Genomic DNA, 144,179 nt, shown 5'->3' on the forward strand with positions numbered 1-144,179 from the left:
GGTTGTTGAATGTAGCTGGGTCTTAGCATTGAGACAGAGATCTCTGGGAGAACTTTCGCTGTATGATATTACATGGAGTCAGGTCATCTCTGGTGGACCAGTGTCCTGAACTCGGCTCTCCCACCTCAGAGGCTCACGCCTGACACCTGGCCGGAGCACCAAGACCCCGTCAGCCACACGGCTGGGTAGCGTCAGACGGCAGGAGTACCAGGGAGCCCTCTGGAAGAGAAGGGGGCAGCAGAGAAGGGGCTGCCCAGGCCTGTGTCTGCCGCAGCTCCAACCCCTCCACAAGGAAGCGCTTGCGTGAAGAGAGCCCTCCCACTCCATGCGCAGCCTGGAGATGGAGCCACAGCCGTGCCCAACACTCTTCCTGTGAGATCCCAGCCACCAAGATCCCAATTCTTACCTTTGGGAGAATTTGTGTGTTTTCCAATCTGAAGGCCTAAGCTCTCTAAGGCCTGAAGGAAAAGCACTGTTTTTATTATTTAAGAAGGTAACTACCAAACAACATAATATAAATATCTGAGGCACCTTCATCAGAACTCTAGATGTTCCCAGGAAACCAGTGAACAACTGGTTATGTCCCATAGTAGGAGAATAATAACTGTCCAACTTTGACACTAGGGCTAAGAGTACCATGATGATAATGACAGTGATGATGGTGGTGGTGTGGTGGTGTGATGGTGACGGTGGTAGAAGTGATGGTAGTAATGGCAAATCAGGTCAATTACTCCCACCCAGCTGTCTGGGGTTGACACTGCTATACCCTCAAAACTTGTAGGGGGTATTAGTGTCCACTGACAGTTCATGGTAAGGAGACCGCTATTGAATCTACAATGTCAATTACTGTACCTGGGGTAGGGACAAAAGTAGGCAGGGTCCCGGTGCTCATGAAATTCACCGGCTCGTGGAGGAGAGAGATTAATAATCACATGAATAAAACTTTAAAATTGTAAGTATATACCAACTATACCCCCATAAAAATTAAAAATAAAGAAATAAAAATGAAATTGTAAGTATAAAAAGGGCTGCAAAGCGGCAGTACAGCAACACAGAATCTGTTAGGAAGGAATTCAACCCAGCCAGGAAATCTGTGCCTGAGCAGTGATAAGAAATAGGGAACTACAGGGTGAATGAGACTCAGCCAAGCAAAGAAGGAATGAAAGAGGGCTCCAGACTGAGGGAAGAGTGTGTGAAGAGGCTACTGCATAATGGGCAGAAAGAAGCCCCGCTTGGCTGCAGGGCAGAGAGCATGGACAACTCTAGTTTAAGATAAGAGTACAGAGGATAGAAAGGGCCAGACTCAACAAGGCCCTGTAGGTAAAGTCAAGGAATTCCATCTTTATTCTAAATAAAAAAGAAACACTGGAGACTTTTAAGCCATGGGGTCACAAGACCAGCTTTGCCATTTGAGAGGACCAGTCTGGCTGCCTTGTGGTGAGTGGGAAGGGGGTTCCTAGAGCAGCCTGGACTAGTGTGGTAGTGGTAGACTTACCAGAACTATTTAGGAGATAAAATGGGGCTGAACTAGATCTGGGGTGGAGATGAAGAGTTAATTCCCCTTTTCCTGGCTTGTGTAATGGAATAGATGGAGGTAATACTCACGGAGATAGAAAACACTAGGAAAACAACAGGTCTGGGGAGTGAACATCTGTCTGGACATGTTGTGTTTGAGTTTCCTTCAACAGATCCAAGAGAAAATAACAAGTACATCATCAGAAATTCAGCTGAAAGACAACGTCTGATAGGAAGAAGGTGGTGAGTCCCCTACTCAGTGGTGGTAATCGTCGCTGTCGGTATGAATGAGGTGCTCCAGGAAGAGACAGTAAGGAGACAAAAGGGTCTGGTTCATAGTTGATTTACAATGCTGTGTTAGTTTCAGGTGTACAGCAAAGTGAATCAGTTGTAAATCAACTATAGTCCAATAAAAATTTAAAATAAAAATTTAAAAATAAAGTGAATAAAAATCCCTTTGGGATCAGCACCTCACTCTAAAAGAAAAAATGGGGGTGTCTGGTACAACCTTGCAAAACCCAATATTTCCTGGCCAGGGACTAGGTTAGCCTCCTAAAAGACAGGGAGGGTCAGCCAGAAGGCAAGGAGGAAATGGGAAAGAGCTGGTGCCTAGTGACCTAGGGATGGGAGGGAGGTGTGAACATTTCCCCTAGAAGCCACTCCCCAAATCCCCACTACACATATTGAAGAATCCGCTTCATTTATTTCAAGTTTTAAAAAATATATACTAATAATAAAACTTTCAAGAGCAATAGTAGCTATGAATAAGACAAGTTCCCTCCTGTTTGGGTGAAAGTAGTATTTGATTCCTAGAGAAAAGCTTCCTGAACAACAACAAAAATTCTTACCTACTGGATGATGTTTGAAGTGTCCCAATACCACTACTAAAGGTAAATCATTGATTCAAGTCAAACAGTGGTGTCAACTGCTGAGATTAGCTCCCACCCCTACAATCAAAATGTATTTTTTAAGATGTGTCACTGTCAAGTATTCTCCTAGGGTCATAGGTTTGGGAAGAACGAGAGCATCTGGGGGTAGGAAGGACCCTGGGAGGAATCAAGTAGGTAGAATAAGCTCAGGATTTAGACGGTGAAGACCACATTCCAGTCCTGCCCCAGCCCCTTGATATCTGCTCAGCCCAGGCAAGTCACTTAACTATTCTTCAGAACCTCAGTATTTCCATGTGCAAAACAGGATCCACCTCCAGGGCCTGACACACAATAGAAGCACAATAAGCATTTCTGGGATGAATGGACAAAGGCACAAATCAATCACATTGAAAGCATTAATCCTATTTTACAGCTGGAATCTGAGCTCAGAGAAAGGAAAGACCTGCTGAAGGTCATGCTTGGTAGAAGGTGGAGAGGAGATTCAAACCTAGGTCTGTTTCATTCTCAAGCCCACAATTTCTCTAGGTCATCATTCTGTCTGCCAAGAGAAATCTGGAGCCTGTATGTCTGTGAAAGGCACAGCATTCCTTGGAATAAAAATCCATGCTCTTGTGTGGCCTATAAGATTTTGTCCTTTTTCTGACCTCATCTCATACCGGGCTCCTCACTCAAGCTCCAGCCTCATTAGCTCCGTCTTTGTCCCTCAAACACACAAAGCTTGCTCCCACCCCAGGGCCTTTGCACTTGCTCCTTGCCGTAACTGGAGCACTCTTCTCCCAGGTCTTCCTAAAGGTGGCATTTTCTTATCATTCAAATCTCAGTTTAAATAGCAGGTCAAGGAAAAGGCATTCCCTGACGACATCAGCTACAGGAGCCTCTTTTCTCCACCTGTCCCGCCTCAGTCATTCTCTAGTCCACTTGCCTGTTTTAACTTCTTTGCAGTGTTTATCAATACCTGAGCTTATCTCATCTGTATTTACATGTTTATCGTTGGCACATCCCGCAACCCTACAAGAGTAGTATCTTCACAAGAGACCACTGCATCTTCAACAATGAGAATAGCATGAGGCACATAGTAGGTGTTCAATTACTACTTATTGCATGAATAGTGTTATTTCTATAACAATTGTTTAAATCCATTTCTGCTCTAGATTTAAAAGAGGAAAAAATCCTCTTCTCAGAAGCAGTTGCTCTATGTTGAAACTATAATGAATAGATTTAAAAGCTTGTTACAAGGACTCAAATGAAATGAGATTATATTTTATTTTTATTCAAAATCCAGATTGCAGTGACATCATTCATTCTTTTAAAAAAATATTTATTGCACACCTACTATGTCCTAGAATTGGGGTTCTGACAATGACCTCATAGACCTCATAGAACTTAGAGTTAAAGGATGATGTTTAAATGTAATTACAAGAAAGCCTGGCAAGCGTTGTGATGGGGAAAGTACCAGCCTCACAGAGCAGGGCCACCTAATCTAACACAGGAATCAGGGAAGGTGGGGATGGAGAGGTGACATTTAAGCTGAGAACTCAAGGAAAAGGTAGGGAAGTTTTCCTTTCCTTGTAGAGGAAATGAAAGTGTGAGGGTGAAAAATGCAAATGAATTTAGGGGCCCAGCAAACCCTTAAATAAGCCTGGCCATCAGGCATCTATCAACATATGAAACATTTTTAAATGAACAATTTACCTGGGCATTCTTCCTGCCCGCTGTTTGTGTGTGAATACCACTCTGCTAGTACTTGGCTGTTTCAGGTGCCTCCAATGCTTCTTTCATTCTAATACCCAGCAGGTTGTCTCCCCGCCCCCAAGTGTACCCCAGCAAGTCAAACCACTGGGAGCGATTTTCTTATTAAAGATGTGGTAACTTTAAGCAAATAGTGGCAGTGTTGTAGGGCTTACTGTGAGAAAATCATTGCACAGTTACAGAGATAATGATCCCCCAAGGGCAGGGGAGCATAAAATATGGATCTGGGAGCTCCAGGCAAGAGCCGGGAGAATAGTGTGGGTTCTGCACGGGCTGAGACTGGGAGGGTAGGGGCAGGGGGACAGCAGTGTGTGGGGAACCGCACTGGGAAAGGCAGAGCCTGACTGGAAGGGGAGCCGAGAGATGGGGGCTGAAGCGCTCACTGCCCACTCACCTCTCTGAACAGACCCTTGAGGGGTCAGCATCAGTAACAAGGACCAAAGGCTTCTTCCCACTGGCTGCCAATCAGCAGCAGAGCCAAGTGTCCACTCTGTGCCCTAGACCAGACATGGCCCTGGGGCTCAGCATCTGAGGGTGACAGAGCCTTCCACCGAGGTTCTGGTGACAGCAAGGCAGGAGCGAGGGAGGAAAATAGCTCCCAGCGCGAGGGTCTGCTTGAAGCAGCATGGGGGTGTCCGCTGGGGGTGCAGAGGGCAGGTGAGGAACTAGGACACAAAGAGACGTCTGGGGACACGAGAAAGCCCAGAACAGCAACATATGCGTGCGCACTGCACTGCACAACCTATGAGCGGCTCGCAGAATTTTGCATCAGTATCAGCATGATGATTGTGTTAAAAGTAGGGAAATTCAGATCACATAGCAAAGCGCTCCAGCAAGCGACAGAGGGAAGACCCACCCTGGGGCTTTCCCCTGTCTCTGAAGGGTCCAGAGAGTGGGCCAAGACGTCTGTGAAGAGGTGGACGCACCCCTATGCTGAGAAGACGGTTCCTTCTAAGCCGTCGGGGTCTTTGATGAAAGGAGTAGCCGTCGAGGGCACATCAGCTCTTAGCTGCCGTCACTCTGATGAGAGAATAGCAGAGGGATAAGCAAGGAAACTCAGTCCTGACCGCACATTAAAATCACTTGGGGCTTCCCTGGTGGCGCAGTGGTTGAGAGTCCGCCTGCCGATGCAGGGGACGCGGGTTTGTGCCCCGGTCCGGGAGAATCCCACATGCCGCGGAGCTGCTGGGCCCGTGAGCCATGGCCGCTGAGCCTGCGCGTCCAGAGCCTGTGCTCCGCAGCGGGAGAGGCCACAGCAGTGAGACGCCTGCGTACCGCAAAAAAAAAAAAAAATCACTTGGGGCGCTATGCAAACCTCGATGCTCAGACCCCAACTCTTGAGACTCCAACTGAACAAGGCTGTGTGGTTATATGAATTCATTTAAAAAGTTTACACAATCAGGTGACCTGGAGTGAGACAGAACTGTCTGGGACTCTACTCTCAGAGCCCAAGTGCATCCAGGAGGGGCCCTCGGTAGCTCAGGGAGACCATGGTGCTGCAAAGAGTTGGGTATCTTTTAGCTTTCTCTGCCTATTAACATAGTGAAGCTAATAAATGAAGTGTGACGCTGATGCTTTCTTATTTTTATGATCATGGAAGTCACAAACTATCGGCACAAGAGCTGATTCTGGCCCAGAGATGTATTTTCTTTGGCATGAACTGGCTTTTAAAAAATTTGCACCAACATTTAAATATCTGGATACTTCATGTAGTTATTTCGACTTGCAGCTCCTTTTGAAAGATCAAAAGATCTGACACTTGGTGCCCCAATGGCACTGTTTCTATGCCAACAGGCAGCTGGTGCTGAGTAGTGGCTACTGCTTTCTTTCCTGAGCCTGTAGCCATGGGACCCCCTTGCGCAGGGTAGGCTTCAGCACTGCACCCCAACGGTCTTACTGGCACTCGTGACTGACTTTCTGATTTGTTCTGGAGCCTGTGGATCCCAGTCATTCGTAAAAGAAAAAGGTTGGGTCCATCTGAACCTAATCTACCAAAATCAAGCAGCACAAATCGAGTTGCTCGCAGCTCTTTGTGCGGCACCAGAAATACGGGTACATTTCATTCTGTCCCAGGAAGCAGCCAAACAATACTAACCAACTAGTCAAAAATACAGCAACACTGTATGTTTTCATTTTTAAAATGTCATAACCACAAACACATCTAGAGAAAAAAAGCTGTTGACCTGGACGTTATTGGTCATTTCCAAGTTCCCTGTTGTACACTGTGTTTGTTCCTTTGCTCACTGGTGCAAGGTAAGCGTTATCAAAAGCAATGGAAGATTTGACAGTGACTTGCTTTCTCTGGCTGAACTGGGGGGAGAGTGCCTTCTGTGGCATTTACAGTGCACAGTGCAGCCCTTAGACCATGCAGGTGAGAAACCAGGGCTGCTGAGTCTTACCTTTTTCTTTCTTTCTTTTTTTTTTTTTTTTTTGCAGTACGTGGGCCTCTCACTGCTGTGGCCTCTCCCGTTGCGGAGCACAGGCTCCGGACGCGCAGGCTCAGCGGCCATGGCTCACAGGCCCAGCCGCTCCGCCGCATGTGGGATCTTCCCGGACCAGGGCATGAACGCGTGTCCCCTGCATCGGCAGGCGGACTCTCAACCACTGCACCACCAGGGAAGCCCTTACCTTTTTCTTCAAGAAGTGGCCAAAATGTTTTTCCCTGGGTTTATACATGGTGACAGAGAGGCTGAGAACCAAAGTGAAGCTTTCAGTAGACAAAGAGAATTGAGGGACCCTGAAAGCCTTGGTATACTCTAAAAATAAGAGTAAACCAGATAGACCAGCCCTCACAAGGGTCAAAACCCAGTTTGAATCATGTCATTTCCCAACTGGATTAAGGTAACCTGAGATTGCTAGTGCACCTAGCTTAGCTGCCTGCAAAAACCTAACTAAGTCCTCTCTTGAGGAAGACAGCCTCATCCAGAGCTTCAAATTATATCTAATTTTTTTTTAATTAATTATTTATTTATTTATTTATGGCTGTGTTGGGTCTTTGTTTCTGCGCGAGGGCCTTCTCCAGTTGTGGCAAGCGGGGGCCACTCCTCATCGTGGTGCGCGGGCCCCTCACTATCGCGGCATCTCTTGCTGCAGGAGAACAGGCTCCAGACGCGCAGGCTCAGTAATTGTGGCTCACGGGGCCAGCCGCTCCGTGGCATGTGGGATCCCCCCAGACCAGGACTCGAACCCACGTGCCCCGCATTGGCAGGCGGACTCTCAACCACTGCGCCACCAGGGAAGCCCCTATCTAAATTTTTTAATATAGAATATCTGATAATCAAAAGTATCAGGTATATTCAAAGGTGTGTCAATAAGTCTGAAAACTGGCTTCTCCATAGAAATAGCAGAGGCTGGGAGACAATGGAATATCTTCAAAGTGCTTAAATAATTGCCAACCTAGACTATCTACTGAAAATAACCTTAAAACATGGAGATCAGAGATGACCGTTTAAGCTGGTCATGGGTACATAGGGGTTAATTACATTATTTTCCCTACTTTTATATGTTTAAAATTTCATAAAAGAAATGAAAACAAAATAGAGTTAAGATGAGCAAAAGCTGAGAGAAGTCATTACCAGTAGACATGTACTAAGGAAAATACTGAACAGTGTTCTTCAGGCAGACGGAAACTGACCCCAGATGGCAGCTTGGTGATGCAGGAAAGACAGAGGAGCAATGGAAATGGATAATAATGTGGGCAAGTCTAAGTGGGGATTGACTGCATAAAATAATAATTATTGTGTCTGGAGGGCAGTTGAGATACACGTGGAATTAAAATACATAATAACAATAGCACATAAGACAGAAGAGGGATAAACGAAATGAGAAAGTTCTAAGGTCCTTTTCACTATGTCAAAACTGGTAAAAGTCCCCATTTATGTTAGACTTTAATAATAAATCAAAGATGAATGTTGTAATCCCCTAGATAATTATGAAATAAATAGAAAAGAATATATAGGCAACAAGATAATAGTGGGGAAATGGAATATTTAAAAATCCTAATCTAAAAGAAGACCAGGCAAGAGGGGGAAAGACATAAAATAGATCAGAAAATTTGAAAGCAAATAATAAAGATAGCAGATTTAAACAGAAGCACATTCAGTCACACCATTATATGTAAATGGTCTAAGACTCCAAATGAAAGGTAGAGTGAATAAAAAACAAAACCCAACTATATGGTACTTAGAAGGGATAGTCTTTCTATATAAAGACACAGAAGGCTAAACATAACACAATACAAGCACATGGGAAAAGAACAATGCAATTGTGCTAAAATCAAACACTAGACAGTGAGACAAGAAGCAAAGAGCACACAAACCAGTGGTATATGGACCTGATGGCGTTGTCATCGCAGTAACCTCACCTTCTAGTAAAGACATGGCCTGTGAAGGTCCTGGGCCCTGATTCACCATGAAGACGCAGGTTCATGGAAACTTGGAGGTGCCTGGCACTGTAGAAAAGCCAGAGATGCTGGCGGGGTAGGGGTGGGGTGGGGTGGGAGGGAGGCTGGTCCTGCTTTCCTAGGGCCAGCCCAGCGTGGGAGGCTGGCCAATGAAGGGTACTTTACTATGTAGAGTGATAGGATGTGTGGGCCTCAGAGATGGGGCCCCTGCTCTGGGTTGTGTGGGAATGGGAGGCCTCAGAGGGGAGAGAATGCTCAGCCTTGAGGACGTGTAGATGCTCTCCAGGCAGATGAGACAGGAAAGGCGTCCCGGACAGCAAGGGCAAAGCTGTAACGATGTCGCGTGATCAGAAACCACAAGTGTTTCGGGTTGATTGCATTGTGGGGTGCAAAGAGCAGATGCAGAGCTAGAAGGGTGGCCTGGGCCTGGGTGATGGAGGGCCTTTCACGCCATTTAAAAGTGAACTTGAGCCTAGGGGGATCAGTGACAGTTACACTGATTTATGGGGAAAACTGGAGGGGCAAAGTGGTGTTTTTGTTTTTTTTTTTTTTGCGGTACGCAGGCCTCTCACTGTTGTGGCCTCTCCCATTGCGGAGCACAGGCTCCGGATGCGCAGGCTCAGCGGCCATGGCTCACGGGCCCAGCCGCTCCGCAGCATGTGGGATCTTCCCAGACCAGGGCACGAACCCATGTCCCCTGCATCAGCAGGCGGACTCTCAACCACTGCGCCACCAGGGAAGCCCCAAAGTGGTTTTTTAAAACCACTTTCTCTTTTTGAAAGAGAAAGCTCCGGTAGCTGAGAAGGAAGGGAGGGACATCTTCATTGTTGTAGCTCAACAAACCACAATCAGCTGAAAGCAAGCAGAATACAGGGAGAACCTGTGATCAAACAGGTTTGGGAACCTTGAATACCATGTCCTTTGCTTGGAGGGACACAACTTGTATCTGACATATGAACAGCCCTGAGAAGCTCTGCAGTACAGAAATTTAACTATATTTATTTTGGCAGTTCCCAAACTTTTTGACTATGATGTTTAAAAAATATTTACTAATATTTTGCAGGACATTACAGTTCTGAGGAACACATATTGGGATAAACTGACTAAAGGTATTCTTGGTTCCAGAAGCCTGGAAAGTTAAAACCACAGAGAATCCCCGACTCTGGAATCTTCCCCAAGCCAGAATCATGGGTCCGGATGGCTTTGACTCCCAAGTGGGACTTCCCTGGGCTGTGGGTTCTGGAATTGCTGTTGTCCATGGTTCTCCCTGATCAGCAGAGGGCAGTGGAAAGAAATGCCAGCAAAGCATCATGAGGGCTGCTGACAAGAGGCAGTTGGAAACAGAAAGCAGGGAGCCTGGTTATGTCGGTCTGGTTGACAATGAAGTTTCTAGGTCCAGAAGTGCAACTGCAAACCATTCCTTTCCTTTTGGAAGAGTGGGTTCTTCCCTGACAAAGCAGATTCAGTAAAACAAATGCAGGCTGAAGGCCTCCTCCAGCTCAGCCAGAAGAGAATGGGGGAACGGAGTCAGAATTCTTACGGCTCTGGGTGAAGAAGGGGGACGTCAGCCCTAGGACTTGAGGTCCCTGAGGAATTCCGTGGCCTCCTTTTTGCTCAGCGCAGGTGTCTTAGTTTGCCAGGACTGTCGTAACAAAGGACCACAAACCTGGTGGCTTGAAACAACAGAAATTTGTTCTCTTGAGGTTCTGGAAGCCAGGTGTCTGAAATCAGTGTTGGTAAGGCCATGCTTTTTCTTCAGGTTCCAGGGAAGAATCCTCCCTTCTGCTCCCCAGCTTCTGTGCTTCCAGAGAGCCTCAGCGCCCATGGCTGGCAGCTACGTCACTCGGAGCCCCGCCTCTGTCTTCACCCGGCCCTCTTCCCTCTGTGTGTCCTTTCCTCTTCCTAGAAAGACACCGTCATTGTTTGATGACTTCATCTCAAGGTCTTGACTAATTGTATCTGCAAAGACCCTATTTTCAAATAAGGTCACATTCGGAGGTTCCAGGTGGACATGAATTTCGGGGGGGACAACATTCAAGCCCCTACAGGGAGGCCAGCCATTCCCAGCAGCCTCCAGCAGGTGTTCCAGCACCCTCACCCTTGGCAGAGGCTGACGTGTGTGTCCGTGGGGCTCTTTCTGGGTGGATTTGGGTTTGATCATGGCCTGAAGGTCTGGGAGCTCAGGGGCTGGGCTGCAGCCCTGAAACTCACCAGGCATCACTGTTACTCTGTGAAAAGCCAGAGCCCTTCACCCCTCATAAAGCAACCCCACGCGTATTCCTAGCCCAGCAGGCTGAGGCATGAATGGCTGGAATCTTGGGGGAATCGAGTTTGGCCCCAAAACTTGAGTGGGCGGGGTCCAGTAGCAATGGAACTTGAATGTTTTCCTTTGTCTTTTTGCTCTTTTAATCTGCCCCTGTGTCCTTGAAGTTGTGAGCTGGTCCTGTTTCTAGAAGTGGTTGGAGACTCCATAATTCACCTTGGGAGAGCATTGCCAGGATACTGTTCCTTCACCAGGCCCTGAGGATTGGAAGCAGATAAGGGGAGAGGCTCCCCACCATTGGCAGCTACAAATTTACATGGGGTCCCAGGAGAGGAGAAGGCAATGAGATCACAACCCTCTCACTGGGGTTCAGAGCTAGAAGAGCCTAAATGTGGGCAGCAAATGAGAACAGGGCGCCTGAGAGGCCGTGAATCAGAAGGGGGTTGTTTGGATTGGGGACCTGGGCTTTGGGCATAAGAACTGACTGTGGGCAGGGCAGCATCCGTTGTCCAGCTCTTTCCTGGCCTGGTGCTCCTGGTGCCCTGGCTACGCCTTGGGGAGCTGGCTGCCTGGGTGTGAGTCTGAGTCAGGAGTCCAGGTGCCTGGTGCCCAGGCTGGATTCACAGACCTGTACGTGCTGGGCAGAGAATCCCAGGAAGAGACAGGGCAGGTAGGGGCCCCAAGTCATCACAATTTAGAAAAAAATCACATCAAAGATTCATCCCAGGTGCCAAACGGTGTTGTATGAGCTTTACGTCACTTATTTTATCCCCTCAACAACCCTGAATCATTAAGTATAATGTGTGAATCCCATTTGGCAGGTGACTAAACTGAGGCTCAGAGAGGCATAGCTTGAAGCCTGTCGCATTCAGCTCGTGAGCGATGGAGCTGGGATTCTGACCAGGCGGTTTGGTTCAGAGTCCAGGTTCTCGCCCACTACACTGCACTCTGCTGCTGCCATGTGAGGGGCCTCTGGAGTCATCTTGCTGTCACCTAAAGCCCATTCTGGTGGTGGGACCTAAGAGTAATACAAGGGACAGCCTGGAAAGTAGTGAGTGCCCTGTCACGGGAGGTGTGGGAGCAGAGGCAGGATGCGGCTTGGTAGGGACTGTGGCAAGTCTGGCTTCCCACCCTGGGGACCTGAGAAACAAAATGGAAAGAAAGCTGTGGCGGCATGAATTATTCAGAAACTCGAAAGGGCTAAGGAATCGCAATAAAGGTGTTGTGTTCTCGGGGTCATTTTTCTTCGGTTTAAGTGTTTTTGTTTTTTTCCTCCCCATGAAACTTCAAGACCTGGAGGAAATTGTTTGATGATCTAAATCCCAGCTTCATGTATATAAAAGAGTTAGTTTCTCTCTGGGAAAAGACGTTAAATCCTTTTGCTTCCACTGAGGTCAGATCAGAGCAGAGCAGATCTGTTCAGGGAGAGCCCTGAGGCTTGTTCTGGGAAGGAGCCATCTCCGTGGTTCAGGGGCTAGCTTACTGCCAGGCTCAGACCCCTGGGTCACCCATGGTCCCTTGGTGCCGAGTGTCCCAGAAATCCTGTTAAGAGTGTGGAGTCATGGCTTTGTCCTCTTAGAGTGACATCCTACACCCAGCAGGTCCCTGTGACTGTCAGGTGACTGTGCTGACTCCAGCCCTCCATGGGAGGCTCACAGACAGCAGGGGGATAAGGGAGGGAGGGAGGGGCAAGGGAGAGCGAAGAGGGAAGGCGGGCGCTCCTCTTCAAGCGTGTTTAGCTATGGTTGGTTGAAACACAGTTACACAGGATTCTTTATTACAGGACTTTTCAGAGCCTTTAAAGTGTCCATGTGCATTGTGAATCTCCACAAGGTGACTTTAGAATGTCTTGTTTTCCCAAATTATTTGATCCCCCGCCCTTTTTAATAGACTTTATTTTTTGGAGCTCCCCACCTTGGCCGCTCTCTTTCCTGAGGAATAACCCGTGGGACGAGCAAGCTTCCTTGGCATTTTCTTTTGGAAGAAATAACCTTAAACCATCATCTCTGTATTAGAACCTTTTCTTTCCACAAATAGTTATGGAGTCCCTACGGTAAGGACACCAGGTAGAGGCTCTGGGGAGATCTCAGCAAAGGACTCATCTCTCCCGTGGTTTACCGAGTTCAGTTCGGGACCCAGAGCTGGGCTTTTCATGGGTCTTTGCTCAAAGATGGGGCACAGTACCCCTTCCCCGCTTCCCCAGGGGCCCAATGTGCAGCTCCGGGCCAGACCCAGCGAAGGAGGGCCCTTTGAAGTCCCCCTCCCTCCTCCCTCTCCTGCTTCTCGGACTCCAAGGCCGCTCCAACACGTCCTGGTAGGAAGCTGTTGCAGGGGTCAGGGCTGAAGGGCGCTGCAAGCCTGACCGGGTGATGAGACATCTCTCTGGCTGTGGACGTGGCCCAGCAATAACTGCCCCAGTGCAGCGGGGGAGGGGCTGCAGGGCTGCGGGGAAGGCGAGAAGGCGCTGTGGGCGGCCCTGGACCTGAAGGCTGGGACCGTGGCTCTCATCACAGACAAGTGCGTGTTATGGGGGAACCCTCACTCCCTGCCCCTCGTTGGGAGCAGTGGAACGAGCATCTTGGTTCCTCTCCCAGCTCCTTCCTGCTGACTCGTGAGGCTGGTGAGAACCTGTCATTCCCAGGGCACACTGGCCGAGTTACTACTGCTCACTAAAAAACGAGAGACCAGGCGCGCGGTCCTCGTCCTGCCTTCCCTGGCTTCCATTAATGGACGGTACGAGGAGGCTTTCCCAGGGACACCTGGAGGCTCATTAATCAGAACGTTAAGGATGTTCTGATCCCCACTTGGCTCTTTGCGGGGAGAACGCAGAGGGGTGGAGGTGAGTCTTCTCGGAACCCCCAGCCACGCGTGCAGCTTCCCTCTGGGGCAGAGAGGCCCCCAGACGCCTGCCGACAACTGTCTCCTCGCAGACAGCGCCAGGCCAGAAATGAGAGCCAATATTCGACGATGTTCCTCGTGCCAAGCTCTGTCCCAAAGACTTTTCAGCTCAACGAGGGAAGCACTGTCATTGAGCCCATTGTACAGATGAGGAAACTGAGGCATGGGGATGCTAGACTAGCTGGTCAGGGATCAAACAACTAGCAAACGCAGAGCCAAGAGGGAGTCAGAGCTGGGGGCGGCGGGGGCCGAGTGAATCGCTGTTCCAGGGAGGAGCAGCTCCAGGGGCTCAAAGGGCTGCTGAGAGGGACCGGGGGCAGAGCCAGCACACCAAGGTGGCAGGTGACAGCACTCAGGGGTCACCCCGTCTACCCTGCCCCCCAGCTTCCTCCACCCCCTACAGTAGAGAGCGGATACTGGCTTTTCCTATTGGCTCAGGTTGCCTCAGGTTGCCTCTTAGTATCTACAGATTTCAGAAAAGAAAAAACAATGAACATCATTTTCCTCTCAAAAGTGCTTCTTTCTGTATTCATCAACTACAGCAGAGGATGTTGTAAGACTGACACTCCAGTTAGTAAGGTTTCAGACAATTGCATTTAAATACGACATCACGGGCATTTGCTAAAGGAAATGAGATATGATGAGAAAAAGATGCATGAGGAGGCTTGTCCTGTTGCACGTGCCAGGGAAAAATGGAAACTCGTGGAACGTGATTACCCAACACTTGTCGGTAACCTTTCTACAACGCTGTGGAGAATGTACGGGCTGCCCGAGGGCGCAGTCAGGTGGCAAGGCCTAAGGTGGTGCCTTAGGGGTGAGGACAGGCCTGGTGCCAGGCTGGTCTCAGAAGGCTGCCAGAGCCCTCCAGAGTCCCTGCCTGTAAGAGTGGATCAGGGTGGCCCTTCTGATGGTGAGGTGACCTTTGAGCAGAGGTCTCAGGGAGGGAAAAGCGAGGCCCGTGAACAGCCTGGGAAGAGAGCTCCGGGCACAGGGCACGGCAGGTGCAAAGGTGTTGAAGCGGACGGACTGGCATGTTCAAGGTCAGAGACGTGGACAGAGGCAAGTGGGCAGGGCCAGGTCATGCAGGGCCTTCCTTATAGACAGGCGTGGTAAGGGGTTGGCTTCTACTCCAGTGTGATGGGAGCCGCTGGAGAGAGGTGGCCAGGGCGGCCTGCGATGAGAATCTTGTATCTAAAGCATCACTCTGGCTGCTCTGTGAATGGACAGCAGGACTAACAGTGGAAGCGGGGAGACGGCTAAGCTGCTGCTCCCACCTCCAGACCTGGACCGCCCTTTCAGGTGCAGTGGGCTGGGCCCACCCCAGTGGCCCGACAGACCCACAGCCTCACTGCCCAGCAGGTCAGAAGCTCCTGCCTTTTCCTTCTCACCCACCATCCGCGATGCGGCTCTGAGAACGCAGCACCCCTGCTCCCTGGAGCAGCTGATGGGAGCCACTGGCCGGTTGTCTGGTGAGCAGAGTGCGCAGGGCCGGGCCCCAGCTGGGCCCTCCATGGGCGTCCAAGCAGCTGGTCCACACGCTCCTCCCACCCAGCCCCAGGGGACTATCCAACACTGCTGAAAAATGGAACCATTTGCTGGTGTTGGTTCTAGGTCAGTTTCCACGACCACACCTTTCTCTGCGCATTTCGGCCGCCTGGACCGGCTGGGCTCATTCCTGCCCATCCTTCAGGGCCACGCTGACACCTCCTCCCCACGAGGCCCCCGTGAGTCACCTGCTCCCTGTCCTTTCTGAACCCACTGCGCCTGCTGTGCGCCTTTCCCGGTCTGTCTTCCACGGTTTGCCGTGTGTCCTTTCACGGCTGCTCCCGGTGGATTCTGTTCAGTCCTTCCGCTGTCGGGGGTGCACGTCCCCTTGTGCCCAGGGTTGCTCTTCACTTCTCTACTCCATCCCAGCCTCACCCAGTTGTAGGGAAGCGCCTCCCACAGAAGGTGGTGGCTCAGTCCACGCTCGGAGCTTGGTGGTTCCCACGGGTAAGGACAGGGCAGGGAGGGGGTGGGGAGGCAGCGGAGGGCTGGGGTGGAGGAAGGTGATATGAGTCCCAGGCAGGAGACCTGCTGCGTATGGGGGGGACGGTCAGGGAGGAACTGCTGGACGTGGACGGAGCAGGTTTCTGCAGATGTCTCATGGAGAGAAGGTGGTCCGCCCTGGCTCCAGATCAAGTTCTTTCTGCTCAGAACAAGTTTTTCCACAATGCCAGAGTGGGCAACGGACGTTAGGGATGCCGAGAGCCACTTTCCGTCTTCCTTTTCTCTCCCTTCCTCCAGGCCTTGTTCTAATCCTGCTGGTCTGTGTCTCACAAGCAAGACTCCCCGTCCTGAACAAAAGCTGACAATCTCATCCATCTTCCCATGAGCAGCGACGCAGACAGAACACACATGTTCCTGAATAACTTCTAAGGACTCCGGCATCCTCTAGACTGATGAGCCCTCCCATCTGTCATCTGTCATCTTTCTCTCAACCACCCTGGAAGGCAGGCAATATTATCCCCCTCTTACAAAGGAGGCTCAGGTGACAGCTTGCCCAAGGTCAGGCAGCTAGATGGCAGAGACGTGCCATCCCGAGGCCACGCTTTCCTCTTCGTTCCACACCTTGGGCACTGGTGTTCAGAACCACTGCTGAGCAGGTTGGGAAAAGCAAAAAGCAAAACCCAAGGCTTGGTGGACAGTTACTCTGTTAGCCAGTGTGGCTCCAGCAGACCCTCTGCAATGTGCAACGGCACTGCCAAGAGCACAGACTTAAATCAGATTCTTAAGATCCCTTGAATTAACTAATGCTAGACTCTTGCTAAAACACTAGCCTCTAGGACAGCTTTCCACCTGCTTCATGGGACACGGTCTATTTTTCTTGTCCTACTCTTGACAGATATTAGCAACTTAAGACATGCAAGGGCCTATTGTTCAATTACATTCCCGATGCACATTCGAGACCACTGGGAAGTGAACTTAATCCACAGAACTAAATTTTGTTGTTGGACAGATGGTTCTTAAGAAAACAATCCGGGGCTTCCCTGGCGGCACAGTGGTTGGGAGTCCGCCTGCCGATGCAGGGGACACGGGTTCGTGCCCCGGTCCAGGATGATCCCACATGCCGCGGAGCGGCTGGGCCCGTGAGCCATGGCCGCTGAGCCTGCGCATCCGGAGCCTGTGCTCCGCAACGGGAGAGGCCACAACAGTGAGAGGCCCGCGTACCGCAAAAAAAAAAAAAAAAAAAAGAAAAAAAGAAAACGATCCGAATCATTTCCCCCCAAATCAGCCTTTAAGAAATCTCGTTTTGCAAAAAAAAAGAAATCTCGTTTCTCAGGCCTTCCACCTTCCCTCACTCCCTCCCACAATGTATCTGTGCCAACTACGGTTTGCCAGTTTCCTCCTCAGTTGAGCTTTTCCATTTGATTAGGCTGCAGGCTTATCCATCCTCCCTTTTTGATAACCGTTTCACTTCCTGGCTCATCCATATGGGATTACACGAAGCCTGAGTCATCAGATGCTGAGGCTTCCCCCACCCAGGGTTTCTGTCCAGAAACATCTGTACCCTGTGAACTCACGTCGGCAACAGCAACGCCTACCACGGGCTTAGGGTGTAACGATTTTTCATCTTCCACCCTGCCTGAAGCATGAAAGCTCTAGATGGTAGAATGTCAAAATATTGGAATAAAATGAGGTCTTATTACAGCAGAACATGTTAGGAGGTGTCTGGAGTAAGACTGAGATTTGCTTAAAATTGCTGATAATGAAACAGCTCTTGGATATAAATTTTCTATCATCTGCTGATGTTATCTATCATCAATTGATGACGTATATATACCATCTATTTATCTCAGAACTGTCAGAAATAAGACTAAGGTCAGCCCGGGTGATACATGTTGTACGTAGTTTCCTAGACCTACTGCCATGGGAATTGGGGCCCATAAAGGAGCCGGATGCTATGACGCTTATAACAACATCTTTCTGAAAAGAGCTAAGTTCTAGTGTACCTAGTCAGAGAAGGATCACTGATCTGTACCCAGAAAGACAACTGGACATCTGAAATTTCATCTCAAGTTGGCATTATGGACCTAGAGTAGGAGTGGGTAAACTTTTTCCTGTAAAGGGCCAGACAGTAAATATTTTAGGTTTTTTAGGACATAGAGTATCTGTTGCAAATACTCAAATCTCTTGAATTGAAAGCAGCCTCAGACACTGAACAAATGGTCATGGTTGTTCCAGTAAAACTTTGTTTACAGAACAGGCAGGTCTGCAGGCCACACTCTGCAGCCCTTCATCTGGAGGAAGTCACGGAACAGGGGCCCCTTCCCGTGCAGCCTACCCACCTGCCCCCGCTCCCCGCCAGCCCGCACCGCTGCCCCACACCAGCCCACACTGCTGCCCCACACCAGCCCACCGACTTCAGTTTCAAGAAGACAGTCAACGCGAGAGAAAACTGACCCAAGCAACGTTTTTAAGGCGGTGGCTGAGGAATGTCTTTTTATCTAATCTTAAAGTCTTAACTAATGTGTTCAATCTTTCTGAAGCCGTACATCACAGGGTTTTTAACCGCCTTCTTGCCTAACTGCACTTGGCTTTGCTAAAAATAAATATGGAAGATGGAAAAGCTAAATATCAACCCATATCACCTACGGAACCTAGAGTGTCTTTCCTTCTCTTGTACTTAGGACAGTTACTTTCACCTTGACTAAGTCATATTTCTCAATGTCACTGAAAAAAATAAGGAGGGTCGGTGGTGTTTAGTTGGCCTTTTTAGGTTTGACAGCCAAATGCTGAGGCAAAATGCCTGCAGGGACTCATCTGAGAGCCGCAGTCACTGAAAATCTGAGTGGGAGAGAAGTGGGGTCTTCATGGCAGTATTCTGCATGGGCCCGGCATGGCTGATGGAGCAAACACATGCACGGAGCCTTTAAGGACAAGAAAGGCAAGTGGGGCAATCTGCCCATCCAATTGGATTCCAGCAGTTCTCAGGAGAACTGCATTCCTAAAGCCCAGCGCCTTCGCTTTTCTTCTTTTAAAACACCAGCACCTTCAAGTATAACCAATTAGAAACCCCTTTACATTTTAATTGAGAGACTTCTTTCATCCACAAGTTGTTCTGAGTCAGTCAAATCAGTTACAAGATAGGAGCAGCAGCTTCTGTTCTTCTCAATTAGAACCCTACTGGCTCAGAGAATATTCTCACTTGTCTGTCATTTCTGCCTTGCAGAATTCTTTTACTCTAGCATGACTACAAGTTCGTACCTGAACACTTTACTTCAATCACGAAGTGCTGCCGAGGAGAATGAAACACTATGGGTGATCACGAGCTGAGGATTCACTGAAACCTAATACTGTCTTCATGCAAGATGAAATCTCCAGGCAACAAATAGTCGAGAGAGGAACTGTTTTCATATCGAGGTGAGGTCTATTCTGTAGAGAATTTCTGATTAGTTGCATCTGGGAGGGACATGAAGCTTGTACTGATGCTGCTCTGCTATCTATTTTAGAAGAACAAAAGGTTCTGCTCCCACCTTCAAAGCGATGGAAATACCTAAAGCAGGAGCGCAGGCAGGCCGAGAGCATGCCACCAACCACAGAACAATTACTAACCGAACTGGAAAAAGGTAACAGTGAGCGACCGGAACTGGCTCTGTGAGAGCGGCCAGAGGAGTGGTCTCACACGGGGCCTCCCTTGCGCAGAAGCCCCTGCCCACCAGACCAGGTTTCTCCCCTCTACCCAGGCTCCCTTCATTGCCAAGGGAAGGGCCAAGGGCCTGACAAGCACACCTGTGGGGACTTGCACAGGGAGACACCTGCTGACCTGAAGTCACGGTCACTCTCCTTCCCAATTCCCGCTGCTTGCGTCACCCTGGGAAGCCTCCTTTGCTAATGCATTGATAACACAATGTGCTCAAAGACCTGCCGTGGAAAGGCAAGCTGAGGTTCAGAAAGACTGACTGTGAATGCGATTCACCTGCCCTTGAATTCGAATGCTCACCAGAGGGGCGTGGAGCACAGTTTCAGCTTTGGGCCCACAGGGTCACGGGGAAAGGGAAGTCCAGGTTCCGTTCAGAACGGGACTTTCAGTTGCATCTTGACACAGACGGGCTTCCATCCTAACCAGCCGGTCTGTGACATGCTCCAGGCTCTCGGGCCTCTCTGCTCAGCAGCTGCTGCTGAGCTGTGCCTGGTCCTCTCCTCCGTTCCCACAATCAGGCAACAGCTCACTGCCTATTTGCTGGCCTCCAATCCAAAGCACATTTAATTTTCAAGATGCCCTATGCTGGAATTTCTTGTTTTTTTTCCTCTGCTTACTAAGGCCAGCATTCTTTTCTCCTTTAGCTAGTTGACGGTTGAATTAATAAAGTCTATCCTGACAATCATTTAACTAATAAACAATATAAAGAGAGCTGGGTTTGCCCATGGCCTTCAAAAATTCTATGTAACCTACCTAGGCAAAGAAAGGGCAAGAAAGTTAGCCAATCACAGGACCAATGAATGGGTCCTGGGTTTCTTCTAGGACATTTAGCCAAAGCAATGGCCTGGGAACAAGCATTCCGGGACAGGCTCTTCCTCTCCATGCATCTCAGTTCCTTGTCCGATGGGGCAGACTGGTTGATATCTAAGGGTAGAGACTACGATTTTTTTTTTTTTTTTTTTTTGTGGTACGCGGGCCTCTCACTGTTGTGGCCTCTCCCGTTGCGGAGCACAGGATCCGGACACGCAGGCTCAGCGGCCATGGCTCACGGGCCCAGCCGCTCCGTGGCATGTGGGATCATCCCGGACCAGGGCACGAACCCGTGTCCCCTGCATCGGCAGGCGGACTCCCAACCACTGCGCCACCAGGGAAGCCCCGAGACTACGATTTTATCTAAAAACACCTCCTCGTGGGTGTTACGATACGTGCCACCGTGGACGTCCAGGAGGAGAAGACAGGAAGGCCATTTCCTCACCTCTGAGAGCCACAAGCCGAGCCCTGCCCACCCAGGAACTCAGAGGCAGCTCTATGCTGGGGCCCGAGTCCCCGCAGCCCAGGTTCTCCGGGTTCCGCAAAGCGGCTTGGTGCGCAGCAGCTCAGAGTACGCGAAGGTCTGGCTGGGATGAAGTCGCTTTTTATTTATCATTTCTGTAAATTATACACATTTAAATTTTTAGCAATAATTTATAACAGTCACATCTTATATAGTACAGTCATTGGAAGAAAACAAAGAATATTAAAGAACAGCGCCTTCAGAGAGGAGGTTACTGTAACGCATCACCGGAGTTAAAATCCAAAATATACAAGACTCCACATACTGGAACAAAACATAAAGCTTACAATTTCTCTATGAGCCTATGAACCTGAAATTACAAAATTTAGCAACTGCCTAAATCAGGAAATCAACAGTTCTGTTTTCAAGGTAAGAAAACAAGGAATGCTATGGTAAGTCACCTTTACTGTTTAAATGTTTCTGCTCTGTTTGTACCTGGAATGACTGTATATAAACACAGGCAAAGCACAGATTTCAGAATAGGTCTCACAAACTCCTTTTACTATAGATTTAAACCTAGTCAATGAGAAAAGCAATTCAGTTGCTTGGATCTTAAGTTTAAAAAAAATTAAAAGTGTTTCCAGGGACTCTTAAAACTGTCTCCAAAAGTATAAAATGTTATACTTTCAAAATCTGAAGCGTTCCCATCTTCCTCTGAGATAAATACAGGTCCTAGAACCTGCTCCTGACAGCATAAACATTCACATACTGCTGTGCACGTGTAGTGAAACAACCCACAAGGACCCCGGCAGGGACAGCATCCTCATGAGCCTGGGCTGTGACCGTCCTCAGCCAGACCAACGCCCCGGCCGACTGCTCGCGAGGCCGCGTGCCCTGGTACATGCTGACCTGTCACTCTTCAGTCAGTTCTTGCTTGGGGAACTCCAGCTCATTCAATAAATCTTTGCCAGCTGCTCCAGCTTTTGAAGCAAAAAAAACCGCTCCCTGTTTAAAACCGAGGTTCTTCAAACTGCGGGCATAATCCGCATATATAGCAGAGATGAGTTTCTGTAAACCACAGTTAAGGAAAAGAAGGGCAATAAGGGCTCCACCAGCCTCCCACAGGCCGGAAACAATGACCAGCTCTGCTGGAGTGTCCACAGGAGGGCAGCACGGGAGAAGCACAGGTACCTCTTCCCCGGGGGAGGGCAACTCCCGGCGGGGGGAGGCGATGTTTCAGTGTGTAATGTCCCTGCACTTGCACCAGCTGAGCCCAGAGCTTGTCCTTCTACAAGACCCAACTAACATCCTCCCAGGTTCTCCAAGGTCTAAATGCACTTAACGACTGGAGAAAGAAGGATGAGAAAAAGTGAAATTCACGTGCATACGCTCATGCCGTTTGAAAGTCGGAGAGGCTAGTGGTTTAAGGGGCAGGTGAGCTTCACCGAGAGGCTCTATTTACAAAGCCTGCCCCAAGGCAAGAGCTCCAGATGGCTGGGTGCTGGGATTTTAGACAGCCCTGTTCCACTGCGTTCTGATATCCAACATGGCTCCTTCAAACTAGAGCCAACTTCCCCAGTGCCTAGATATCTGACACTGAGTTCAGTTTAATTTTCTATAAAAAATATACAGAAAATCAAAACCATGACATGTAGAAATGAGGCCACAATGTAACAATTCAAGAAAAAGTGCAATGATATAACAACAAGGCCTCTGCAAAAACAAGGACCTGGGAGTTGGATTCTCAAGCTCATTCTTTTCAAAGAAACACATGTGACTCAAGTGACCTATAGAAGAACTGAAATGCTCCTGGTCATACATGGACCACAGTGACCTGCCTGCATGACACGTCTCTCTGAAGTGCTGCTGTGTCTTGTTCCATGTTAGACTGTCCCTATGGATAACAGCAAGTCTTTTTTTTTTTTTTTTTTTTTTTTTTTTGCGGTACGCGGGCCTCTCACTGCTGTGGCCTCTCCCATTGTGGAGCACAGGCTCCGGACGCACAGGCTCAGCGGCCATGGCTCACGGGCCCAGCCACTCCACGGCATGTGGGATCTTCCCAGACTGGGGCACGAACCCGTGTCCCCTGCATCGGCAGGCGGACTCTCAACCACTGCGCCACCAGGGAAGCCCAACAGCAAGTCTTTTTATTCTATTCCAGTATGCATTTATTCCAGTAGCAGCCTCCTCTACCTTTCCTAGTCTTCCTCTATCTTCTTTTTAAGTTCAAACAAAACATTACAAAATTCGGGCTCCCTCCCCTTTACAGCCCTTCCTGACCCTCCGTCTATCTCACAGCTGATGCCGGTGGTGCAACAGCCTTCCTTCTGATTCCGTCCCTCTCGTTTCTCCCTCTTTCCTGGCTCTGGAAGGTCAGAATACAGATCTTTCTCGATAGAATAGTTCTTCCCCAGCAGCACAACCAAGAGAGATTCTAAAACCCACTCACAGCATCTGCCTCCCCTTCAGCACACATGTCCCGGCAAAGGATATCTGTGTCCTCGCTGACTTCAATCGCACCGTACTTGAGACAAGCTTCCACAAACAAGGCCGCTCTGTCGAAGTACCTCATGCTGCTCAACAGAACACGAGTTAGGTGCTGTAATTTATGGTATCTGAGAGGAGAGCCGTCCCAGGGCGTGTTTCTATGTAAAGAGTTGTACACACTCTCCCCGGAAGCCCGAGTGCTGCGTAAGTCGCACCAGCACCGTTCTCAGCCCCGGCTTAGAGGAAAGGAAGGGAGAATTCTCATGCCCCAACCCCCGGCTCTTTTTTATTAATACTTAAAAAAAATTGTGAAATCGTTGAATTCCACAGAAATCTACAGAGATAGGACAAGGATCCACGTACCCACTGCCCAGATTTAACAAGTAAGCTTTTGAAGTATCTGCCTCAACCTACCTCCCTTAGTTTTTAAATAAATAAAATGTCCTATAACAAGTGATGAGTATTAATTACCCTTCAAGGTTCTCAGAGGGACACCTCCAACTCGCCACACTTTCTTCACCCTTCCTACTGCCTTCTAGCCTTCATCTCAGTTGCTCTACTCAAAGATGAATTGTCCCCAATTCTCTGAAGACTTTTTTAATATTCTTTTAAAACAGGTACCTGTTAGGTGTGCCTAGCATATTGGTAGGAAAATAACACAGTTCCTAGACCAAATGAAGAATTAATAAACATAGACTGTTCCATCCCTTCAGGTTTCTTTTTAAATAAACCTATAATGTATGCTTCTCCCTTCACTCCCGACACCGAGGACTACCATCCACCCGGCAGAGCCTCACGACAGCGTAAGGTGGTTAATCCCGGGTGGTCCTGACCAGCCGCGGACACTGGGTGTACCTGTGAAGCGTCTCAGCCACGCTGGAAAAGCAGCCCAGGGAGAGGAGGACCAGGAGGGCCTTTGACTTCTGGTTCACTTGAGGGGAGCAAAGGTGGTCAACCCACCGCTTTAAAACATCAGCGCACTCTTCTGAATTTAAACGGACCTGGGAGAGATGCCCACGTTAAAAATAAAGACATCCTGCACTATAGAAGGAAAACGGGATCTGTACCTATGAAACAAAGCTCAGCTCTGCTTTATTACACACCCCCTGATGCTGCAGCATCATGACCAGCAGTGACGGGGACCCACACCTTCGGGACCGAAAGGCCTGGCAACACCTCTGGGCTGTCGTCTGGGCTCACACCCCAGTAGGGAGAGGAGGCAGCTGCTTTCACTTAACTGCTACGAATGCAACCTCCAATTTGCAATCAGAAATGTAATTTATACTCAAAGAATAAGAGGATGAAAGTTGCAAGAAAATATTTGCAAAGCCGCTTTGCAGCCACAAAAATGCTTCTAAATCTTGAGTCCGAAGTTCAAGACTGAACTTTCTATCCCAAATGTCCAAGGCACCTCCTAGAATCACCTACTTTGGCAAGCCACGCTGCCCGGCTCCACTCGCCGTAGGTCTGCAGGTAGCGGCAGGCATCCGCAGCTTTGTCGATCAGGCAGAGCAATTGAACACCCTCTGGAAGACAGAACAGCAGCCCCACCAGTGACACTGGAGCTGTCTCTCTGACGAGTCACTAAAGGGTAGAATCCCCATGTGACTTCCTCTGGTCTTGGACGTTTTATACCTACCTATTGGAGACATTACTGACCTAAATTTTAAAATAAAATATTAAAATAGGGCTTTACCATGTTACCACTCAAATGAACAGGGTTGGAAGTACACACACAGTCCAGAAAACAAGCAAGTAAAGCCTACCTCACTCACTGGTTTTCAGCATTTAGGGTGTCCAGGTTTACCCAATTTATGCCTATTGTCTTGGCAATTATTAATAGTGCCCCATTTACTCTTGAAAAAGCACTCTGGTCTAGATGATTACATTACATGGTCATCTTATCAACGGCTAGCAGTGATCTTTCTACTTTTCTCCAGTGTATATAAAAAAGAAAGAAATAGCCCTAATAACCAATTACTTTCCAGGAGTGGGTCTGATTTTCCAGAGTATTGACGAATATACCCCAATACATGCCTTACCTGCCAACTTCCCATTGGCAATCATATTAGTTGCCACGAGCTTAATGGTGCTCTGGGAGGGGCCTGACGAGGTGACCGTTGTGACCAAGCAGGCTTTCAGTGAATCACAGTAATAATGCTGGTTATCTGCGCTTGTTTCCAATAGCAACTGCACAGCTCTGTCTGTCTAGTAAGAGAAACAGTTCTTCTAATTACGAGGCCGTTTTCCTCCAACATAACCTTTTAAAATTCATAATTTGGAGCACTGAAGTTTTCAGCTTAAAGAGGACTTTTCTCAGAAATGTTCGTGAACACTTTGTTTACGTATATACAAGTTGAACAAAAGTACAACACTGCTTCTTTAGGACAAATGTAAAACCACATTCTGGTTTATACAGGTGCTTACGTAAGCTTTGCGCCCATCAATTCAAAGACACAAAACCGAAACAAAACAAAACTAGTTAGGCCTCATGTGACATTATGGAAGCCAAAATTACAAGCTGGTTAACCATATATATATCTTTGCTTTCTCAGAATGTTTGTTGGTCTTATTTCGAAAGAAAGCATAAATTTATACTTATACTTTTATACTTTTAGGGAAACACTAGTGTGTGTGTGTGTGTGTGTGTGTGTGCGTGTGTGTGTGTGTGGTATAAGTAATGCTGTAAATTACTAATCAACTAGGAACTCAGCGAAACATGAAAAGAGTTATAAAAACTGACATACTTGACCCAAGAGAAGTAGCTGGTCTGTACATTTCCTGGTATGATCATAAGTTGACCGTTTCACTTCCTGGAGATTCACCCTTTCCAGCTGAAATTTCTAGAGTAGAAAAAAAAAAGAGAGAGAAAATTGAGGCTGGATTTTAAAACTTTTGAATTATTTAAATTATACTTAAAGTCATTTTAGTCAACATTACTTTGACTTCTGAGGTTATTAATCAGCTTCATAGAAATCTAACATTTAATAAGAATCTAAGAAGAAAAAATGTTGAAATGTATTATAATCTGTGTGCAAGTTTGCCTGCTTACAGAAACTGGCACTTCAGTAGAGCTGGAAGAAAAATCCCTATGTGTAATTTAGTACTCTACTGGAGGTTAAAAAAATTATGAAACTACCTTTATATATACAGAACAGCAAATTCAAACCAAGTAAATTAATTATTTGTTATTTATAGAAAATTAAAATGAACCAAGTTAAAAATTTTAAGACCAAAAAAAATTAGAAGACTGTTAATAATAAAATTTTAATGTCTATTTAAAAACTCTGTAAGCATTTATGAGCTTTTCAAGTACTGAGTCAATCCTTTTTTATGTGAATGTGCCAAGGGACTCATTTCTATTACGTGGACCTTTACTTAGTGCGAAAGTTTCCCAAGGTTAAGATACTTACAAAGACAGAGCTTTAAAGGTCTTTAATATATGAAACATAATACCTGAAAATAGGCATTTTCACAGAGCACATCATAACATATGTCTAGTGGGTTGTTCACTTTGTCCTGAGGAGCAGTTTCTTTAGCAGCTGGTGTGCTTGCTGACTTTTCCTGGGACAAGCTATGCAGGTAGTGGGCAGCGACAGTCCAGAAGTGCAGCTCCGATTCATCGCCGTAAAGCCTGGCAAGGGTGAAACCAAAGTTTCCACTGAACTCACACAGCAGAGTGGGGCCTGGATGGGGGCTTCCCACAGTAGCTTCAAGTGCTCGGAGCATGGTGCTGGCATGTGAAAGACCACGTGCTGGGCTGGGTGGAAGAGGTGAAGCTGCAAGTCCTCCAGCCCTGTTACTGGGTGTCAAACAGCACAGGGCTCTGGCTGCATGAGGCCCCTTCAGACCCAAATCCCCCTTTGTTCTGTGTTAAGAGGAACACCATGGTTCTGAAGCCTGGGCCATTATTTACCTGGTTTGCCATTAGCATACCTTTCAATCTGGACCAACTAAGGAAGAAGTTCCTCTGGAATAACTGACTAGATAAGGTGTGGAAATAATATGCTATTTATTCTCTGGGGAGTGGAGGGAAATATCTTCTTTTTTTTTTTTTTGCGGTATGTGGGCCTCTCACTGTTGTGGCCTCTCCCATTGCGGAGCACGGGCTCCGGACGTGCAGGCTCAGCGGCCATGGCTCACGGGCCCAGCCGCTCCGCGGCATGTGGATTCTTCCCGGACCGGGGCACGAACCCGTGTCCCCTGCACCGGCAGGCGGACTCTCAACCACTGCGCCACCAGGGAAGCCTCGGAAATGTCTTTTTTTATAAGAGACAACTCTACTGTACAGTAAGAATGTATAGGTTATTACTTCTAAATATAATTTACTGGTATATTTAATACCAATATTGGTATACCAATATATATAGGTATATTTATGCACTTTGTAGCTGATATTTTAAAAAGCTGTCTTTAGGAGGGAGTCTTTTCAATAGAGAAGGCCTAGACCTCATGTTTAAAATGTAGGGTTTTTTTTTTCCTATTTGTAGTACTACTTTCAAAATTAATTGTAAGCCAACTATAAAGGATGAACTGATATATTTTCTAAAATCCAAGAGTTTGGTCTTAACTAACAACCTTAATAAAAGAAATGAGTTAACCTGAAATTCCCCATCTTACACAAAACATTTCAAACAGAGTTACCTTGAAACAAGCAGGCATCTCTGCAAGAGAGTAAATTCCGGATCGAGCAAGAGATTCTTTATGTCACTGCGGACAGGAATCCAGACAAAGGCAAGACAACATTTTTGAATCCAACAATAAAGGAGATAAATCAGTATACTCTTAAAATGAAAAATCCTACCCAAAGGGTATGTTTAGAACTTACAAAAGAAGTCACTTTGCTGTGACCCTGAAACTGCAAAAGCTTACAGGGCTTAGAGTGTATCTAGGTTTGGAGAAGCAGTACCCATCAACCACCACAGCTTAAGGCTCTAATTGTGATTTACCTTCTTGCTTCTTGAAGCAGTTCAACTCATGTTTTTAAAAGTATGAACAGCTGTCTAACTATAGGAACAAGAATGTCATTGTTGATAAAATGATTTTGCTGATAATCATCAGGAACAGTACATACTTTAGAGACGCATTCAGAATTTATTCTTGAACGTATTCAAAAGTTAAAATATTTAAGGAAGAAAGGCTAGTGTTTTTATAAATTGCTATTTCTAAAATAGCCAAATATAGAAGATTTATAAATCAGGAAGAAGGGAAGATAGTCTTTAAATCTATTCTTTTCCATTTAAACATAAAGGCTAACCTTGGAAGAGAGAAAACAATAATTATTTCGAATTTGACATCAATAAAATATTCTATTACGTTAATTTATTAAGTATTAAAATACATGTGGCAGAGTCTAGATTGCAAAAACATGTTATGTTTTACCAAGAACTCCTTGTGGACCCATATTTTTCTACTTCCTTTCCAATATGATTCCCAGTACATATTTTTAAATGCTCTTGGCTCTAGGGAGCATATTAATTTCTTAGCCAGAACAGTGCACACACAGCTCCTGACACAGAGAGCTCACTTTAGGAGAGGGAAGCGGACACACAAGAATCGCCCTGTGTACACCCTCTAACATGAGGCTTCGTAGGGGGCTTGTGCTGGAGGCAGGCTGAGCTACAAGATGTCCACCGCACAGCAATCTGAACCTTACTTCCACAAGACAAAGATTCTAAAGGGAAACACACCTCTGTGAACAGAATGGTCTCTCCGTGGGCCACTAAACATTTTCTAAAACAAAGCTTATTTTAATTTTAAAAAGCCTAAATCATTATGTTTTTTTTTTCATATTCTTATCTTCTAATAAAACAAAGTTAGAGTGCTTACTTAGACAATGAGTTCAACTGCTCTTGAAGGAGATTCTTTATGTCTTCATTTTCTGGGTAATCACTGTACCAAGAAAAGATTTTAAATGAGTTCATTTTCTCTTCACTTACAACAATTTATTTCTTCACCAGAAAAAAAGTTGTATTAATATAGAAGTTTGTAGTCCTTGGTTAAAAACCTGGTTGTAGACCAAAATAGCAACAGTCTACTCAGGAACCTACCAATCATCTTTAATGTCTGCTTTTATGTTATTTAGTCAAAACCAAGAAATGAGTACAGAAAGTCTCCTTGGCTTTCAAGAAACCAGAAAATTTATCAGTGAGCTCTAAAAACTATCAGATTTAGATTCATGTTAATAAGGAACTTAGCAATGACTAAAGGAATCTGCTTGTTCTGCTCTGCAAAATGACCATTCATTTATTTAAGTAGATACTTCTTGGAGAAAAGACACCCCATCATATGATTATCTTTTTAATTCCCCTAACCCATGCTTATCTGTGCATTCCACATGGCATAAGTCCTGGAACACCTGTGGTAGCTGAACTAATAACCACTAATAATGTGAATATTTTTTTGCAATGAGGCAGACCATAAAACATAAAATACCTCTGAAGTAGGCCCCTTCAGGCTGCTTCTAAAAAGAATTAATCTTGTCCCCAAATTCCTCTCGGCTTCAACTGGCCCTCTTCACACTCAGTACGCCATGCCCCACGTTCAGACAGTAAGACTAGCACAAAGCCACCTGAAAGCAGCATGTGTACTCGCAGCTGTGCACAGGCTCAGGCTTCCCCGAGGTCCCCAGGAGGGTGAAGGCAAGAGGCAGCTCAGTGACTCTTCTAGAGGGTCTGCCATTACTGCTCCAGCTCGGCTTTAAGGTTCCAGTCCCTATAAGCCCTGGAGACAGGCCACCGCTGATTTTCATGGGTGTCCTTCAATCTTAAATCAATTAGGAAAGGAAAACAAAAATGCAAAAAAACTTACAGATGAGAAATGTCTAAAGAATACCGTCCATTCCAAGGCTGATGTAATAAGAAAGCTTTCAAGGCGAGGGCGGCCCTTGGAACAAGGAGATATGGGCACCACACAGGTTCTAGACAAAAAACAGTTTTTGCTTTTAATAAGTAAAATTTTATACTACTATAAAGCTTCAGCTATAGACAGTTGACAGAGAAGTCAGCAGGGAATGGTGTGTAAGTCTGGTGGCAACTCAGAGAGTAATTCAATGTAATCACTACTTGCGACACAGGGGCTAAGAGTTGGGGAGAAAGCGAGACTGAAGAGTCTCTGACACCATAGTGATACTATTTAAAGTGCTTGGAAACAGCATCATACTAAATGTTATTAACGTCTCATACTCTTGAATTCCTTTTAGATGCTGCTAAAAAGAATTTTAAGATTGTTTTATGCCATTTTATGCAGTGTGGGCAAGAAAGATTCTCCAACTCAAAAACAGGGATTCCAATTTTCTACATTTGTCTGATACCTCCCCCTTTGTGGGGGCGGGGGGAGGTATCAGACAAATGTAAATAAAGGCCAGGTGGAAGAAGAAGACGATCTAAGCTATTCTAAGAAAACGTATTGGAATCAATATATTATGATTTTTCTACTTGTCATCAAGGAGAATTGAAGAAAATACATTAAATATTATATCACTGCATATGACCTCATATGATTTTTTTATCTGACATCAGTAAGTCCAAAATACATTTCTAATTCCTCAGAATAGGAATATATTATATCAAACAGATTGATATTTTTCCAAGCTCAAATCAGCACATATCTGGCAGCAAACACAGACATCTTTTTCCTAACTCCATATTTACACTCTCACCAGTTTTTATTCTTTAACATTTATTGAGTGCTATTCTGAGTTTAAAGTTCAATATGTGGAAATATGCACAATTTTATTGACCTTTCCCCATTATTATTTAAAAATTGTTCGCTTTCTGGCTGAGGTCACACCAACAGAGATTGGATAGGAATAATTTTTTTTTTTTTTTTTTTTTTAGTATTAGGAACACTTTAAAAGAAAAATGTAATCTAAAATCTGGCTGCAGGTCAGCCGTTCGGGTATGTGCTAATGATGGGCTCTAATTCTGTAGTCAGTTTAATTTAAAAATAAGTCCCCTGGCTATGGAGATTTTTAGATACAAATTTTAAGTTAAAGGTCAAAGAAAAGTTTCTCAAACATTTAGATTATATTTGCACACTTCTTTACCTAGAATTAGTAACTAAAAGAAAAATTATCCTTGAAATTCCCTTCATTTCCTTAATAACTTTATGTTTAAAAAGTATTGGGCCTCCCTGGTGGCGCGGGTGGTTGAGAGTCCGCCTGCCGATGCAGGGGATGCGGGTTCGTGCCCCGGTCTGGGAGGATCCCATATGCCGCGGAGCGGCTGGGCCCGTGAGCCATGGCCGCTGAGCCTGCGCGTCCGGAGCCTGCGCGTCCGGAGCCTGCGCGTCCGGAGCCTGTGCTCCGCAACGGGGGAGGCCACAGCAGTGAGAGGCCCGCATACTGCAAAAAAAAATAAAAATAAAAATAAAAAGTATCTATGCTTGTCCTTCCCTAGGAGGAAGTCTTGTTACGTCTGCAGAGCCGGCAGGTGTCTCAAGGACACATATGGGAATGCAATGCTCCATTTCTGCCTCAGCAGATGGCAGACACGGTTACGGAATAAGAAGTGGTGGTTTCCAAACACAGTGGCAGGGTGGGGCAGTGACACACACAAAAGCACACCTAACGTAAGGTAGCCCAGCCAACATAAACAGCAGCTTGGTAGTGCCTCAAGCACAAACATAACATGAAGGGGCAGGTTTTCAAAACACTGTTGCCTCCGAATGTGCCAAAGACTGACTCTACAGAGGTACAGACAGTTCCCAGAGCTGACAGTTTCTAAGATGAAACTCAATAAATGACTAAACGATTCTCAAATGAAATTTTTTTTTACAGATCAGATAGCTTAGAGTGTACACCAAATATATGCTTGGAGAAAACTTAATGAAGGAAGTCTGATTTTCAAGTAGATTGATGGGTGCGTTCACAAACTTCTCATCCTCCTTTTACAGTCACGGCTATTTTTGCTAAAATATTTTTCACTCTGGAAAAAAAAATCTGGAAGCATAAACCATACAAAACCATACAAAAAAGGGTAAGGTAGCGCAATCATCTAATTTTGTTTTGACTGGCCCTTTAACAAATCATAAAATGGGCATCAAAATTCATGATACTTAGAACACTTTCCAAAGTGATTTCTCCATGATGCATGGTTGAGAAAGATATAAGGCTCACTATTAAAAAGCCAGCGGCACCTTATCACTAGATTTATGTCCTCTGATGAGTTCTCCTAAAGTCTGCGGAAGCCATTTTTATAAATGTAAACATCTTTGCTCTTTTGACAGAGCGCTTAGAAAAGGGTCAAGGAAGGGGCGCTTGGTAAACCAGAGTCAGGGAATGACTGACGTCTGCAGTTACAAAGAGTCTAGCATCTCAGCAATAAAGACACTCATGCTTTAAGTTAATATATAATATTTTCTTGAACTCAGATTCCCAGAAAGCAAGACTGAGATGAAACAGAAGCATCTCTCTCCCCCGAAGAGAGCAGCTGGTGCAAAATAAAGACAGGTTTCCAAGCATCCTTTCCCTAGAACTCCATACCGGTTAACTCCTGTTCATCCATCCTAAAACATGTGGACTTCATGGACATCTCCAGGATCCTGATACATCCATCATCTGAAGCCAGAATCACTTTATCTGATGTACACCAGTCCACGTCCAGTATCCGAAAGGTTACATTTCTTCCACTTCTTAAACTGCTCACCATCTGAACCTTCAAGAGTGAATTTGATTGTCACTTTCACAAAGAAAAGGAAGATGTTTATCATTCCAGATTAAACAGTCAAGGAAAGACAGCGCCTGTGGCAAAGGTCCAGTTTACGTTCAAAACTGAACAGTCTTTGGCAGTCTACCTTCCACATGCAGACTGCATTTTAAAGGTCCCAAAGATAGTGATAACATTAAAAATCTGTTGAGCTATCACCTTTAAAACAGAAATACTGTGAAAGAAAAATTTTAAAGGAAGAAAACTTTTAATAAGCTTGACAAACCCATTACATAGTTTTCATTTCTAAATCAGAAGGAAGAAAAAAATACATAGTTCCTGTGGCCAGCAGCTTCATTTGCGGTGTACCCACGTGGAGTTGGGCCTACCTCTTTAGTATCCCATACTTCAGCTCCATCATTGTACATTGCTATTAATTTTTGGTTTCCTTTACCAGGGGCAAAACGAATCTTCCTCACCCAACTTCGGTGTGTAGGTATTCCTCTGAGGACAAACAAACAAAAACCAAAACACCAATATGAAGTAGAATAATATCTCATCATCAAGAGATATGTCCAATGTCTCTTTCTATTTCTGTTTTTGACACGGTCTAGTGATGTGACAGGAGAATCTCTGCTTTCTGGGACAGGGGCCACGTATAACAGAAAGTGTCTGCTCTTTAACAATGGCTGGAATAGTGTCCCAGGACTTCTGCATGAGCCACCTGCAGATAAGGGTCTTCTATGAATGTTCCGGAGTTTGGCTCAAGGCCCTTCCTCCCAAGTTCAGTGACAAGAGACCCAAGGGTCCAAGCTCCACATGACCATATTTGGCGACCCTGCTTATTACCAAGGCACAAGCCTCCAATGGAATCATACCAAGAGATTTTTTTTTTTAAACCAAATAACACGATTGCATTTTTGACTCATACCTGGATACTCTGCCTTTCAAATCCCAAAAATTTAAATTTCCATCCACATCTCCAAGAACTAATGTATCACCTTTCCAAGCGATGCAGGTAATACTACCCATACTTCCCTAGAAAACAACAGCAACAAATGCACATCAATTTCACCACTTACAAGCAGTCATAAGAGAGAAATATTTTCATTTAATAACTGTGATAAAATAATAAAGCTATTTTAATAAAACCTAATTAAAAATGGTTTTGCTTTAGTAAGAACATCATCAAACACTAACAGAGTTCAGACACTACGAGAGCTACCTAGCATTTCGATTTCAACTAAGAAGAACCAGGAGATTTCAATTAGATAGACATTGTTATCTGAACTAGATTTATAGAAAAGGGATGTCTTTTGAGGAAGAACTACTTCAGAGAAAAGAAAATTAAAAGAAGAAAAAAGAGAAGGAAAGGACACCCTTTCAAGAGAGCTCCTGTCTCCAAGTTATCCCTCGCTGCAAAAGGATAAATAAATCTATTCTGGGGGAAACTTAAAGCTGTTTCACAGCTAATTGTTCAGCAATTTCTCTATTGAAAGAGAGGATCCATCACTATGTAGTACACCTGAAACTAACATAATATTGTATGCCAACTATATTTCAATTAAAAAAAGAGAAAGAAAAAGGGGATCCAGAGCTTCACTGATACCTTCTGGAATAAGGAAGGTGAAGAGATACTGTGTATTAAAGGCATCTGCACAATTTGAATTCACAGAAGGCTCTGCAGAGAAGTTACACAGGGAAACACAAATATAAGAATGAAACACTACTGTAATAAATCCAAGTGGGGAGAAAGGAGCTTCAAGCTCTAACACATGCACAGAGGTCATGTGATGGAGAGCCGAGGAGCCTGGGCTCTGGGGTCAGCTGCCTGGGCTTGAATCCAAGCTTTATCATTTAATTTGCTGTGTGATTTGGGGCATGTTTACTAATCTTTCTGTGTCTAGAACTTATCATCAATAAAGTAAGGTAAGCTCACAGAACCTGAGGAGTTCCTGTTAGTGCTAATAAATTTCTACAGGTAAAGGCTTTATGACAATGCCTGCCACAGAGTAAACAGTCAATACATGTTAGCTATTAAACAATATTATTGCTCAATTACTCTTCTACTTATTCTCTACTTATATTAAAAGAAATCTTGTTTAATTTATAGAACAATGTAAAAATTCACGTGTTTAGTTCTCATGGCATCGATAGTAATAAGTAGGAAAGTTCCAAGGGTTTGCCAAATTGGCTATTAATAGACTTGCACACACACCAAATACTGCATAAATCATAGTGTTAGTCAAGAAACAAAAGAAAAAATTGGATTGAGTATTTTAATGAATTCAATTAATAAAAAACTTAGAAAGCTATGTTAAATAGAATTCTGTATAGTATAAAGATCTTATTTCTATTCTCCTGACCATATTAACAGAATGTTTAAGAATTTGCCTTTAAATTTACTTTTTCAGTCTTAAATTTTTTTTACATTTTATAATCTTATTTTCTAACTTCTAAAAATTAGAATATTAAAGTTTAAATTTGCCCAGAAATCAGTGTTACCAGCTTAGAATTACAAGTGATGTATTAATACAACTGCACAATTTAACAACCCAGACCTTTCTACCTAAGAGCTTGTTGATGGGATATAAGCCATATGGAAAGTCTAAGGTGCTTTCAGAGGATGTGGCACAAACTCGCTTTGTGACTCCAAATAATCCCAAGAGAACCAGTGTAAGATTTAAAACTCTATGATAGAGTATTATTAGTTGACATTGATATGTTGCCTACCTGTAAAATATGATGTTCAAAAGATCAGAAGTAAGGCTGGCAGCAAAGCAAAGATATTCATTCTCTCCTGCTATTCTGGTTTTCTGAATAAAGGCAGTCAGTCAACTATAAACTCTCCATGAGAACATAATTTAAAATATGTCAAGCTTTCTTCTTCTTTTCCAATTTTATATACTGTATAGTTCTGGGGCCAAAACTCAGGGGAAGTTTCAAATCAAAACAAATGTTTAACACTTTACATTTGGGAGGAGGGTAAGATAAATATTGGATTAAAATAAACAAACAAAACCTCTGCCTAAATTCTACATATTAGTCATTGAAAAATATTTTGATTACTGCAAATAAAAATAATGAACCAAAACCAATTTCTCATGTTTTATACAGTAGATGCTTAATTCTCTTTCCCTAAAAATAATCTGCTCTAAAATATGCACTAATTTCACTAATAAGGCTGGATCCTTATTAGGATGGTCATTCCTTGAGGAAGCTGCTTCTAGCTGTGGAATAAAATGATCTGGCAGGCAGAATAGAGACTTGCTATAGCCTGACTTCAGATCTCCATAAAACAGTGTAGAATCTTAAAAGCTGTGTGGTGCAACAATCCTGAAAGAAGCAGTTACAAAAAGAAAAATTCATGTGTCTAATGTTCAAAAATTTTAAACTTTTTTTTAGGGTGAGGGGGAACTAGAATCTCAAAAATTATTGGATTATTTCTATTCTAATCTCAAATGTGATGTGATTAGAAAACAACGAGACTGAGCTATTTTCAAGTGCCGCTATCGGAGTTCAGATGGGTCCTTCTCTGGAGTCTAGAGGAGGAGGTCTGAATATTACTAAGGAAGCAAACTGATTTTCCAGAGGACAGCTCATTACACTGCAAGTCTTATGTCCACACCCTTTAACCGTAGCTTTTCTTGCTACACACTTAAAGTTACTGCTCCTACTTATAACTACCAAATATCAATTTTTCACATTTGCATTATTTTCACACTAGTGAAAACTTCTGGCAATATTAGAGAGTTTAAAATAGACATGACCAAGTCTCAGATATGACTTGTTCTATATAACAGTACAAATATAATTACAGTTTGAAAAGCACTTTCACATGCTAGTTTCAATCTTTATTAATGAAGGTTTTTTGAATGCCCTCAATTCTTCTAAAGTTGTTAATAAGGAAGATGTGGTAGCCAGCCCCTAAGAGGCCCACCCCCCTACCTGATTCTGCCTTTGGTATTCCCGTCATTTGGTAGTCACCTCTCACAATGAACTGTGACCCAACAGCATACTGTGAAAATGTGACTTCTGAAAACAAGGTCCTGAAAGACACTGCAGCTTTCTTTTGCTCTCTCTTTGATCACTCGCTCTGGAGGAAGCGAGCTGCCATGTCTGAGGACACTCAGGCAGCCCTATGGAGAGGTTCATGTGAGGAAGAACCAAGGCCTCTCATCACGGCCAGCATTAATAGCCATGCGAGCGAGCCATGTGGGAAGGGGATCCCCTGCCCCAGCCAACATCCTCACTGCAACCTCATGAGACTCTGAATCATCTGTAAAATATGGGGGTTGGCATTCGCCTACAACATTCCATTTTTAGATAACAATTTTAAATCAATATATATATATTTAAAAAACCATCTCATCCTCCACTTAACGGTTATAGTATTATTCGTTAACAAAAACATCTTCTTCATCCATCCATTAAAAACAACATGTGAGGGCTTCCCTGGTGGCGCAGTTGTTGAGAGTCCGCCTGCTGACGCAGGGGACGCGGGTTCGTGCCCCGGTCCGGGAGGATCCCACATGCCGCGGAGCGGCTGGGCCCGTGAGCCATGGCCGCTGAGCCTGCGCGTCCGGAGCCTGTGCTCCGCAACGGGAGAGGGCACGGCAGTGAGAGGCCCGCGTGCCGCAAAAAAAAAAAAAAAAAAAAAAAAAAACATGTGAGATACATGTTGACGCAAATTATTAACTACAAAACCTTGGTTAGAGAACTCCACAAGCCCACAGGAGGATATATATGTTAGTAAATATTAATAAATATTTTTACACCTACAACCTGATTACTATTACCCAAAAATAATACTAGGTTTTAGTCAAATCCTTCAGGGTAATGCTTGAAATGGAAAGAAAAGAAACTAGAGTCAGACAGACAGACGGGTTTAAAATGCTGCTCTGCCACGTCACTAGGCTGGGCAACCTGGGGAAAGTTACTCACTCTCCCTCAGTCTTGTCATAGATACAATGTAAATAATTCCTCATGGATTATTATACTGATAAAAATGAGTAACACACGGCTAAGTATTTAATCGAAACAGTTATAATGCTGTTCTCTAGCAGTACGGAACAAGTTTAATCAGTGATAATAGCTCCTTAGTAAAGTTTATTTACATTACACTTTTCTGAGATAGTTTTCAAACTCAACTATGGCTTCACTGGATATAGAACCAATAAGGACTTTGATAAGAAATCTTGATGAAGATTTAATCACAGGTTGGACTCACGTCTGGTGGAATCCGAGCGCTATCTTTCACTGAGTTTCCTTCAACAGTGAGATGATAAACTTGGCCATCATTATCGGTAAACACAAAATGCTCCCGGGCAGAGATGTTCTGACTGAGTTCAGATTTACTCTCAGCCTCCTGCAACAAGCTTTGGGATAGAGGAAAATAAGATAAAGATATTTCTTTTCCCTAGAGTGACATAGTTAATTAACTCACCCCAAATACAGATGCATTAACAGGGGGTCAAAACCATTTAAAAAAAAAAGAAAGGCTGAAACTAATCTTTGCCTAGTAATAACAGGAAAACACAAATTACTCCGAATGCCACGAGTGAACGTTTACCCTGCACAGAAAAACGTGGTGATCTAGACCTCACACAAGAAAAAAAGCCTTTTCGCTGTTTCTGCTGCAGAACAGAGGCCTTACCTCGACTCATCATTCTCTCTGAAGTTTTTTATTTGTAAATTTAGTGGGATGGGGGCGGGGTGGTACGTAAGTTAGAATCCCTAATACATTTCCTTTGGTGAACATAAATGACAATATGATCCATCTGGATATTCATGCTACATTCATTTGAATTTCAGAAGCTGAAGTTTATGGAGCAGAAGGGCACTGAGAAAGATCATATTCACTAACAGGTGCTGATGTGTAGATGTCACTGCACCGGTTACTGCTGCAAACTGCACCAAGCAGTGCAGTACTAAAACTAACTCTATAGTAATAGGAGCATGTACTGAAACACCAATGTATGTTCAAAAGCAGACTAGAGGTGCCTTGGGATGACACTTGTCAATTTCCCAACCATGACTTGGCTATTACAAATGACAGGGGCGGAAACAGGGTACCTGATCACAGATGACTCAACAACACTCAGCTCTGTATCTGAGACCACGGTCTGGCGGGCCATGGCCTCTCGGGTAGCCAGCTGTTTCTTTCTTAAGCTCTTCAAGTTGTGAGAAGGTGACCACTCCTGCGAAGCAAAGACAGACATGCCCACAAGTGATCAGTTTCTCTGTCAAAGAACCCTTCCAGAAGAGCTGGGCATACCCGCCATTGCCCAGCGTCACTTATTATTATTACATATGAATTCACAATTTGTTCTTAGGTTTTCCTTTTTTCAGAAAGGTTGAATGAATGCATCTTCATTACAGCTATGGTAGAATATTTTAATGATCTACCTCTATTTCCTTCTACCTCTAATCTTCAATTACAGCTTAAGGAAAAAGAGTTTAATGGCCAACTCCAACAGGTTTTAGACTTCTGATGCTTTCATTTTTTACAGAATGAAAATAATACATTTAATGATGGTATCTCCCACTCCTTACCTCCCCACCTCCCCCTTAGGTACACAAGGTAAGATGATCACACTCCTCCAATCATGGCCCATTATCATCTGTAGGTCCACCCCAAACCTCTCCTTTTATTTATTTACTCCTGCTTATTCTAATGCATTTAATCTAATATCCTCTCATATGTATAAATTCTTAACATGTAGTTATTTTACATGCACATATTTGTGATCTGCATTAACAGTAGTGTGTTATATATCTCCTCCTGTTTCTAACTCCTTTTACTCAGTGCAATGTATTCAAATCCCACCTCTGTTGTTTCTGCATGTTATATAACACTCCATAGGTACATCTGCCAATTTTTAGCCTAGTTTTTAGTTTAGTTTAGTTTCTCAGCAAAAGACACCCAGATTGTCTCTATACTCTCCTCACGGCAAATTACAATGCAGTCAATATCCTCACAAAAGTTCCTGTATGACCAGAAGCTGATCAGCTGGAATACAGAGGATGTCTGTGTTTGCCTAAGTGCTGCCAGTTTGCTCTGCAGAATGGCTTCACTGGTCTAGATACCTATCAGCAGTGCCAAGGAATTCCTATAGCCCATATTACACCCACATGGGATGCTACATGGCTTTACACTTTTTGTGTCTAAAAGGTATATCATAGTTATTTTACTTTGCACATCTCAAAACCGATGAGTTTGAACATTTCTTCACATGCTTGTTGGCCTTTTAGGTTTCCCTGCCATTCATTAACTGCTCACATGCTTGTTCGTCCTTCCACTGGGGCTCCTGTTGCTTCACTGCAGGAGTTCCCACAATACTAATCCCTTAGAGGGATTAGTTAGCCCACTGTCCATCTTAGACACTGGAAAATTTCTTTTTTCAACTTGTCTTCTATATTTAACCTTGACAATGGTCTGATTCATTGAATAGAAAGCACCAATCTTGATATAATCAAATTCATTCAATTTTTTTGCCTTTTGGTTTGAGCCTCAGATATCCTCTTTTGCCCCCAGAATAGAAAAATATTCTTCTGTATTTGCATTAATTTTATAGCTTTACTTTTTTTTACATTTAGGTCATTAATCCTGTGGAGCCCACCTCTGAATATGGCATTATGCAGAGATCCAGTATTTTTCTCCATAAAGTAAGACAGTTTCCCCAATACTGTCTACTAAACAGTCTGTTCCTCCTCTTGGGTTTGTGAGCTACTTTACTGTACATTCAGTTCCCAAACATTCATGGGTCTGTTAATGAGCTCTTTATTATACTGATCCATTTCTCCTTCTTGGGCCAATATAACATTGCTTTTATTTCTATGGTTTAATAATATGTACTGTATGGGGTAGGATGGGTCCGACCCCCACCCATACTGCCTACATTACTCCTCCTTTTTCAAGGTTGACTATCACCTTTATTTTTCCATAAATATTTTAGAATATGTTTATCATGTTCCTCAAAATATCTAAATTAAATTTTAATTGGAATTTAATATAATATTAGCTTAACCCATCCAAGAAAATAAGAGTTGTCTCCATTTGTTTAGATCATCTTCTCTGAATACACATTTTTAACAAGAAAATACACAGGAGTAATGATTTCAATTCAAGCTTAAGAAAAATATTCATCACATACATACATACCTAAATAAACTGTTTACTTCTTAAATTGTAACTTACCAAAGCAGTTATCACAGGGAAGTTTTTGGACATTTTTCTAAGAATGGTACAGGTCCTAACATCCCATAACTCCAGGGGTTTATCTTTGAATACAACTGCCAAATACTGCCTAAAATAAACAAAATTACTAAATAAACCTCTTTTTTGCAAAATTTTCACAAGCAGTGCAAATAAAAAGTTCAGTAAATCAGAAAACTCAGATGACACATTCTAAACAAAGAGAATTTAAACTAACCTTTAGCCCTCATGATTAAAAGTCCTAAGAAGGTGAAGCTCTAAAATGACCTGTGAGAGCCACATAGCCATAAGGAGGCAAGGAGCCCAGCTCAGAATGATGAGCTCACATCCTGGGGCCACATATTACAATAACCCTCCTGAGGCTCAATTTTCTCATCAACACATGAAAATACCACTACTTACATCAATGGATTGATTGCTACGCAGGTTACGGTAAAAATTAAATGAAAAAGTAAGTAAGGTTTCTATCATGCCGACAGTGAGGAAATGTGACAGAGGAGAAAGATCCCTGTAGCGCAGTGTTATCAGAGGACTCCCACTTGATAATTATGTGACCTCAGACAAACCATGTGACCTTTTGAGTTTTATTCTGCTTAGCTTTAACATGGCAACACCTGTCTTACATACCTCACTAAATACTGTAAGGATAAAAAAAAAAAAAAACGACCAGCACACATGAAAGACTTTTATAAACCGTGATGGATTATACAAATGCAATATGTTACATTTTTTATTATGTCTAATATAAAAACAAGTAAAGGCATGTATGTAAATAACTAATATAAAAGAGAATCTGGTAAATGCTATAAAGATTCACTATGAAAGTTGAGATTACTTTTGACAATAGGAAAATGGCATTCTAGGCAGAGTTACAAGTGTGATAAATGGCAAAAGACAGGAAAGGACACAGGGTGTCTGGGGGAACATGCTGTGTGAAATGCAGAGTATGTGAGAGCAATCCTCATGAGAAAGAAGCTAAAATGTGAATTTTGGATTCACATTATAAAATCCCTAAGACACCCTAAAATGCAATGCTAGCATGTGTAGAGATTCATCCTGCAGAGAATAGCAGATCACTGAGTTTTGAAGAAGTGGTGATAATGTGATCAGTTGTTTAAGATGTATTAATTTAGCAGGCTTGTGTAGAGTCAAGACTGACTGGAAATAGAAGAGACTGGAGTCCAAACAGTTTGAGCAATTCTCAAACTTCTTAGTCCCAGGACTCCCTTACATTTAAAAAAATTATTGAGGCTCTCCTCCAAAGAACTTTTGTTCTTATGTGGGTTATACTAACTGATATTTTGCATATGAGAAATTAAACCTACTATAATTATGAACTATATTAATTCACTCAAAATGAAAAAAAGAGAAAATAACTACCAAGATGGTAGATGAAAACATATGCCATATTGGTAATTACATTAAATATGAATAATTTAAACAATGCAATTAGAAGCAAAGATTATCAGATCAAACAGTAAAACAAGTCCCTATTATATGCTCTCTGTAAGAAATCAACTTTAAAGAAAGAGATAAGTTACAAATAGGAGGAAGGAAAAAGATATACCATACAAACACTAGTCAAAAGAAAGCTAGAGTGGCTATACTAATCAGACAAATCAGACAAACTTCTGAACAAAGAATATTACCAAAGACAAACAGGATATTTCACAATGATAAAGAAGTCAATGAATCAAAAGGATATGATAAGCATGGCAGTCAATGAAACAGAAAACAGAAAACCACAGAGAAAAATCAAAGAAACCATAGAAGTTTCTTTGAAAAAATTAATAAAATTGACATAATTTACTATCAGAAATGAAAGAGACATTACTCAGATCACAGAGCCATTAAAAGAATAAGGGAATTATTATGAACAAGCTTATATCAATAAATTCAACAACTTCGATGAAATGAATGGACAGGTTACTTGAAAGACACCAACTACCAAAGCGTACTGAAGGAAATATATATATGGAACCTGAAGAGTTTGGCATCTATGAAAGAAGATGAATTTATATTTAAAAACTTGACTGCAAAAAAAATTCTAGGCCCAGATGGGTTCCTCAGTGAATTCGCCCTATTTAAGGAAGAAATATCAATTCTACACAAACTCGCCTAGAAAAAAGAGGAGGAAATATTTCACAACGCATTTTACAAGGTCATTACCCTGATTCCAAAACCAGTCAAGGATATTACACAAAAACTAGACCAAAATCCTTCATGAACTCAGATGCAAAAATCCCCAATAAAATATCAGTAAATCAAACCCAACAGTATATCAAAATATTAGCAAATCAAATCCACTAATACATCATGACCAAGTGGAGTTTATCCCAGGAATGTCAAGTTTAACATCTGAGAAATCAGGCAATATAATTCACCATATTAAGCCAGCTTAAAGAACAAAACAAAAACACACCAAATGATGACGTCCATAAATGCAGGAAAAGCATATGACAAAATTCAACACCTACTCAATGATACAAAGTTTCAGCAAACTAGGAACAAAAAACTTCCTCAACCTAATAAAGGGCATCTACATGTATCTACAGCAATATCTTTCTAGATATGTCTCCTCAGGCAAGGGAAAGAAAAGCAAAAATAAACAAATGGGATTACATCAAAATAAAAAGCTTCCGCACAGCAAAGGAAACAATAAATAAAACAAAAAAGACAGCCTACCGAATAGGAGAAGATATTTGCAAATGATATATCCAATAAGGGGTTAATATCCAAAAATATATAAAGAACTCATACAACTCCCCAACAAAAAGACAAACAACCTGATTAAAAACTGGGCAGAGGAGGTGAACAGACTTTTTCCCAAAGACATACAGATTGCACATGAAAAGATGTTCAACATCACTAATTACTTGGAAATGTAAATCAAAACCATAATGAGATATCACTTCACACCTGTCAGAATGGCTATTATCAAAAAGATAAGAAATAAGTATTGGTGAGGACGTGGAGAAGAGGGAACCCTCAGTTGGTGGAAATGTAAATTGGTGCAGCCACTATGGAAGACAGTATGAAGATTCCTAAAAAAATTAAGAATAGAACTACCATATGATCCAGTTATCCCACTCCTGGGTATTTATCCAAAGAATACAAAAACACTAATCTGAAAAGATACCTGCATCTCCCATGTTCATTGTCACATTAATTACAACAGCCAAGATACAGAATCAACTTAAGTGCCCATCAACAGAGGAATGGATAAAGAAGATGTGGTGTATATATATATATATATATAAAACAATGGAATATTATTCATCCATAAAAAGAATATCCTGCTATTTGCAACAATGTGAATGGACCAGAAGGGTATTATGCTAAGTGAAATAAGTCAGAGGAAGACAAATACCATGTGATTTTACTCATATGTGGAATATAAAAAAATAAACAATTAAAAAAACAAAATAAACAAAACAAACCAAATAAAAATAAACATGTAGATACAGAGAACAGAGTAGTGGTTACCAGAGGGCAAGAGGTAGGAAAGAGGGCAAAATGGGTAAAGGAGATCAAATGTATGGTGACAGATGGAAAATAAATTTTTGGTGGTGAGCACGCTGTAGGGTACACGGAAGTATAAATACAGTGTTGTACACATGAAGCTCATATAATGTTATAAATAAATATTACCTCAGTAAAAAATTAACTATTTCAGTATATAAATAATAATTGAAAAGAAAAAAAGAAAAAACACCATTTATAATAGCATCAAAGAAAAAGCAAAAAATAATTCACAAATGATGTGTAAGATCTATAAGCTGGAAACTACACAATATTATTGAAAGAAATTAAAGAAGAACTAAATAAGTGGAGAGATATACCACGTTCATGAATCACAAAACTCAGTAGACGTCAATTCCTCCCCATGCTGATCCATGGATGCGATGCAATGAAAATCAAAATTCTAGGAAGCTTTATGGTAAAACTGATAAGTTGAGTCTAAAGTTTATATGGAAATGCAAAGATCCTCGAAAAGCTAAAGCAATTTTAAAAACAATTTCAGAGTGCTTACTCCTTCTTTCTTTGTTCTTTTGATTAGTTTTCATTCAGTTTCTGTTGTCAATAATCCTGCTTTACATTTATTTTCCCTTGGAACAAAAAACTCAGAAACTTATTGGAATTAGATCTAAATTACAAATAAGGAAAATGAATTCTTTTACTCAGTAAACCCACACTGAGGTGGAAGTTGAAATAAGAATTTCACCAGATAACAAATAACATTTCTTAGTGAGTGACAGGCATTTATATCAACATAGCTATAGTGGAACACAATGGGGTTACTGGTTTTACCAATCTAATGAAATGTTAAGGTTCAGATAAGTTACCTTGTCTTTTTAGAAGTGGAGAATTAAAAGCAATAGCAACTTAATTTTGCGATTAAAATATTTTCTTTGATATGGCTGCACATCACAGTTTGCTATCACTAAGAAATTCTATATGCATGCATGCATACTCTCACTTTCTTAAAGATAAAAAAATCCTTGAGATTACCTTGTGATAAGACCAGAGAATTTATTTTTAGGATGACACTTACTTCAAATGAGATACTTTAATCATTTCGATGGGCGATTCATCATTACCTCGTTCACCACGAAAAGCAATGCTCCTCCCTTTAATTGCAAATATTAAAGAAAAGGTAAAAAAGCACATAAAACATGTAAGAAACTAAAAGCTGTACCAATGTAATTTGATCAGTGCTACCCTCTATTCCTGTTCACTCTTCCATTTGCTTCTAAGCTGTTTCTAATAATCTGAATTCAAAAGTATTCTCAAGTATTCAAAACTATTACAAGTTAAAGACCAACAGTATATTACTTACATCCAAATATCTACTTTATAAAAAGATATTTTCTTTTTCTATAGAATTTCTTGAAGTCCTTCTGTGGTTTCTTTCAAATAATTTAATCTTAGAAATTTAGAAATACCAATTTCTAAAGTTTTAATGCATCTACGGTAAAGCAACTGCTTACTGTAAAAACTACTCAAAGTAATATAAATATTTTCATGTTTACAAATACTAATTAGTGGAGAAAACACTCTTTGAACAGGTATTTAAGATTTCTTGTCCCATGTGCAAAATACTCAACTACAATATTTTGACATGTTCCTATCAAAAGGTCTCTATAAACTGAAACTGGGGAATATTAAGAATTAGTTAATAGCCAAAGAAGCTAAATGGTTTTCTGTAACTTAAAAAATGCAAGTTCTACTTTACGTTTGAACAAATATACATTTTTTTGGCTGCACTGGGTCTTCGTTACTGCGCGTGGGCTTTCTTTAGTTGTGACGAGCGGGGGCTACTCTTCATTGTGGTGTGTGGGCTCTCATTGTGGTGGCTTCTCTTGTTGAAGAGCATGGGCTCTAGGCGCACGGGCTCAGTAGTTGTGGCACACAGGCCCTAGAGCGTGCAGGCTTCAGTAGTTGCGGCGCGTGGTCTCAGTAGTTGTGGCTCGCAGGCTCAGTAGTTGTGGCTCGAGGGCTTAGTTGCTCCACGGCATGTGAGATCTTCCCGGACCAGGGATCGAACCCGTTTCCCCTGCATTAGCAGGTGGATTCTTAACCACTGTGCCACCAGGGAAGTCCCTGAACAAATACATTTTAATATCTTTTCCTAGATTTCTATTACATTAAACAAAAGAGAGAACATACTCAATTCAAAGACAAGTGGATGCCTATATGCCTCCCTGCTCTTCAATGCCATCAAACAGAATCTCACTATTATTATTCGCCAAACACCCTACTCTTTCTTGGCTCTGCTAGTCGGCTGCCCTCCTTAGAAGACAAGGCTGTAAAAGTCTGTAATCTATGAATTTAAATGTCCCACCTAAAACGTCACTAACTATTACTCAGAAATTTGTTCCTCAAAAATAAATCTGTGAAAGACAGATTTTAAGTTATCTAACAGTCCTAGACCTGAGCTGATTGGAAAAAAATGAACAGGCATTTTTTTAGTGAATGATACTACAGAACAGCATTTCATCCCTGGGCTCCCATGTAACTACAGTGACCAGTGCCAGTTTATTGGTAACTCAGGAATGTAGGGATAGGGGTCACCAGGCAGGTCATTTCCAATTAGACTAGAGCAACACTGGACTGAAGTGGGGCTAATTCTTTGAGGTTTAGTAGCATACTCTGATAAGTAAGAACAACTATAAATTAGAAATATATATTGAGAATACAAGGAAGCAACCATATATATGATTTATTATACACACAGGTAACTTATTGGTTAAAACTATCTACATATATTCATATTGCTAAGCCATTTAAAAAAAAACTCCCCACAGTTTTGTAAAAAAAAAAAAAACTATTTGAAATCATTCCATGTGCTATATATAAAATAATATAAAACCTTCACCTTACTCTATTTTCAAGTTCTTATTTTGAAACTCACTGGGCTATAGGTTTTTAACAATTGTGAACAAATTACTTTACTGGAATATTTCCTATTGTAAAGTCTTTAAACTCCGAAATTAAGTTTTCCTATTTAGCCAGCCAGAGATTATAAAAAGTTTTAAATTTAAGCATTTAAAAAGAATCCTTATTTATAAGATTTTTAAGGGTTTCCTGCAAAGGCCAAAAATTTTTAAAGAGATTCTAATAAAGTGTAACTACAAAGATTGATTTTAACACTGTACTTCTGGTTATCTACAACAATGTACCTGAAAGTACAGCTGATACCATATTTATGAATCTGTCCATTCAGGCTAACGGTCCTCCATTTACCATGCACTTGTGTTAACACAATTTGCATACAAACAATGATGAGTCTTTTCTAAGGCAATTATTATGGAACAACCAAAAAATGAATACATAAACATAGAATATATAAAAATGAATATATAAATGAGAAAAAACTCCAAGGTGAAAGAAAGTACTTTGGAACATGTTTTATAAATAGAAACATCTTTGATCAATATGATGGTACCATTTAAAAATATCTTCATAGTCTAAATACACAGACCTGTTGGAAGATCAACCAGCTGAAGTTCGTTCCTCACTAATCCCATGTTGTTTGGTGTTGAGGTAGAAAAAGAAAGAAAACCAGTTAAACTCGTCCATTCAATACCCCTATAATGAGAAATTAAACAAAGATTAATCTAATATTCTTTTTTTGTTTGAAAAATTTATTTGAAAAATAAGTTTTTTCTATGACCTAAATTTTATTATACAAGTTAATTAAGGAATTATATTAATGACATTTATTTAAGGCTATATTATCATACATTTCCAACATATATAAAATTATTTCTAATAAAACTTTATCTCCAAATCCAATAAAAAGACAGGTTAGTTATCAGAATTCATAGCACTAAAATAGCTATTAAAATCTGGCAAAGGAGAGGGTCACATCACAGTATTTGCCAAGAATTCCACTGTTTAAAAACAAGTGGTACAGAAATATTCTGAGCAGACTGCTTAAAGTTGAGTACACGTAGGAACTTTATCAAATTTTATCAAAATTCCTAGTTGGTTAGGAAGCAGAAATTCCTGAAGCAAACAATACAAACTGAGCTATTAGATTTGGAAGTGGATGAACGTTCCAAACAGTATGTCAATTAGAGAAAAGCATAAAAGAAAAATCAGACACGTATGACAAGACAGTAACCTATCAACCTAATGCCCTGGGAGTCCCCTTTATTTGGGACTGATAGTAGGTGAGTCTATGTTTTTTTCCCAGTAACATAACTGGCTTCACCATCAATGGAAAATGGGGGGACCCAGGACAAGCGAATTCATCAGAGTCACAAAAAGAAGTGAGAAACACTACTATTACCCTGCATTGCTTACAAGGTAACAGAGCTGGCTGGGAGGCAAGTCTAAACCTCTGTTCTATATGCAATTGCTCATCAGCATTTACAGGACAACCATTTTTAACAATGACATAATGCCTATGGCTGCTTTCACGATACAATGGCAGGGCTGAGTAATTGTGACAGAAATTTTATGGCCTACAAAGCTTAAAATATTTGCCATCTGTCCTTTACAGAACATGTTTACTGACCTCTGATATAGTTTTTCCACGTCTACTCCAATTTGAACGCTATTGCTAGATTTAGCATTAATACTGCTCTGAACACGTCTCTCACCTGCCCAAGAGAAAGGTTATCAATACAATGGCTCCTGCACCAAATCCAAACTCTTCTGTGTGACTTCCAAAGCCATTCGGCATCCAACTTACCTCTCAATCATCTGAACCTTGTGTTAAAAACGTTCAGACGTTAAAAACCTTGCTATTTGAACTAGAGTAGCTTTTCCTCACTGACTCCTGTGTACCCACCTACTTGTCTTTTCTCAGAGGAGCAAAGATAATCCCAAGAGAACTGAAAATAATATTTGCAACAGCAGGGAATTACTGTCGTTATCAATTTATAACTCTTCAAATGTAAAGTTGTGTTGAAACACTCGGATTCGGCTGCTAAAAACGGAGAACTCGTGAGAACTTCCATGCCTGGAACGACCCCTCTCCTTCCCTCTTCAAATACTTTCTAGCATCAAGTCTCGGCTCCAGCACTTCCTAGCTCTGTGCTCCTCTACCTCTCAGCTTCCTCATCTGCTGTGCAGGAGTAATAACACTGAGGGCACAGAGAAGGCATGGCACAGAGTAAGCACTGTATGTATTCATAATCACCATCAATGATCACTCTTATTTCAAGATCTAACTCAAGCCCTATTTTCTTCATTAGGCCTCCTCATTTACTATACTCAAACTGCAGCTATAGCGACTACAATATACGTTGGTTAATTATTCACTGGAAAAGTCCATTTGTCTTGTTTCTCTTTCTTTCCCCGAACACGTAGCACTCATTAACTTTTCTACTGAGAGTGAACAAAAGGAGACAAGAATCGTTTTGAACTTCTGTTCTCTAAATAAGTCTGGTAGCTTCCATCAGATCTGTTGACCCACAGAAACCTTAAGATATACTTTCCAAGTCTTGCTGCTGGCAATCTGAACTACTTACACTCCAGTATAGTAATGCCACTACCTCTAGACAGTAAAAATTTCAGTCCTCCCACTTTTCATTTATTATTTTTAAAAATACATCTGTTAGGTACCCCATATATGCCGGTGCCTGTGCTATTAAGTACCCAGTACATGCTAGCGGCTTTGCTAGGCTAGGGAATACAGCTGTGAAGGAGATGGAGGTGACTGTTGTCCTTCAGGAGCCTACAATCTAGCAGAAAAGAGACATTATACAAGTGCATCCAGTATTATCTATCTCAGAAGAGAACAGTGCTCAGTTCAACAGGAGCTTGTAAGAGTCACATGGAATCTGGTCTCAGGGGCCAGGCTGGGCTTCCTGGGGAAACATTAAAGCTGAGACTCAAAGGGCAAATAGGGTTTTGCCTGAAAGCCTCAACAGCTTTCAGTGGAAACAACAGTGCGACTGATGGAGAAGCACTGCAGTAGACTGTACTCTCTTAGAAGGGAGGTACCATGCCCTGTCTCTCTAAGCACATGACAGGCACTCAGCAAATTCCATTAGATTAAAAGAATGATGTCCAAAAAAAGCCTACCATGCCTCCTTATGTTTCTAAGTGCCGTACATATTCAGAGAAGTGCTTTCCCCCCAGTTTACAGGATGTCCCAGTGTTCAGGATATAGCAGAACATGGGTGGCTGCTTATTTATAATCAAGCACCACGAGTGTGCTGCCTTTGAGCAGATTCCAGCAGCAGCCTGTACATCTGACTCCTACTGATCAACTAAAGAAAATAAAAATCAAGTTGGACTTCAAAGTGTATTAGATAGGAGGGGATTATTTCTCAAAAGAAAAGAATAAAAACTCTTGTCAAACACAGCTGAGCACAACACTGCTCCTAGGATTAGAAAACCACTGTCTAGGTTTAACCACACATTGAGCTCTATAAAAACGCTTAAGAACAGCAGCTCATTTTCTGACTGTCTAAGTTTGTTCTGTAGCATTCCTTGCTACTGAACAATCGTAACCTTAGAATCTACCAACAGGTATTCAGTGTTCTGACTCCTACAGATTCCCAAGTTGGGCCTGTTCACCTGCACTGGGGATGCTACCTTAGCTGCTTCTCAACACTGGGTGGCTGGAGGGAGCAAACACTTTCTGAAAGGTCTTGAAGTTCCACCGTTATATGAAACTAACTTTGCAAATGTACAGACAGACAAAATAGAGATCATTTTACTTTCCACAAATGACTCAATGTACTCAAAGCAATACTGAGTCAATCAGTGTTTTGATACCCAAATAAACTACTGTTTTAACAATTTCTGACACTGAAAATAGTATTGGGCTACATTATTGTAATTTTAGCTCATTGGACAAAGACACCAACTAATAATATAAGAACTCTAATAATCTAAGAAAACCTATATGTACCACTCTACATTATTTACTTCTAGGTATCTTCCACTGGATTATAAGCCTCCCAGGTTTTCTCTGTTTACAGGTATACAGAAGAGGCTCAATATACATTTCATATTTGTAAAGCATAACTGGTTAAAACACCATAGCTTTCAAAAAACGCATAGGGCTTCCCTGGTGGCGCAGTGGTTGCGAGTCCGCCTGCCGATGCAGGGGACACGGGTTCGTGCGCCGGTCCGGGAAGATCCCACATTCCGCGGAGCGGCTGGGCCCGTGAGCCATGGCTGCTGAGCCTGCGCGTCCGGAGCCTGTGCTCCGCGACGGGAGAGGCCACGACAGTGATAAGCCTGCGTACCGCAAAAAAAAAAAAAAAAAAAAAAAAAAAAAACGCATAGATGCAACTATCTGTAGTTAGGCAGTACCAGGCCATATGTATGCTAAAGACTGAAGTACTTAAGATGAAGTGGTTTTTGAAAACACTTTTAGTACTAAGTAGAAAAATAACTTTCTAAAGTTGGCCTTTAATTTGCATATGAGTATCTAGAATATATTGGGTTTATTGCTAATAAGTTCAGCAATTTTTATAACACATCTGTGAAAGTTTCATAATGGCTTTTAATTGTAATACTATAATTGCATTAATTGAAACACAAAGACAGCAGTATTTTAGCATCCTCTTGGGCACCATCTCTGGATGTAAAATGTGAATTATCTTCAAAATGGCAATTAAGAGGGAAAATTTATATTTGAAAAAATGGAGCATATTTGTGTGATTGTTCACAACACTAGCCTGATTGAGTAGCATACCCTTAGAGTTAGTTGGTACCCCAAGTAACACATTATAAGTAATTTTGGTGTCAATAACAAATATTATCATAACATGTGTAAGTCTTGTACTTAGTGACATCTAGGGCCTGAACAATCCAGGATAACAATCTTACTTACAGCAAATAGCTCACTGATTAACTAGCTCTTTTGTCTTTATTAAACATTACATACTGTGGTGATCATTTCACAATATATACAAGTATTGAATTATTACATTGTACATCTGAAACTAATATGTTATATCTCAACTGTACCTCAATATAAATAAACAAACAAATAATAAATCAATAAGATTTCAGTGAAAAAAATGACAATGTGCTTGATTTTCCAGAAGCATGTACCAAATTCCTGGCATTAATCCCAGCTTAGTCAACATTTTTATCTTATTGCCAAAATGTTTCCAACTAATCTATGTGAATTTTTTGGCTGGAGATTTAGCACATGTATCCTAAGAGCTCAGTTCTGAAGCCTGAAACGCCTGGATTGAATTCCATGTACCTTTTCATGACTCCACAATACTCAGTTTCTTCTTCTGTAAATTGGGAATAATAATAGTGCCTACCACATAGAGTTGTAGTGAGGATTCAATGAAACAATGCCTGTGAAGTATTAACACTTAACATAATCCTTAGAACAAATACTGATGAAATGGTGAGTTTTGATTGATTGGTGTTTGCCATAAAAGGGAACACTGCACACAAAAGCCAGGGGTGAAGGGAAATGTCAAGAGAAGAAACGCAGACAGGAAAGAAAGGAAGAGAGAAGGTATCAGTGGCAGCAGGGACTACTGGAAGGAGAGAGAAAAGATGAACAACAGCTTGGAAGGATCCAAGCAGTTACCTGTGTCTCTGCACCCCAAAAGCCTAACACTTTTTTTTTTTTTTTTTTTTTTTTTGCGGTATGCGGGCCTCTCACTGTTGTGGCCTCTCCCATTGCGGAGCACAGGCTCCGGACGCGCAGGCTCAGCGGCCACGGCTCACGGGCCCAGCCGCTCCAGGGCATGTGGGATCTTCCCAGACCGGGGCACGAACCTGTGTCCCCTGCATCGGCAGGCGGACTCTCAACCACTGCGCCACCAGGGAAGCCCAAGCCTAACACTTTTGAAGACATTACTCTGCCATGTAGATGTATTTAGGGAGATACTGTAGGGGCATAGCATAAGGTGGTGATAAACAGTCACTCAGGCTATACCAAAAAATCATGCACTTGAAAGAATAAGGCAACATAAACTCTTCAGAAACTTCCATCACAATCAGAAGTTGTGATACTTCAAGGGTTGACCCTTCCCCATTTAGAAAACGCATTTATTCCAAAGAATGTGCACACTAAGGGTTCACTAAGAATTTTAACATACACATGAAAACTATAGAAAGCAAGAGTCATCTTTCTGTCCTGTTAGCCTTCCCTCAGATACCTCTGCATACAGAGAACTCATAAAACAGATCACATCTCAAAATGAAAGAATAAATGAGATTAATTAACAATTAAAATGACCTTATTCAAATTTTTCACGAGCAGTCCTACTGAGGTATCTTTACAGAAAAGGAAATCAAACAATATAAACCGGAACAAGGGAACAGAGTGATATCCAGGGAGAAAATAGCCTTGGCCTTAGGAGAAATAAATAAGATGCAGAAATAAAGTGAGAAAAAAATTCTCCACTGCATAATGTTCTCTACAAAGTAAACAATTAGTACTTGGCCTTGATGAACAAAGCCATTAGTTGGACATGAATACGCATTACTCAAAGTTTTCAGTCAAATAATCACCACTGCAGAGTATTCAGTGTAGAAAAGTCCACAAGAACTTTTTTCTGGCATTACATGTTTATGATCTCAATATCCCAATGACAGACTCACCTGACTTCACACGAGTGGATGCTTAACTCCTTGTGCAGCAGCCCACTGGTGAGATGGTACACCAGGACAGAACCGTTACTTGTACCTATTAAAATGACATAATAGAGGAGAATTAATCTAGTGGAAGTTCCAAATCTAACAAAAGTCTTTTCTCAAGATTTCAATTATTTTACAACATCTATATTTTATAAAAGGAACCCAAGCTAGGTGTGAAGAAAGAGTAAATTTCTTTGTCTTCCCTCTCATCAAAAATGGGCTTAGGGACTTCCCTGGTGGCGCAGTGGTTGAGAATCCGCCTGCCAATGCAGGGCACACGGGTTCAAGCCCTGGTCCGGGAAGATCCCACATGCCACGGAGCAGCTAAGCCCGTGCGCCACAACTACTGAGCCTGCGCTCTAGAGCCTGCGAGCCACAACTACTGAGCCCGCGTGCCACAACTACTGAAGCCTGCGCGCCCAGAGCCCAAGCTCTGCAACAAGAGAAGCCACTGCAATGAGAAGCCCGCGCACCACAACGAAGAGTAGCCCCCGCTCGCCGCAACTAGAGAAAGCTTGTGCGCAGCCATGAAGATCCAACATCGAAGACCCAATGAAGCCAAAAATAAATAAACAAATAAATAAATTTATTTTAAAAAAATGGGCTTAATCTCATGTGCTCTGTAATCTTACCTAAATCCAAGGACAGATTTTCAAAGACTTCACAACCTAATTCAATACACACAAAATCTGAAGATGCACCTTCTTAAGCTTTTTGAATGTTTATTATAACTGATCCTCAAAAAGGAAACCTAGCAGAACTCATTAACCAGATTTTTCTAGTTTTCTTTACAAAGATTTTGGTTTTGCTCTGTCTTTAACATTAAATACATCATAAAGTAAAGCAAAGTACAGTGGCTCTCTGTGGGTTTTACAGTTAAAGAAGCCTGAGTTTAAGCCCTGGCTCTGCCCTATACTCTTGCAAATTACTTGTCCACACTAAATTTGTGTTAGTATCCCTTTAACATGGGAATAATGGAAAATCTATTTGTTGGAGACTAACTGAGAAACATACATAAAACACTTAGTACAACACTCGGCACAAAGTAAGTACATGATTATTACTATTTCTGTTATCATTGTAATTATGATTTGTAGTTATTATTATGCCTAAAGCTTTTCATGGTCTCAGGTAGTATGTTTAAATTTTAATTAGAAGGGACATGGCCACTTGAGAAAGTAATACTTTCTTGAGAAAGTAATGTTTCAGCCCTTAACATGCTTTTATAAGTCAAGCAAGAAGAGTGAACAATGTAAGTGGTTGCACAATCACTTTCTCACTGCACATGACTTAAAAGAATTAACGGATTCATACAAAGCAATAGAATGTAGAAATAATAATATAATAAGTGTAAAAATGTTAGGCAATTTCCAATTTTAGCTAACTTGCTGAATTAAAGCTTCAGAAATTTCTTGCAAAACTATTCTAGATGGGCTTCCCTGGTGGCGCAGTGGTTGAGAGTCTGCCTGCTAATGCAGGGGACACGGGTTTGAGCCCTAGTCTGGGAGGATCCCACACGCCACAGAGTAACTAGTCCCATGAGCCACAACTACTGAGCCTGCGCGTCTGGAGCCTGTGCTCCGCAACAGGAGAGGCCGCAATAGTGAGAGGTCCACACACCGCGATGAAGAGTGGCCCCCGCTTGCCACAACTAGAGAAAGCCCTCGCACAGAAATGAAGACCCAACACAGCAAAAATAAATTAATTAATAAACTCCTACCCCCAACATCTTTAAAAAAAAAAAAAAAACTATTCTAGAGAAATACAGTATTACACTTGGTTACATTTATCACCTATTCTACAGTATCTTCTAGTACTGAGAAAATATCTAAAGAATTACTAAAACTTTTCAATTATCAGATGTTCATAATAATCATATGATTTCTACATTCTGTACATTTTGATGATGTTGAAACTATGATTTAATACTTAAGGGGCCCAAGAAGAAGTAATTCTGGTTGAACTCTGCTTCTCTTTCCTAATGACTCTGCAAGACTTTAGGCACTTATATTCTTTGCTTTTACTTTGTTATTATACTAAATTCAATAAATGACTTGCTATTCACTATATACCAGCACAATACAGCTTATTCTACAATGGAAATCTCAGAGCCTGACTCAGCTCTTGTTATCTAGCTATCCCAAGAAGTAATTTTCTCCAAGAAATTAATAAAATCCTAATTGAAAGAGAAAGTATATTGACATTGTACAGAGATGTACACATTATGTACACTGACAAACCCCAATTGAAACCTCAATGAGAAGTTTAATATGAATCAATAGTTTCTAAAATAAAAATTAAACATCTATCTGCATTTATATAAATCTGCACACCTGTAAACACAGACCACTGAACCTTAAAATTCAAATCACTTTCAAAAGATAATAATGGAAAAAATGGGAAAATAAGAGTAGTGCCAAACAGTAATACTCAAACAAGCCATTAGGGCTCACAAGTCAGCCATTAAGTTGAGACACACTGGCCACAAGGTCAGGTTTTCATTTTAGGAAAAAAAAGAATCACAAATCACATGTTTATAGACCTTCTGGGAAAAAGCCAGAAGTCAAACCAATACCATCTTAAGAAAAATGTTGACAATTTCAAACAAATATATTATTGTTCAAAATTTTTGAGAAATGAATTTTAACCTTATATATTTAGTAGCAAATAGAAATTTGGTCCTTTCTGTAAAAGAAATCAGGTTAATCCCATTACCATGAAATTGCTGTGACAGCAAGTTGAAACCCAGACCAATTTTTTTATCTACAACATAAAAATATGTAATTTCAATCCAAAAGGCAAATCTTTAGTTTATAAAGACAACAGCCACTTTAAACACAATAAAACCAGGTTTAACATACAATTCTTAGCACATGAAGAACCTTGCTATTATTAAACTATTAAGTGTGACTATATTATTAGTTAACAAAAACTCACAACAAAATGACATGCACAGGAAGAGCTTGAGATGGTCCAAGAAAAGACAAGGAGTCTGGTTTCAGCATTACACAGGGACCTTCCTCCTGACATTTTAGAGATGTACCCATGGTGTCAGGGTCGCTGTCATCTGGTGTCAGGTGAATGAGTTATCATTGTGATTAAAAAAGATTAATAGAACAGAAAAAAAAAGTATTCCAAGATGAGTATTTATACAATTTCATTTAGCCTCTTCCTCCTCTTAAAGCATTTTAAAGGAGAATAAAGGATTTTCTAGTAACCAGGAAACTTAAATATCTTAAAAATGTAAAATAGACATTAAGAATTAAAAAAAGAACAGGTCCAATACTCACCAACAGCTAGCAATGGCTGATACATCTTGATATTTTTTGTGGTCAATGGTGGGCACATACGGATAGCGAACTGTGGTGAGGGCAGTCCTGAAAGCAGACCTGTTAGCAGGAATTTGAGCTGCACTTCCTGCAGAATGGAGCCTTTGGGATGTTCTTCCCCAGCAATTGCACTTTGCCCTGATTTGTAATAAAAAATACAAATATGTTAATTATAACATACGCTGTTCTTAAAAGTCTAAAGGAACTTTACAGTGGAAGTATACTCTTCAGGTCTAGAAGGTGTAATGTAGCACTCTAGTGCCTGTAGCTATACACCGAGTCTTACTTGGCTATGGGACTTAAACTGCATCATCTAATATCTCAAAGGATAGATTACTCCAGAGTATTGCTATCCAGAATTCAGGGACCTTTGTCTCCTAAGAAACACCATTTTAGCCAAAGTTCCTGGTATTAGGGCATCCAAGGCAAATCAAGAGGACTAGGGTTAGAGAACAGTTTCTGTAGCATGAGATATTACAGAGCATTCCTGTCTTACTGCCTTTCTAAAGGGTTACTTTTCAAGCTGATGCTCTTTAAAGTGCACATAAAATGGACCTAGAATCTGTCATACAGAGTGAAGTAAGTCAGAAAGAGAAAGACAAATACCATATGCTAACACATATATATAGAATTTAAGAAAAAAAAATGTCATGAAGAACCTAGGGGTAAGACAGGAATAAAGACACAGACCTACTAGAGAATGGACTTGAGGACACGGGGAGGGGGAAGGGTAAGCTTCGACAAAGCGAGAGAGTGGCATGGACATATATACACTACCAAACGTAAAATAGATAGCTAGTGGGAAGCAGCCGCATAGCACAGGGAGATCAGCTCGGTGCTCTGTGACCACCTAGAAGGGTGGGATAGGGAGTGTGGGAGGGAGGGAGACACAAGAGGGAAGAGATACGGGAACATATGTATAACTGATTCACTTAGTTATAAAGCAGAAACTAACACACCATTGTAAAGCAATTATACTCCACTAAAGATGAATAAAAAAAAATTGGTAATCACAAATAGCAGGTTCAAAGAACTCATTTAGATTTCTAATAAGAAATCTTAATGTGTCAATGTAATTACAACATTTAAGCTTTATAATTACATATTCTTACATAAATAAGTAAAATAAAATTTAAATACATACTTATAATTACTAATATATAATATATAAACTGTCACTCGTGACAGTTAAGTCTTAAATGGCATTATTTTTAGATACAGCGTTCGTACTTAGGTTATCAAATTTCAAACTAAAAAGATGATTCAAATCAAAACCATTCACAAAATGTGAATACAAAGTGTGCAACAAAATCAAAACCATTCACTAATAAGGGTATAAAAATTTTCTTCCTTTAAAGCACTACTGAATACTGGGATAAAGCTGTCAAAAGTACATATCAGGAATATGTGTGAGTATATATGTATGTACACACACACACACACACACACACACACACATTGTGAAAGGGAAGAATGAAATAATTACTAGGAGTGGGTGATGGGATTCTAACTAAACCTTTTAAAGCTGTAAAGTTGTTTTAGTAATAATGTTATTGTAAAATCGGTAAGATACACAGAAAAAAAGGCCATCAATTGAATCCAAATAAATGATCCCTTAGGATAAGCCATACAATTGGTATCAATCTTTAGTAACAAAGATGGGGTCTAAAGGAATGGCAAGTTCCACAGGTAGGTACCATGTTTACCAACCCTTGGCAGCTTGGAGTTCACTTCAGGAAACTGTCATATTTCTCTTCAAGCATCTTCCATGTGAGGTGATTCACAAAGTAGGGCAGATTAGGCCTTACTAAGCAGCAGCCTTTACCCAATGAATATAAATCAGGCCTCTGTATTTAACTGAATTGCTTTCAATTACCACTAAGTACATAGTGAATTTCAAATTAAAAGTTTAATTAAAAGTTTTAATTAAAATGTTTTCAAGTAACAAAGATTTATTTAATACTTTTAAATCAACAACACTGTCAAGAACTGCTATACAATCTGTATCATTTTGTCTCCTAAAAAAGGTAAGTTATACCACTTAGATACCTAAACAGCATAAAATTACAAATTCCTACAGGCTTTGTATTACTGATGAGTTCTGTGCGTGTGTGTTTATAATTCTTTTCACTTTAATATTTTATATTAAGTGCAGACAAGGTCAATTAACTTGGAAAATTGTGTAATAAAATAAATTTTGCAAAACAATTATGTGTCTCAACTTCCTCATATGGATTTATGTCTAGAAGGTGAAAAGAATTTTAAGTATAAAAGTTAGTGTCACTGAGCACAAGGATTCCACAGCTGGCAGGAATTGTGAGAATACCAGGTCTGGAGAGGTCAGGTCTTGCTTAGATTACGGTGAAGCAGCCGGGACTAGATGCCACGGCCAAGGAGCAGACTCCAGACTGGGATGACGAGGTTCACACTTCTACTTATTGGCTGTGTAGTCTGGGGCAAGTTTTTTAATCCCCCTGGGTCTCAGTTCCCACATACATAAAATGGAAATAATAATAGTACCTACTTTGTAGGGTTGTTGAGCTAATACTTAAGAGAATTTGGCACAGTATTTAACATAGTATTAAGCACTCAATGTCATCTCTGATTAAGAAGATTAATAAGTTAATGCTCTTTCTAGTATATCATGGATCTTTACAGCATTTAAACAAAAGAACCTAGTAAATAATATCCATTTTCAATCACACTGTGGGAGAACAAATAATGATAAAGAAAATCCTTTATAAACTACTAGCCACAATTTTAAAAGAATTAGACGTCAGCACTGCTTGGCATATTTACAATTTCTAGTTGTATATATTTGAAACCACCAATCCTCATTCTTCCTTGAATATATAGTGGCCCTATAATAATTAAATAACTTTGAAGCAATATATTATCTGCAAATAAATATTTGTTGAAGTAAGAATTCCCAACGTGAAAATAAGAAAATATAAGTCAAGAAGTTAAGATGATTTTTTTCTAATACTGCTCAGTTAGTTTATTGCTTCAATAAATATTTATCACACTTCTAGAATGTGCAAGGCCCTGGACTGAGTGCTGGGGATGCAAAGCTGAATCAAGCACTGTCCCACCCTTGTGAAGCTTATAATTTACTGTAGGGAAACAAACAAGTAAAATCACAACTACAATCAGCTGATGACTATTAGGGACCACATAAATCAGGCTTGGGAGATTAAAGAAAGCAACACCTGAGCTGAATTTTGAATAAGGAGTAGCAGAAACGGAGAGAGAGGAAGAGTGTGTTCAATTCTGAGCTGAGGGAGCAGTGAGCATGGAGGAAGAGATATGGTATTGCCCAGCAAGGGCTACATATGCAGCATCCAGATGCCTCATGCCGTCTCTTTCATGTAGATCAGAGTCCCTCACGAATGAACATTTTCTAATTCCAGCACTACAATAACAGTATATACTACTTCAGGTACTATTATGCTTAAATATTTTATACCCCTCTGATTTATTTAGGAAAGAATAAGTCTACATTTTAGTTTTCTGAAGTATTAACTTTGACTTTATAATAACTGCAGCCACTGACTATTAATTTTGTCCTTCAAAAAGTATACCTAACATGGAAGTGAGAGAAAAAAAAAAGCAGTTTACCAATCATGTTATCTAAGGAGAGGTCTGGGAGCTTATTCTGTAGCACTCCTACAGGAATTCCACAGAAAGACACGGGTGAATATAAAGGTGACACGCCAGAACTACTGCAAAGACATAATAATTAGATGGTTCTTACATATTTAAAACCTGGTTCTTACATATTTAAAACCTGCATCACATGTTAGTAACTCAAAATACTAATTTTAGATCATAGTATTCTATCAATTTTTACAGTATTCATTAATCTAACCCATAGGTGAAATATCTCTAGCAGGTTTACATAATCTCCTAATAATCTAAAGTCTTAATTATCAATTTAAAAATATTTTTTTCAGAAAACAGGTTCTGCTATTTTTATATGATTCTGGTAATCTAAAGAAAGGGGGAAACAAAGCAAAACAAAAAAGAGGTCCTATTGGTTCACTTACCTGTTCCGTGAACTTCGATTACACACGGCAGACTTCAGTTCCCATATCATAACCCTGCCGTCACTCACTATGAGGGCAGCTGCATTCTCATTGACAGGACAACACACCATACTGAAGGGACGGACAGTTTTTGTCACCCTGATTGCGTCACACTGGCTTCGTAAATCATAGGTAAGCTCCTGGACAGGATCTGGATCTTAACACAGTATAGTTTTCTTTTAAATATTAGACAGCAACCATATCAATGTCACTGGTACTTGTTTTAATTTAAATAATACCTCAACCAAAAAGGATATCATCCCTTCACTAATGCAAAGTTTGTCAAAAATGGCTTCCCTGTTTACAATTACTAATTTCTTCAGGATATAAAGATAATTTACTTAATGACCGTCTACACCAAGTTTAATTTCCAAAATAACAATTACTATCAAAATAGTCTATTTAATATTTTTAAAATAAAGAAAATTCTTTGAAAAAGGATCAACAGTAATATATGATTAAATAATGAACAGTGCACTTGTAGCCCAACATAATTTACTGTGGTCTACAATAAGCCTGAAAATAATTATACTTTATAAAAGATGTGAAAGTCACTTTCACCTTTACATAGTACATCATTCCATAAAAACATTAGTTTTGTTCTCCAGGATAAGATTGAAACTGACAACTGAACGCCCTGGAGACTTATTAACCTGTTACTTTACCATGGAAATCCTAAAGCAAAGGGGTGTAATAATAAAGGTATATACAAGGTTGGACTTGTGCTAAAGAAATAATCACAAAAGATAACATCCACTTAGCTCATGGATATAATCAAGAAGGGATTACAAAATATTACTATCTTTGCAGCATACAAGAGGTGCACTGTTATAACACTCAGAGATTATCTTGGGCTTGGGTTTTTTTACGCCTCATGTTATAACCATATTCTACTTTCTTAAGGCAAGAGATTATTATTAACTCCGTGCTTTGGTAAGTATTTGCCACATGAAGCTTTATAAAATAATTCTGAAGAAAAATATAATTAACATTATTGTGAGATATAAACTCACCTGGTTCCTCATTTGAAGTGGTGAAAATACTATTGTAAGATCTTCGAACACGTAAGGTTATACAACCATTTTCATGTAGGCAAAATAAACCATCACGTTGAAAGCAGGGTATTACCTTTAAATAGATGATGTATTTGTTTTTAAAAACAGTAGATTTTAAAAGTATATACGGTGAGCTTCATAAACTCATATTGAGAGAATATGGGCGAAAAAAACCCCAAACACAAAAATACACATATAATCCCCTAGTTTTAAAACTAAATGAACATTTTAAAAAATCCATCAATAATCCTAAAAACTCTGTCTTTATCCATGTAACTTAAATAGTTCAGTACATATCTCCAGATCAGTCAGAAGAATTTCTAGGGTTAAATCAAACCAATCTAAAGTGCAGAAAAATGAGGAATGTAAAATAACATTGTTAATCTTTAAATAAATAGAAAAAGAGAAAGTGAGACTAAGGACTTTTGCAAAATTATGGTTTTTCTCTATATAATTCATAATCAACTTTTGGTAATATAATTTATAAGTTGTAGATACCTGCAGAAATGGAACTCCTGTTCGTTCTATTGCAATCACACCCACTGTCTGATTCACCTCAAGGTCAAGGATTAAAATCTCTCGAGGATAGAGTAGCAACATGTGATTCCTTTTCGAAGGCAGGTATGCCAACTGAAGGCAATCATTGAGAGTTATGAATTCAGCACTGAAAAAAGTAAACATCTACTTCAGGCACCAAGAAATGAGTCAAACTCACAAATGAACTTATTCGTGAAACAGAAACAGACTCAGAGAAGCAAAAAAACAAACTTATGGTTACCAAAGGGGGAAGGAGGTAGGGGAGGGATAAATTAAGCATTTGGGATTAGCAGACACAAACTACTATATATAAAACAGATAAACAACAAGGTCCTACTGTGTAGCACAGGGAACTAGATTCAATATCCTGTAATAAACTCTACTGGAAAAGAATCTGAAAAAGAACATGTAATATAATACGTATAACTGAATCACTTTGCTGTACACCAGAAACTAACACAGCATTGTAAATTAACCATAATTCAATTTAAAAAAATGAGTCAGACTTTATTCATATCAGAAAAAGCTAAAAAAGGATTGAATTTTGTACTTTCCACATAATAACTGTCAGTGAGAATGTACAGCTGTTTCCTGAAATGACCAACACGGGCTAGTATCTAAAAATTAGATCTCTCCTTTGTGCCAAAATCCAAATGACGACAATGATACTGTACAGGTCGGATAGAGGCATGTTTCTGAATATGTAAAAATGTAAAGTAAAGTACTAAGTCTGCAGTATGAGATGGTCAGTGACAATACTATATGGCATTCATAAGACAGTAGTTTTATTTTTATTTTGTAATTAGAAGTACTAGACAGACTGCTGAAATGAAGCATCAGGACTAAAACATAAAGCACATAGGGCAGTTAGGGCTAGGCAACTGGATGAGGAGTCTCTGCACTATCCGCACGGCTTGGGCAAGGAAGGCACTTCCTCTACTCCGCCTTCATTCACTTTTCAGCTGTCTTAAAGCTTTCTTGAAACAAAGCTTGGTATTTTATTCACTTACCACAGCATTTTCTTCTGTGTAAATAAAAGAGATGAAATGATATGAGAATTATAAAGACTGTTAAAGAGTCTCAAAACTCATTTTAGTAAGTTGTGTTTGTGGTACATATCACAACTTTTATTTTATAATAAATTTATATTTAATATATTTCAGTAGGAATGGGCATACAATTATGTACCTTTTTTCTTACATAACAGTTTTATTAAAAGGTTTTGAAACTTAAAATAAAGTTAGATTAGAGGACTAGAGACAGGGAGGTGGACTGCATTAAAATCCTGACTCTGCATTTCCTAGCTGGGTGAGCTTAAGTAACATATTTAAAACAGTGTGAGACTCAGCTTCCTCATTTATAATGTGGGCACAGTACTAATGCCCAGGATTGTAGCAAGATTATATGTAATAACATATGTGAAAGCACCCAGAGTAGTTCTATTTGAAGGGATAAATAATGCATTTTCCCAGTACTCAAGATGAACATGATTCACATGACAGAAAATATAATGTATATAAATCATAACTTATAAAACTATGGAGGCAAAAAATAATTATTTATGATACAGAATCAATGCAAAGTAAATTAAAAGGTCTCAAGATATTTAAGGAGCAATCTTAAATTATTTCAGCACAGGGTGAGAGATAAATTAGTGAATTTAATCAGCCTATGGTTTACTATATAAAAATGATATTTACATATAAATTCAGAATGTATTTGTAGAGCAATTTGTATTCTACATTTTTTAGGTAATTACCCACAAAGTCTAGACAGAATAATCTTAGCATATTAAAAATAAAAGCTTTTAAAAAATGAATTCCAAAAAAACTACCAAAGCAATAAAAATATAAGAACTACCATAGCACTAGAAAAAAGATAGAAATCTATTTTTAATGCATAAAATTAGTTCTTTAAAATAAAATTGTACTCAGTTGAAATTTCTGAAATAAACAATAATAGCTAGCCTTTACCAAAAGAATGCTTATTGAGTATCAGACACTATGTTCAGTACTTAAGCTATTGCACCTATTAATCCTTACAACCCTAAGAAATCCTTTCAAACACTATCTTAGAGATTGGGAGAGTGAAATTTGAACAAGATTAAATTATACTTAGAGTCACAGAGCTACAGCTTCCCTTAGAATCTTGGCCCTTAACCAGTATGGGAAACATCTTTACATGCATGAGAAAAACACCTATATTTTATTGGCTAATGAGATTACACAGCATTTAAGTCAGGAAAATGTATTTAAAATGAAAATCCAGCTTTTGTCCCCCAATTTTTAATGTGTTCAGTGGCCATAATCTTAGAATCTTTCTCTCTTATTTTCAGAAGTCAAAACTTTTCATGTGTCAAAATCAATGGGGGTTGTTTACCACATTACTGGAAACAAAGGAGCCACGTTAATGCTAAATCTCTTCTTAGGGGAAGAAACAAAAAACATTTTTCCCCTTATAAATTCAAAATTACGAACAAGAAAGGGTAACATGAAGAAGAAAATTAATCTTAGTACATCTCCAAAAATGATGTTTTCATAATAGATGATAACTAGATAAACGTTGAATAAATAAATGAATGTTTCTGTTAGTTTTACACTTGTAACTTACCTAGGTTTCTCTTGAGTGATTAAGATTTTCACTTTATTAAGAGCCTTCTTGGCCCCTGTGGCTGCAGCCAGCTTGCTGTGAGCTGGGCTGGAGTGTGGGCTGGATATGTACACTTTTTTCCCAGGGCCTGAGGGTGGCTTGGATGGAGAGAAGTCTGAGATGAATACAATGCCCTCACTGGTGAGTACTGTATTGAGAGAAGCAAAACTCTGATTAAAGTTTAATCTAGTATAGCACAGAGTTTCATTCCAATACAAATTTGAGAGCAAGGTAATGATAATTTTAATAATATAGAACTGGCAGTGTTATGCAGTCATAACATAACGGGAATGTTGTCCAAGTTAAAGTGAAACTGGTGGTCCATTACAATTCATCAGAGGCCTCCAAGCTCAGCATTCCAAATTAATGTTTTATATTAAAAAGATACCAGAAGGTTACTGGCAGAAAGAACAAATGTTTGTTCTTCCAAATATATTCAGTGCATGGACTTTCATTAAAAACCTTTCCTCATTATATCCCATAACTTCAAAATCCAAAGACTTTCAGAATATAAAATTCACAGTAAGAAATAAAAAATCCCATATGTAAGAGGCTCTGCATACCACACTTGGTAAGTTCAAATATTTGACTTGATGATACTCATTTTTCATCATTATCATGAGCTACTCAGTCTAAACATATTTCCTTTTTCTTCTTGCGTATCAAATTGAACCTCGGGATGTGTAAAGAGTGTTCTTTTTCTCTTTACATCTAGAGTAAAAGTAAAGTGCCGGGGCTTCCCTGGTGGCGCAGTGGTTGAGAGTCCGCCTGACGATGCAGGGGACACGGGTTCGTGCCCCGGTCCGGGAGGATCCCACGTGCCGCGGAGCGGCTGGGCCCGTGAGCCATGGTCGCTGTACCGCAAAAAAAAAAAAAAAAAAAAAGGAAAGTACCAACAGCTGTTTACTAAGTGTACAGGAAACAGAAATATTCAAGGGGACAGCATCACATTTAACAACACAAATTATGCCTTTTTATGACTGAAAAGATAATCCCCCTCAAAACGGGCTGAGACTAATACATATCTGATTATAAAAGTCTTATCTATCCTGGCCATCCGCAAGGCTGCTTTAAACACAGGGAACAAAGCAGCATTCAAGAATCATGACAACCCCAGCACATTCAATGAGCAAATTAAAGATGTTAGGTCAGGGCTTCCCTGGTGGCGCAGTGGTTGAGAGTCCGCCTGCCGATGCAGGGGACACGGGTTCGTGCCCCGGTGCGGGAAGATCCCACGTGCCGTGGAACGGCTGGGCCCGTGAGCCGTGGCTGCTGAGCCTGCGCGTCCGGAGCCTGTGCTCCGCAACGGGAGAGGCCACAACAGTGAGAGGCCCGCGTACCGCAAAAAAAAAAAAAAAAAAAAAAAAAAAGATGTTAGGTCAACTGATGCTTTGAAATATATAGTGCTTTCATCAACCAAATTACAGAGATGCAGTAAATTAGCCTGAAGCCTTGTCTCCTTTCAGATTACAGAAGTCACCCTTCAAGGTCCCAGTCATTCCCCTTCTTGTGTGATGCCCTCACTCCCTGGCTCTGCCAGCCAGGCCAGCCCTCCTCTGTGCTCCCACAGCACTGCATTCACAGCAAACTAGTGAGTGAATGAGTGAGTGAGTGTACACATACGTTCATATACACACATTTATATATACGAAGGCTAAACACATTGTATTGCAATTATTTATACAGCTGTTTCCCATTTTAATTTCTACTTGTCTGTCCTACTCTCCCTCCAGCCACTCACACATACACACACCCCTCAATAAATGTTGGTGGATACATGTTAGAATTTTGAGTCATTCAAATCCAGGGAAAACATTCTTTACCACAGTTAATCCCCTTGCCTCTTTCAAGCCGTTGATCAAATATCAAAATGAAGCCTACTTTGACCACTTCATCTAATACAACAACTTGCCCACTCCCATTTTCCCACTCCCTTTACCTTGTTTTACTTTTTTATACCACTTATAACCTCTTAATATATTGTAATTTATTAATTCATTATGTTCATAGTTTACAATCTGACCCTCCCTCACTAGAATGAAAACTTTATGAAGGAAGGAATTCTTGCCTTGGTTCACTGATATATTCCAGGTTCCCAGAACACTCCTGGCATATAACAATAGCTCAAGAAATATCTGTTGGATAACTGAATAAAAAATATTTTCTACATAATTTAGTCATAAAAGTATCTGTCTAGAATCTGATTTTTAGATCAGTAGCTCAGTAAAATATCAAAAGCACATTGGGAAAAACAGCCTCCACGAGAAAAAAATCCCTTGGGCTTGGTCTTTTCCTGACACGCATCTGTTTATGGCACTCAAAATACACGGCATGAATTAAAACAATTTTTTAAAAAGGAAGAAATGAATCTGGCCACAGACTAAATGAAACCCTTGACTCAGGTTCTTTCGATGTTCCTAGAAAAAAATTTAATTAAGTCTGAATTAGAGTAACACAGCAACTCTTTCTCTGACTAATCTAATTCTGTTCACAAACTCCACACAGTGAAGGTCTGGCTTGCTGATTTAAATTTCTAACCATCATAGTATCTGTAATAGGAGCTGAAAATATATGAACTAGATGTGTTTCTCATTTTAACATTATAGATGTATGAAGGGTGTGTATGTGTGTGTGTGTGTGTGTGTGTGTGTGTAGCATTAACCATATATGTTACAAACACCTCAACTCATTTTCCACAAGAAACTAGTACTCACAAGTTAAATGTGAGGGATCAAAAGGGTCAAAGGAAAAAGAAAGCATGTTATCTGCATAGCTCTTCTTCCAGAGTTTGGTGCCAGTATCTGCATTCCAGAGCACAATATAATTTGGCGGATGGATAGCAAGCAATAAATCTCGGGAAGCATCTTGATTCCATAACCACTGAACATCTGTAAAGACCAGAAAAATAAAGGCAAAATTCAGAAATCACCCACTTCAAATTACTTGTCTAATGTGTCCTTGATATCTAGTTGTGTGTGTGTGTATGTGTGTGTGTGTTTACATAATCCTTAAAATCTTAACTACCCCCCTTCAATGTTGCATATATGTGTCAGGATTGATAGGAAAAGCTAATTTTATATAAAAATGAGCTGTCTGGACATTAGAATCTAGAGGTCAAAATTTCCAAGTAATCTGAAATATTACTTCAAAGAAAATACAAAGCAATTTACACTATTCCTTATTTAAAACTTTATGTCAAAGACTGTCCCAGCCATGATCAATGTCAGACTCTCCTAATGTTTTGTGGAATTACTTAATGGGACTTTACAGAATTTCATGTTTTTTCATAACAATAAAGAGGATAAGGATCTAGTTCAATAGTACAGTAAGTACTTGGTAAGTATTTTTTAAATAGTCATTTAAAAGATTCACTCAGTCAAGAGAGCCACTCAGTCAAAGCCTGAAGAGCCCAGGAATACTGTATTGATTATAGGTCAGTAACATAAGCAAGCAAACAAATGATCTATATGAAAATGAGAAAAAAAATTTATCTCTATTAAGAGAAAGTAAGCACTGAGGGCTAATTCAAAAGAGCAGTTCAGGCAAGTTTACTTATATTATAGCTTACATTTACAAAACTGTTTACAGCAGCTTAATTTTTCTCATCATGCTCAACTGAGGGCAAGATTGAAATTAATGCATTTTACCAAAGCACAAATCAACTGAGATTTGAGGAAATAAGCCCCGAAGCATATTGATAAGGAAAAGAAAGCTAGATTCGGATCAGCGGAACAGGCTAAACACAATCAAGAGTTAACTGAGAAGTGATGAAATTAAACGAATGGGAAAAACCAACCACGCTAAGAGTAAGTGTATTAATACAGACACTTGGCGGAGTACAGACTTTCCTCACCCTGAATAGGCTTGGCATGCTCTTGGATCTCACACTGAGCTACTCCTGCTGCTACATCCCAAACGATGATCTTTCCATTGACATCAGCAGAAGCTAAGCGCAAGGAGTATGGTGAGCCGATGTTATGGTGATAATTTTCCCTGGCCCATTTAACCTAGTATCAAGAAGAAATCAAATCAAGTAAGTACTTGCACTGGATGAAACTATACCTAATGTTTATAAAACACCAACTGGAACCCAAACTACATTCTACACTTATATTATAAAAATAGGAAACTAGGGAACCCTCCTATGCTGTTGGTGGGAATATAAAGTGGTACAGCCACTATGGAGAACAGTATGGAGGTTCCTTAAAAAACTAAAAATAGAACTACCATATGACCCAGCAATCCCACTATTGGGCATATACCCGGAGAAAACCATAATTCAAAAAGAGACATGCACCCCCATGCTCACTGCAGCGCTATTTACAATAGGCAGGACATGAAAGCAAACTAAATATCCCTCAATGGAGGAATGGATAAAAATGTGGTACATACATACAATGGAATATTACTCATCCATAAAAAAGAACAAAATAATGCCATTTATAGCAACACGAATGGACCCAGACATTGTCATACTGAGTGAAGTAAGTCAGGTACAGAAAGACAAATATCATATGATATTGCTTATATACAGAATCTTAAAAAAAAGGGTACAAACGAACTTATTTACAAAACAGAAGTAGAGTCATGAATATAGTAAACAAACTTATGATTACCAAGGGATAAGGGCAGGGGGAGGGATAAATTGAGAGATTGGGATTGACATTTACACACTACTATATATAAAATAGATAACTGATAAGAACCTGCTGTACAGCACAGGGTACTCTACTTAATACTCTGTAATGGGCTATATGGGAAAAGAATCTAAAAAAAAAAAAGTGGGTATGTGTGTATGTATAACTGATTCACTTTGCTGTACAGCAGAAACTAACACAACATTGTAAATCAACTATACTCCAATAAAAATTTTTTAAAAAGGAAACTAGCTTCCATCTTGAAAGTCGGACATTTTTATTATTTATGATATTTTTTAAAAGTTGTAATTAAAATATTTTTGAAAACATCACAATGTTCCTGCCTTTAAAATATGAAAAATGATGCACAACCTTAATACTATGGGGAATTCACGTAAAAAACTCCGGAATACCATATCTTAAAATGGTATGATCATTGGTATATCATTTGATCATAGTAATAACCATAAAACCTAATTCTGACATAACATGTAAAATCCTAAATTGCTAAGCAGAATCTTTTCCTGCATTCTATTCTTCTAATTAAAAGGAGACAACTTACAGCTACAAAAACCTTGCAAAGGAAGAAAACAAAAGCAAACAAAAACTCTGGCTATCCCTCTCATAAAACTGGAAAATAACATTAACAGTTTTTTCTCTAAAAAACAAATTTGTGCATCATAGTTTTAGTAATATCATTAAGAATAGTTGTTTAAAAAAAAATAAAAAACACAAGAATCCTGGCACAAAATCAAGAAATTAACTGAGCATCAAATACTGGCAGAGTAAGGAATAAAACAGAGTCCTTACTCTGAGCCAAGGCCTTCCCTGGACACAACCTCCCCTCCCCTCTAGCTCAGCATCCTACTTGCTTACTTCAGAACATTTCCCACACAACATTTTGTTAATTATTCTGTTTACTTTCTTTTGACCTATCACCAACCCTATCACCAATCCCACTCCATAGGGCAGGATCACCAAGGCCTCGCTCCCATGTCTATCCCGCAGCCTTAACACAGTGCCTGCAGCTGACGTTCGAGTATGTGTTCAGTAAACGAACTTAACACCACAGACTCTTCAAATATATACCTATGTAGACATATGTACACAGACACACAGATGTGTGTATTTATAAGTAAGCACTCATAGAAAATGCTAGGTTAGGGAAGCATGCTAACCAATTCCAACAGCCTTCATGAAAAAGATGGAAACAAGAAGTTTTCTGAACTCCAGTGTTAATAAGCCTTAGGTTTCTACTCCAACGCATCTTTTCCTCAGGCAAGAATTTTTTTAATAAAATGTGTGCGTAGGCATATATATATGCATGTATGTTTGAATGTGTATATATATTCACATGTGTGAATGTATGTATACTCTCCCTCCTCATTATTTGCAGATTCTGTATTTGTGAATTTGCTTACTCGCTAAAATGTATTTGTGATTTTATTTGCAAAATCAGTATTTTGCAGTGCTTTTGCAGTCATTCATGGACATGTGCAGGGTAGTGAAAAATCTGAGTCACTCAACATACAACTGCATCCCAGCTGTGGTTGAATGAGACACTCTTGTTCCAGTTCTCATAATGTAAACAAATGTCTTTTCTGAGATCTATTAAGTACCATGAGTTTTGCATTTTTGTGCTTCCTGTTGATGATTTCACTGTTTAAAATGGTCCTCAAGTGCAGCGTCGAAGTGCTGTCTAGTGCTCCTAAGCACAAGAAGTTGTGACGTGCCTTACAGAAAAAAGACACGTGAAATAACCTTTGTCCAGGCATGAATTATACTGCTATCGGTCATGAGCTCAATGATAATAAATCAACAATATAATAAATGTCTTTTAACAGAAACACATAAAAAACAAGGTTATGTATCAATCAGTTGATGAAAATATTGTGACTAAAGGCTCACTCGGAACCACACCATGTATTTCCCCGAGGAGCCATCAATGTTTCAGTATATGCTAACTCAGTGTTTGCAAAAACTTTACAGAATAAAACTACCACGGATAAGAATTATTGTTTTGTGTGTGTGTGTGTGTGTGTGTGTGGTACCTGAATTCCATCTTTGTAAACGTCAAGTAGTGTACATATTAAAAAAAAAAAAGCAGGGCTTCCCTGGTGGTGCAGTGGTTGAGAGTCCGCCTGCCGTTGCAGGGGACACGGGTTCGTGCCCCGGTACGGGAAGATCCCACATGCCGCGGAGCTGGGCCCGTGAGCCATGGCCGCTGAGCCTGCGCGTCCGGAGCCTGTGCTCCGCAATGGGAGAGGCCACAACAGTAAGAGGCCCGCGTACCAAAAAAAAAAAAAAAATCAGACCTACTAGAGAATGGACTTGAGGACATGGGGAGGGGGAAGGGTAAGCTGGGACAAAGTGAGAGAGTGGTAGTGTATATATGGACATATATATACTACCAAATGTAAAATAGATAGCCAGCGGGAGGCAGCCACATAGCACAGGAGGATCAGTTCGGTGCTTTGTGACCAGCTGAAAGGGTGGGATAGGAAGGGTGGGAGGGAGGGAGACGCAAGAGGGAAGAGATATGGGGATATCTGTATATGTATAACTGATTCACTTTGTTATAAAGCAGAAACTAACACACCATTGTAAAGCAATTATACTCCAATAAAAATGTTAAAAAAAATCACCTAAACACAGCATAATTAAACTGCTGAAAACCCAGATAAGGAGATGAGATGAGAAAAGATACAATGCATACAGAGAAACAAAGACAAAAATTTCTCATTAAAAATTACCCAAGCTGGGAGATAGTGGAGTGATATCTTTAAAGCACTACAAGAAAAAAAGAAAAAGAAAAACTGGTGAAATAGTTTCTCAGCCAAATAAAAGCTGAAAGGATCAAACAATATCAGATACATGCCTCAAGAACTTAAAGGAAATTCTTCAGGCAAAAGGAATATGATGCCAGACTGAAACACAGATCTACACTAAGAAATGAAAACTCCAGAAATGCCAAAAAGATAGAAATGGGGGGGAGAGAGAATGTATTTTTTCTCAAAAAAAAACCCCCCAAAAAACAAAAAAAAAAAAACCCTATACCTAACATCAGAATTGAATGAATGCTTTCCTCCTAGGCGCAGGAATAAGACAAGAGTATCCTCCCTCCACTTCTATTCATTGTAGTAGAGGTCCCAGTCAACACAATAGGACAAAGGAAAAGAAATAAAAGACACTAGACTATCAGTGAAAAACCCAAACTGTCGTTATCTGAAGGTAACATGATTGTCTATGTAAAAAAAAAAAAAAAAAAAAAAATCACCCAAATTACTGGATCTAACAAGTTTAGCAAGATCACAAGACACAGGTTAGTATTAAAAAAAAATCACCTGTATTTTTCTCTACTTCATATTACATACAAAAATTAACTCAAAATGGATCTGAAATTTAAATATAAGAGCTAAAACCATACATTCTTAGATGAAAACAAAGGTGTAAATCTTATTGACATTGGGAAGAGCAATGGTTCTTGGATACAGCAACAAAAGAAAAACATTATACCTACATCAAAATTTAAAACATTTGTGCTTCATAGGGCACTATCAAAAAAGTGAAAGATAACTCACAGAATGAGGGAAAATATTTGCCAACCATATATCTGATAAGGGACTTGGATCTAGAATACATAAAGAACTCTTACAACTCCAAAATTTTTAAAAATACAATTTTAAAATGGGTAAAGGAATGAACAGACAGTTCTCAAAAAAGATATACAAATGGCCAAAAAACACATGAAAAGATGCTAAACATCATTAGCCATCAGGGAAATGCAAACCAAAACCACAATGAGAACCACTTCATATCTGCTAGGATGGCTATAATCAAAAGGACATATAATAACAAGTGTTGCTCAGGATGAGGAGAAATTGGAGCCCTCGTACGCTGCTACAGGAATGTAAAATAGTGCAGCCTCTGGAAAATGGTCTGGCAGTTCCTCAAAAAGTTAAACACAGAGTTACCATGAGTCGGCAATTCTAATCCTAGGCATATACCCAAGAGAAATGAAAACATAGGTTCACACAAACAGACTGTGCACAAATGTTCACAGCTGTATTATTCATAGTACCTAAAAAGTGGGAAATACCCACATGTCCATCAATAAATAAATGGTGTCTATCATACAGTGGAATACTATTCAGCAATAAAAAGGAATAGAGGACTGACGTACGCTATGACATGGATGAACCTTGAAAACATTCTTCTAGGTGAGAGAAGCCAGGCACATATTGTATCGTCTCATTTATTTGAAATGTCTAGAACAGACAAATCTACAGGACAGAAAGTAGATTCGTGGCTGCCTAGGGATGAAGGGGACGGGGAAAAGGCACGGGTAGCAACTGCTAATGGGTACAGGGTTTCTTTTGGGGGTTATGAAACTGACTGTGGTGACAGCTACACAACTCTGTGGATATACTGAAAGCCAGGGAATTGTATGCTTTAAGTGGGTGAATTTAAATGGTATGAATATCTCAGTAAACCTGTTAACGATGAAAAAGACCCCAAATCTCTATCTCCAATTGTAACAGCTCCCCTAAAATTTCAGATCAGTATAATTCAATTGCCCCAGGTGTCTCGAACGTGGCACGTTAAACACTTACACTCACCGACTTCTCACACACTCACCTCATCAAAGCAACACTGCCATTCAACTACTCAAACAGAAATCTTGGAGTCATTCTATTCTGACTCTCCCTTAAGACTGTTTACTCTAAAGGCTATCAAGTTTACCTCTTAGCTCCTAAATGGAACTCCTTCACGCCTCTGCTTTATTTTAGGCCCTAAGAATTTCCTGCCCAAATTACTGCAATTCTCTAAATGATCCCACTGCCTTGTCTTGCCTTTTTTCCAACAGATCCTCCACTGCTGCCAGAATGAGTTTTCCTAAATGCAAATACGATCGTATCAATCTCCTACTTAAAAATCCAGATTCCTTCATAATCTTACAAACCTTTTGGGGCAGGTGAATTTCTCCAGCTGCCTTCTTTCATCACTCCTACATGTGTATCCCATCTTTTAGCCATCCTTACACATATTACTTCCCTTTGTGTATATCCTCCCTTTTTCCTGCAGTGCACCTCTCCCAATTTTCACTTGGCCAACTACTGTTTACAGTCCCTAAAATGAAAAGACTTCTGAGACCCTCCTCTGATCCCTAAAACGAGGTGACCTGTAGCTCCTTTGTCTTTCCACAGCATATTAGGCAGGTCTCACTTACCACACTGTATTTGTATGTTTTCTTTTCATTCTTCCTCACTAGACAATGAATTGCTTGAGGGCTTTCATCTCTATATCCTTAGCACATGTTAGGGGCTCAAAATTAATGAGTGAATGAGTGGTCCAGTACATGGCAGAATTAGTGTTTTCCACCAGCTTTGAAATGACCTAAGAACTAGCATTTTAGCTCATTCTAGCTCATCTGAGCCATTCTAGCTCATCCTGATGTGACATTATATATGGAAATACTAGGCTACCCCAAATAGATTATCATACTTAAAACCTATTCAACATGTGTACATATGACTTACTGAGATTCTAGCGATATTTAAAACTTTAGAATAGACAATATGTTATAGGGTCAAAGTCGGATCTGACTTACCTTGACAACATCAGCTTTATGTTTTTCTAAAACTTGAAGCGTTTGAGCAGTATTGGAATCAATCACTACCACCAGCGAATGACATCCATAAGCAATTAAACCTTGCCAGCCCCTAACAAAAAGTGTTAAAATTTAAGTAAAAAGCAAAGCAAAGCAACTTCTCTCTTGCCAAGAGGCAGCCTAAATAAGTGAGAAATCTAACTAACATGCACCATCATTAATAAAATTATTTAAGCCCAAAGGCTAGTATTTTACATTATAGCATTTAAATTAAATGTCTCGTTTAGCTTTAAAAAAGCTTGTTTAGTTTTTCTTTCAGATAAAAAAAAGAAGGTTCTGAGAGATATGCACGTAGAGCCGTGAAGACGCATAAAGCAACTCCTGTCGTCTATTTGTCTTTGAGGGCATATACCTTGTCTTATTCAACATTTAATACTGAGCATCCACAAAGTGCGTGGGACCATGCTCCCCGGTATCTGTGATTAGCCCCGGTCCTTCCCACCAGATAAAAAGACAAACAGTGAACAGGAGGTTTCGGTACTCTTGCCAACATTCCCAGTAGCCACAGCTACCGCAGTTTGCTTTATATTTGTCTAGTTGTTAATTTGCAGTGTCTTTTTACAGTAAACCGATAAAGGTGAAATGAAGTGCCGGCGAGAGCACAGGAGCCTGGCACAGGGTCCGGCACACTGTTGAATGAATAAAGGTAAGAAACAGGGATGAAAGAGAAAGAAGACAGAATGGGGACGAGAACGTGGTCAGGGGAATTGACATTGGGGAGAGAAGGCTGGAGACTGGAGAGAGGTTAAGAGACGGGACTGGGAGGGTGAGGAAGGTGTGGAGAAAAGAGCAAAGAGAAACAGAGATGGTAGAACGAGGGCAAATATATCCACACAGGGAAAGTTCCCACGTGGGGCATTTACAGCTTTTATAGTAACAACACAAACCCAGCATTTAAATGAAAAACTCCAAGTGTGAAGGCGGCACCCAGTCTTTGCGAGGCCAAACTAAGCCGGGGGGGGGGGGCGGTGAAACCTCTTGTTTTGTCCCCTTCCCCTCACAAACTCCTGGCCGAGCCTGGCGGCCTCGGAGCCCCGCGCCCTCACCAGTCCACCGCCGCCTTGTTGTGGGCACTGAGGGCCCCGGTGAGGGTGCGCGCCGACACCTTAAAATTCACCGTGTAGGGCAACATCGCTGCGGCTAAGCCCGGCCCTCGGCGCCGACCCGCAACCAGGAAGCGGCGGCCACTGCGCTTCCGTTCCAAACAGAGTCCGGGTGGCTTCGTGGGCGCCGCACTTTGGTTCCACCGCCCCCAGGTACGGCTTCCTTCAGGTTCCGCCACGCCTATGTTCCGGCTGCTTCAGGATGCCGCCGCTGTAGCGGTTCCGCACCTCTGCGTAGGTGGTTCCCGGAAGAGAGAGGTGCTGACTCTGGTTACGTCCGGTTTGTTCAGGCTGGGACTGCGTAGACCTACGTGCCCTGGTGGAAATGGTGAAAAGCAGGAGCTAAAAGCCCCAATTAGCCTTTCTGCCTTGGATTAGTTCACTTAGGGCAACAACCAATGACAGGCACTGTTGTAGGCATGGAAGATGTGGTGATGAAGAAGACAAAGTCTCCTCCCTCATGGAGTTTATAGAATAAATGCATGTGTGAAGTTAATTGGATGAATGGAGAGAGTGAATGCGAAGAATGGCCGGAACATAAAAAATTTGTAAATATGGAGAATACTCCATATATGGCCTTGGAAATACTTAAAAAGCAACAACAAAATAGCGTTTCTCCTGAGGCCAAGTGCCCTTTGCCTTTGTCTGTTTGTTGGGGTAGCTTTCGTTTGCCAGTTTCTCCTGTGCTGCTCTCCTTCAAGTCAGACTCAATGCCTCCCTCCTCTGTACTCCACACTTTTTTTTATTATCCTTTAACACTCGACACAATGATTTCTTTACAATTTTTGCAGTCTTCTGTCTCTCCCCAAGTACATTGCTAGTTCCTTGATCAACAAAAGGAACAAAAATAATGGTAATTTTGTCATCATGGGTCGTTGTGTCCACCTTACCACTCTTATAAAACAGCTTTCTCAAAGATTACCGACAACGTCCTCTTAGTTGTTAAAGTTAATGAATACAGTTTGGCTTTTAGTTGTTCTCTGGCAATTGTTGCTGCGTCCCTTCCCTTCCCTTGCTGTCCTGCCTTCCCTGCCCCACATCCTTCCCTACTGATGATACTTTGGGGCTAGCAGAGATACCCATAACCACAGATCTAAATATGCCACTCCCTTATTAAAAATCATTGGTGCCTCCTGTGACAGAGATTGCTAATTGGCTCCCAGAATTTATTCCCCCCTTCTTTCTTAGGAACGTAACCACAATTTGTTTCCAGGCACATTATCACTCCATTAAATTAATACATACCCCAGCTTCCCTTACAACTAGATCAAGTCATAAGGCTAAATTCTGGCCAGTGAGATGTAAATGGAAGTGTGTAGTGACCTCTGAGAAACCACTCTTCTGTGCTGTTCTTCTGTGCTATTTCAGTATTTATACCCTACATTATTGTTATCTGCAGATATGTTTGTCTAGCAAGGGAGACTAACACATTTTTAGGCAACTGTGTTATAGCAGAATAAATACACTCTAGTAGACTTAGAACTCCTCTCAGAAAGGAACCAGATCTCAATATTCCTTTCTCCCCAATGCCCAGCACTCTTCCTGGTCCTCAGTAAATGACTGATGGTGCAAGAGTTTTAAATGGCCTCAAGCACAAGGTCAACCAGGCATGAGGTGGCAGGCAGTAAGGAGTCAGTGCAGAAGCTCACAGATGGAGAAGGGGGCAGGGAACTCTCTTATAGTAAGAGGAATTAATTAGTTTGAATCTGTAAGCTGCCTAGAGGACATGAATGTTGAATATTCAGGGCAAGGATGGATGAACAGCTGGGGCTGGAACAGTAATATGTCTCCCATGGTACGAGAGTGTGAATTAAGTATGTTAATGGGTTTTTATGGCTTCCTCTGAAGCGTCTGTCTTGGCCAGTGTGGAAGACAAAATAAACACATTGGACAATTGCTCTTTCCATGGGAAAGAACCTAAGCTCCTCTTCTATGCCTGAAAAACTACCATTTCACTCCACGTCCGATGACATCAACTCCAAAGCCAGGTAAAGTGGGCTCAGAGCATCCTTCCACTGCTGTCTTCCATTTGCTTCCCTAAACTAGGACAACTGTTTTTCCTCTTTTAAAGTTGGTGGAGATAAGAATATAATGGTGATATTTCTGATTGCTACTCTGCTTGGGTGAGACAAAGCAGAGGAAAGGGATGAAGACAGAAATAATATATTAGTGAATACATCACTTACTTTGTAAGTGAAATTTCCAAGGTCACATCAGAAAGAGCGCTGGTAAATTGGTTTGACCATGGATGGAGATGTTGAGGATGAAGGTGATGAAGTCAACTGCTTACTATGGAGCACTCATAAAATGCCAGGTACTATGATAAGCCCTTCACTTGCATCATCCCACTGAATCTACTCAAAGTCATAAGGCTGTATTATAAGAAGTATCCTATGGATGACAAAATTAAGGCTCACAGAGTTGCCTTAAGTTATGCAGTCAATAAAAGGCAGAGCAGTGTTGGAACCCAGGTGAATCTGAATCCAGAACCGATACTTTTAACTACTGACAACACCACATTGCCCTCCATGGCACAATCCACACCACAGTCCAGTTGCAATGAATGCCAGCTGCTTGTGAAGCATAGGATTTTTTAAAAATCATACTTTTATTGAGATATAATTCATATAATTCACCTACTTAATCTCACAATTTGGTTGGTTTTAGTATATTCACAGAGCTTTGCAACCATCACCACAATCAATTGTAGACTATTTCGTCACTTCGAAAAGAAATCCTATACCCGTTAACAGTCAGTCATCATTTCCCCCTGACCTCATGACCCCCTCCTCATGCCTAGGCAACCACTAAGCTACTATCTCCATAGATTTGCCTATTCTGGACATTTCATAGAAATGGAATCATACAACATTGGGCTCTGTGTACCTGTCTTCTTTCCTTAGTGTAATGTTTTCAAATTTTTCCATTTTGGGCTTCCCTGGTGGTGCAGTGGTTGAGAGTCCACCTGCCGATGCAGGGGACACGGGTTCGTGCCCCGGTCTGGGAAGATCCCACATGCTGCGGAGCGGCTGGGCCTGTGAGCCATGGCCGCTAAGCCTGCGCGTCCAGAGCCTGTGCTCCACAACGGGAGAGGTCACAACAGTGAGAGGCCTGCGTACCGCAAAAAAAAAAATTTTCCATTTAGTAGTATATAGCAGTACTTTGTTATTTTTATTTCTGAATAATATTTCATTGTAAGGATATAGCACCTTTTATTTATCCATTCATCTGTTAATTTGTGTTGTTTTTATCTTCCAGCTATTACAAATAATGCTACTATGAACATTCCTGTGCAGGTTTTTATGTGAACATATGTTTTCATTTCTTTTGGGTATATACCTAGGACTGGAACTGCCGGCTCATATGGTAATTCTAATGTTTAACTTTTTAAGGAACTACAAGATTGTTTTCCAAAGAGGCTGCTACACCATTTTACAGTCCCATCAGCAGTGTATGAGGATGGCACTTTCTCCACATTCTCCTCAGCACTTTTTATTCTCTGTCTTTTTGTAGCTATCCTAGTGAGTGTGAAGTGGTTCTCATTGTGGTTTTGGTTTGCATTTCCCTGATGGCTAAGGATGTTGAGCATCTTTCCATGTGTTTATTGGCCATTTATATATCTTCTTTGGATAAATGTTATTCCGATTTTTGGCTCATTTTTCAATTGGGTTATTTGTCTCTTCACTATTGAGTTATGAAATTTCCTTACCTACTTTAGACACAAATCCCTTATCAGATTTACCCAAAAATTCTCCCATTCTATAGGTAGCAACATGAATGCTGAGCCGCTTGGCTGAGCACATATACCCCATAAGGTCAAGGACTGAAGTCATGGTCTTATTTCCAAAACTAAGAAAGGTAGTGGTGGCCTGGTTGTGGCCTGATTGTGGAAAGGGACAGGAACATAATTCTGATGCTGAAACATGGTGTATAAGGACAGGGTACACACGCCTAGGAATAATGAAATTAGTCAAAGAGAAAATTGAGGAATTAAAATTTTTTCCTTTTATTTGCATATTTTAATACTTATGTAGCTTTTAATTGTGTTTTTGTCTTATCTCACTTAAGATGGCACATAATGAGCAACTTCAGTCACACTGTTGGTAGTCCTGCTCAGTTCCTGACCTTCACGCTTGTCCAAATGTCTTCTAACACCACGTGCTTCTATGTGCACAAGTCCATGGAATCCACGTACTGTATGTGATCCTTTAAAGGTTCTTTTAATTCAGTTCTATTACTAATACCAGGTATCATTTGCTGGGAATTAACCATGTGTCAGGCAGTGAGCTAAGGACTTTCCATGTGAGCGAAGGCTTTTCTTTGAACCTCATACTGGATTTCCTTCTTCTGGTCCTAGGGAGTCATGGATGGTTAGCATCAGTAATAGAAGGGCATTTATTGTGACTTTGGGCAAATTACTTGAGTTTATTAAGCCTCCTTTTCTTCTATTTTTTAGAGGGGGTTGGTAAATATCCTTGGATGATTAAAAGCATTACATTAGATAATACATTAAAAGAGCCTAACACAGCACTTGGGTTCCTAAGTACCTTATAATTTACTGACAGAGCTGGAATATAAATCTAGGCCTTTTTTTTGATAGCACTGACCCCTCTAAGCTTTATCACCTTGAATTTGAAGAAAGATCTTCCCTCTCTAAGGTGCATCCTGCAAAGAGAAGAAGTAATGAGGATTGGGGTAAAAGTGGAGTTAAATTTGCTGTGTCAGTCACCAGGATACCAAAACCACAGTGACCAGCTTTAAGACCAGGGTTTTAAGGGAACACATCAGACAGGGTTTGGGGAATCGAAGTTCTGGATGGACCATGATGACCTTGGCCTGAAGGGGCTAACTCAGCTCTTTCTGAAAGACCAGGCTGTCCTCACACATAGCCAAAGACACAGGCTGTTTGAGCTGCCGGGCAAGCCCCAACCGGTGCTGTGCTGACCGCCCTGCAATCACATCATGCTTACAATGTTGTTTGAAGCTCAGGGCCGGTGGCCTCAGGGGTTAGCTTTTAAAGGAGAGGGGCTGCAGCTTGTGTATCTTTCAGGATGACAATGCCTCATTCTCTTCCAGGCTTGGGTCCCCTGAGCCTCCCTTCTCAGGCTGTGTCTTTACTGAGACCCTTCTCTTGACCCTTGGTCACTCAGCCTCCCGCTAACTCTAGCATCACTTTGTGCCAAGACATTTACTGCATCTGTTAGAGTATTTTTTTTTTTTTTTTTTTTTGCGGTATGCGGGCCTCTCACTGTTGTGGCCTCCCCCGCTGCGGAGCACAGGCTCCGGACGCGCAGGCTCCGGACGCGCAGGCTCCGGACGCGCAGGCTCAGCGGCCATGGCTCACGGGCCCAGCCGCTCCGCGGCATATGGGATCCTCCCAGACCGGGGCACGAACCCGTATCCCCTGCATCGGCAGGCGGACTCTCAACCACTTGCGCCACCAAGGAGGCCCTAGAGTATTTTCCTTATAACATTGTTAGAGTATTTTCCTTGTGACATTGGTATTTTAAATTGGTCAATCCTGTCTTATTTAAACGAAAGCATTTGAATTCCAAACCAACCTTGTTTCGTCAGCGGTAGCTATCGCCAACCCCATGTTCTAGATAAAGAAACTCAACCTCAGAAAGGGGGAGGGACTTACCCAAGATCATATTTCTGGCCAGTGACAGAGGCGAACCTCTACCTGGTTAGGACTCAGTCCAGGATACAGAGCTGCTTTCATGTGAGGTTTAGGAGTGGTTGTGACATTGTCAAAGGGGATGAAATGGGGACCAGGAGTGCACACTTTGTGCAGTCAGTACATTTTAAAGGAAAGGCACCCAGTAACGTTGGAGGCACAGTCGGCAGCTGAGCGGGGGATTGGCTGAAGGGGAGGGGTACTAGATTGACAGCCTAGACTTGGCATCTGCCTATCTTTCCTTGAGTTTTTCCTTAAACACCTTCCGCCCACTCCTTACTTCCTCATGGATAATCATCAGTCTGCTTTATTATCTGGTTACTCTCGTTATTGATCTCTTTTTATAGCTCTACATAATATGGATAATTATTACAGTGTAATGAATCAGTCGCTGCACCTTATGACATGGTAATTGAGGTTTATTAGACTAAAGGCTGTTTCTGAGAAAAGCAGTCATGATGAAATGGATTTCTCCCGAGGAAGCTGTGTGAGGGATGTGTTTCTCTTACATCCTGCACACAAGGAGAGGCAGTTAGGAGTTGCTGGAGACAGCGAGGGCTTTGCGGTTAGACAGACAGCCAGACACACAGACAGGAGTCCTGCTCTGGTCCCGCCGCCTCCTAGCTCTGTGACTTTGGACAAATTTAGAGGTTAAAAATATTGCGTGTAAGATTCTCCAGTGTGATAGCTGTCCTGAGTATTAAGGACGAGAAGCCAGGTCAGCACCCGTTCTCACCCTTTCCCTCTTTCCAGGGAGGGTCCCCATAATGGACCTGCCAGCAAATCTCATTCCTGGGGCCACTTAGGTTCTGTCAGTGTGTGTTTATCCAGTTATTGGCTGTTTTTAAGGGAAGAATAAACTAGAGGACTTCCTTATTTGGTTTATTCATCAGAATTTTATTAGTCCAAATAAACAATGGCTTAATATTGTGCTCATGGAAAAGCATTTCATAAATTAGATTAAGCCCACGAGGTTGTATGTGGTTGGCAATCATGATTTCTTGGGAAGAAATGATTCTATTGATTTTCACATTCTTAGTGAGCTTGGACCTTGGTGGAAATAGATTGTGAGACACTCTAACAGGCTTTCACATTGTCTGGTCTTTCATAGAATCCTCCGATTGTTGCAATTAAAAACAAATGCCAACTTGCCACTGATATGTCTAATCTCTAAGTGTCATACTTGTACTTCTACTCAGGGTAGATGACTGACTTGTAATTCAAAGTCTTCCCTGTAATAAGCCTTGAGTGTGGACAGACTAAATCAAGAGGCCTAGAAGCCACAAGACAAAGCAGGGCACTCGTAGCCCCCTGACATATACTGAAAGTGTTTATCTAAGAGCATCTAGTTTTACTCCTTTGAAATATAAAGAACAATATCACAATTTTTTTAAAAGAGAAAAATGTATCCACAATCTTTATCCACAATCATTTGCTAATGTAATTTTTTATATTCACATATTTTTCTCCCAATCCTGTCCAAATGAAAACATATTTTACACAATTTCATAATACACATACATTTTATTAATCATTTTCTTTTCTTTTTTTAAAAATTTATTTATTTATTTTTGGTTGCATTGGGTCCTCGTTGCTGCTTGCGGGTTTTCTGTAGTTGCAGCGAGTAGGGGCTACTCTTCATTGCGGTGCGTGGCTTCTCATTGTGGTGGCTTCTCTTTGTTGCGGAGCACAGGCTCTAAGTACGTGGGCTTCAGTAGTTGTGGCACATGGGCTCAATTGTTGTGACACGCAGGCTCTAGAGCGCAGGCTCAGTAGTTGTGGCGCACGGGCTTAGTTGCTCTGCGGCATGTGGGATCTTCCTGGACCAGGGCTCAAACCTGTGTCCCCTGCACTGGTAGGCGGACTCCTAACCACTGCGCCACAAAGGAAGCCCTTCATCTTTTTCTTTGAAACATCTATCATAATTGTAATACTTATATAGTTATCATAATTATCATTTGAATGATTTCACAATATTTCACAGAATATATATACAATAACTTATTTAGCTGTTCCACTATTGCCTGATATTTAAGTTATTTCCATTTTTAATCACAAAGATAAAGCTACAGTAAATATCTTCATGCTTATAGTTGGTTTTAATTTTATGTTATTTCCCTAAAATAATTCACAGGAGTGAGTATAACTGTCTCTTTTTTATTATTAAATTTTTTCTAAATTACAAAATAAATAAGTACTTATTGAAGAAAATATGGAAGCTTCAGAAGAGCATAAATACAAAAAATATATGACCCCTGGTAATATTGGCTTCTTTTAAGTGACTAAATATTTCTTCTTTAAAAAAATGCATATATGTTTTATTTTTTATAAAATTGAGGTCATACTATAAGAACTATTTTTACTCTCCTCTTTTCCACTCAATAATCAGATGTAATCATTTGCAAATATTTCCCTAATGTAATCTGCCCTTTATTTTGTGATTTTTTGGGAAATACAGAAATTTAACATTTTCTAATGGAATAAAATGCACTGCCCATCGTATGCCATTTTCATACAATGAAGGCATGTCTTACATTGTTTGACTGCCAGATTACCATTTGACAACATGATGTTCTGTATTTGTCATAACACACCTGACTCTAGGCCTGATGTCAGAAGCCAAAGAAAAGGAGCCCTGTCTGAAGTCCCCAGGTGATTCCAAATCTGGAGCTGAGCCAGGTGCCAGGACTGGGAGGTGTCATCCCTCCTTCCTGCTCATCCTGCTCCTCTCATTGGCCTGATGTTTCCAAGGGGACATTGGGTACAGCAGGAACTGTCTCCCAGAATCTGTACTCACTGTCTACATGGCCTCTGTGGGGAGCCTGGGATTCCCAGTCTCACGTTGCCTTTCCTGGTCCTTTGTGTGTCATTGAGCTCAACACCTAGGAGGCTGGTCCAGACCCACTCGTCTGCCTCAAGACAGACCTAGTAGGTGGTCACCAAACAAGTCGATTACTGAGAATTCAGCTCCTACCTCTGAAGGATGCTGTTTTGAGGGTGAAGTTAATGCCTACGGGTTTCCAGCCAAATTCATTAGGAAAGTCATATCTGACTTTGCTATGTGCCAAGTCTCTCACATCTGTCTCATTTGCATGAAGGGTTTCAATAGAAAGTAGACAAGGAAAAGTCATTAATCTTCTTTGTGGCAGAATGTAGTGGTTGTAAAAGTTAATTCCCTGTAGGATACAGGCTTAAATTTCACTTAATATATTTTAAAGGGAAAACCACTAGGATTCTTGCATAATTGTATAAAGGGGCATTTTATAAATCCTGATGAACTGAATAACAGTGTTACTTATTGAGGAGCAGTACAGTAAAAGAAAATTTGTATTTCTTATTATGTATATGTGCATAATTACAAATATGAATACTATACACACACACACACACACACACACATATATGAGAAATGTTTTCTTTCCTACCATAACTTGCCATCTGTTAAAGCGGCAGTGATATTAAAATGCTCTCCTTCTGAGTCTTGCCTTTCCTAGCTGAGTGCTCTCTTGGGGGCTCAGGAGGTAGAGGACATGAGTTACTGCTGAGGCCGGAACAGAAAGGGCCAAGAGAGCAGCCATTCTCGAAGACATTTATGGTGTCTATGATTGAGGAATCCATTGGCTGTCTGCTTTATTCAGCCCATAAGAACAGTCTTTACATGGTAATATATTCATGTCAGGGCTATATTGGTATTGCAGGCTTTGTATTAGGGCTAATTAACCTACAGCAGGAGGTAGGAGGTTCCTTAATATGAACTTTAGGGATTCAAGGAAGTGATAATAACACATCAATTTTTAAATTGTGGAGACATTATCCAGCCCTGATCAGTAGCTATGCATAAAATGGAGTGTGCCAAGTGCAGTAAAAATTTCCTTTATGCTCTGAAAACTGCACAGGGGTTCCCAATAGCCCCAAGTCTATCCTCCTGGGAAACCGCGTTCTCCCCTGACTGCTGCCCTACCCCTCCTGCTGCTACCCACCCATCCTCATTCCACGTCACACGTGTTCACGGAGCGCCTGTTAGAGCTAGTGCTGCAGGCCCAGCTGGAGCCCATCTGTCCATCCTTGATTGCTGGGGACACAGCAGTGAAACAGGCAGACCCCAAGGCAGGCTTTGGGGACCTCACCATCACCTGGGGCGATGCCTCCTTTCTCCTGCCTCTGGGCCTTTGTTTATGCCGATTCCTCTTCGTGAAATAAACCGTTGTCTTTCTTTGATTGTTTCTTCCTCCTCTTTTAAAACTCAGATCTGGTGTCCTCTTCTCTGCCAGGTCTTTCTAGAATCTCCAGATTCAAGGCTAAATATCATTGCTTTTATACCAAAATAGCTTTTCTTTAAAAAATATATTTCCTGTATTCTTGTGATTATATAAGTAGCATATGTTCATGAATGAAATATTGCTAAAGTAAAGAAATGATCACTGAAGTATTGGTAAATACAAAAATGTACAAAAGAGGGGACTTCCCTGGCAGTCCAGTGGTTAAGACTCCACACTTCCAATGCAGGGGGCACACATTCGCTCCCTGGTCAGGGAATTAAGATCCCACAAGCCATGCGGTCCGGCCAAAAATAAATACATAAATAAAATAAGGCAAAATAAAAGAAACTATAAGAAATGAGATTTTTTAAAAATGTACAGAGAAAAAGTCAGTATTAATCCCATCTGAAGATAACCATGACATTTATATATTTTAAAAGGTATCTTTTAATATGCCTGTTCCCTTCTCTAGGCCTCTTGGGGACATATATTCATGTCTCAGTCGTCCTGTGCCTTCCTCTACCTAGTTCTATGCCTGTCACAGAGTAGACCTTCAATACATATTTGTTGAACTCAACCAGATTAATTCACTTAAATGCTTTTATTGCTACAAAAAAGTGACCAAATTAAGCATTTTATTTAGGGTGTTAGAAAAGAGATCTAAATTCCTCCTGACAAATAGAGGTATAGAATGAAGGCAAAAGAGAAATAGAGTAGTAAAAGAGAGTGGGATTAATAAATCAAAGCAGTCTTCTTTTGAAAACAAGGGTCTTTGATGCTTCACAAAACACTACATCTAAGAACTGAACCACCAAGGTAACACTGACCAACTGTTCTAGAATGCAGAACTCCAGAGCCTGAAGTCATGGTTGACTTTTTTACTCTGCCTGAGTGTGTCCAAACTGCTAGAGGAACACTTTGTATTTCCTACTCAGAAAGTTAAATCTACTCTGTAATAAACTCCACACTTATAGGCATAACTGAAGATAACAAATTCTGAGGGACTCCAGACTGTTATGTCTTCTACCTGCTGGGCTGGTGGTAGCATGTTCTTCTTTATCAGACCCTCATGGAAAAGATATCTTTTGGGCCTGGAGATGGAGGATTGTACACCACTGAGGAACTCCCAGTTTCCCCTTGAAGTAATAGCATGTTGCAACAGAAGCTGAATTTCAAGGGTAGCATGCTAGCAGGTTTAATAAAATATTAAAAACCGTGCCATCCCACCAAGGTGTACAAGTGTTCCACTTTCTCCACACCCTTGCCAACATTTACTGTCTTTTTTTTTTAACAATAGCCATCCTAATAGATGTGAGATGATATCTCATTGTGGTTTCGATTTGCACTTCCCTGATGATGATTATAGTGATCTTGACCATCTTTTCATATACTTGCCCATTTGCATGTCTTTGGAGAAATATCTATTCAAGTCTTTTGTCCATTTTAAAAAGAGTTGTTAGGGCCTTTTTCTCTTCTTGAGTTATAGGATTTCCTTATATATTTTAGAAATTAAGCCCTTATTTGGTTTGCAACTATTTTATCCCATTCCATAGGTGGCCTTTTCCACTCTATTGATTGTTTCCTTTGCTGTGTAGAATCTTTTTAGTTTGATGTAGTCCCACTTTATTTTTGCTTTTTTTTAATCTGTGTTTTTGGTGTTATATCCAAGAAATCATTGTCCAGATCAATTTCAAGGAGTTTTCCCCTATGTTTTCTTCTAGGAGTTTTACAATTTTGGGTCTTATGTTTAACTCTTTAATTCATTTTGAATTCCATTTTATGTATGGTGTAAGATAAGGGCCCAATTTCATTCTTTTGCAAAGAGATATCCAGTTTTCCCAATATCATTTATTGAAGAGACTATCCTTTCTCCCTTGTGTATTCTTGGCACCCCTGTCAAATATCAGTTGACCATAAATTTTTGCACTTATTTCTGTCCTCTCTATTCTGTTCCCCTGGTATATATATCTGTCTTTATGTCAGTACCATATTGTTTTGATTACTAGCTTTGTAATATATTTTGAAATAAGGAGGTGTGATGCCTCCAGCTTTGTTTTTCTTTTTCCAGATTGGACTATTCAGCGTCCTTTGTGATTCCATATGAATTTTAGAAATTTTTTTTTGTTTCTGTAAAAAATACCATTGGGATTTTGATAGGAATTGTATTGTATCTGTAGATCACTTTGGCTAGTATGGACATTCAAACAATAGGAGTTCTTCCAATCCATGAATACAGATGTCTTTCCATTTGTTTGTGTCTTCTTTAATTTCTTTCAGCAATGTTTTGTCATTTGTGGTGTACATGTCTTTCACTTCCTTAGTTAAATTTATTCCTGAATATTTTATTCTTTTGGTGCTATTGTAAATTGGATTGTTTTCCTACTTTTCTTTTCAGATAGTTTGTTGTTAGTGTATAAAAACACAACTGATTTTTGTATGTTGATTTTGTATCCTGCAACTTTACTGAATTCACAGAAGGACAAATACTGCATCATTCCACTTATATGAGGTACCTAAAATAGTCAAATTCATAGCATCAAAGAATGAAATAGTGATTGCCAGGGACCAGGAGTTGGGAAAACAGTAGAGCTGTCAATCATTGGGCATAAAGTTTCAGTTATGCAAGATGAAAGAGTTCTAGAGATCTGTTGTACAAAAATGTACCTGTAGTTAATAACACTATTGTATACTTAGACATTTGTTAAGAGTTAGATATTACGTTAAATGTCCCCACCATAATAAAATAAAATGTAAAAAACCCCACACAAACAAACAAACAAACAACCATGACATCCCAAATAAACATGAGGAACGTTTGCATCAAATAAAAATGGTGTTCCAAGTCAGGAATTTTGGTTGCAAGGGACAGAAATCCAACTCAAACTAGCTTTGGCAAAAAGAGAATTATTTGGCTCGTGGAAACTAAGGAAGGAAACATCTAAACTGCAGGAAGGAGAGGGGTGCAGCAGACATCTGGAGGAATTAAAATTAGCAAGTCAAGTACTGACTAGAGTCTGGACTCTCTCTACACCTTTGCTCTCTGCTTCTCTCTTTGTGTTGGCTTTTTTCTCTCTCATTGCAGCCTGTCCTCCACCTAATTGCTGGAAACGTGGCTGTCAGCAGCTTTGAGCTAGATTTCACTGCTTCCCGTAGCTCTTTCCCAATTCCGGAACGACTCATGGAGATGAACTTGGATTCACCTGTTCAGGCTGGGTGCCTGGAAGAACCCCCTCTGGCCAGAGGAAGCCAGGCTGTGTAATAACATAAAGGACTCCCATATAGTTGTGTGCATGGCCCAGATGCTTCTGGAAAAAAAAGAGGTTCTTGCAAACAGTTCCTGAGAGGTTCACTCTGCAGAGCCTCAGCTATGTGGGAGAATCAAGGCAGCAAACGACAGGGCTGGGAGTCACTATGGGGACCAACTGGTCCAAGTAACCAGGAATCAGACTGACCAGGGGGCTCATCAAAGGTCACACAGAAAATCAGAGGTCAGAAAAACTGAGTGTCATTCTCTTCAAAAGAATTATACTTCTCAGCTTCTTATAAACTCACAACAAACAGGAATGTGTAGCCCATGATAGTTTGTTATTGCTTTTCAAAGAGGAATTGAGAATCCCTTCCTTCCTCTATGTTAGAAAAGAGGAAAGGGGTGGGGGACAACCCTCACGGGGCAGACGCTGTGCTCAGTGTTTCACGTTCCTCATTTCATTTAATCCTCACAGCACATCCTGAGTAAGGATACGCATTTTACAGATAAGAAAACTGAGGCTCAGTGTAACAAGATAACTTGCCTAAGTTCTCCCAGTAAATAAGGGTTGGAGTTGGTGGCAGGCAGCTGGTTAAAGACCGTCTCCATGGACCTGCCCTGTGTAGGAGGGGTGGGGATGTCGGCAGCTGGCTGAGAATCTGCTCAGCCCTGATATGGTGAAAATATACTTCTTTCTGACACCCTTGTGAAGGATTCTTAATGAATCTCTGGGGGATATTTACAGATTAGGAATTACTTGCCCCCTATCCTCCCTGGCCCACTAGGTAATACAGCAGGTCTAGATGCAGGATAAATACTTGTGCTTCCCCCTTTGTTGCCCAGGTAGCTGGAAGCCACCTTCAGCCCCAGCCCCCAGAATCTGCCTGAGAGGGCTCTAACCAAGCCCGCCATGTTGCCTGGGCCTTGAGGTCAGCAGCACCTGTATAAATCCTTGTTTGGGGGCTTCCCTGGTGGCGCAGTGGTTGAGAGTCCGCCTGCCGATGCAGGGGACACGGGTTCGTTACCGGTCCAGGAAGATCCCACATGCCGCGGAGCGGCTGGGCCCGTGAGCCATGGCCGCTGAGCCTGCGCGTCCGGAGGCTGTGCTCCGCAACGGGAGAGGCCACAACGGTGAGAGGCCCGCGTACCATAAAAATAAAAAATAAAAAATAAAAAATAAATCCTTGTTTGGAAAGTTGTCATATACTGTATTTTCTCTCTAAAATGAGTAGGACTAATTTTTGATTTTCAGATATTTGACTTTCAACCATAAGCACATCATAATGAAAGCAGTGGATTTTCCAGGCTGGACCTTATTGCAGTACCTTCCAAATTATATTAAAATATTTATTTGTACCCTGAGTAGTCCACCGGGCTGCTAATTCCTTTCATAATGTCATGGTGTGCCAAGGCTAACAAAGCTAATGAAATAATCGTCCATTGCCCCCCTCCCTCAAAGCAATCATTTCTTATCATCACAACTCAGAAACTATTCACAAAATCATTTGAAGTCGTTTTGGGGACTGTATTATAAAGATGGATTTCTGCTATGAGAGTGAAATTCAATTTAAATATTTTCAGCTGGCTGTCCAGGTATAAGAAGGCTTTCCCAGTTTTTAATGGAGCCATTTGTCTCTAGAAATAAGCACTAATGCAGTGTGACATGTAGAGAACCAGAGTCCTGCCATTTTTCTCTGGCTTGAGCAGCCAGTGGGGGAAAGAAAGGCTCCGGTAGCAATGAAAATCACAAAAGGCTGCTTTTCTCTTGGAGATACTGTGACTCTCCAAGGAACTGCAAGAATAGTCAGACTATGCATTCTCATTGTCAAGGCACATAGATTCCTGATCTAGAACATTCCCTTCTGTGTGGTTCTGGATTCTCATTGTAGGAACCCTTTAAAACCAAGAAAGCCTGGAATTTAGACTTAGGAGAAAGGCTGGCCAGGATTATCACACCATCCTAGTAATCTTATAGCAATTACTGGAGCTGTTATGATTACTTCAGTTTTATGTAGAAATTGGCAAACTGCTTTCTAGTCATTTTATACCAAAAATCAAGAGCTGACGGACTCTTGCTAAAGAGCATTCAAAAATTGCTGACAACTAAAGAAAGAGCCACTCTGGTGAGGAAGTAAATAACTGGAGCTCATTATAGAAATTTAAGAACAGATGATATTACAGATACAAATAATGTTAGTTAGCACTGCATTGTGCTTGCTATGTTCTATCTAAGTGGTATATATCCTTTAACTCATGTAATCCTTATCACTACCTGGGGAGGCAGGTATTACTATTATTCTCATTTTACAGATGGGGAAACTAAGGCATAGAGACTAATTCAAGGTCACCCAGCTACTTACTCCATCTCCGTTGTTTTTGCCTAGTTAACCTCCATGCCTGCTTTTGGTAGCAACACTCCACTTACCCTTTGGGAGCCACCCACCCATCCGCCACTCTCACTGCCTGTGGTTTGCTTGAGGTTGTCACCTCCCTCTGTCCCATCCCCGACCCACCCCCAGCGACTGAGATGGGTGGGTACGTGACTCAGGCTTAAGCCAATCAGCAAATCCCACCTCCACGATGTCTGATTCAGGGACAAGGCCATGGGCACAATCAAGCTGAAAACAACAATTTCTGCAATGTTAAGAACAGAGAACTCCTCTCTGGGCTCCACTCAGAGACGGTTTGCCAATTTCTACATAAAAAGCAGTTTGCCAATTTCTACATAAAACTGAAGTAATCATAACAGCCCCAGTAATTGTTATAAGATTACTAGGATGGTGTGATAATCCTGGCCAGCCCTTCTCCTAAGTCTAAATTCCAGAGATGGGAGGATGTAAGCCTAGAGCTGCAGGAGCCCCGGAGTGGAGACAGCGGTCAGTCTGAGAGTGTAGCCACCCAAAGCAGAGCAGAGCTGCAGATGGAAAGAGACGGGGCCTGAGGATATTGTGGGGGCCACACATCCAGCTGTTCCCAAAGTCTGCACTGGACTTGCCCCACTTTTACTTTTTTTTTTATTCAGCTGTTTTCCTTTTTCTTTTCTTTTATATTTGCAAGATTGTGCAACCATCACTACTATCTAACTCCAGAAAGCTTCATCACTCCCAAAAGAAACTTATTAGCAGTCACTCCCCATCCCCCGTTCGTAGTAGCCATTTGCAACCACAGACCAGCGCTCCAGTCCCTACAGGTTTCAGGTGGAAGCATTGCTCACTCAAGCTTCAGGTCTTCCTCTCCCTGGCTTCCATCCCTGCCCTGGGACAGCGCTGGTCCTCATGAGGATCGTTGAGGACATACACTGAGGATAATTCACATCAGGGGTGCCTTCTCTGTTGTATCTAAACATATATAAACAAATTAGGAATTAAAATCAACTGTGAAAGTGACAGTAAGAGATGTAAGGAGATGAGTTGGTTGTAGCACGTGACTCTGATGGTGGGTGGGAACCTGCCGCCCCTTGCGTTCTGGGTAAGATTATCATTGAAACCCCAGATTCAAAGCCTTTGCCACCATTACCGCAAACCACTGATGGAGCAGGTCCCTGGCTGCCACCCCAGTGCTACTTTAGGTTGCACTGCTGACTCTGCATCACTTGTGTCAGTTTGGAACTTGGCTCCTATTTGATTCCTTTTTCACTTAAACTGCACTTGCACAAAATTTACATGATGATAAGTTGAGGGGGAGATAAAGAAGGTGATTTTGGAGCCCCACAAATAACTCCCAAATTAACATCCAGCCTTCAAGCCAAACATCAAGGTCTTCCTAAGACCAACTGAACATTTAGCTGTGAGGCAGGGACACATTACAACATTAGTGGCCTCAAGAATTTTTGCCTTCATGGGCCACTACTTTCATCTATCTATCTATCATCTATCTATCTATCTATATTTATTTATATATTGTATATTTATATATATATAATCGTATTCATGACTGTGTTGGTATAAGAAAAATGTAATTTTAGCTGGATTGTATTTTTTTTTAATTCTGATTTTAAGAGAAATTAAAACTTGCTCATGGGTCCTTAAAAGTTCCGTGGGGGGCTTCCCTGGTGGCGCAGTGGTTGAGAGTCTGCCTGCCAATGCAGGGGACACAGGTTCGAGCCCTGGTCTGGGAGGATCCCACATTCCGCGGGGCAACTAGGCCAGTGAGCCACAACTACTGAGCCTGCGTGTCTGGAGCCTGTGCTCCGCAACAAGAGAGGCCGCGATAGTGAGAGGCCCGCGCGCCGTGATGAAGACTGGCCCCCGCTTGCCGCAACTGGAGAAAGCCCTTGCGCAGAAATGAAGACCCAACACAGACAAAAAAAAAAAAAAACGTTCCGTGGGCCCTGGGCACCAGCCTACCATTCCTATTGGCTAAGTTGGCCCTGCCATTAAGATAATACATTCTCCGTCCTGCTTTATAGTGGAGTGAGGTGGGATTTTCGGTCAGTGGAGAGAGAGTCTTCTACCTCTGAGGCCTCCCTCACAGAGTGGCCTTCTTGGTGCTCAGGCTGAGGCCGTGGTGAATCTCACTCTGTGCCCCCTTTTCCTTTGCTCCCCTGCACTCAGCGGGGAGAGGACGAGAAAGCTCAGTCCAGGCACCTTGGGTTCCCCAGCAAATTCCTCACTGAGGGCGTTAAAGGAACAAGGACCAAGGGGTGAGGAAAGGGGTGGAAGGGGACCCATGAGCTATTGGCCACGGCGGGCACTGTGCCAGCATTGCTTCATTTCATAACCATGAACTTCTGAGAGGCGGTCAGACAACAAGTACGCCTAAGGCCTTTACTATGTCCAGGTGCCATGCCGAACACTCTAATGAGCTTATTTAATATTCACAGTCACCTGAGGAGTAGGTATTATTTGTCTTTATTTTATAGGTGAAGATGTCGATGCTCAGAGAGAGTTAAGTAAAGATTTATGAGCACAGCCAGGGATAGAGGCAAAGTGCAGGATTGGTCATTACTATAAGCTGAGTTTCAAGGACTATCCTAGGACCACAAATGACTCATGCCCTCTTGGCATAGCACAGTCGGGCGTACACTTTGACACAAAAGGACTGTCACCTGAAGCATGGGCCACTGTGTGTGACAAAGGGTTGACAGTTTAGTCCTGGGCTCAGGGGCTCAGTGACTACCTCCTCAGTTGGGGCTTAGGTTAGATTTTGGGAGAGGTGGGGTTGTGCCATAGAGACCAGGTGATATTGAGACTCTTACACCATGCGTCTCAAGAATCCTTTAGTACAATAGACATGTAGCCACTTGTTTACCAAATCAGACACCTGGGAAGCAGGTTCCCAGTAGAACGGTATGACAGGTCCAATTATTTAATGTATAATTAGTTTTCTTTTAAAGGGCCTGTTCCTAAGAAACTTGCCTTGCCATAGTACCTTTCAGAACATAGCAGCCCATTCAATCGTCATGTGAGTCTGCCCAATGTCTAATAACAATAACAGCTAATAGCAACCATCATCGTGGTTACAATATTATTGCATGCTTATTGTGTTCCTGAAACACATAAAGTACTTTATATGTCATGTCTCTTTTAATCCTCCTAACTACCTTGGGAGACAGAAAAATTTTTTTAATCTATTTTTTAAAAATAATTATTTATGTATTTGGCTGCGCCGGGTCTTAGTTGTGTCCCGCGGGGTCTTAGTTGCGGCATGCGGGATCTTGTTCCCTGACCAGGGATTGCACCTGGGCCCCCTGCCTTGGGAGCATGGAGTCTTAGCCACTGGACCATCAGGGAAGTCCCTAAATCTATTTTACAGATAAGAAAACTGAGGGTCCAAAAGGTTGAGTAACTTGTACAAGGCTACATAGTAAGTGGTAGAGCCACGTCAAAACCTTAAACGTAAGTGTTTCTTATCCTCTGAAGTCAAGTGCTATTTCAGGAACCATGACTGTTCGAGCATGAAGCTACTCAGATTTGCACACTAAATCCTATTGTCAGAAGTTTCACGTCCATGGTTTTCCAACAGGGATGATTTTACCTCCCAAATGACACTTGACAATGTCTGGAGATATTTTTGGCTGTCACAAACGGGGCAGGGGCAGAAGGTGCTACTTGCATCTAGCAGGAAGAGGCCAGGGATGCCCCTAAACACTCTACAGCTCACGAGACAGCGCCCTCAGCAAAGAATTTTTATCCAGCCTCAAATGTCATCAACAGTGCTGAGGTTGAGAACTCCTGTACTACATAAACTAGCACTTGGATTCTAAGTCAAAATAGAAAAATCATCCTATCTTGCCCCTCTTGATGCAGTGTGTCATTTGTCAAGGAAGCAAAGTACAACTTTGGAAGCAGCCATCAGATACTGACTCTGAAATGAATGGCTTCTCAAGGGTCCTACTCGGTAGGGTGACCAGATATGTTATCCTGCAAATTCGGACACTGACTCTGAAAGGAGACGCTATTTACAATTACTTCACGACACCGGGCATATACCTGGACAAATGGCCCCCTATATTGAGTTCACTGTTAAAACATGCTTGTGGCAGAGGCCAGTGCAGCCGTAAAGATGAAATGCTGCCTCGTGTGTCTTGGCAATGACTTCAAACCCTCCCAACTTAAAGGTGCATCTTTTCCCAAGAACTCCCAAACACTTTAGATTCCCAGAGGCTGTTCTGGGTCCCTCCGTCATCCACACAAGCGACATCTAGCACCATCTGTTGGTTTTCAGACACAGCTGAAAAGCTTTTGCTCTGCAGCCAGTTTTGAAAGCCCGTCACTTGAACTTTGACAATCGAGGATCTTCTACAGTTCATTTCATCTTGGCAAGCACCCTGTGAGGGAGGCCATGTGATATTGTCACTTTTAAGACGTGTAAAGCGAGACACAGAGAGGCTGGTGCCTCTGGGGAGCAAAGCGAGTCCAAGCCCAGTGACTCTGTCGTAAGACAGGAAATAGATGGCATCACATAAATACACCCCCAGGGGTATAACTAGACTTCAAGAAAAACTTGAAAATTTTTTTTACTACAACCATATCTAACTACCATCATTGTTAACAGGCATCAGTAAAGGTGTGTCCTGAGCCAAGGAAGAGCCGAGGTGGTCGAAGGGTTTGGGATGCGCTGTCTGCCCTTGACAGCGCCTCCCCTTTACTCTTCCACTCAGGAGGGCATATCAGAATGTGAGTGAAAGTTATTTCCTTGTAAGGATACCTTGGCTGCATTCTGTTTTATTAGAAAAAAGATTTGGTCACAAGCTTTAATGTGTTGCAGTAATTGCCCGTGACCCACCTTGCTGTTGGCCATGACTCACCGGTGCTTTGGGCTCCGTGCTCCAGCGTGGGGCTCCCCTCCACCGTGCTCCGTCTCTGGGGAAACCAACACAAGTAGAAAGCAATAAAACACTGTCATTAGTTTAGTTCTTATCTTAGAATTGTTCTTGATTTCTCTTTTGAACTCAAGATCAAATCCCCTGGTTAAAGCTCATGGGTTTGGGGAAGGTAACGGTAGATATTTTGAGGCATAAAGTGTCTGCCTGTGTTAAGACTCATCATGGAAAAATGGGCTGGTGGCTAGAAGATAGCCATGGAAGGTAAATAGGGTACAATTAGGGGTGAGGTCTTATGAAAAGAAATGAGCTCCCCCAACCCAATCTGGAGGACGTGATGTTGAAAAGGTAAAATATTAGGTTGGGAGGTTCATGTAGGGCTTTATCACACAGCCTTTTAATTCTGCAATTAAAAGAGGGAAATCAGTGTGCTGTGTTTCCTTCTCCTTTAGAGAGATGGTGGAAGCTGTAGGCAGAGAGTTGCTGACAACCAGAAGAGGAAGATGGATGATCCCAGCTCCTCAGAGAGTTTGCAATGGAGTGTTCTCCTCTGCTGCTTTCCATTTTTCCTTGTCATGGATCCTGAGTTCTCCCTGTCCCCAGCTGAAACACACTCCCTTCTGTTTGCAGATGGCAAATGTGACAGTGCAGTGAGCTACGGGCTATAATCCAGCCTGATGGGCACCCTGGCCTGTGAGTGGAAGCCAGAAATAGTAGGCAGAAGGGCAAACCATGGAGTTGAGGTGGCCTCCTGGAGTGCTAGAGAGGCCCTGGAGAGCTCTGGAAGGCAGCTTTACAACTCAGCTTTCTTCTTCTTGTCTCCCATTCTTTGGGGCTCCTCCATCTTTTTTCATCTCCCATCCCCCCCCCCCCCAGGCTACACTCTCCCTGTGATTTAGAGCACAGCTGTAGCACTGCAGGAATCCCCTAAACGAACTTCTGTTTGGGGTTTATGGGAAGAAGGGTCTCTCTCCATAGGACCTGTGGGGTCAGCGGAGGCAAGGTAGCTGGGAGAAGAATGGGCCTGGGGACAGCGGCCTGTTGGACCTTAAGAGTGCAAGAGTTGAAAGTATTGATACATCTTGTTTCAATCAATGAACGCAGTGGATTTGGATGTTCCCCTACATCTGTGCACATAAGAAATGTCACAGTGCTGTTATTCTCCTAAATCAGCTTTCACTGGCTCTGCACTCCTACCAACCTGACTGGCAGGAAATTCGGCCTTGCTCATGGAACAGGGGTCCTCCTTCCCCTCCTCTGGATTGTACCCAGGCTTGGAAGGTATGGCAGAGTCCAGAACATTCATCGAAGGCTCCTCTGGCCTTGGGGTCACATTCCTTATTTAAGGAATGCATCCAGGTGCCCTTGAGGGCAGGTGGCTCCAGAGCTTCCTTGTCAGATCATCTCTGCTGGGACCGGGAGGCTCACTCCTGACTCATTCCCATGGGAAGTCCTGCCTAAGCCCCACCCACAGCCCGTCCCAATGTGCCACCTGGGAACAGGCCTCGGGTTCCTACTACCCAGTCAGTCCTCAAAAGCCCCAGCCCCTCTCAGAGCCTAAGGAAGCTCTAAGTGATCTCGCTCCCTGTCTGCGTCTTCACCATCCTGACTCCTCAAAGCCTGCCTTATCCCTTCCCTTTGTCTGCAGCCATCCACCATGTTTGCAAAATGAGCCCAGATTTTGTCAAAGACCGAGCTGTTGGCAGGGGTGGTTTCTTCTGAGGGCTGGGATGGAGAATCTGCTCCAGGCCTCTCTCCCAGCTTCTGGTGGGTAACTAGCTAGCTTTGACTTTCTTGGCATCTGCCGAATCACCCAGTCTTGGCTTTCAACTTCACATGGTGCTCTCCCTGCATGCATTCCTGTCTCTCACTATCCCCTTTTTATAAGGACACTAGCCATATTGGACTAGGGGGCCCAACCTACTCAAAGATCACCTCGTCTAATTACTAATTAATTACAACTGCAATGACCCTATTTCCAAAAAAAGGTCACATTCTGAGGTACCAGGAATTAAAGCTTTGATATATGAATTTTGGGGGAGACACACTGAAGCCATAACAGTGAGCAATTTGCCTCAGTTTTTCCTGAGGTTGTCCTGGTTTTAAAGTTCCACGTCCTGGAAACTTCCTCAGTCCCAGGCAAACCAGAACAGCTGGTCACCTTATTTGAAGACAATCCCGAAGAAGTAACAAAAAGTGTCCAATGCTTGGTCATTTCCCACCGTATCTATTTCTTGGAAACCTCAAAAAAAGACTGGCTACTGGCAGATAAATTTGGGTATTCCTAGATTCCTTGGGTGACTGTCACTTCTTTCACTGTTGACACATAGCAGAGAGTCACTAAGTGTTGATAAAATGTGAAGGAGCGCTGCGGAGAGGGTTGGGCTAAGGGCCAAATGTGAGAGGACGAAGGAGGGGTTGGACGCTGGAGTATGGTGGAGAGATTACTCTTGGAAAGGAAAAGTCTGCGTGGGTGAGGTGTCTGTCTGAGATGCTGGGGTGCAGAGAGGAGGGCCTGTGGGGCGTTACATCTGAGCCCCCTGCCTCACCTGTTGAGAGTGAGCCATCATGCACAGGAAGCCCAGCATCCAGTGATTCTAATCTCTGCCATGTTTTCTTGTTGCTACCACTGCAGAAGAGAGGGAACAAACAACTCTTTAATTCTCCCACAAATTGAAGATGATGAAGGTCACCTCTTAGAAGGTTCTAATCATGCTTAAAACACATGTGTTTTGCAAGTCTCCATCCAGGACTGATTACAGTGAGGACAGGGAGAATTAAATGTTGAGGAGGAAACCCATTTTAGGAGGGCGGAAGCTGGGTGGTAAGAGAAGGGTTCCGCTGTCCCCACTGTGGTCAGCTGTTGCTGCTGTTTACAAGTTAGGTTTTAGGAAGCTTATGCAAAGGCCTCCCAAAGGATCCCTGTGTTATTTGACATGATCTTGAAATAATACCCTCAAAATAACTTTTCTGATTACTGATCCAGCTGATAGAGAAATCAAAATAAACTCTCTTTTGTGAAAGCCACTACTATGGATTTATAAGGGTGTCCTGGGCAGGCAAATAATTTCAGAAAAAGGTATGATTTTGACAAATCAGCAACTGCTCTTGTTAAATAATCATTCTCTTTTCATAAGACCAGAAATAAGTCACAGCTCAAGTGAGGCACAGTTAACTAGAGAAACATATTTTCTTGTTTATAGTCTATCAATAATACTATTATTGAGAAACTATTAGGTATAGAGCAAAATTTTTAGGGATTCCAAATATTTTGCCCAGAATAGGGTTTCCCTCCATTACCAGAAATTTATGAAATTTATGCCACTGTCCATATTGTTAATGACCCAGTCCTAGAAGTCGGCATCTCCCTGGTTTTAATTAAATTTAATTAAAACATCTTCAGAATTGCTCCATGGCAACCCAGAACCTATTTTACAGATGGAAACACTGAGGTACTTTGTGCCTTATAGAAGTATGATTAGAGAACCAGCCAGAAGCAGAGTCATCTCTAAACTGATCCTCAGAGTTCTGGGGACTCCACATGCCACTCCACATGTTGGAAGGGGTGTCTGATTGGACAATTTCCATGGGTCCTGGGTTTTAGAGGGGTTCACCATGTGCCATCTGTTCTTTAGTTTTGGAGTCACTGCAGCACGCCTTCCTTTCTGATTAGCAACCACCACCTGCTGTTGGAAGTCAACCCAAAGGATTTGGCTGGTGTCCCATGGCAATCTGTCACCTTGCCTGGAAGAAACACCTCCCCCATGTTAAGAGTTCTCCAGGTGACACATCTCACCCTGCCTACCCTTCACTTGTCTCTCCTCCTTGCAGGAGAGGGTCACAGAGGGAACCCTGAGAAAAGCCAAGAGCAGGGATGGCCAAGAGCCTCCGTGTGAGAAGGAGCACATACAACGTGGAGGCATCAGGTTCCTCTTGGGTCCTGTGCAACTACTCCCACTAATTCCAGTACATTTTAATCACCCAAAAAAGAAACTCTGTGCCCATTAGCAGTCACTCTGCGCTACCCTCCCCAGTCCCTGGCAGCCATTAACTTACTTCTGTCTCCATGGATTTGGACATTTTGCAGTTAAAGACCTACCCATTAACAGCCAAGAAAAGTTAAAATTAAGGCCCAGGATAAAAGATGGAAAACCATTTTCATGACACTTCTTCTTGACTTCTGAAAAGGAGCAACACCCCACTCTCTCTTCTCTAGCTGCAAGTCATGTCTTTCTTTTGCATCCACTGCCTACAGCCCATGGTGCTGTCCAGGGTTCAGCCCTGTTCGGGGCATCAAGGTGCGGTGTGTGGAGCTCCCTCTCTCTCTGTCATCCACTCTGTCCACTCCTGTGGCTTTGACAATCCCTTGTAGCCATGGCTGCACCACTGTTCCATCCGAGCCCAGGCCCTCCTTCTGAGCTTTGATTTTTACCAGAACCGCTGGGTGCTTGAATTAATTTCCTATTGCTGCTGTAACAAATGACCACAAACCTAGTGGTCTAAAACAACACGAATTTATTCTCTTAAAGTTCTAGGAAGTCAGAAGTTCAGACTCGTGTCCTTGGACTGAAAGGTATTGACAAGGCTGCAGTCCCTCCAGAGGCTCTAGGGGAGAACCGGTTCCTCGCTTCCTCCAGTTTCTAGAGCTGCATCCCTCACACCCTTTGGCTCCCAGCCCCTTTCTCCATCTTCAAAGCCTGCAGGGCAGCATCTTCAGATCTCTCTCTGCTTTGCTGTCACATCGCCTCCTTCTCTGACTCTGACTCTTGCTGTGCTCGCCCTTAATCACTTTTGCCATGGAAGGTAACCTAGTCACAGTTCCAGGTATTAGGACATGGACACATCGGGGGACCACTATTCTATCTTCCATGGTACTCAATGTATGTTCATGAGAGAGCTAAAGGCAAGAAGGAAGGAAGGGAAGAGAGGAGAAAGAAGAAAAGATGAAGACAAAGCGTAGTGTTTCCCTCCGAGACTCTCTGATCCACTGATTTTTCTGATGATTGAGGAGAGGGCTCCAGGAAAGGCAGGCTGTTTGGAAGAGCCCCCGGTCCCAGGGTGGGACATGTTGGGGAGGGTGGTGTCAGGGCGCCTCTGTGATTCTTTTGACCGTCTCATCTCTCCTCTCATCAAACTCCTTATAGGTTAGGCCAGGCTTGGAGTGCAGGACACGGGGCAGGGAGAGAATTTGGATAATAGCAGTAAGTCCTGAGGAGCTAGGGGTCCCGTGGCCATTGTGGAAGTGGTGGCCTTGACCCACTGTTGGAGCAGGGCAACTCTTTCCCCTGTTTACCTACATTTCGAAGGGTAGGTCAAGGAAGCAATTGGAAGAAAATTAAGAAAACACTGCAGAGTAAGGCTTTCTTCTTTGCTTCCTCTAAATCAGAATAGCTAAGACATGAAGAGTGCATATGGTCCAGCAAGAGAAGCTCTCCCAAGCCTTTCACCATTTAGCACGTTGTTTTTGTGCAGGTTCTTGCATGATGCAGCTGTCACAACTCACGCACATGCAGCTGAAAACGTTGCTTTGGAAATCAAAGCTTGCCATCAGATCCCAGGGTTGTGTACATGTGAGGCAGTTTAAAAGCCTTTTTTGTGGTGGTTATTTCCAATTTTTCTTTAAGTAAAATGAACTGTTTACAGCAAAAATAATCACAAGATATTATGTAGATTATAACATAGGTAGAAATAAAATGTATGACTACGATAGCACGAAGGCTGGGAGATACTACATGTAATCGTGCCGAGCTGTAATAATACTTGAACATAGACTGGAATAAATTCCATAAGTATAGTATATACACATATTCCCCTTGGCTCTGTTTTGGAGAATATGTTGTTTTAAATTAAAAATTATGTTACTTAATATGGATTGGGCTTATTTTTGTTGTTTGGGTTTATCATTGTTTTAAAATGAATCAATCAATATTTTAAAAACTTCTCAGTTTTAATTTCTAACATGATAAGTATTGATATATAACCCACAAAAACAAAAGCTCTTTTCGGTCTTCAATCTTTTTAAGAGTACAAAGAGGGAATTCCCTGGCAGTCTAATGGTTAAGACTCAGTGCTTTCACTGCCATGGGCCCGGGGTTTGATCCCTGGTTGGGGAACTAATATTCCACAAGCTGCGCAGCATGGCCAAAATATAAAATAAAATAAAAAATAACCAAAATATGTCTCTAAATTAAAAAAAAAGAGAGTGCAAAGAGATGCTGACACCAACAAGATTGAGAACCATGTGCCCGTGAAAAGAACATGTCACCCAATGTTTATCATATTCCAGGTATTGACTCCAGAGTCCATCCTCTACATGTGTGACTGCCTTGCTTCTCAAATGTAAAAAAAAAACCAAAAAACAAAATTTAACATCCATTTGTAAAGAAAAAAATAGAAATTTAGGAATAGGAGGGAACATCATTACTTGACAAAGAGTTCACCTAAAATATATGGAGATATCATACGTAAAGGGTAGAACACTATACATATTCCTTTTGAATTCAGTAAAACCCGCACTGCTTCAACCACTGCTTCTACTCGACCTTGCATGAGTTTTAAGTCAGTATAATAAAATAAGAAAAAGAAACAAAATGTATGAGAATTACAAAGGCAGAAACAAAATTGCCATTATTTGCGGACAAAACTTCTGTTGACACAAAAATTTTAAGTGGATCTATGGAGAAGCTACAAGAACAAATAAGACAGTTCTATAGAGTTGCTGGACAGAAGTGTAATATAAAAAATCAATATCATCCCTATATCCCAGAAACTATTGCCTAGAACGTGTAATTTTAAAAGAAACCTAAACTTAAACCTAAACCTAAACCTAAAAGGGAAACAAAAAAACTTTATTGGAAAATGTAGAAGAAGATCTAAATACCAGTTTGTAGGTGGGAAGATTTGATATTATAAAGAAGACATATTACCTTTATTATTTCATTGCCTATCTAATACAAGTCTTAACATCGTTTTTCACAGAGTTTGACAAAATGCTAAGACAAATTTGAAGAATGTGGCCATGTGTGTGGAAACGGAGAAATTTGGGGGAATATAACTTATCTGCTAGTAAAGCAGGCACTGTAAATAAATGGGTTCAGCATTGGGCAGGGAGTCCAAAGAACTGTGTCAGGCAGCCTGGAAACAGGACCACATATATGTGTTTGAGCTGGTACGTGGGTACAGACAGGTGACTTTAAAATCGGTAGGGAAAGAGTAGTTCAAACAACTAGTGTGTTGGAGATTGGAGGGAACCAAAAGTGCCCACTGAACTGAGAAGCCATCTTGAGACTGAAAAATGAGACAGGTGGCTCCACATAATTTCATTAGAGGGTAAATTACAGGGTGGGATAGGGCGGTCAGCTGTCTGGAAGCATTAACAGCTGCACTGCCGAGTGGCTACTGGGACAATTTTACTGTTATCCTAGGGTATGGAGGTAGGTGCTTGGAAACATGAAGTGCATTCCTAAGTCAAGATTTATAAATGGTAACTAGTCTCGTGGGTGCCAGGAATGCATCAGCAAAGGTTTTCATCATTGTTTGGTGACCAACAGAGCATAAAGGCCACCTGGTCCTAATGATTATTAAACAATATCTATTAACTACAAAGCCCTTGATGACAGAGAAGTGGTTTAACGCACCATAAAGTCCTGGGTAGGGTCAGCAGAAAGACAGGAGAAACTGCGACAGCCCGAGAAGGCACTGGTTATGCTAACAGCCATACACAGTGATCCTGGGATAATGAGATGTCTTTATTTTGGAAAAAGATAACATTAGGTCATTTCCTACCATATTAAAAATTAATCTCCATTGTGTAAAAGACACACATGTCAAAAACAAAACTATAAAACTTTGGGGAGAAAACACAAGCAAATATCATTGTGACAGTGGAGAAGGGACACATTTTTTTAATAATAGAAGAAATGCATGAGTCACAAATAAAAAGTTTCATCAAGCTGTTTAATTAAGACAATAAACTTTCAGGACAAGAGGCAGGAAAAAGCATGTAAAGATAAGAACAGATTTTGCAATCCAAGTAATTGACAAAATGTCAGTTATTAGAATATATAAGGAATTCTTATTTAAAAAGACAAACCCAGGGATTTCCCTGGTGGTGCAGTGGTTAAGAATCCACCTGCCAATGCAGGGGACACGGGTTCAATCCCTGGTCCGGGAAGATCCCACATGCCGCGGAGCAACTAAGCCTGTGCACCACAATTGCTGAGCCTGCGCTCTAGAGCCCATGAGCCACAACTACTGAGCCCGCGAGCCACAACTATTGGAGCCCAAGCACCTAGAGCCCGTGCTCCGCAACAAGAGAAACCACCGCAATGAGAAGCCCGTGCACCGCAACGAAGAGTAGCCCCCACTCGCCGCAACTACAGAAACCCTGCGCACAGCAACGAAGACCCAATGCAGCCAAAAATAAATAAATACATAAATAATAAATAAATAAGTTTATTAAAAAATAAAAATTTTAAAAGGCAAACCCAATAGAAAGGGAAAATAAAATGAAAAGGCAAGTTTTCCCAGAGGAGGAAAACTTCATGGTCAATAAATATATGAAAATATTCTCACCCTCTCACATAAATAATCAAATTTAAACATGAAACAACAATGAGATACCATGACGTGCATCAGTTTAGGACAATTAATAAGCCCGTTCGAACCAAGTGTTGTCAAAGGTGTACAGCAATGCGTGCTCTGTCCCGAAGGTGGTGGGTGTGCTGATCGGTGAAGTGGCCACTCCAGAGAGCAATATGGCACCTCCAGAACGTTCTCCTCCAGAGAAACTCACATTTGCACACAACCGATATGCACACTTTGGTCACTGCAGCTCTGTGATTTCATAGGATATAAGTGGAAACCACCCAACAGTATAGGAACTGATAAATAATCTGAGGTCTGTTAGTTAAATGCAAGTTTGAGCTAGATCTACATGGAATCAGAGTGGGTACATTTCTAAGACATGATGTTGAATGAAAAAAAGCAAACAGCAAACTAAAGGAACAGTGTTATACTATTTGCCTAAATGTTTAAAATATGCAATCTAGGGCTTCCCTGGTGGTGCAGTGGTTGGGAGTCCGCCTGCCGATGCAGGGGACGCGGGTTCGTGCCCCGGTCCGGGAGGATCCCGCGTGCCGCGGAGCGGCTGGGCCCGTGGGCCGTGGCCGTTGAGCCTGCGCGTCCGGAGCCTGTGCTCCGCAACGGGAGAGGCCACAGCGGTGGGAGGCCTGCGTACCGCAAAAAAAAAAAAAAAAAAAAAAAAATGCAATCTAGTAGTGTATATGCTATTGCATGAATGGTAAAATACATTGATGGCAATAATTCATACCAGCTTTAGAATGGTGGATACATTTAAGGAATAATGTTGGGGGGGGGAATGAGAGGTGCAGTTGGGAGTTAGCTGTGTCTGCAATGTTTTATTTCTGAGGGAGTTTGGAGGCCAAACATACATGGCAAAACCTTATCTGTTTAGTTGTGGTGGAAGACACTGCATGGCAGCACGTGGGTGGCCCAGGACCTGTGCTCAGTTTGAGCAAGTCCATTTCTGAGAGGGGACTCAGGCGGGTTGGGGGCTGGGGCAGTGACTGTTGTCCAGCCTGGGGTTCAGCCAGGGGCTTCAAGTGGTGTTTCAGGGATGCTTAAAGCAACTGGCCTTGCTGGGCATCTAGAGGAAAGATGCAAGGGCAGCCGTCAGGAGAGAGGAAAGCGCAGAACCACAGCAAGCACGGTTCAGTGAGGGTTTTGTATAAGAGCAGCTATAGACCAGCAGAAAGCAGGTGGAGAGTGGGGTTAGGCCAGAATGGGGCAGGGGGTGGACTTTTGCTTTGGGGGGAAGCTGTGCTGGCTTTTGCGTTTGTTGTGATGCAGGAAGTGAGTAAATCAGATTTGTGCTTTTGAGATTACTTTGGTGTAATTTCTCCCTGAACTTCATTTTACTCAATATAGAAAATCAGTCTTGGACCAGCACTGTATTCAATTCTTCAAGTGCATCTCCTTAAAAATGCAAAGAGGTCCTTTGCTCCTAAAACATATATATATATATATATATATATATATATATATATATAGAGAGAGAGAGAGAGAGAGAGAGAGAGAGAGAGAGAGATGATAGATAGATATAGATAGATATAGATAGAGTTTTTAACATAGTTTTACAGAGGGATGCAGTTCTAGGTGATCTTGTTTCCATGTAACTCAGAAAAATAAATCAAATTATTTATCAAACATATTCTTTAGGACATTGTGCTTATCTTTTTTTTAAATTGTCCTTCTATGTCTACTCTAATTATTCAATACAGGCTTCAATCTAGTAAAGGCATGTTGCTGTCCTTTTGAAACATGAAAAAGTTGTCTAATGTCAGACAATAAAGGAAGAGTACTCTCTACCCTAGATTTTCACCTATATGATTCTTTCCTTCTGTTTGGTTTTACTTAATTGAAAGACTGTTTCATACGTTTTTCTTTTTCCCTCATATCTATTTTCATTATTTATAGTCTCATTTCAGAACTCATTCAGCCATTTCTGCTTCTCAAAGCAATGTTATTCTGTTGGTAATAGAGAAAGCTCCAGGTGCAATGCTGTAACCTAATTTCAGGATATGATTAAAAGCATTTAATTCACATAATTGTGTTTGACTTGGAAAAAATGACTAAATCTTGGATTGAATTGACTGGGGCATAACTATTTCAGGGCTTGTTATTAAGAATTTAAACATTATCGGGCAATTTCTTTGGGCTGTTTGAAGTGTCTATTTTCACTTATAATAATAGATCTCCTTGTAAAACTTTCCACAGATAGCATTTTATACTTAACAGGGGGCTGGCCTGTTTTATTTGATGTAATCACTTTAATGTCTCATCTCAGATGTTCTTCCATTATTTTCATTTTAAGTTTGGGGAAACCAGAAGCCTGAGGCTTAAACGACCTGCCAAAGCTCATTGGTGGTGGGTGGCTCCTTCACTTGTCTTCAGGTTTAAAAGTCAAGTCTCCTTCCATTGTTGTCATGTGAGTTCCAAGACTCCATCTTATCCTTGAATTTGTTTTTCCACTTGTCTTCAAGACATCTGAGGATTAAGCTATCTGCCTCCCAGAAACATGGTATGACTGGTTCTTGTTCAACAATTTCTAAAATTGAAGGAGGAGGGCTAGGAATGTTTCCATTGGATATTGAGAACTCTGTTCAAGTTGTGGTCTTTAACTAAGTCATGACGCATTATTATTCATTCCAACTGATTCTTGATATTATGGTGGGCACCAACATCAAGTCATAATTCTAAATTATTTTCTCTACTGTGAAATCAATAACCCTTTTTTCCCCCTTACTATCTGTATTCTTTTGGTATTGTTGTAGATTGAGGTTTCTCAAGCTCAGCACTACTGACATGCAGGGAAATCTTTCTCTGTGGCGGGAGGGGAAGGCTTTCCTGAGCACTGTAGGATGTTTAGCAGCATCCCTGGTCTCTACCTACTAGACGTTAACAGTGTACCCTCCCCCCCACACACCCCGTTGTGACAACCAAAAATGTCTCTAGGCATTGCCAAATAGCCCCTGGGACAAAGTCATCCCTGGTTGAGAACCACTGCTGTCAATGATATAGGCAATGAAAGTTAGTTAGAAGCACATTTATCTATTGATCCTTGTATAATCAATAGAAATCAGTTGAGAAAGTGTCCCAGAAGAGAGAAAAACAAAAATCTAGTTAATACAAACATAACCCCTGGGACCAGGTAATTAAAGATGTAATTAACTGGCTGTCTTACCAAAATCAATACAAATTGCAGTTTCATCCATCTTAGCTATAGACCATGTTTTCTTCTAGTGATGTTCCTGTTAGAGATCTTAGGACTAAGGATGGAGAAAACAAGCCAGGGATGGCATCTTTGGTCGCATAATAAATAAATGTGTTTGACTCACATCAATCTGATTACTCTGCAAATTTGATCATTCTACCAATTTTCCTTTATAATTGGAAACACAATAATCATTTATGATTGGGAAAAAAGGAGGTAAGGCTCTGGGTAAAGAGGCATAAATAGGAAAGGGAGAATAAATCAATTCATTTCAATGCAAAGTGCTTCTTATTTGTCAGTGCCGTCCAGCACAGGGCTGTGTTGCAGGTAAGACAGTGAGTTCCCTGTCACTGGAGGCGTGCAAACTGAGTTGTAGCATGGGAAATGGGAAGAGATTAGGTCAGGCAGATCTTGATTTGAAAGCTCAGTGGCTTGGCTATAACTTCACTGAGCCTCAGTTTCCTATCTGTAAAATGAGACTACCTAACATAAAAGGTTGTTTTGAGAATGAGAGATGCCATTTACAGAAGTCCTGACTTAGGCTAGATATTCAATAAAGGGCAGCTAGATATTCAATAAAGGGCAGCTTTGTTTCTAATTTCTGTATAGGCCCATGCTTCTGCTGGAGGGTTGGGTGGCTTCACCTCTGGACTCTACCCTGACACCCAGGAATCGTGGCTACGCAGAAACTGCTCCAAAATGGCTTTATCCATCACCATAAAGCAAACATTTTGCAGTACCCATTAGATGCATATTGTTATTAACTTTTCCCTGAAAGTATCCTTGACTGTTTCATGGGTTGAGAAAAAGAACGAGCAAGAAGAGTAATGGTTAAGTGCTCCATTCACTGAATCCTGGCTTATGGCAGCAATAAAAACAGTGTGTTATCCAACCATAGCATCTTTTTTTTTTTTTTTTTTTTTTTTTTTTGCGGTACGCGGGCCTCTTCACTGCTGTGGCCTCTCCTGCTGCGGAGCACAGGCTCCGGATGCGCAGGCTCAGCGGCCATGGCTCACGGGCCCAGATGCTCCGCGACATGTGGGATCTTCCCGGACCGGGGCACGAACCCGTGTCCCCTGCATCGGCAGGCGGACTCTCAACCACTGCGCCACCAGGGAAGCCCCATAGCATCTATTTTTAAGTAATTTAAGCTTAGCTTACACTATGCAGACCTGCATGGAAATGTGGACTTGAGTGTCTGGAAGCGTCTCAGGGTAGGTTATGCTGGCTCGGCTTCCTGGCATGAGATGCTCGTGGCGGGGGGGGGGGGGGGGGGGGGGCGGGGTGAGGGGGCGGGGGGGTGAAGAACCACACGCACAAGGAGAGAATGCCCTTCTCCTATTGCTGGAGAGCTTTCCCTCTGCACAACCCTCCAGAGCTGAGAAGGGCCACCAGACCCAGAACAAAAGAAACCAACATAACTGTGTCGACCACAATCTGGGTCTTACTTTGTCATTCATCAAAACGTTTAGTATTTCAAACTCTTTGGGTTCCAAAGAGAATACTTCATCAGCAAGGCTCTTGAGTGCTGGAGCAGGGTGTAGGCTAGTGGTTTTCAATTACTTTCAAAGATATGGACCCGTCTCCATACATCGAACCTCCCAGAGGAGACTGACCTGTAAGACAAACGAAAGGGACGCCCTCTAGCTGAGGGAAGGGTGGGGAACTGGAGCTTTGCAGTCTGTCCACCTCCTGCTGCACAGCTCCCTCTAGTGGCCTGGAGGCATCCCCTTGCGCCTCTAGGGTTCCTGCAATCCCGGTCGAAAACCAGCGGTCTCGGCCATTTCAAATCCCTTTCTTAAGAGCCTTAGGCTGCACTCCTTTGCACACAGTGGGTTTACAGGCCTTTCGAACGTCAGTAGGTAGTACAGTCGCTACACCAGCGTTTACTGAAAAAGCACAGCAGCAAACAACTGTTCACTTCATGTTGCCATGATTTTAAGTGTCTGGGAAAATGTCGCCAGTACAGAGTCTTGAGTGTGAATGATGGTTCTTCCATCTTTGGGAAGTGGAAGTTGGGGGCTGCTCTCATGGACACTGCTGAACTTGCTTAGATTCCAAAGTGTCTAGAACAGGGTCTAGCACATGGTAGGTGCTCAACAGGCACTGGCTGAATAAGAAGGAGCCCAGGGCACTAGGAGTGTCCCAGCTTGACCATGCTCTCCATCACACTGCTAACATTTAATTCCAGTGTGAGAATTGCTGAATTTTGCTGACTAATTATTTCCCCCTCTCTTCTGGCTCCCATCTCCTGAGAAAATGAAGACAAAATATGAGATAAGATACATTTACATTTTTAATTTTCTTTTAGGAGAATAGCCTTTTTATTTTTTAAAACGCGATCATGGAGGCAATTGGCACAAGTAGATGCTGAAACCAATTAGCGGGATGACGTGAAGTAAGACCCAAAAAATGTAGATTTAATTGAGGAAAGTTGCAATATAAAATCCAGCTGCCAGGCTTTAAAGTTGTAATTAATTCTAGGAGGAAGAGAAGGCTCATCAAATCACGCTGGCTGCATCTTCGGTAGAGTGTTTGCACAACCTCCTTTCTCATTTAACTCTCCCCTCCTTCAAGGTCCTCTCAGGCGTCTTCTGATCCGTGTTAAATATTCTTCTCCGGGTGATGACTTTACAACTCAGTGACTACAGGGAAGCTCTTTCCTCTGGAGAGGTTTTGGGCACTTTCTGTTTGAACAATGCCACATCTTAAGATTTGCCCAAAGACATGAAATGTGGCAGCCGACACAGTCACGCTACTAATTAGCATCCCAGGTCTATCTGAGGTCAGAAACAATGGTTTTGTTGGAAATGATTAAAACACAGTCAGTCAGGGTGCTAAGGATATCAAGCTTCCAGTCAGGACAGGCATTAACCCACCCACCTATGAGATACTTGACACTTGATAGACTCACTAAACAGTGAAGGAAATCTGGAAGGAGACAGTAAGGATTCAAACAGAGTCTGAAAATTCTCCCCACAGCCCCCAAATCTCTCTCAACCCAGCCTCCCCAGTGCCTGAAATCTCCTCATCACAAATTCTGTACTGTGGTTGATTTTGCCAGTTATCTTCTGAGAAAGGTAAAGACTCTGAGACGGCATCTCTATTTCCCAGTGTGAATTAGTTGATCAGATACATTTCCTCTCTGGCCGTAGAGGTACAGGCAAATGGGTAGGTCATTGAGTTTTGAGTGGTAGCTCATTGACCAAGCCTTTGTTTACCCTTCTCATTATGACCTTCCAGCATTTGTTAAGTTGTACAACAAATAATATTATAATGGTATATTATAATATTATAATCTCTGCTATATTTCTGGGAAAGCCATTCTCTGCAGGCTCTCTTCTCTCCGGAAGGGCAGAGAAAGCAGAAACCTAATTCATGGGCCCCTTTCTCATGGTCACTGTTCACAGAAAGCTCTGCATAGTGAAAAATGGCGAGTCATACATTCCTGACTAGGAACGGCAAAGAACCTATATTATAAGGAAACAAAGGACCTGGAGTGCATACAGAGATGCCCATTTGGGGCAATAAACGGCTCTTAAGGTTGTATGTAGTTCTTCTTGAAAGTATTAGGGGCATATCAATTTTCATTGCAGAAATGTTATCCTCTTTCTCACCGACCTTTAATGTGCGGCGGCTGATTTTAACTTTCGTTGTTCTTGCCCTTGAACTTGTCAATGAAATAATGATCTTCCAGGAAACATGTCCAAGTTCTGCCACCTGAAGAATTCTTTTGCAAAGTAAATCCTGATGCTCTAATTGATCTGTTTTATCTGTTTTTGCTTTAATACATTGAAATATTTTACTCAACAAGGAAGTGAATAGGATAGATAATTTGATGTCTTTTGTCTTTTTTAATGTAAACCTTTCTCCAGGGAGCACACAGTTAGGAAACATCAAGGGTGAGCAACAAATAGGCTGAGCTTGTTTTTTTTAAGTGTCTATAAATTCTGAAGAGCATGGGGCGGTGGGGGGATGCGGTGACAGTGGGCGTGACAGTCTCTACACTCAAGAAGGTCTCAGACTGGCTCACCAGCTCTAAGGGGGATAAAACTACCAGCCCTGTGGGTGGGATGATGTTAGGCCCCAACTCCATCCACGCAGAGCTGAAAGCAGGTCCAAGACACGGAGGTGATGGCCACCTAAGGTCATGCATGATCACTGGTCCATCCCATCACACCCTTCCCCAAGTGCAAGGACCCAGTCTTGCTCATCCATCTACCTTCCAGCCCCCCACACAGCTTGGCTCAATGTAGAAGCCCATAAACATTTGTTGAATGAACAGATGAGCAAGTGAATGAATGAATGAATGAACTGTTTGTTCTTACATCTGTGGTTAGTAGAAACTGCTCTTTTTACTTTAGGAACCATTCTCTCTTGTTGTTTCTTTGAATCGTTTCCTCTGTGTTTTGTGACGTTGCAATGCACAACCACCCTCACACCTTACATTCAAATCCAGCCTGAAATCCTTGTGCTGGGGAGCAAACACAAAAACATTTTGAAAAACACTCCAACCCTAGGCCAACTGAAGTCCACCCATCGTGGCATGGCAGGAATGTATGTGGGAGGGAATTGATGTTTATTTATGAATCTACAACGTAAGTGGTTTATAACCTGGTTTATCCTCAGGAGTTTCTGGCTAAACTCTATCTTTCACGATATTCTCAGCCACAGAAATTCCCCCTTCACACACAGATATTTTGAACTCCTGCCCTGACCAGCTTTATGGATTTGGCATCCTTATAGCCAGACAGCACTTCTAAAGGCCAACGGAAAGAACACAGTGGACCTTGACCACCTGTCCTGCAGAGGAAGCTTTGATGAAACCAATCCAAGGGCGTGCTGGGGCTGAGAAATTGTCTTTGGGACCAGAAGCCCATCTCCAGCCCTCTCTTGATAATGACATCTGGCGAGCAGTGAGAGGTGAGTTAATCCACTAGTGAGGCAGTGTAAAAGCCAGCTGGCCAGCCTGAACCTATTAAATAAGCTAACCCATGTCACATAACATCGGCTATATGCTAGAACTCCTCTAAATGCTTTGCACATATTAATGTATTATCTCATTTAATCCTCAGGATCCAATGGGCTTGTTCCCACCACCACACTCATGTTACCTAGAAGACACTGGAACCAGGAGCACTTGAGTCCACGTTCCTGTTCTATGGGTTGTAGGCAGTGGGGCCGGGAGGGGGACCGAGTTAGGTCACGGCAAGTTTGCACTGCTTCTTATCAAAGGCTGTGTTGCCTTTCCAGCTACGACCTCTGGGCATGAGACTTCACCTCTGATATCCATTACTTCTGTTACATGGGGGATAATTCGACAATAATATCTACTTCACTCGGTTGTGATAAAGATGAAAATTAATCACATCTAGTGATGCTTGACCCATAGTTTCTGTTTGAAAAATGGAGTCATTTTTATTAGGCTACAGGTTGAAAATGGGATAAACATGAATTCCAACTTATATTAAGTTTAATTTGCTTTATATATAAATACAGGTTGGACTAACTAAAAACAGAAACCTGCTTATATTGATTTTCCTTTAAAAATCATTTTTATAAAGTAAATGTCACAGGGCTATTTCTTATGACATGTAGTTCCCAGACAGCTTTGAGTTTCCAAAACTATTAGTTTCAACATGTCAATACATCTAGCCCACGGGCAGGGAAGGTTAGTACTAAACTTGGTAGTCAGGTCTCTCTGTGGGGCTCTTTGGACTTTTTGTACAAAAAAAAAATCAAATTTCCTTCCTCCTTCCACATAATAGGCTATTCCATTTCTTGATTATCTAACGTGTCTCAGCAAAGCTCCTTTTCCCTAGTATTGGATGTGCTCCCCATCACAGCCTTGTGAGGAAGGCATTATTAATCCCATTTCACAGAGGGGAAGCCTGAGTCTCCATGTGGTTCCATGACCTGCTCAAGGTCACACAACTAGTGAATGGTGGTGCTGGGGTCCCAGCTCCCTGCCAGCGCCCAAGCCTGTGATCCCTAAAATGTATCTTGTGCACTAGGCCAGGCTTTCTATAGCTTTGGGTTCTGAAAAATTGTAAAATCTTTGATGTTTAAGCCACTTTTTGGATGAAAGATTTGGAAAATTAAAAATTACACACTTTCCTATCCTGTAATAGTAAGTAGGCCAAACATGAACCATTGCTTCATGATCCAAGTTTATCATTATGAACTGTCATCATCCTATCTCACCATATAGAGGTGGGGGGGACCCACTTCTTCTATATACAATGCCTCAATTGCTATGATTTGGAATATTTTTGCCTTTATATTTATCATTTTTTGCTGGATTATTGTAAACTACAGACAATGTGATATATTACCCTTAAATATTTCAGTACATCCTTCTAAAAAATAAGGACCTTTTCCCCTCTAACCATACCACCATAATTATAGCTGACGAAATGAATGTCACCCTACAGTCCATCTATATATTCAGATTTCCCCAGTCGTCCCAGAAATAGCTGGTCAAATTCTCTTTAGAAATTCTTACCCATGAGAGAAAATGGCTGATCTTGTCTGAAAACTGGCATTTGGAGGCATGCCCCCATGCAGGGTGTCAGAAGAGGTTTGGATGACTTCAGTGAAGGCTTCTCGCTGAAACACAACAAAATCAAACCTCATGGCCAGATAGAAGATGCATCTACAATCAGGCAGTGTCATGCGTACAAGTTAAATTTAATATTTAGAACTCAGTGGTGGTTTTCCCGGGGCTTGTTACCTATTGTAGCTGATGCTGATGTGTCTCTCTCCCACTGCTGGAGGCATGACTCATCTTCCCCTCTGGTGGACACTCAAGGTCATGGTGAGGTGTCAACCAGGAAAGTGGACAGCCCCCTCCCAGCTCGGACTGCCCGCAGGGAGAAGTTCAAGGGCTGCCAATGTTGAATCTCAGCGTTCTAGGTAGGAGGTACAGATGCTGCAGAAACCTCATCTGTTCTTCCAGCAGAGTGACCAGCCATTGGGTTTCCCTGAGGTTGAGTGGACGTGGGACTTGTGAAACAGACCAGGACCCTGTGGGGCTCCTGGGCACAAAAGCCCTTCTGTGTCCCCCATTTCTTTTTTTTTTTTTTTGCGGTACGCGGGCTTCTCACTGTTGGGGCCTCTCTCGTTGCGGCAGCGGCCATGGCTCACGGGCCCAGCCGCTCCGCGGCATGTGGGATTTTCCCAGACCAGGGTACGAACCCGTGTCCCCTGCATCGGCAGGCGAACTCTCAACCACTGCGTCACCAGGGAAGCCCCCCTATTTCTTGATTACAGGAAATAAGCTTCATTCAGCTTCCATGACCTTCCCTGAGCTCCAAAGGGCAGGTTCAAACAGTTGCTCATTAGGGAAGGGAGGGGAAGCAGAGACAAGGGAGGAACATTCAAGAAACAATAGTGCAGCCCTGGGGCAGGATCCTGGTTCCCCCTCAAGGGATACATATCACAGTACCTTTGAGCTGTTTTGCAGATACTGAAACGCCCTCCAGGTGGGAAAAGTTAACCATACGCTGCCGACCTCGATCTGGTTTCTCAGACCCCTTGGAACCGGAAGGTTTATAATGCTGACTCCCACTTACCTCACCACCAACCAATCAGAAGAATGTCCACGAGCTGATCACGCCTTCTTTGAACCATTACTACAAAACTCCTCACTACGCCCTCCAGGTCAGGACACACAGGGCTTTTTTTGTTTTTGTGGTACGCGGGCCTCTCACTGTCGTGGCCTCTCCCGTTGTGGAGCACAGGTTCCGGACGCGCAGGCTCAGAGGCCAGGGCTCACGGGCCCAGACGCCCCGCGGCATGTGGGATCTTCCCGGACTGGGGCACGAACCCATGTCCCCTGCATCGGCAGGCGGACTCTCAACCACTGCGCCACCAGGGAAGCCCAAGACACACACTTCTGAGGGCATTAGCCTGCTGTGGCCCCCCTTTGCCTGGCAAAGTAATAAAGCTATTCTTTTCTAGTTCACCCAAAACTCCTGTCTCAGATTTAATTCGATGTTGGGGTATAGAGGCCGGATTTGGCTTTAAAACTTTCAGTTTTAAAACTGGGACAAGTTGGCCACTCTACTCGTGAGGGCCCTCTTGTCGGTCTCTTGTGGTGAAGCTCTTCCCTTTTACTTTGGCTGACGCTTCCATCAACGAGCAGTTTTGTTTTTTTTTTTTAATTTATTTATTTTTGGCTGTGTTGGGTCTTCGTTTCTGTGCGAGGGCTTTCTCTAGTTGCGGCGAGCGGGGGCCACTCTTCATCGCGTTGCGCGGGCCTCTCACTATGGCGGCCTCTCTTGTTGCAGAGCACGGGCTCCAGACGCGCAGGTTCAGTAGTTTGGCTCACGGGCCTAGTTGCTCCGCGGCATGTGGGATCTTCCCAGACCTGGGCTCGAACCTGTGTCCCCTGCATTGGCAAGCAGATTCTCAACCACTGCGCCAGCAGGGAAGCCCAACCAGCAGTATTTACTGAGCCCTCTTTGAAGTCTAGCAGAGTACTGGGGTGGGCTGTACAAAGAAGGGCGATGGGAACTGACATTATTGACAACCCACTGTGTGGCCAGCGCTTCACAAAACCAACCAGTTCACCCGGTTCACCCCAGGTGTTACCTCTAGGCGGGGGGGAGTGGGAGTGCTTCTCTCCTGGTCTCCGGCCAGTCTCCTGCCTGGACGTTAGAATCACTTGGGCAGCTTTTAAAACAACGATTCCAACATCTCATCCCCCAAGAGTGGGGTGAAGGCCTAAAAAATGCTTCTAGTTGATCTGGGCTACTCTTTTTCATGGATCCCAGACCAGACCTATAGGATTCTCAATGCAAAACTCTAGGCAGCCAATCTAGCTGGCATGTACGAGAAACGTGATTTGCCCAACTGACATGCAAGATGGCTCCCTTCGAACAGAACCAGTATGAGAGCAGCCTGGCCAATGAGGGAAAAGCTCACAGTGGGGCCCAGGCACTCTGGGCTGAGATGCCAGCTCTTTGCAGCCTGCCCAGACTCCTTCCCCTGCCAGAGAAACGGGGAGCTCCTGGTCCAGCTAGCTCGTTACTGAGCCAACCCCAGGTGAGTTCCTGTGGTCATTTGCAGACAAACCAGCTTGTCGCCCCACCCTGTCTTGTATGAAGAAGTGAAAGTCACAGGCTTCCCTGGTGGCGCAGTGGTTGGGAGTCTGCCTGCCGTTGCAGGGGACGCGGGTTCGTGCCCCGTTCCCGGAGGATCCCACATGCCGCGGAGCGGCTGGGCCCGTGAGCCATGGCCGCTGAGCCTGTGCGTCCGGAGCCTGTGCTCCACAATGGGAGCAGCCACAACAGTGAGAGGCCCGCATACCGCAAAAAAAAAAAAAAAAAAAAAAAAGAATCCGCCTGCCAATGCAGGGGACATGGGTTCGAGCCCTGGTCCAGGAAGATCCCACATGCCATGGAGCAACTAAGCCCACACGCCACAACTACTGAGCCCACGAGCCACAACTACTGGGCCTGTGTGCCACAACTACTGAAGCCCACGCGCCTAGAGCCCATGCTCCACAACAAGAGAAGCCACCGTGATGAGAAGCCTGCACACTGCAAGGAAGAGTAGACCCCGCTCGCTGCAACCAGGGAAAAGCCCACACACAGCAACGAAGACCCAACGCAGCAAAAAAATAAAATAAATAAAATAAAATAATTTTTTTAAAAAAAGAAGTGAAAGTCACAGTGAGTGCCTGTTACATAATACCCACACCCATGTCTTGAATAAAAGTTGGTAAAATATGACAGGGTCCTATGAGAACATAATCAATACAGTCAGAGAGACAATAAACAATGTAGGAGTGAAGAAGCACAACAGAGTCCTTAGGGCTGGGGTGGGTTTGGAAGGCTTCGTGGAGGTGGTGGTGTGGACAGGAGAAGACAGTTCCTGCTCAGAAGAGGTTGGATTTCCCCATCATAACAGAAATTCATTTGGAGGAAAATGAATTTTCAGACTTGCATTTTAAGGTCACTGACATTACCAGTGAATATAAAACTTAAAAATTAAGAACATAAACCCCTGAGTTGAGCTACCTATGTCTAAGTCTGGGTTTCTGGTTATGGAACCATGGGCAAGATACATGCCTTGTCTATAAAACTGGAATAACAATAACAATAAAATCTGCTTAATACGACTGTGGTGATAGTGATCAGATAATGCACATGGTGTGTGCAGTACAGAGCCTGGGACATAATAAACTCCCAGTAAGTGCTGGTGATGATTATTTCTATCATTATTAATCAAGTGGTTAACAAGTTGCTATAATAACCTGGGTCCTATATCATCTCTCAAAATATTAAGGAACATTCTCGGTGAAATCGTTACTCACAGAAGATGGCTCTCCATTAGGGTGATGGGGACATAGCTGACACCGACATTCTCACCACGTTTTGAGAATCATCAGCTTAACTCTAGATCTATCTGATGTTTTAGTTTGCCAAGGGGAAGAATAAAATACCACAGATTCGGTGACCTAAACCAAAAAAATTTATTTTCTCATAGTTCTGGAGGCTGGAAATTTAAGATCAAGATGTTGGCAGGTTTGGCTTCTCCTGAGGCCTCTCTCTTTGACTTGTAGACAGCCGCCTTCTCACTGCGGTCTTTCCTGTGTGTGTGTGTGTGTCCATGTCTTAATCTCTTCTCATAAAAACACCAGTAGGATTAGAGCAGAGCCCACCGTAATGGCTTCATTTTAACTTAATTAACTCTTTAAAGACCCTATCTCCCAATACAATGACATGCTGAGGTACTGTGGGTTAGGGCTTCAACAAATGAATTGGGCGGGGGGTATATATAATCAGCTCATAATGGCTGAGTTTTGGTTTCCATTCTACTTCTATTGATACAGAGCAAAGGGAGGTTCCAGTGGCTTTTTTATTGCCTGATTGGGAGAAAATCTGGAATCCTTCAAGCACACCTAACACATGGTTCCGTATGCCCACTCAGCCTGGTGAGTCTGTCTGAAACACTCAGAGACACAAAACAGCAACAGTTTCCAGCATAAACAAAGCAGTCACTTCCAAAGTGCTTCTGAGAAGTGAAAATGAGTTTTTAAATATGAATCATTTGTTGAACACAGCTGCTAATATGTACAGCCAATATTTCTCATTAATGGATGGGCTGAAAAACGAAGTTATAGCCAGTCTTGCATAATGAAATATGTGTACTCTTTATAATTACTAATGATTTAGAACAGATCATTCCCTTGCTTAGTAAATGGTATTTTCATATTTTTATCTTAAATAAAATAAAATCATGTTAATGATATTCAACCAAAAGGAAAGGCAAAATAAGTGGGCTTTTTTTTTTAAGTTTTGGGTGCACATGTGTGTTTTTAACATGCTTTCTCAACTTTTATATTGCTGACAACCTGCAAAATTTTATAATATATTGTTGGCTTGTGGTGTTCAAACGTAGAAGAGCTATCCCAAATTACTGAGTTACTAAAATTTGGTCTTGCAGTCTCTTTTAAAGGTTTTTTTTTTTTAAGGTACTTGGATCTTCAAAATGTTTAATTTACATGGTTGTTTTCTCCAAGGCAGCACAAAAAAGAAAATGAAATTCATTAAAAAAATTTTTCTACCCTAATAGCCTGGAGTATTCATTTTATCTTCACCAACACACACATATACACACACACACACACACACACAGCTCCCCTTAAAAAGTAATTAAGAGCTTAGAAAGTCTAGAAAGTAAGATTTGATTCCAGGGTTATTTTGGAGATTCTCTTATGTTCTTTTGCTGGCTTGAAAATGTTGCCCCAGTGAGGACCAAATGGTGCACATTAGGCCTTTGGGTATCCTGATTTACTTATGAAAAGTATTCACCATTGATTATTTTATTCTTTTATCCAATTTTCCTTTTTGGGAAGATCTCTGATGTGGATTTTAAGTGTACCGTTACCAGAATCTAATTTATGGCCAGCCGTGAAGATTGATATCTGCAAAAAAAAAAAAAAAAAGCTTTGTGATACAGGCTTAATTTACATGGCTTTATTGAGTTATAAAGTATAGATTAGACCTTAAAGCATAAATCTCCCCAGTGATGGGAGGGCTATAAAGAATTGCTGTGTTCATAAAAGTAATGATATTCCCTTTGTCTCATTTATATTATGTAAATCATTTTATGTTATCGCACCATTGAATACACACACACTAAAATGTTGTTGGGATATTTAATCAGTAACTCCCTATTTTATTTGGCTAACATAATTCTAGTCTGACTTGCACTAGAGAGGCAGAGAGAGTGTGGGAGTAGCAGTGTGGTGCTGGGCTCTGGGGCTGAGCCACGCTGGGTGGATGTTTTGATATTGCATCACTCCTGGTGACCTTTCAGGAGCTCCAGCTTCCATGAACCTGCTGACTTTTAATGAGTCTGCAGTTGCCCTCTCAAGTCACCAGAATGATGCAGTCTATCAATCAGCCACCTTCAAAAAGGTCACTTGTCATGGGGGAGACTGTGTAGGGATGTGTAAGTGAAAGGTGGGGTTTCCCAGGGGCAGTTCAGAGGTAACAGGAGAGAATCGTTGTCTCAGCCCCAAGCCCTGGCATCTGACAGATCGTCTTTGAGCCAGGACCACCCTGGAGGGATTAAGAAATTCATCCAAAGCCACACAGATAGTAAATACCTACTGCACAAGGTAGAGAGGATTAAACGCCACCAATTATCAGTGTCTGGCACATTCAGTAATGTTGGCTATTATCATCCTTGATACTGTGATGTTTACAAGGGCACAGCTCTGTGGAGACAGAGCCATGATTTGACATCAGAAACGTCTATAGACAAGTTAGTGGGACCAGCTGGTTCGTGATCAGTTTGATTCTCTCTTGCCAAATTTCCACTTCATTTTGTGCTGGGTAGATACACTTAAGCCCAAAGAATTGGAGATACTATAATTTACTAGCGTCTGCAAGCTGTTCCAAGCCTTTCAGAAAACTTGTGATTGCCAATATTCACAAATTAAGCATCCTGCTCTGATACCCATGATCTGAAGAGTTTCACTTCTTGGCAAAAGTAGCCAGTCTGTGATTTGCGGGACCCATGTCCACCTGCTGATCAATGCAGGGGAAGCATCTCTGACCAGGCAGCCTATGCTGCTCTGAAGGCTGGACTGGAATCTTGGTCCTTTACAGTTGGACCAGCTCTAGATTTTAGGGCTTCCCTCTCTCCTGGTCTCCCAGTAAGAAAAAGCTATTTTCCTTCCACAGTGAGGGGTGACTAAAACAGAGAAATAAGTTCCTTCTCTATGTACAGATGTAGGGACAAATCATGAAAGGGAAATGTGGAGAGCTGCGGGCATGAAAGCCGCAGGATCCCCCAGCAGGCATCTCAGCAGCTCCCTCTAGCTGGGTCCTGCGTGGAGCCTGTGCAGTGTTTCAGGGGAGCCCCACAGAGCATCATTTATCAAGGCCAAGGCTGCAGACCTGCTTCTCCCTGCTGTGATGCTGGGTCCCCGCAGCTGCCTCCGGAGCCTCAGGACAGCCCCTGTAGCATTTCTCTCTGCTACAGTGTCTCAGGGTTCAGACAACTCAGCCATACTCTGTAGAGGCTATCTCTGTGGTTGGAGTGACTGCAGCTCACAGCTCATGACACAGTTCCTGCTGAGGGTCCAGGAGCAGCTCTGGTGCCTCACAGCTCCTTCAAGGAACCAGGCATAGCTTCCTAGGCAGCTGTACAGCATCATCAACACACCTCTTTCTGCCATTCCTTCTTGCTCTGCCCTGAAGCCTCACTGACTGGGTTAAGACATTCCTCTTCTGTTCCTTCCCTTGCCCCACCCCTGGGGGCTCCTAAGGGAATTTGATTTCCAGCCCTCGTGTACTTTGTCAGGTCACTGGGAGCAGTGCATCTGGGGAGATGGAGAAAAAGTCAACTTTTTATCATTTTTCTTGGCAGTCTGCTTGTATGTGCTGGAGATTACCCCAGGACCAAGGGTAAGAAGCAGGAAGGCCAGAGCAAGAGTGGGAGATAGGAGAGGGCCCTAGGGAGATGTTTCTGACCGCAAGGAATAGAGTACCTGAAAGCAGACTAAATGCGGTTTAAGCGCAAGGGCTTTCTCCCCCTACATCATAAGAAATCCAAAAGGAGCTGATTTGGGGGGTTTGTTCAGCAACTCAGTGGTGTCTGAGGTGGTGCCTCTGCTCTTTTCTGAGTCCAAAAGTCCAGAAGTAAGAGTAGGGTGAAGCTTCATCCTGTATCTCTCGGGGAGGGAAATCTTTCCAAGAAGATTCGCAGTATATTTCCTCTGAAGTCTCTGGACCAAATTAGGTCCCACGACTGCCAGTGGATCAAGAGCAGCTGGAAAGTGAGTTTCTGGCATATTCAGCCTCGGTTTATCACTGATCCACCAGCAAGAAGATACAGTGGGTGCTGGCGACTGGGGAGGCGGCAGACAGCATTGGTGCTGGACAGTGTCATTTATGAGGACTTGAGTGGTGGCATCATATCTTTGCCCGTCTACCCCAATACACTCTAAGAATATTTTTGCAAATGCCTATATATCTTTCTCCCTATCCGCTCACTAGGGACAATATATTAAATCCTGCAGCACAGCTCCGTGTGTGCATGTATGAAAATTCTGTGTAAGATGTGGGTTATATACACATACGAGAATTAGCTTCATTTTCAAAGAAGAAACAAAATAGCATACCTAACTAGTGGTAGAAAATAAACACCCTTATCCCTTTATTGAATTAGAGGATTTGGACCTGGGCTCTGCTATGAATTTAAATGCTTTAGCAAATTAGTAACCACAGTGGTGAGAAAGCTTAGCATCCCTTCCTGATTCCTTCCACCACCAGGCAAGGAGCCCAGCTTAAGATGGAGATGTGCTACTATCATGTGAGCCAGAAAATGTCTGAAAGGAAATATAGAAATGTGTAAAATATAGAAAGTATTTTCTAAGATTTTATAAACCATACCACCAAATTAAAAGTACCTAAGGTTGGGCTTCCCTGGTGGCGCAGTGGTTGAGAGTCCGCCTGCCGATGCACGGGACATGGGTTCATGCCCTGGTCTGGGAAGATCCCACATGCCGCGGAGCGGCTGGGCCCGTGAGCCATGGCCGCTGAGCCTGCGCGTCCGGAGCCTGTGCTCCGCAACGGGAGAGGCCACAACAGTGAGAGGCCCACATACCGCAAAAAAACCCCCCAAAAACCTAAGGTTATCCAAGGAAGGAGAAAGGAACCTACTTGGTGACAATTTTACAGATAAACTAACTGAAACTCATTGGTAAGTACTTAGCCTAAGAGCTAGCATGTTGATCTGTCTGGTCCCAAGTACTGTTTTTTTTAATCACATCACCCAACGAAAACCCAACACTCTAAGGATTAACAGAGATTTTCTTTAAATTCTTCAAGTGTGTAGTGAATGTTCTATTTTATGTAAATTATATTTTAAAATCAAACCCAGTAGCACCTGTCGTTCTTTTTATTTTTTTACTTTTGCACATGAGATGTAGTTTGATATTTATGCAGTATGCAAATGACAAGGCACTTCAGTGCATGGCAACTGTGTCTCAGTCTGCGTAATGGCTTACTGGACTGCTCAGTCAGGCTCAAGCAACCGCAGCTACCTTGGGACAAAAAAGCATTCAGTCGTACCCACCAGAAAGGGGATGGACTCAAAGGATGATAACTCATCTGTAAAGTTGCCAATTTTCACTTGATAAACCAGGCATAAATGTGCTGGATAAGAACACCCACCTGCTCATGGCCAAAGTCACAATTTGAGAGCTCTTCTATTTGCTCCAAATTTCTAAAACTCAAAACATCTATCTGTCATTTTTTTGTTTATTTCTGAGGCAAGATGCATATAGATGTTCACAAAATGTGTGATTTTTCTGCAGAAAATCATCTGGCTGGGAAGGTAAAAGCTTTTTGGAGGGGATGACAATCTATTGCTTGTAAGTGAAATTTTCACCTTCTAAAATAATAGGGTTGTTCTAAGGCCCTTCTGTAGCACCTATTTGAATTCCCTTGCTTTGAAGCTAAAGGCGCTAAGGCAGTGAAGGTGAAAAATTAATATAAAAGCACACACAAAGCTAGTACTTAAATTGTCCTCAGAATTCTTGTAACAAAATTGTGTATTACCCAAGATATTGTAACTTCATTGTAGAAAAATTTAATATGCAGAAAGAAGAAAAATAAACTCACCTCTAATTGCTCCACTCTTAAGTAATTATTTAGAATGTTTTTCTTGCAATCTTTTTTTTTTCTATTTTTACCATCAGGTTTTCCAAGATTCCTAATTCCTATGATATATTCTTACTTAGGTACCAGGATCATTAAATAAAAGGATATGTAAAGTAGCTACTAAAATGTACTATAAATGGAATGATTTTTTAAATTTAATTTTTATTTTATATTGGAGTATAGTTGAGTTACAATGTTGTGTTAGTTTCAGGTGTACAGCAAAGTGATTCAGTTATACATATACATATACATATATCCATTCTTTTTCGGATTCTTTTCCCCTATAGGTATCACAGAATACTGAGTAGAGTTCCCTGTGCTATAGAGTAGGTCCTTGTTGGTTATCTATAAAGGGAATGATTTTGATTGGAATAGTACTGTGTTCCTAAGGTTCTCTCCGCCTGTTGTAGATGGACTTTTGAAAAAGCTTTCTCCAAATCAATTAAACATAGTTGGGTATTAGCATGTCAGCAGGACTTATTTTAACATGTCGACTCCATCCAAGGGCACAGGGTTGAGAGGCTGTACTCATAATTAGAGTCTGCATTGTTCTTTCTGAAGCACATCCAAATCCATCACGTCATTTAGATCTTTCACAGACACTCTGAGCCAGGTACTGTCGTGACCTTTTTCCAGAAGAAGGACCTGAGACTCAGGGAGCAAGAGTTGAACACTCATGAATGTCTGGAGGCCACGCCTTTGCACTCCTTTACGAGGCATGACCCTAACGAGCATTAAGGGGGTTGTCAGTTGGACCTGAGGTTCTCCTTCTTGGAACCCTCCCAGCAGAGGTGAGGCTAGGGGGCAGGAGGAGGTTTCCTGTATTCCTGTATTTCCTGTAATGGGAGGTTAAACTAGATTATCTCTCATGTGCCTTCATCCTCTGAAAGCCTATAACTGTGTGTTCTCACCCCGTCTAATTAGTCCCAGTGCCGGGATGATAGACGGGCACTGAGTGTTCAACAAACAAGATGTTCTGTTCATAAAACTAGGTCCCATGTGGCCCAGTTTCAGAGGAAGAACTGCAGCCTTGTAGGGGATTTGAGTTTGTTTAGATCTCTCTCGAACACTCGTGGCAAAGTGGCAAAATCCACAACTTTTTTTTTTTTTTTTTTTTTTTTGCGGTACGCGGGCCTCTCACTGTTGTGGCCTCTCCCGTTGCGGAGCCGCAGGCTCAGCGGCCATGGCTCACGGGCCCAGCCACTCCGCGGGATGCGGGATCTTCCCGGACCGGGGCACGAACCCGTGTCCCCTGCATCAGCAGGCGGACTCCCAACCACTGCGCCACCAGGGAAGCCCAGGATTAATATTTTAACAGTCACATTGTTGGTGGTGGTCCAGTTTTGCTTTTGTCATCCAGCCACAAATCTTTGATGAAAGTTCTGGCTCTGCATTAGTTGACGTTATGACCTCTCATGGGTCAGTTGTATCCTCCCCCAAAAGGTATGTTTATGCCTTAACCCCTGGTACCTGTGGATAAGACTTTCTTTGGAAACAGGGTCTTTATAGATGTAATCAGGTTAAGATGGGGGTCATACTAGATTAAGGTGGACCCTAAATCCAATGGCTGGCATCTTTATAAGGAGAGGGAGATTTGGAGTCGGGGACACATACAGGAATGAAGGCCATGTGATGACGGAGGCAGAGACTGGAGTGACGCAAGCCAAGGACTGCTGGCCATCACCAAAAGCGGTGAAGAGACCAGCAAGGATTCTTCCCTAGAGGCTTCAGAGGGAGCACGGTCTTGCTGACTCCTGGATCTCAGACTTCTGGCCTCCTCAACTGTCAGAGAATAAATTCCTGTTGTTTCAAGCCATACAGTCTGTGGTGATTTGTTATGGCAGCCCCAAGACACTGACACAGGACCTTAAGGTGATTACTTAACTTTTCTGATCTACCTCCTCAAGTCTGTATTAGGATGGTTCCCTCTTTTCTACATCCTCACAGCTTCCTCTGTGAACTTCTCTTGAAGCCACATGCAGCATTCAGCAGCCTTTCTGTTCTTATGTGTCTAGTTTTCTTTCCAGAATCAGTCAATAGCTCTGTGAACGCTGGGCTAATGTATTGATCTCATTTATTCCTCTGTTCCTGTGGCCATCCCAATGCCAGGAACACAGTAGATGGTTGGGGGTAAATATTTGGGGGGGGGTTGTATAAACATTAATAGCAATGCATAAGAGTGTGTTGTAAGGATAGTAGCAGAACACACCTGGCTAGTGATTGTTTTATAAGTAAGGCTAAACTAGGACATTGGGCTGTTACTTAACCCTGGGTGGTGGCTGAAACGAAGAGAGGAAAAGGAGGGCAGCCATCAGCGAGCTGTTGGGGTGTGTAGAGAGGTTGTTCAGGCTGAAGACTCCAGAGGCTGATACAGAATGTCCTCTGGGAGCCAAGGAGCTGCCAAGCGTTAGTAGCTCGGCCAGTTTTATCTCCACAAGGCCACACATTGTCAGGCGTCTTCACAAACGATTCACCTCCCCAGGCCTTTAGCTCACGCAACCCACTCATGGATCTTAGGAAAGTGCCCTGAGGACATTGGTGATTAGAAGACCTTCACCCCAAGAGTAAAACTTTCCCAACTCTGCCACACGTCAGTTTTACTAAACACAGATTGATGAAAAGATATGTTGGAAAGAAAGTAGAAAGCTATGGGACAAGCAGAGGGGTCTAGTCAAGACTCTTAGATAGTATGAAAAAGTCCAAGAAGGTAGAAAGTGGTCCACCTTGAACAGGTTATATTATCAGGTTATTGTCCATGCAGGAAGATAAGACAGGGGGGTGGTTAGGATAAGGTACTATGTCCCAAGCCTTTCTCCTTTAACTCTTGCATTAGTTGAAATGTTTCCTCATTTTATTTTACAACAGTAGGGATAGAATTTAGGCACAGAATCCATTCTCTTAGCCGTGTTATTTCAACCTGGTTTCTGACAATGAAAGAGTGTTTTGGTTCCTGGGACAAGAATATATTTCGACTTTGCCCCCAGTTGCTGGCACAGAGCTAAAATTCTTGGATTCCCTGAGTGTTACAGGTGAGAGGAGTGTCTTCTGTTATTCATAATAAGCCCTTTTTAACCATACCTGAGTTTATGTTAAGGAGGTGACTTTTTTTTTGTCCGATGTTTATTCAAAATATTACAGCACAGCAGAAAGAGTCAAACAGCTCCACGTGGTGTTTTGAAATTCATCTCAACTGTTGGCTGAGTGAGTGAGCTGCAGGTTGGACAGACTGCCAAAGTCTAAGAACTTCAGCATTTTCTCAGGGTCAGGTTCTACTTCAATGATTTCTGGATCCAGGGCTGAGACCTCAGGCACGTAATCAATCTCTCCTCTCTCTCACCTCCTCCTGCAGCTTGATGGAGATACGTCTCACTGGGCCTCTCTGAATCTGCTTCATCAGATGTGGGATGTAGCCTGCGATCTTATTGCAGAGCTTCTTGCTGGGAATCATGCCATCTCCTCGCACATGAGCTTGTTGGCGTGGAAGGCATTGCCCAGGCGTGTGTAGTACTTCTCGACAATGACCCGGGCAGCCTTCTTCATGGTTTTGGCGTGAGAGCCGCCCACGTTGGTGGGTCCTTGGTAGAAGAGCAATGAGGCAACTCTTTATGGACCCCTAGAGGGTTTCAGGGTGGAACTGGTTGCCAGAGGAGCCAAGCATGTGGTTAGAAGGTTGGAACTTGCAGCCCACACTCCCCTCCAATTCTGTGAGGGGAGAGGAGTGAGACATGGTGGTCAGTCACCAATGGTCCATGATTTAACCAACCATGCCTGTGCCCTGGAGCCTCCATAAAAATCCCTAGGTGATGGGGTGTGGAGAGCTTCTAGGTTGGTTCACACGTCAGAAGTTCTGGGAGGGCGGTGCACCCAGAGGGGGCATGGACGCCCTGTGCCCCTATAGACCTTGGCCTAGGCATTTCTTCTAAATGGTAGTTCCTGAGTTATGTCCTTTCATGATGAACCAGTAATAGTAATAAACTGTTTCCCTGAGTTCTGCAGGCCATCCTAGCTAATTGTGGAACCTGAGGAGTGGGTCGTTGGAACCTCTGTATTACAGCCAGTTGGTCAGAAGTATGGAAACTGGTGTCTGAAGTGAAGGCAGTCTTGTGAGACTGAACCTTAAACCTTTGGGTCTCTGCTAACTCTGGGTAGTTAGTGTCAGAATTGAATTCAATTATAGGACTACGAGCTGGTGTCTGGAGAATAACGGACTAGGTCGTTGTGGGAATAAACCCCACCCGTTTGGTGCCAGAAGGTTTGTGAGTATAAACAGTTCAGAGTTTCTGACAACAAAGTGTTCTTATCATCATTCTTCATTATGTACTATTATTAATAAACAGTATTTGTAAAGTTTTTTTATAGTTTACAAAGTATGTCTAAACAAACAATATCATTTGATGCTTACAACACAGTAATGTTGTATTATTAGTAGCCGTTAGTATTATTGCTTTCATCTCCATTCTCCAGGCTCAGGGTTGTAAAGCTCATTTAGTCCAGGGTTTGTGACCCTAAATCTATTATTCTTCTCCTAGTGCCTCTGCAATATTACCCCAACACCTAGTGGCTAATCCGCTACTTCTACTAAACTGCAGGTGTCAGTTCAGTTCCTCCAAATGCCAAGGCCAAGATGGGATTAGCTGTGCCTGACACACCTGTGAAGGGGAGGTAGCTGGGAGACCCATAAGGTGCCTTCTTGAGTCTGACACCCGTGAATGAGGTGGGAAAGAAGAAAGGTAGGGTGGCAGAGTCTTAGACGACACTGCAGTCCCAAGAGAGTTTCAGCAAGACAATGGGGCGTTCTCAAGCTCAAGTGTGTGTGAGAGGAGTCCTGCATCTTGCAGGAACGGGTCTGTCTTGGTGTCCCCGACATGCTCGTCCACTGGGAGCAGCCTGAGAGAAGTCAAGTGTGGCTTCAACAAACTCGGGGCCAGATTCAGGGCCAGCAGCTGGGGCTGAGTCGATTTTGCTTCCAAAGAAGGAGATCTGAGTGGCCTTCTCTGGGCTGCTATGTTCTTCTCTATGAGAGTGAGGTAAAAGTGTTGCTGTGTGGACTTCCCTGGAGGCGCAGTGGTTAAGAATCCGCCTGCCAATGCAGGGGACACGGGTTCGAGCCCTGGTCCTGGAGGATCCCACATGCCGCGGAGCAACTAAGCCCGTGCACCACAACTGCTGAGCCTGCGCTCTAGAGCTCGTGAGCCACAACTACTGAGCCCATGTGCCTAGAGCCCGTGCTCCGCAACAAGGGAAGCCACTGCAGTGAGAAGCCCGCACAACAAAGAGTAGCCCCCACTCGCTGCAACTAGAGAAAGCCCGCGGGCAGCAACAAAGACCCAATGCAGCCAAAAATAAATAAAGAAAATAAATAAACTTATAAAAAAAGAAAAGTAGGGCTTCCCTGGTGGCGCAGTGGTGAGAGTCCGCCTGCCAATGCAGGGGACACGGGTTCGTGCCCCGGTGCGGGAAGATCCCACATGCCACGGAGCAGCTGGGCCCGTGAGCCATGGCCGCTGAGCCTGCGTGTCCGGAGCCTGTGCTCCGCAACGGGAGAGGCCACAACAGTGAGAGGCCCGCGTACCGCAAAAAAGAAAAAAAGAAAAAAAAGAAAAGTGCTGCTATGATATTCATCCAGGAGAGGCACATGAGACAAGTCAAGCAGGAGGAAAGAGGATCTTTCTTCGCAGTTCTCGGCAAAGAATGCAGACTTAAGGGAGGACTCGAGTTTTCCCCTCCCAATCAAATCTGTGAACACCTTCAGGCTGAAGGACAAAAGTCTCCTCCTCACTTGCCAGTGAGTTGAGTGGAGTTCATTTTTGTCGTTAGACCCTATGCTGCAGCTCTTGGAATCAACTCAGCAGTTTTGCCGGTTTTCTCTCGATGAAAATTTATAAAGATCCTGAGTGGTTTCCCTTTTTCTTCCTGGTAATAGCCTTGAGCAGTGGGAAGGAAGAGGCTGCAGACGTCTGAGTGTGGGACTAACTGAAAGTATCCCCCGCAACTAATGACACGAATGGGGATGGAATAGGAATGTCAGAATTCTCAGAAGTTTGGCCAAACTTTTTAAAATAGGGCTTTACACCCGCTGCATCTGCTTTTTTGCTATACACTCACTTCTCAGCTCCTTTTACTCTGTCTTGGATTTCTGGATTACTCTACCGAATTACTCCCTGGATGTCACAGACGACTTCCTGCACACCAAATGGAACAACTTTTATGTCTATTACTGATACAAGTGTTACTATTATCATTGTGATTTTCTTGTTGTTCCCAAGGGGGAAACACCTCTTCCCCCTTCTCCCCCACCCCCCACTCCTCCTCATGGCCAAAGCCACGATTCTGCTCCAAACTTCAGGAGAGCCAGGCTCTGGCAGCCTAATGAAGCACAAAAACCATTATTCAATGAAGAAATGCAGGGCTTTTGTGTACTGCATATGTTTTGTGATGGGGGGGGGATTGGTCAGTTTGTGTTCAGATGTATTTATCTCCAAACTCTCTGGGATGATTGAAAGAGCTCAGCAGGGAGCTGAGTTGAGTCAGACTCAGACACCAGTTCCTACTCCCGTCCCGTCCCTTCCTTCCATTGTGCTGTCTTAGGACATTCTTCAACTTTTCTGAATCAATATTTCTTTAGTTGCAAAATAGGTTTTTGATTCCCAACTCACAGAGGTCTTAGAGAGATTTGATATAATAATATTATGTGATGATATGACACTATCTACTGCAAACATGGGAGGCACCCAACAGCCAGGACCGTTGTGTACAGCTGCACAGGTTGTGCACTGTGCGATGCCAAGGGTGCCATTTACACAGTTTCTGCATCACCATTTGCAGCAGCCCCATCCCCTAATGTCAGCTCCCTTCATCTCCTTTCCTCTAAATTGGAGTAAAGTATAGTGAAAAGATTACAGGGCACCTTCATAACTATGCAGCCAGAACAGATGCAGTAAAACAAAAAGTGATGCTCTTCTCCTTCCTTTACTTGACAAAAGGGAGTCCATGCATTTATTGGCTCAACGTTCAGTGATCACTTACTAAGTGCTAGGCAGGCTAGACCCACAATAGGGGTTTCTGTTTCCTTTCTGTAGAGTTTTTTTAATAAACTTTCCCCCTGTATTCTCACCCCAGAATGAAAGCAAAAGCTGTTTCCATCCAAGACCATGTTACTTGCTCTGGGGTGGGGGAGGTCTCTTCCCAAACTCAGTCTGTGTCTCTTCTCTCACCAAGAGATCTCACACCAAGCCCCCCACTGTGTGCCTGGTCTGTCAGTCCTCAGGGGACAGAGAGATTCAGAGTCACTGAGGTATTCAGTGCTATAGAATCTGAGCACTACGAAAGCTTGCAGAATTCCACACGGCTTTGACTTTCTGTCTCTTATGAGCCTGGCCATCTGCACTTATTCATGTTTCTTCCTAAAACTGTCAAGAGATGCTTGCAGTCAGGACCTTCCTTTCAGACATTAGTCAAATGTGTGAAAGCTGAAAATAAATAATACGTTTTGGAAGAGGGCTTCTGTTCTCTGAGAGATAAAGTATGAAATTTCTACTTAGACCTGCATTTTAGGCACGGAAAAATATAGGCAATATTTTTCCTCCATTTTGTACATGCTCTTCAAAATCAAATATATATTGCTTTCTATCTTTGTCTCAATTGCAATACACTTATAAGATCAATAATTCTTACCATTAATATCAGACCTTTAGTTTTTCATTTCCACGAATTTTTTAAATTTTTATTTTATTGAAGTTTAGCTGAGTTACAATGTTGTGTTAATTTCTGCTGGACAGCAAAAGTGATTCAGCTATACATATATATGTATCTATATTCTTTTTCATTATGATTTATCACAGGATATTGAATATAGTTCCCTGTGCTATACAGTAGGGCTTTTTTTTTTTTTTTTTTTTTTTTTGCGGTACGCGGGCCTCTCACTGTTGTGGCCTCTCCCGTTGTGGAGCACAGCCTCCGGACGTGCAGGCTCAGCGGCCATGGCTCACAGGCCCAGCCGCTCTGCGGCACGTGGGATCTTCCCGGACCAGGGCACGAACCCGTGTCCCCTGCCTCGGCAGGCGGACTCTTGACCACTGCGCCACCAGGGAAGCCCCAGTAGGGCCTTTTTGTTTCTCTATTCTATGCATAATAGTTCGCATCTGCTAATCCCAGACTCCCAATCCATCCCTCCCCAACCCCTCCTCCCCCTTGGCAACCACAAGTCTGTGCTCTATGTCTGCGAGTCTGTTTCTGTTTCATAGTTAAGTTCATTCATGTCATATTTTAGACTGCACATATAAGTGACATCATATGGTGTTTGTCTTTCTCTTTCTGACTTACTTCACTTAGTATGATAATCTCTAGGTCCCTCCATGTTGCTGCAAATGGCATTATTTTGTTCTTTTTTTATGGCTGAGTAATATTCCATTATATATATGTACCACATCTTCTTTATCCATTCATCTGTCAATGAGCATTTAGATTGTTTCCAATAATTTTTATATAACAATTTAAAAATGCAATTAGGTGCATAAGTACACACGGATGTAGAAGGACAGCACCCAAACCCTGCTGGAGCTTGGCAAGGAGTGCCACCATGCTCAGTCCTACCTGGTAATTTATCAAACACTCATGTGATGGAATATTATACAGCCATTAAGAAAGATGAAAAGATGTGCATGCCTTTATACAGAAAAACATGTACAATACACTATTAAATAAAAAGCTGGCTATAAAACAGTATATACAATAAAATCCCATTTTAATTGTATATTGTTATTTAGGATATAAATAGCTAATATTTATTGAACACTTACTAGGTACCAGGCACTGATTTAAGATTTTACTCATGTTATCTCATTGGATCCTCCTAAAACACTGTAAGGAAGATACATTTTTTATCCCAATTATACAGATGAGAAAGTTGAATCAAAGTTTGAGTGAATTGTCCAGATCACAGAGTCAGTAAGTAATGGAGCGCTGACTCTGGATCCGCATATGCTCTTAGCCAGCAGGCTATACTATATAAACCTCCTCAAAGTTGAAAGCAAGATTAACAGTGGTTATTTCTTGCTTTAAACCCATTCTTGAAATGGGTCATTTTCTTCTTTAAGCTTATCTGTTTATATAAAACCCATTTTATCTTACATAAAATCCATATCTTATATAAAATTCATATATATACAGATAGAATTATATATGTATATAATATTTATATATAAAAATTTGTATATATTTATATATAAATATGTTTGTATATAACATATTTGTATGTAACATATAACATATGAATGTCTTACACTGGAAAAATAACCAGTTAATAAGAATTAGAAAAAAGAATACAATCTGTGAAAGGACTTTTATAAATCTTTCTTTCTGTCTATTGAGCTCTGGATGTATTTCAGGGCCACTTTGCAGCATTATTCATCTGCCTGTAATCTTTTTAAATACTCCAAGGCCTAATTGTTTAGTTGCTTAATGAAAGAGATTTCCTTTGAGATTCTCTAACAAGCTTAATAATGCCTTTCAAAAAGAGCTGAGTAACCAGTTAAATGGAATTATATAGGCATGACTATTTGCTGTTATAAGTCAATTTTGATATTTTCAGACTTTGTAATTGGTTGTGCCTTTTCTGACTCTGGGGCAAATGAACATGTCATATTTTTCAGTTTGTCAGCACAAAAGAAAATTGTTGTAAAGCTTTGCTTCCTGATATATATTTAATTGTGAGATGTTAGAAAACATGCCCTTTCAAATGCTGAACAGACACTTTTACAAAAGGTCATGCTGACCATTGGAAAATTAGCTGGTGAATATAATTCCATTTGTCTTAGCAGTTCAATTGATCTTACAGTTTTAGGGTATGTGAGTACGGTGGAGGGGAGCAAAATCAATACCATGCTTAGAGTACAATCTCTGAATTTGAAGCAGCACGGGTTTCCTTAGGATCAGAGGAAAATGACTAGTGAATGTACCAGAGCTGTGGCTTTATGGAATGTTATCAATGGGGAGGTCTGTCCAGGGCCATTACCCAATAGCTAGTTATCTCTGTTCAAGCTTAGAGCTTAGATCTAGGAGTCGGGCATCATCCTTTGGCAGGTTACACTTGGAGACAGAAAATTCTCATTCCCCGGTCCTAGCTTTAGCTCATTTATCTTTAAGGTTTATTGACAGAGATAAAGGACAATTGCATATTTTTAAAGAGGATTTTGGGGCATGAAAATACAAGGTTCTCAGTATTGGTGTTTTTTAACACAGCAATTGCTTTCTTAATGCTGGAGGAGATGTGGGTGTAAGCTGGGTTCCCCAAGCAAGAAGCCTGCTCAATAGTAATAGCTGCATTTATACTTCCGCCGCAGAAGTCATCACAGATTGCCTGGTATTAGCTGTGTGTATGTATAGAACACAGCTTTAATAATAGTAATAAGAGCAGCTGTAATGATTTCCTGCTACGTGACACTCACTAATAAGCTCTTTACATACGTTTGTTTCGTTAATTTCATCCCATCACCTGATGAGGCAGATCCTCCTTATTATCCCCATTTGTTCATGAGGACATGGGGTATCTAAGAGGCGAAGAAGCCACTTGTCCAAGGTTACAAAAGCTGCTGCAGGGCTTCCCTTGTGGCGCAGTGGTTGAGAGTCCGCCTGCCGATGCAGGGGACACGGGTTCGTGCCCCGGTCCGGGAAGATCACACATGCCGCGGAGCGGCTGGGCCCGTGAGCCATGGCCGCTGAGCCTGAGCGTCCGGAGCCTGTGCTCCGCAACGGGAGAGGCCACAGCAGTGAGAGGCCCGCGTACCGCAAAAAAAAAGAAAAAAAAAAAAAGCTGCTTCAGAGGGGCCGAGTCGAGGCTCATAACCACGTGTGCCCAACTCCAAAGCCCCTGTGTGTTAATTCTCTATGCCACACTGACGTGGAAGACACCCAGGTGGGGTACACTGCAGCATGGCACAGGGGTTGATGAGGTGGGTGGGAGAAGAAGGGGTCATTGTACCAGCAAACCTGGGAACTTTGTTTCCAATTTATTGTTCCCCACCCCCGACACCTACCAACCCAATACAGTTCTGGGGAGAAGCCAGGGACCAACAGTCACCCTTGACTGTCCGAGAAAAGTCCTGCTGCCATCTGTAGGAGAGGAATTCAAGCAAATTGTAAGCTATTATTTCAAATTCTACCACAGGTACCATTTCATTATTTAAAAGATTGCATTTGTTTTCAGAGGTACAATTGGTATTTCAAATAGACAATGGCCCTTGCTCAGCCAGCCTGAGTCTGCCTCCAGGTCTCACAGAAAATTCAGAAAGAAATAAGCATAGTGGCTGTATCAATTTACACTTCCACCAACAGTGCAAGAGGGTTCCTTTTTCCCCACACCCTCTCCAGCATTTATTGTTTGTAGATTTTTTGATGATGGCCATTCTGACTGGTGTGAGATGATACCTCATTGTAGTTTTGATTTGCATTTCTCTAGTGATTACTGATGTTGAGCATCCTTTCATGAGTTTGTTGGCCATCTGTATATCTTCTTTGGAGAGATGTCTATTTAGGTCTTCTGCCCATTTTTGGATTGGGTTGTTTGTTTTTTTGATATTGAGCTGCATGAGCTGCTTATAAATTTTGGAGATTAATCCTTTGTCAGTTGCTTCATTTGCAAATATTTTCTCCCATTCTGAGGGTTGTCTTTTGGTCTTGTTTATGGTTTCCTTTGCTGTGCAAAAGCTTTTAAGTTTCATTAGGTCCCATGTGTTTATTTTTGTCTTTATTTCCATTTCTCTAGGAGGTGGGTCAAAAAGGATCTTGCTGTGATTTATGTCATAGAGTGTTCTGCCTATGTTTTCCTTGTAAATTTTGGAGATTAAGCCTTTGTCAGTTGCTTCATTTGCAAATATTTTCTCCCATTCTGAGGGTTGTCTTTTCATCTTGTTTATGTTGTCCTTTGCTGTGCAAAAGCTTTTAAGTTTCATTAGGTCCCATTTGAAAAAGAAAAAAGGAAAGAAAGAAGCAGACCCAGGGTCTGGTTAGAGAAGAATGAAACCAGTGGGATGGGTCCTAGCCAGGCTAGGAAATCTGAATAGATTTCTCCAAAGTAAGCTTTCTTTTTTCTGTATGCATTTGCTCTGTATGATTGTAAGTGTTATGAATTGCTTTATAGTAACCATTATGGTTTTCCATATTTTTTATGCTTAGTCTACACTACAAACTTTTGTTTGGTTTGATGGTTTGGATACATACACACACACACACACACACACACACATACACACATAGAGTTTCTCATATTTAAACAGGGATAATAATTATCTTACAAATAGTGGTTAGGATGGGAAAAAATATAGATAAAGTTCTCTAGCATAATAGGTGACACATAATTGTTACACAATTCCAAATTTTCTACAGGAACTAAATAGTATTTTATAACTGACAGAAAATAAATGCAAACTTTTAATTTAAAATTTCTTCAGTTATTCCACAATTGAGAATTCAACTAATGGGTCTGTGTGTATGTGTCCCAAACGTGTACACACATACACACACATACACACACACACATATATTGCTTGAAAGCATAAAAAGTATATTTTCCAATAGCTGCTATTTAAAAGCTATCAAAACTCCAAGAAAAGAGATCACCTTTTTATAAGTATTTCAACTTATGATAGTTACTTGCATAAATTATTTGTTTTTTAATTGATTTCCTGGGATTGACCAGCACTTAATTAACTTACTCCATCACAGAAGAGCATAAGGAGAGAGTGTTTGTCATTTTCATGGGGATCTGTCACAGTTTTGTTGAGTTTCTTTTGGTGGCAAATATCAGAAACTCACTTCACATTAGTTTAAGTGCAGAGTGGAATTTACTGGAAGGCACTGAGGTAGTAACTCCTGAAATCAAAGAAAAGGCCAAGTGACCCAGAGTTCAGGAGAGGAGGAGTGAAGGAGGAACCTCTAAACCCCAGTTTGTGGGCTTTCCTTCTGGAGCCTCATCACTCAGCCCTCTTTTCCCATTTGCATTGTTTCTTGATTTCAGTGCTTGAGAGAGAGGGGCTGAGTGGTCCAGCTTGGGTCAGGTGTCCACGCCTACTCCTATCACCTGTGACCGGGAAAGCAGGGTCTCACTGTAGAACCATGGCTGCTGGGGGCCCATGCCCGTGTATGTGTGTACGTGTTTTTGTGTAGGCGTGTTTAGGTATGTGTGACCAGGGGTGCCATGGTGGAGGGGGTGGTCCTCAGGGATCTGTGACTGGACTGACACCCCCAAATGTCTTCTCCATGCACAGTTATTGCTCTAGAGGGGTAGAAACTTCCATTCCTCTTATATTTTAATAATATTGCTCCTAGGTCACCTCCCCTCTCTGGATCTTGGTATCCTAACCAGAAGTCGCATAGGCAATACCTAAGCACCTTTTGAGCTTTATCAAAGCACACCAATAGTACTTCATCCAGCACCTGGGGAATCTGTCTCAATGGAACATTCGGCTGGCCAGCGTGGGTGACGGGTTCCACTTGGAAATACCTACTGCCTTTTGTAAAGGGACTGCCAAGAATGAATCATGTTACAAATGCGTCCTTTTAAAAGAACAGTCTTTGCCGTAGTCCACTTCCTGCAGTTAGCTACCCACCTGCCTGCAATGGGCTGGAAGGAGATGAATGAGACTTACCCTTTGGCTGGGAGTCAGGGGCCTAGGTGTTAACCCTGGGTCTGCCTTTATTACGGATGGATATTTGGTTACTTAGTATCAACTCTCAGGACTTTGACTTCCTCATCTGCAAACTGGGATCAGAATCCCCATCTCACCCAAGGAGTTGGGAGAAGGAATAATATATGTGGACATACCTTTGACGTCGTAAAGCTCTATGTAAATGTTAAGTCTATTCTCCATTTAAAAATCTGCCAACCCGTTACCTCTTGGGTGTGTTAAACCACATGCACCTGTGCTTCCAATCAACCAGAGACCCTACTTTCTCTGGGCCATGTGGCAGAGAACAAAATCTGTGATTATTTTCTTTGAACCACTCTTTCATTTTAGAAACTGAGACATCTTCAGAGAGAATAAATATTCTGTGATATTCACAGCTGTACCCCTATGAGAGTAATTAAGAGACTCTCAGAGGCAAAGTTATATATAAAATATCCCCAGGAGATTCATTTTTCCACTGAACTATTCCATAAAGATGAGAATCACTCCCACCCGCCCCTACCTTGTTCCCATTCCCTGAAGACACAAAATCCTTGAAGTATTATTGAAGTTACTTATATTTTGTTTCAAGTATGAAATTTAGTTATCTGGGCTCTTAAGATTTAATATTTACACATAAAGGATCACCACAAATAATTAAATATCATTCAGAAAATGTGAATAACTTGTTTTCCTGCAAAAAATAGCCTTAAACGTATAAAAGATCCTTTCCACTCTGAAAATAATTCATACCTCTCGACCCTCAGAAATTTCTGGCCATGGACTTGGGGTACATCCTCGAGTGCTGGACCCATCTGTCCGGGACCAGCCCATCTCACAGGACTTGTGAATGATCATGCAAATCTGCTTCACAAGCCTCATTGGCTGGCAGCTGAAATTCCAAAGACAAGATCATTGGCAGCATCAACAGCTACAGAGGCATTAAGGACAAGGATTAGAAAGGGCTTTTGTTTAGAGAGGAGGCGGCCATTGGTGACTTCAGAGACATCAATCTATGTTGGCAGAATGACAGGGCACAGAAGCCAGAGTGCAAGGACTTAAAGCAGGTTGGGATGCTGAGGAAATGGAAGCAGAGGTACCCATTTGCTTGAGAGATACATTAGCAATGAAAGGAAGGAGAATAATAGAACAGTGGCTCAAAGGAGGTGAGGCATGTATTTTCTTAGATACTTATAGCTAAAACATGCCCATGTTTCCAGGTCAAGGAGAAGGAACTAGTGAGACCCACCAGCTGTTAAGCTGTGCAATCTTGGACAAGATACCTGACTTTTCTGAACCTAAAAATCTTCTTCCATAAAATAGGGGTCATGCTATTGCATACTGACACTATATATTCCATTGGTAATGAGGTAGTTTGTGGATACTTAGTTTTACGTTTTACATGGCACCCTTTAAGTGGTCAACAAATAAGAAGATGATCAACGAAGGGAAGGAGGTCGAGGAAGAAGCAAGAGAGGCAGCCAAAGCAGCAACAGAGAGGGAAGAGGAGGGGAAGGAGACTGTATTGGAGAAGCTGGAAAGGGACCACTGCAATCAGATGGAAAAAGGATGGATGGCTGTGTAGACAGAGATGCTCTCTGGCAAAGAGGGTTGGGAGGCTCCTGAGGGACATTCCCAATTTCTTCAACAAAGGACGCATGGTTTTCTTTGAAACAATAGCAAGAAGGGGACAATTAGGTGAGAGAAGAAAAGGTTCGGGATTACCTAAGTGAAGCACATACTAAGACTCCACAGAGGTGGACAAGGAGCTTATAGAGTAGCCACAAGAGTCCATTTGAATAAGAAGAAAAGTCCAGGTCAGAAGTGCAGGTAAGGGCAGAGCAGAAGGTCAAGGGAGAGGGGATAGTGGAGTGGAGGCAAGGACAAGTCTGTCTTTCCTTCCCTTTGTTGTCTTTTTCTTCTTCCCTCTTTCCCTCTCCCTTCCTCTCCATCCTTTCGCTCCTTTCCTTCTCCCTTTAGGGGTAATATACACAGTAGAAAGAGTTCTTAATTGTTCCTTCTTCTGTGTTTTCTATCTTCTTGTGAAACTTAAAGGATCGATATCCAATCTGTAGGTTCTTGTGAACAGACTGAGCTCTTTGGAAAAAGGAGCTATAAAAAGGGAAATAATAGCAAAATTAATGTTGAAAGTCTTAGAGTATTAGCATTATAACATGCAGCCTGAAAATGGATCCCAGAGCCCGAGAAGCTTAGGTATGACAAAGAAAAATGGAAGCTTAATTGGAAATCTCTCCCAGACTCACATCTTCATGCACTATTTACTCTGTTTGGGGGCTTTCCTTGTGATTAGGCTATTAAAATGCAATAACTCTCCCTTTTCAGGCTACTGAGGCAATATCGTTTTTTCTCAAGCAAAACATAAAAATAAAAGCTAGAATTAGAAACATGACTTTACATATCATCTAAAATATCTTTGAATGAATCTACCAATTTACTGAGGAAGTGTTTTAGTGAGAACTGGCTGTGTGCTAGGCACTGTGCATTTAATGGGGGGATAAGCCTCATGGTTCCTGTAATCATGGGCATTCATCACCTTTAGAAGAAATTCCAATTCTGGACAACATGGCAAATTAACATAAGCCAAACCCTACTCTGGAGATTTTAAGGAAAAAAAATCAAAAGACATGTGGATGGTTCCCAGCACTTAACATCAAAACCATGGAAAACTCACAGGAAGACAGAAGGTGGATGAGTCCTTGTGTGGAAGAAAAGTGACAGCCCAGATGAGGAGGATCCCAGGGATGTAGGTGGGATATGTGCTCGGGAGGGCTGATGGAGTGTACCTTTTCCTTCTCCCACCTTGATCTCAGTGGACTATTCACGCTTGTTGTTTTAGTGGCAAATCACCTCCCTAGCCCAGCACTTATCAGAGGTAGTTGGGTGACATTGGGGCAGAGCTGGAACCCCTCTGTGGTGATAACAAACATGACGAGGCTGGTCATCCCCTGAATATTTCCTCCTCACATCCCCCAATCCCAAAGCAAAGAGGAACAGTCTTTGGGAAAGAGCAGTTCCCAAGGTTCTCTGAGGGTGCGGGTCCCTGGGGGGTATGAGGGTGAGGGGTAGGAAGGAGGGGGTGAAGCACACTGGGAGTGGCTACTTCCGAATTGCAGAATCTGCCAGTCTGTCCAGGACCGCCCCCTACCTCACAGCCTAAGCCTTTGCCTCTCCCTCAGGTACACATTACATCAACCGAAATTCCCAAGGCAAGACACAGAGTCGGGGAGAAATAATGAGACCTCTGCAGACCACACGTACCCCGAAAGGCAACATACTGAAAACCTCTACTGGAGAATTTTAAATAAGCCTGATAAATATCATTTTAAAAAAAGGAAGGAGGGATATTTAAAACAAAAAGTAAGAACACGCAGCTGTGAATAAGAAGAGATGGGAGATCTTGAGCATGAAAAATGAAAGTGTAGAAGTGAAGAACCCAATAAATGAGTTGGAGAGCTGAATGGATACATCCAAAGAAGAGAGACTAATTCAGGAGAGAGAAATTAGGTGTGGAAAGTATGGGTGAGTAAAGGAATTAACTCATTTTATTTTTGTTTAGATATGCAATGACCTCCTATTACTTCTCCCCAAACCAAAGCATAGCCATGACAACCAAAACAAAGATTCTAGAAGAGACCAACAAGACAAGGGGGAAGTAATGCAAGATGGATGAAAGTGTGTGAATGTTCTTCTAAGGGAAAAAACCCCACCAATAATAATAAAGCAAATAGCAGATAAAATCTAATTAATAAATTATATAATAAAAATAATGCATTTTGGTAGGGGGAAGGGAGATGGAATGAAGAGTGAATGGGAGGGACCTGTTGCCTTATTAATCTTTGGGGTAAAAAAATACATTCTCAAGTGTATATAAACCATGTAAATCATTGAGAATGTGTCCCTTTGGATCAAATGAGCCTCCTCTGGGACCTAATTTCTGAAATCCATGTTCAATTTAAGGTCTTATTTCCAATGGCTCCCCCTCAAAATTGGACCCTTCCATCTCAAGTCACACTTTAGGGATCGCTGAATGCAAATTATAAAGACATTCTTGGGATATCATTTCCACTATTTTTTTCCAAATCCTCCCCTGGACCATTAGATTTTGGATTACAAACCATCCTAGGGAAGTTTCCATGCCTTTGGTGTTTCTGAGCCTGGTTCATTGAATAAGAGGATGATTCATAACTAGAATGATATAACTTCCACTCTGAAGGACCACTTGCTCTCATTTCTCCAGTTACCTGCCTTTTTCTCCACAATGGCTTTTATCACAGCTTTTCATCTGAATTCAGTTCATTGGTCATCCTCTAATTAGCCAAAAGTGTCCCATTATCAGCTCATGCCTGGTCAATTATCTGGTTACCTGCAGTATCAATCAACAAGACATCTCTGATTTAATTTGTAGGCTCACAGCACTGAGACAGCATGGGGTCCTTTGCTGTCAAAGATTCATTAGGGTGAGAGGATTTATTGCCCTCTTAGTGATATTTCCTTCATCGCTACCAGCTTCTCATTAGAGTTGGTTAAACTGCCTTTGTGATGCACCCTGTAGCCTGGGTTTCCACTTGGAAAGGTATTTTTTACTCCAGGGGGACTTGGTGATAGCACCAGCCTGCAAACAATAACTTCAGGAATCACATGGGAGAACACTCACCATAACACCTGGGGAAGGGCGATGGGAGGCCTGGAATCTCCTTTATGCTTTGGGGTAACTGAATTTAATGATTGATGCTTAGAAGGATCATAATTAGAACTTGAATTAAGGTTTTTCTACAAAAGTGACGTCAAATTTCTTGAGACTCAATATTTTTTGTGGAGGCAGTAATTGGATAGGATTGAATCTTAAAGGACAGGCTTTTTAACAAATTGTGTTTTTCCATTTGGGTAAATTTCTC

The 144,179-nt window shown here is 42.0% G+C and overlaps 1 protein-coding gene across 3 annotated transcripts; it reads right to left on the bottom strand.

Annotated features, from left to right (window-relative positions):
- Positions 1-20,813: 20,813 nt before the first annotated feature.
- Positions 20,814-77,443, bottom strand: WDR11 (WD repeat domain 11). 3 transcript variants are annotated; one of them, XM_060098797.1, is made up of 29 exons: positions 77,118-77,443; positions 76,012-76,123; positions 69,617-69,770; positions 68,478-68,651; positions 65,725-65,911; positions 63,076-63,241; positions 62,536-62,650; positions 61,484-61,679; positions 61,056-61,156; positions 57,399-57,575; positions 54,073-54,157; positions 48,011-48,117; positions 45,581-45,656; positions 41,008-41,116; positions 38,883-39,007; positions 38,038-38,185; positions 33,739-33,845; positions 33,197-33,311; positions 32,645-32,816; positions 29,971-30,079; positions 28,990-29,052; positions 27,805-27,870; positions 26,617-26,794; positions 25,908-26,003; positions 25,203-25,368; positions 24,589-24,686; positions 24,016-24,161; positions 23,166-23,246; positions 20,814-21,742 (listed from the first exon to the last, which is right to left on the bottom strand). In XM_060098797.1, exons 1-29 carry the CDS (start codon positions 77,201-77,203, stop codon positions 21,586-21,588), a joined length of 3,672 nt encoding a protein of 1,223 aa, XP_059954780.1. In that variant the 5' UTR covers positions 77,204-77,443; the 3' UTR covers positions 20,814-21,585. The 3 variants fall into 3 exon arrangements, with proteins under 3 accessions (XP_059954780.1, XP_059954775.1, XP_059954784.1); XM_060098792.1 differs by having other exon boundaries at positions 20,815-21,742; positions 61,056-61,159; positions 77,118-77,442; XM_060098801.1 differs by lacking the exons at positions 69,617-69,770; positions 76,012-76,123 and having other exon boundaries at positions 20,815-21,742; positions 61,056-61,159; positions 77,118-77,207.
- Positions 77,444-144,179: the final 66,736 nt, after the last annotated feature.

The sequence above is a fragment of the Mesoplodon densirostris genome, chromosome 1, assembly GCF_025265405.1.
Source record: "Mesoplodon densirostris isolate mMesDen1 chromosome 1, mMesDen1 primary haplotype, whole genome shotgun sequence".
Lineage (NCBI taxonomy): Eukaryota > Metazoa > Chordata > Mammalia > Artiodactyla > Ziphiidae > Mesoplodon > Mesoplodon densirostris.

Bases quoted from the DNA above. Each gene is read 5' to 3' on its own strand.
- WDR11 (XM_060098792.1), bottom strand. From the start codon at position 77,203: ATGTTGCCCTACACGGTGAATTTTAAGGTGTCGGCGCGCACCCTCACC. The intron at 62,651-63,075 runs GTATCTACAACT...ATCTATTTAAAG, and splicing joins CAGGAGTTCCATTTCTGCAG to GTAATACCCTGCTTTCAACG. The intron at 57,576-61,055 runs GTAAACTGCTTT...ATTACAAATCAG, and splicing joins CTCCTTAGATAACATGATTG to GGCAAAGTGCAATTGCTGGG.